This window comes from Myodes glareolus, chromosome 8, assembly GCF_982192425.1.
Source record: "Myodes glareolus chromosome 8, mMyoGla1.1, whole genome shotgun sequence".
Classification (NCBI taxonomy): domain Eukaryota; kingdom Metazoa; phylum Chordata; class Mammalia; order Rodentia; family Cricetidae; genus Myodes; species Myodes glareolus.
This window is the reverse complement of record NC_142033.1, coordinates 110,488,020-110,632,198: the sequence shown is the minus strand read 5'-3', so window position 1 is coordinate 110,632,198 and position 144,179 is coordinate 110,488,020. Positions and strand designations below refer to the sequence as shown.

Sequence of the window (144,179 nt, the reverse complement as noted above, 5' to 3'; positions counted from 1 at the left end):
CTTGCAAGACATCCTAGCCTATTTTAAACAAGGGTCTACAGAGACATTATCTCACTGTCCCAATCTATTCTAAGACTTCCTTCAGTGAGCAGAACAGCTGTTTCAAGTTGAGACTGTGGCCTCAGGGCAGTCACTTCCGCAAACCACAAAGTATGTGACACTTGCTCTCAGAAGTAGAAGTCAAAGGACTTGTCACTCTGAAATGTCCCATAGCATTCCATGGAACGTCTCTTAGATTCCAAGGCAGTACTCAACATCTCACCAGGCGTGGGAGGCACAATCCCTGCATTTTATAACACAGTCTCCAAATCTCCACAGGGTAAGGGAGTGAAATATGGTGGTTTGAATAAAAACAATTCCCAAAGCAAATAGCACTATTAGGATATGCACCATTGTTGAAGAATGAGTAACTCCTTTGGAGGAAGTTTGTAACTGGAGATAAGCTTTGAAGTCTCCTATGCTCAAGCTACAATCAGAGTGACTCAGTTCACTTCCTGTTTCCTATAAATCAAGATGTAGGGTTTTCAGCTCCTTATCCAGCACCATGTCTGCCTCTATGCCACAATGTTTCCCACCATAGTAATAATAAACTAAACCTCTGAAAATGTAACCTAGCATCAATTACATGTATTTATTTATTTATTTTGATTTTTCAAGACAGGGTTTTTCTGTAGCTTTGAAGCCTGTCCTGGAGCTAGCTTTTGTAGACCAGGCTGGCCTCAAACTCACAGAGATCCACCTGCCTCTGCCTCCCAAGTGCTGGGATTAATGGCAAGCAGCACCACTGCCTGGCTCATGTTTCTCTTTATTAAACTTGCTATGGTCATTGTGTTTCTTCACAGCAATTGAAGCCTTAAGTAAGAGAGGATCCATTGTTCTTTTGAACTCTTCAGGCAGGATGAACACACAGCACTACTGTATACATTCAGTTAAATTGGCACATTCCTAAAACAAAAATGAAAGTTAAGTATAATGTCAGGGTCCAGCCTCAGTGAGCTCATATGTTTTCTGGTAGGTGAGTGTGGATTAGAAATGACAGACAGAATAGACAGAGATACATAAGAAATACAGAGATGTAAAATAATACAGGGAGGCTACTCAGTGAATACTGAATACGGAACCCACTCACATTTATTTTTCATACGCTTTTATATATCAATAAAAAAAGTGGGAGGGATAAGAAGGCAAAAAACTGTTTTAACATGACACAAAGGACAATCAGTATAGTTATGTTCTTCAATACTTGAGACATCAAGACATTATTTCCTGAGTAAAACATTTTGTTGTTTTGGGAAGGATATGCAGCAAATATTCGTGTTATTCTTGTGTTTGGTCTTTTCATGGTATCCTAGGTTTCCTGAATGTTTTGTGTTATGACTTCGTATCTTTAATGTTTTCTTTGACCAATGAATGTATTTATTTTCTCTATTGTCCCAATAATGCCTGATACTGGATTCCCCTCTGTATGTTGTGAACCGTTGGTTAATAAATAAAGCTTCTTTGGTCCTTTGGCAGGTAAGAATATAATAAGGCAGAAATTCCAAGTAGAGATGGAGGAGAAAGTAGGCAGAGTCAGAGAGATAACATGTAGCTGCCACAGGAGACAGATGTATCAGAACTTTGCCAGTAAACCACAGCCTTGTGGTAAATTATAAAATAATAGAAATGGGTTAATTTAAGATGTAAGAACTAGCTATAATTATGTTTAAGATAATAGGCCAAGAAGTGTCTGTGTGCTTATTTTGGGTTTGGGCAGCTGGGAAAAAAAAGAGCAGCCACCATCAACAAATTGGCACACAACAAAATGATGCTGAATGTTCAACAATGTACATCCCCCATAAAGCCTACAAATGCAGCTGAGCAGATCTAGACAGGTCCTTAGAGCCTGGCAAGAGGCCCTGCTCCCATGCTGAGTGGATCCAGGGAGGTGAGTGAGTAGCCACATGGCTGGACGTTCTCGGGGATCTGAGTCCAGGCCCGCTCCAATTCCCTAAGCTTTTCTGGTCATCCAGAGGAGTGTCTTCCCAGCTTCTGGCTTTCTTTATCACATTCCACCCTGCCCCCAAGCACTCCTTTTCATCTGCAAGGTCCTTGGATCCCCAAACTCAGCCTGCTTCTGGGCTGAGGGGTCTGGGGAGTCAGCAAGGGGTGTTTCTGCTGCTGGTGCTTCTCTGTACTGCCCCAGCCTGCCTCCCAAGCCCACCTTTCTGCCAAGAAACTAGACATTACATTCTAAATAACCTGATTAAAAATGGGGTACTGAACTGAACAGAGAATTCTCAACAGAAGAATTTTTTAAATTTATTTATTTATTTATTTAAAAAAATCCCACTTCCCCCCCTCCTCCCAATACCCTCCCACTCTCCCCGCTCCCTCTCCTCTTTCCTCTCCAATCCTAAGAGCAGTCAGGTCAACAGAAGAATTTCGAATGGTCAGAAGATACATAAGAACATGTTCAACTTCCTTAGCTATCAGGGAAATGCAAATCAAAACAACTTTGAGATATCATCTTACACCTGTCAGAATGGCTAAAATCAAAACCACCAATGGTAACCTATGCTGGAGAGGATGTGGAGTGACAGGAACACTCATCCATTGCTAGTGGGATTGTAAACTTGTACAGCCACTTTGGAAATCAGTATGGCAGTTTCTCAGAAAATTGGGAGTCAACCTACCTTAGGATCCAGCAATACAACTCTTGAGAATATACCCAAAAGATGCCCAATCATACTACAAAAGCTTCAGCTATGTTCATAGCAGCATTGTTTGTAAGAACCAGAACCTGGAAACAATCTAGATGCCCCTCAATGAAAGAATGGATAAAGAAAGTGTGGAACATATACACATTAGAGTACTACTCAGGGGTAAGAAAACAAAGACATCTTGAATTTTGAATGCAAATGGATGGAAATAGAAAACACTATCCTGAGTGAGATAACCCAAACCCCAAAATATGAACATGGTATGTACTCACTCATTAGTGGATTCTAGCCATAAACAAAGGACATTGAGCCTATAGTTTGTGATACTAGAGAAGCTAAGTAATAAGGTAAACCCAAAGATAAGCATATATAGATCCTCCTGGAAATTGGAAATAAACAAGATTGCCAAGCAAAAGTTGGGAGCATGGGGGTAGAAATAGATTGGGGAAAGGGAAGAGGTGGAGAAAGAAAGGAGAAGAGGAGGATTTGGGAGAGTTTGGGGGAGTGAGATGGTTGAGATGGAGGAAGGATGGATATGGGAGCAGGGAAGAAGATATCTTAATTGAGGGAGCCATTTTGGGATTGGCAACAGACTTGGCTTTAGAGATTTTCCCAGGTGTCCATGGGGATGTCCCCAGCTAGGACCCTGGGCAGTGGAGGAGAGGGTACCTGAACTGACCTTGTTCCATAGTCAGACTGGTAACTATCTTGAATATCACCATAGAACCTTCATCCAGTGGCAGATGGAGATAGAGACTGAGACCCACATTGGAGTACTGGATTGAGCTCCCAAGGTCCAGTTAAAGAGCAGAAGGAGGGAGAAGATGAGCAAGGAAGTCAGGACCATGAGGGGTTGGTCCATCCACTGAAAGAGTATGCCTGAGCTAATGGGAGCTCACCAAATCCAGCTGTACTGGGAATGAACAAGCATGGGATCAAACTGGATCCCCTGAATGTGACTGACAATTGAGCAAGACTGAGAAGCCAATGATAATGACACTGAAATTTGTCTTTACTGCATGTATTGGCTTTTGGGGATCCTATTCTATTTGGATGCATACCTTCCTAAGCCTAGATGAAGCAGGGAGTACATGGACTTCCCACAGGGCAAAGTACCCTGCTCTCTCTTAGTACAGGAGGGGGAATCTGGAGGGGGAGTGGGGGAGCAGGAGGGAAGTATGAGAAGGGGAGGAAGTGGAAACTTTAAATGGTATTATTTATAAAGTAATAAAAAATTTAAAAAGTCTAAAAATGCTTTTTTAAAAAGAGGACATTTTGACCCACAAAAACAGGGGCCTAGCTAACACTATTTATTTCAGATAGGCTTTGATTGCTGGTGGCAAGCAAGGGTGCCACAGGTCCTTTAAGAAAAGGCTCACTGAGTCAGCATAAGAAACAGAGGCTTCCTAGTTTGGATAGCATGAAGTCTGACTCTTTCAGGAGGCTGAGCACTTAAATTCGGTTTGTGGACATTGTGCTGCAAGTTCCTTGATGGCAGCATTATCCATCTGGTTACTAGAGTTGAGGTGGTAAGGACGGCTCCCACTCAGCAGTCTGAGAGACAGTGAAGAAATTCTGTCATGTTGGACTTGGCAGAGCCAAAAGGTTAAGCAGCCTTAGTCTAGTTATGCCACTTAGCACTATAAGAAGCAGTCTTGAAGAGAGAAGGATTTCGCAGACACACAATAAAGACATATTAAGATGAAAAAGATCTCTGAATGGGTCACAGTGTTGAGTAAATATATGTAGGCTTGAGAGAGAGAAGAAAAATATTATTGAAAAATTAAAACAAAATCTTTAAAGAGACAGAGTACACATAGTCATAGATTAAAGGAGTAAAGAAAAATAGAAACAGAGTCTGGATTATGTATATTATTGTGTTTTCTTTTAAGTTTTTGACTGTGAATGAGCTAGGTAAAAGAAAAATTTCATTGTATGGACTGCTAAGCTAAACCAACATATATATTTTAATGGTATCTTGACTTCAAAATTTTGGTCTAAGAATACGTTGCTTTGGAAATGAGGTTCTGCTTCTTTTTCCACAGGGAGTGAGAACCTGTAGATTCCTTCAAGACTAATGTGATTTGATGGACCAAGACCCCTTGAATGGTCTCTGAAAAGCCCCAAAATTGCTTTGCCCAGCCATAAACAGAAAGCAGTTTGGAAAGAACTACACCCAAATTCCCAAATGTTGTTTATAAAAGTTTGCATAAATTTAAAGGTAAATATGCTATAAATACTTTGCTTTGGTATGGATCATGATATATTGTTACAAATTTAAGGTCAATTTTGTTACATTTATATTTCTGTTCCTGATTAAAGTACTATGTGCAGCTCATTAAAAATGTAATGTATAATTATGAAATACAGATTAATAGATAATCATCTATCATAATCAAGCTTGTAATCATATTAGTTAGGTTTTCATGATGTACAGATATATGTTTTAGATGGATAGGTATTTTTCAAGCCTTTAAAGACTAACAGAATATGGCATTCAATATGTTTTAAGAACTTAGGACTTTTCATGACAATGAAACATATCTGCTCCTAGCAGCACCAATTAAGAGGATGACAGGCATCTAAGAGGCTAAGAGGCTCCTTATGAAGTTGGTTAGCCATTTTGGAAAGATAGTGTTATTGCCTGGACTGCTTGATGATATGCTGTATAAACCAGACATACAGGACCCACAGGAAAAATGACTGCTAAATTTCCCTAAAGAAGATAAGACAGTCTTTCAGGGTTCCTACTTCATGAGAGAACTGCCAAACATTTTTCAGGACACAGAAAAAAGCAACTGATGAAACTTGCCAGTATAAAACATAGAAGATTTTCAAACTTCCTGCTTCACGGAAAAGTCTGCTATATACTATGGGCCTGTAGGCTGAAGATGGATTATCCTCAATAGCTTTGGGTGACTGTCCAAGCAGTGAGATGTCTCTGTTAACTCTAGAGTTTTGAAAGTTGCTTACAATACACTTTCTAATAACTCAGGTCATATTATATCCTTCTGGAGTCTTTGATGGAGTTGAAGAATAGATAGTTATAGTTTTCCTTAGTTATAAAAGAGATAAAGTAGATGTCAATATTGTGACTGTAATTCTTGGCTAAAAATTGCTTTGTTATATGTAATTTTACTATGTTAAAATTAAAACCTTCCTTTTTACTTCAACAGAAAAAGAAGGTGATGTGGGATTTCCATCTGTATGCTGTGAACCATTGGTTAATGAATGAAGCTGTCTTCATCCTATAAAAGGGCAGAATAAAGCAAGGTGGGAATCCCAAGCAGGGATAGAGGAGAAAGTAGGCAGAGTCAGACAAATACCATGAAGCCACTGCAGTAGACATACATACTAGGACCTTATCAATAAACCATGAGCTTTGTGGGAAAATATTAAATAATAGAAACGGATCTAAAAGCTAGGATCTAAAAGCTACCTCAAAATACACTTAAGCTATTGGTCAAATAATATTGCAAATAATGTAATTTCTGTATGATTATTTCAGGTCTGGGTGGCTGGGAACATACAAAGAGCCTCTGCCAACAAATAACAGAGGTTCTGTCTTCCATTCTTGCATGTTGTTGGTTATGTTTGCATCTGTGGTTCCTGTTCATTTACTCAGATTTTGCATTTTCAGAATTACCTCTTTATTGCCTCTACTTCAATTTTCAAATCTTGAACTGTTTCCTTCACCTGTTTGATTTTTTTCTTGGTTTCTCTAAGAGGTTTATTGATTTCTTACAATGTTATGTCTACATTTTCCTTGACTTTTTAAGGGAATTTTTTTATTTGCTCTCTAATGAAAACTGTCATCTTCATAATACTCCCTAGATCAAGTGTCCTGTAGACAGTCACTCCTTATACCAAACCTTCTATTTAAAATGAAGGAGCAGGAATGGGTTTGAATTCTCTGGCCCTTAGTCGGGGTGAAGTGGATCTACCTCTATGGGCTACCTTAATGTGTGAAACACCAAGTAACCACACCCTAGGTCAGGGTTTCTTGTTTGTTGCCAGACCTGCAGTTAACAACTTTGAAAGAGTAAAGTTAACCTCAAACTCTCTGACCTTTAGCCAGTGTTGAACAGGCTGACATCTGTGTTCATTCACAGTATAAAATGACAATTTGTAGAATAATTGTATTGTATTTTCTATTTATCTAAAACAGAATGACTTATTAACACTCGACTTCTCAATGGAGGTTGTGAAAGCTGGAAGGTCCTGGAAGACCTTAGGAAGATGGGAAGAGACCATGGATGCAAGACTAGACTACTACACCCTGCAAAATTTTCCATCAACATAGATGGAGAAAACAAGATATTCCATGACAAAACCAGATTTAAACAATAGCTATCCACAAATCCAGCCTTACAAAAAGTACTAGAAGAGAAACTTCAAATCAAAGAAATTAGCTGCACCCATAAAAATACAGGAAATAGATACTCCCATACCTACAAATTAGAAAGAAAGGAAATACCTACATGCTACTATCTAAAAATAATAGGAACTAAAAATCACTGCTCATTAATATCCCTTAATCTCAATGGAATCAATTTGCTTGACAAAGGATACAGACTAACAGAAGGGTTAAGAAAACAGAATCCATCCCTTTGTTGCATACAGAACCATAACTCAACTTCAAAGACAGACTTTACCTCAAAGTAAAGGATTAGTAGAAGACTTTCTAATCAAAGGGACATAAAAAGCAAGCTGGTGTGCCTAGCTTAATATTTAACAAAATAGACTTCAAACTAAAATTAATAAAAAGAGATCGAGAAGGACATTTCATATTCGGCAAAGGAAAAGCCTGTCAAAATGAAGTCTTAAGTCTTAAAATTTATGCCTCAGAGACAAGGGTACCCATATATGTAAAGATAACATTACTAAAACTTAAATTACACTTCAAACTCGAGACACTAATAGTGAGAGACTTCGACATCCCACTACCACCAATTGACAGGTCTGCTAGACAGAAAATTAAGGGAGAAATAAGGTAACCAGCATATATTATTGTTTAAATGTGTTTAAAAGGAATTTATACATTATTACATTCAAACACAAAAGATAATACCTTTTTCTCAACACATTGTGGAACCTTTTCTAAAACTGACCATATACTTGATTACAAAGTAAATCTAAACAGTTACAAAAAAATTGGAATAAGCCCCTCTATCTTATCAGGTCAACATGACATAATGTTAGTTTTCAACAATTACACAAATGATAGAAAGCCTACCAACTCATGGAAACTAAATAATACTCAAGTGATTCACCTCTGGTTCAATTAAAAAAATAAAGAAAGAAATTTAAAACTTTCTAGAATTCACTGAAAAATGAATGTACAACATACCCAAACTTATGGGACACTATGAAAGCAATATTGAATGGAAGTTCATAGCACTAAATGCATCCGTATCTACTGCCATGCACAAAACTCAACTCCAGCTGGATCAAAAACCTCAACATAAATCCAGTTGCACTGAACCTGATTAGAAAAGAAAGTGGGAAGTAGGTTTGAATGCTTGAACAAGGGAGAGCACTTCCTAATTATAACACCAGTAGCAGAGACACTGAAAGAAACAGCTAACAATTGGGACCTTCTGAAACTGTTAAACTTCTGGAAGGCAAAGGACACAGTAAATAAAATAAAATGACAGGCTGCACAATGGTAAAAGACCTTTACCAACCCCATATCTGACAGAGGACTGACCAAAAGTATATAAAGTATATAAAGAACACAAGAAGCTAGACATCAAAATACAAAATAATCTAATTAAAAATAGGGCACAGTTCTAAACAGAGAATTCTCAACAGAAGAATCTCATATGTCTGAAAGGTATTTAAGGAATTGTTCAACATCTTTAGTCACCAGGGAAATGCAAATCAAAACTGCTCTGAAATGCCACCTGTCAGAATGACAAAGATTAAAAACACTGATGACATCTTATGTTGGAGATGATATGGAGTCAGGGGAACACTCCTCCATTGCTTGTGGGATTGCAAGCCTGTAAAGTCACTTTGGAAATCAGTACTTCATTTTTTTTTTTTGAAAACGGAGCATCAGTCTATCTCGAGACCCGGCATTACCACTCCTGGACATACAGCTGTTGGAGCCCACAATTGAGTGCTCAGCTGAAAGGCCAATAGGCAGCTAACACGGGACATGTTAATGTACCCAGCCACAGGGAACAACCCATTTTGCAGAGATGTGGAAACACCTGTCTTTTGGAAAAGTCACTGCCATATCTGTGGAAACCTTGTGAAGCCATGATTCTTCCCTTCAAAATCAGATTCACTTCCAGAACACCTCAACAGTGTGACTTCTGCTCAGGCAACAGAGTGACCTTGCTCCATCCCCCAACACCATGAGAGATGAGGGATTGGAGCCATTCACTTTTTGTTCTAACGGCCAAATTTACCTAGAGTCAACCCCACAAAATTACCTGCCAGCAGACCACATAGAAATTTCTATAGAAGACAGGTACTGAGCAGGAAGGCAGCAGGCTCCACCTCTGCTAACAAGCAAATATGGGCATCCCCAAAGCTGGTTATCACAAAGTAGATTCGATGAGGAGAATGGGTGAATCCAGGATTTGGGGATGGTTAATAACTTTATCTAATGGTTTGGAATGTCAGGTACTTCCGTTTGAATGCTGTTTTTTTCCTGGGTCGGGTCACCTGTTCTGGAGTATTGCATTTTCAGGTTCAACCTGCCCTTTTTATGATTTTGATATGCACATTATCACTGTCCTTGCCTATGAAATTTTCCAATTATGTCCATAAAAACTAGAAACCTTGTGGAGATCACACCTCCCTTTTTCTCCTTCTCCTCCTCTACTCCTTTTCCTTATTCCATCCTAATTTTCTTTTCTGCACTCTTTCACTTCACTTTCTCCCCTCACATGAAAAATAAAGAATATGCCAAGGTAATGTATTTGAGTTTAGTTGTTTTTACACTCAGATCCTAGCCTACCATAGACATCCAATTCTGAGCCCTGACATGGTACTGAGGCTGGTACTCAAGACCACCAATATATAACCAAAGAATGCTCAATCACACCAAAAGGACACAGGCTTAACTATTTTCATAGCACCGTTATTCATAATAACCAGAACCTGAAAACAAACAAAGTGACCCTCAAACGAAGAGTGGATAAAGAAAATGTGATACATTAGTACAATGGAGTATTACTCAGCTATATAAAAATGGCATCATGAAATTTGAAGGCAAATGGATGGAAATATAAAAAAATCATCCTGAGAGAGGAAACCCACACCCAGAAAGACAAATACAGCATGTACTCATTCATAAATGGATATTAGATGTAAAGCAAAGGACAAGCAGACTAAAGACTACATTCTACAGCAACAGAAAAGCTAAGTAACATGGAGGACACTAAGAGGTATTCATGGAGGGCCCAGGGAAGGGAAAATTGATGAGCTCTCCTGGGTAAACTGGGGCAGGGTCTGTAGAGGATATGGAATGGGGAGGAGAACATGAGGAAGTAGGATGTTAGAGTTGAGGGAGGAACAGAGTGAGAGCAATAAAGAAATATCTTCATGGAGGGAGCCATTTGGAAGTACAAAGAAACCTGGTGCTGGTTAATGCCCAGGAAGCCACAAGGATGGCCCCAGCTAAGACTCCTAGCAATAGTGGAGAGGGTCCCTGAACTGGCCTTCCCTATAATAAGATTGGTGAATGTCCTAACTGCTATCATAGTAACTGATGGCAGCACATGCAGAGATCCATAGCCAATCACCATGTCAAGTTCTGGGAGTCCAGTTGAAGAGAGGAAGGAGGGATTATATGAGCAAGGGTGGGGTCAAGATCATGAGAGAGAAATCCACAGACACAGTTTAACTGAGCTGGTGGGAACTCACGAACTGTAGACACACAGCTGGGAACCAAACTAGACCCTCTGCATGTGCGTGACAGTTGTGTAGCTTCAACTGTCTGAGGTCCCCTGGCAGTGAGACTGGGATCTATCCCTGATGCATGAGCTGGATTTTTGGACCCTCTTCCCTATGGTTGTCCTTGCTCACCCTTGATGCAGGAGGGACTTGGTTCTTCCTCCGCTTAATGTGCTAGGCTATGTTTATTCTCCATGGGAGGTGTTACCTTTTAGGAGGAGTGGATGGGGTATGGGGAAGAAGAAGGTGGGGGAACAGAAAGAGGGGAGGGAGGGGAAATTGTAGTTGGTATATAAAATGAATAAAAACTAAAAGAAAAATCTTCAACAAGTATGTAAACCTGGAGGCTATTGAGATAGGTCATTCATAAAGGCCATGTGCTTATCCTGCAGAGAAACCCAGTTTGAATCACTTTACACACATGACACATGACTCATGTGCCTGAATGAAGTACCGAGGATTTGCTGACAAACCCAAAGCTTCATGGTCATCATGGAGGCATGTAACATATATAAAACATGTAAATAATATTCATATATTTGAAAGAAATAAATGGAAATCCATCCATATCATACACTCTTTAGAATCTCTACCTATGAAATGCACTAGTTTAGGGAATGAAAAAGGTAAACTATGGGACCCTTGGCTTCCAAAAGAGATTAAAACAAAGTCATTTACGGGAGAACTCATTTACACTTGAAAATTGTTTCAAAGCAACAAGTCAATACTATCACAGAATACTTTGTGATATATTCTACATAGGATCAGAGAAGGCATAGGCAGGCCCTTTCACTATGGTCTTCAGTTGGAAAAAAAATCAACAAAAGACAAAAGGAAACTACTTTTCTGTCTGCTGAGAATTTACCACTGAAGACTGGATTTTAAAAAAAAGTTGTTAGTAGGAACTAAGTTGAGACAAACAGACATCAGGTGTCAAAAGAAGACAAAACAAAACAAAGACAAAACCAAATAAACAAACAAAGCACATAGGAACATCATCACTACATGATATCAAATGCCAAAGAGAGAAACACCAGTATATTGCATGACTGCCCAGACACATTCACGGCCAGAGCAAGCCACATACTCTTTCCATCATCTGAACTTATTATGGTGATGAAGTAGATTTAGGATTCAAGACAGCCATTCTCCATTTAACTGCAGCAAATTCTCAAGCTCTATGCACTATTATTTACAGCCGTGGTTAAGAACAAGGACTATGTAATAGGTGCTTCCAGACTTTTCCCATCTTACATACAAAGACCTGAAGGCCACACATAGACCAGAAGGGTCGAGTTATTCTCCCACGGCAAAGTGCTCTTAGCTCAAGTCAAGTCCCCACAGGTTTAACTGACACCTGGAACCCTGACATCTCACTGTACATGGCAGTGCTGGAGTTAAATGGAAAGTACCACCGTGATTTGTTTGTGTGAATTTTACACTTAGAAAACCCTGCAGTGATTTGATTTAGGATCTTCCTTGTAAAGTGTAAAATAGTTGTAGGTAAGAATTTTGCTGAGTAAAATGAGAAGAACCTATGTGAATGTGAGATGTTCATTCTTTCAGTGTGTTTTATTACCTCCCACTCATATAACCTGTAATGTGTGTGGGGCATTGGGAGTGTGTGTTTATTTCCAATTAGTCTAATTGTTGCAGACACCTTAGAGGCGGTGTAGATCATGTTTCCATTCACTGTTTTTCTTGTTAAAGTCATCATAGTTCTTTTGGTATACATTGCTATATACTAAATATACATTGATATACTAAAACATGTTCTCAGGAAAAAAAAGACAGCCATTCTCTTATAACTCTAATTCTCCATATATGTATTACTGATACCAGAAAAAAAGTTACATTAATTTTCATGGTCATGTCAAAAAGTTTGTTTCTGGAAACCTGACAGTCCCTGAAAAAGCAACCCGTGTAAGACACGAGACTTTCCCTCTTTAATAATATACAAAGACACAAGTCCATACTACGTAGGGTCTGGACATCAATATATTTCTTGGACTATCATTTAATATGGTATCTATTTCAGAATTGTAGATTTTAAATCCATGAAAAACTTTTTAATAAGGAAAGTAAAAGAAAGACACTCATAAGGAGCCACTTACAGAGGAGTCACTGACAGTGGCACTGGGATTTGTCTCTACTGCATGTACTGGCTTTTTGGGATCCTATTCTCTTTAGACGTAAACCTTGCTCAACCTAGATGTAGTAGGGAGGGCTTTGGACTTTCCACAAGGCAGGGTGCCTTGCTCTACCTTAGGATTGGAGGGGTGAGATGAGAGGGTGTGTAGAGGGAGTGGGAGGAGGGGAGAAAGTGGGAGGAGGGGAGGGGATGGGAATTTGAGTTTGTATTTTTTTAAGTAACAAAATAAAAAAAGTCCAAAAAAAAAGAATGTAGGTTGGCATAGCCATTTCAAATGTACTATAGGAAGTCACAAAAATTGCAAATTATCTCATAAACAAAAGCAATACTAAAAAAGTCAAATTTACAAAAAGACAGGATAGAATGCTTACTAGTAGTTGATGTGAATGTAGTTTGAACTACTGTTAGTCTGGAGTGTGCTATTTTAGCTATAAAATGTAAAACAGTACGATTTTACTTGATGTAATGGGCATGTTATTTTGACTGTAATATCCATATTCAATGGACCACACTGTTTTTTATGAGCCATTATATGCTAGTCTCATCACTCTCAGCAAATTTGAGTATATAGTACAATATTGATTGCTCTCATCATTGCAACTTTCTGTCAAATACTTAACTTTTGAACATGATTTTTCTGTATTGTGATTCTAAATCATTACCCACAGAATATGTATTAACAAATAAATGTAAATGATTCTTTAAATACGGGAATGTAGTAGATGTCTGGAGTATCTGACGGGTACCTCACTCCTTTAAATAAAAGTCATTTGTGGGAAACAATAAATAAATAAATAAATAAATAAATAAATAAATAAATAAATAAATACTGAAGATATCATTACCAGATGCAGAGAATCATAGGTTTATGTGGTTTCAATATAAAAATAATTTTCAAAGTAATATGGACAAGACACTGACCTGGGGAACATTTACTAGATACTCAGTCATTCTCTCTTTTCTGAACATCTATGGCAGGAAAAAGTCTTTTTTTCTTGTTCTTTTTGATATTTCACCTCAATATTTCAAAAACACAAATGTAAAGTTAATACAATTCTGTTATGGACAATGCCAAAAGACGTAAAAAGACCCAAATGCCGGAGTGGTAACACATCTTCTCAACTTTTCTCCAGAAACAAATAGAGCATGAATATACGCAGATTACTGAAAGAAAATAACAGCCAACCATTTCATTTCACCAAGAAACGCTGTGGGTCTCTGTCTCTATTTCCATCCATCACCAGATAAGCTTTTATGGTGATATGCAAGATATTCATCAGTGTGGCTATAGGATAGGGCCACTTCAGGCTCCCTCTCCTCAGCTGCCCAAGGAACTAGCTTGGGACATCTCCATGGACACCTGGGAACCCCTCTAGAGTCAAGTCTCTTGCCAACCCTAAAATGGCTCCCTTAATTAAGATATCTTCTTCCCTGTTCTCATACCCACCCTTCCTCCATCCCAACCATCCCATTCTCCCAGGGTCTCCCCATCCTCCCCTCCTCACTTTTCTCTACTCCTGTCCCCTTACCCCCACCCAACCCCCACCCCCAAGATTCCATTTTTTTGTCTGGCAATCTAGTCTACTTCCAATATCCACGGGGATAACTATATATTTTTCTTTGGGTTCACCTTCTTACTTAGCTTATCTAGGACCATGAATTATAGGCCCACTGACGTTTATTTATGGCTAGAATCCACTTATGAGTGAGTACATACCATATTCCTCCTTTTGGGTCTGGATTACCTCACTCAGAATAGTGTTTTCTATTTCCATCCATTTGAATGCAAAATTCAAGATGTCATTGATTTTTACCGCTGAGTAGTACTCTAAGGCGTATATATTCCACACTTTCTTTATCCATTCTTCTATTGAAGGGCATCTAGGTTGTTTCCAGGTTCTGGCTATTACAAATAATGCTGCTATGAACATAGTTGAACAAATGTTTTTGTAGTATGATTGGGCATTTCTTGGGTATATTCCCAAGAATGGTATTGCTGGATCCTGGGGTAGGTTGATCCCGAATTTCCTGAGAAACCGCCACACTGATTTTCAAAGTGGTTGCCCAAGTTTGCATTCCCACCAGCAATGGACGAGTGTACCCTTTACTCCACATCCTCTCCAGCAAAGGCTATCATTAGTGTTTTTGATTTTAGTTATTCTGACAGATGTAAGATGGTATCTCAGATTTGTTTTGATTTGCATTTCCCTGACCGCTAAGGAGGTTGAGCATGACCTTAACTGTCTTTTGGTCATTTTAACTTCTTTTCTTGAGAATTCTCTGTTCATTTCAGTGTCCCATTTTTTAATTGGGTTAATTAGCATTTTAAAGTCTAGTTTCTTGAATTCTTTGTATATTTTGGAGATCAGATCTTTGTCTGTTGCGGGGTTGGTAAAGATCTTCTCCCAGTCAGTAGGTAAACTTTTTGTCTTAATGACAGTGTCCTTTGCTTTACAGAAGCTTCTCAGTTTCAGGAGGTCCCATTTATTCATTGTTGCCCTTAATGTCTGTGCTGCTGGTGCTACACGTAGGAAGTGGTCTCCTGTGCCCATGTGTTGTAGAGTACTTCCCATTTTCTCTTCTATCAGGTTCAGTGTGTTCAGATTGATATTGAGATCTTTAATCCATTTGGACTTGAGTTTTGTGCATGGTGAGAGGTATGAATCTATTTTCATTCTTCTACAGGTTGACATCCAGTTGTGCCAACACCATTTGTTGAAGATGGTTTCTTTCTTCCATTGTATACTCTTTGCTCCTTTGTTGAAAATCAGGTATTCATAGGTTTGTTGCTCTTTCTCAAATCTAAACTTAAATCTGCCGAAGAAATGCTGAATGTGTCTAGCAATGAAGGTTTACTGAGAAGCCAAGGACGATGGCACTGGGTTTTGATTCTACTGCATGGACTGGCTTTGTGGGAGCCTGGTTTGTTTGGATGCTCACCTTTATAGACCTTGATGGAGGGGGTAGGACCTTGGACTTCCCACAGGGTAGGGAACCCTGACTGCTCTTAGGACTAGAGAGGGAGGGAGAGGTGAGGAGGGGGAGGGAAAAGGGAGGTTGGGGGGGAGGTGGAAATTTTTAATAAATAAATGAATAAATAAACAAATAGAAATGCAAAGGTGGTTTCCAACACTGAAGAGGAAGAGCAGGAGGAGTCAGTTTGTGGGATCATCCCAGCAACTGTCACACATTCCAAGGGAGGAGTGGTAGTTTGAACTTAAATGGTCCCCATGAAGACATGACTTTGTTCTAGTAAGTATGACCTTGTTGGAGGAAGTGTGTCACTGTGGGGGCAGGCTTTGAGGTTTCCTATGCTCAGAATACCACCCACTGTACCAGTCGACTTCCTATTGCCTGCAAGATGGAGGAATCTCAGCTATTACTCCAGCACCAAGTCTGCCTGCATTTCATCAGACTTCCTGCCAAGATAATGATTTATTGAAGCTCTGAAATTTTAGTGAGTCACCACAGATAAATTTTTTATCAGAGTTTGAAGCTGTGGAGATAGCTCAACAGTTAAGAGCACTGATTGTTAGTCCAAAGGTCCTGAGTTCAATTCCCAACAACCACATGGTGGCTCATAGCTATCCATAATGAGATCTGGTGCCCTCTTCTGGCCTGCATGTGTACATGAAGGCAGAACACTATATATAATAAATAAATCTTAAAACAAAAGTTTATGAGAAATCTAGTATGAGATCCTGTGGAGTAATTACATTCAAATTACCACATTCCACTCCCTGTTTCCCATAAGCTTGTAACCATAAAATGCAAAATGCATTTAGTCCAACTTCAAGAGTACCCATGGTTTATCATAGGTGAAGGAAAGAGAAAATGAAGAGATAAAACAGGACCATGAGGGTTATCTGGGAATTCAGACTGTACATGGTATTTAGAAATGCTGACAATAGATATCACTTCCCTTTTCTTAGCAGAGGAGAAAGAAAATTGTGCTAAGCAAGTGCTATTCTGTCTGATGGGTCGAGACTGTTGAATCTAGCAACTTTTCTATTAAAGCCAGTTATAAACAGGCACTCTAAATGCACACTTAACCCGATATTCCTGGGCTCCATCATCAACCTGTAACCTTGGGTTGTCTTGGTCTTTGAGATAGAGTGCTCTGCAGTCAGGCACCAAGATCTCAAATATTGAGCAAACAAGGTCACTCCCTGCATCAACAGGAAAAACAAAAACTGAGTTGATTCAGAAATTTCTCTTGCCAGGGGTGGATCATTGATAGATTTTCAATATTCTGGCTGGAGATCAAAGTGCATACATAAGAGCCCTGCTCCTCTACCCATTTTCAAAAGAGAGGGGATGCTTTGGGGGGGGGCGGTTAACCTGATCATAGGTTAAATGTAGCCTGTGATTTAAGCTTGGAATTTGGAAAAGGGCACTGAATCCTTCAGGGAAGGTTCACTGAGGGTCTATTACTGGGATGATGGCAGGTGCCCAATGGCTTGTAGTTTGTGGTGAACTCAAATTGAGAATCCTGTCTCAGTCAAGCCTGTTTACTCATGTGCCACCATCCACAGAGATGTATGTGAGGGCTCAGAGTTACTGAGGCTGCAGCACCTGCAGTGAGCAGCTGCTACCCTGGGGACAGGTCCTCCACTTAGAGTCTTCCCCACTAGGGCAAGGACTTAGTGAGAGCAGAAGAGACAAAGGTGGAGTCCACTTGTTTCCCTTCGGCATCTTCCTTTTCCTCAAATGACTTGTAGGTCCACCATGGATGGATCCAGAGCTGTGGGTGATCACCGTGCAAGAACCCTGAGCCTGGTATCCCTGCAAGCAAAGTCAAAAGACAAATCAGTGACTCTGTGCTTGAGCCATGCTGGCTGTTGCCACCCACTTTGACTCTTTCCACATTGCTGAAATGCATGTGGCCATGCCTAGGACACAGTGCAGAGGAGGTACCACCTCAGAGGCATGTTGTATGCATGTTGGGTTTGTGAAGCCACCTAGTAGAACAGGTAAGTAGTTCTATTATTCCCTGGGTATGTAGATAAATGGCAGACAAGAAATGAGATATTTCTACTTCAGTTAGTGATTTGGGCAGTTGAATTGTCCCTAGGGCAGCCTGTCATTGGCCCTGCTCACAGGCCTTCCTCTCGCCAGCACTTTCATTCATCCACAGATCTTGTCTTTTTGGAATCCCCCTTAAGTCTGCTGGAGAAGCTTGGGAGTCGCTGGTCCCCAGTTTTTACTCGCAATTGCTTTGATTCTTTCACCCATTCATCCTTCATTTAGTTTTCCCCTTTGTAAAATGTATTTTAATAGTTCTACAGATTCCTTCACTCATGTTCTGTGTCTTTATTCATTTATTTATTCAATTGTTTAAAATATTTTCTGCAGTACTGGCTTCAACAGCATATATAGTAAAATTGGAATAATAGAAGAATAGCATGGCCCCTGTGGAAGGAACTCTTCCCTCCACACAGTTTTGTGCACAAGCTGCCATAGTAAAGTAGGCTATTGTGGAATTTTTGTCTAGAGTGTTGTCAGTTATCTTAAAGAGAATGCATAGTTCCTGAGAGCTATCCCTGTCTCTAGAGAAGACATGATGTCTAGTGTTCAGGACTGCCAGGTCAGGTGCACCACGGGTACTGGCTAGAGAAGGCTCAGTGGCAATAGGCTATGTAGACTTTTTCCAATTGTGCATCTAGACTCCTGACATCTTCCAAATCTCAAGCCTGGACTGTTGCATGATTTCCTATGTGCTTAGGAACCACAACAGGTACCCACAGCAAGCTGGTCAAAGATGTTACTTCAAAGCAAGAGACTCCAGCATCATTTTCATGACACCTGTCTAACTAGTCTGGGGCAAGCCCTCGAACTTCCATTGAGTCTTCATCCCAGACAGGGTCAGCTGTAATCCTCTAGACACTTGCTAATGTCTTATACATTTGGTATACATTTGGAATATTCTCCCAAAGGCCTAGTTCTAGCGGCTTCTACTGCTATTTTCTGCCTGTAGTATGCCTCTGGCAGAGGTCATAGAGCCAACCATTGCTCTAACAATTCTTATAGGAGAAGCAGTAGATCACTCCCAACTTATCCCATGCCTATAACAAGTACAGCTGAAATAACAAGAGCCCATGCCTGCCTTTCATGTGTTTAGAAATGCCAATACCCTTGGTCTGATATTTTTTGGTTTGTATATTTGGCATTTTTAAAAAAGATTTATTTATTTATTATGTATACAATGTTCTGGCTGTATGTGTGCCTATACACCAGAAGAGGGCACCAGATCTCATTACACATGGTTGTGAGCCACCATGTAGTTGCTGGGAATTGAACTCAGAACCTCTGAAGGAAAGTCAGTGCTCTTAACCTCTGAGTCATCTCTCCAGCCCTATTTGGCTTTTTTTTTCAGACAAATTAGGTATCACTTTGTAGCTGCCAGTATTAGAACTCCCTGAGGAATGCAGGGTAGCTTCAAACTTACATGGCTGTGCCTGTCTATGGCTTATAGGTAGTAGGATTAAAATCAATCTACCATGCCTGGTCTGATGTCACTTTTAATAAAAATATTGAAAGCAATTGTATCATAAGATCAGTGTTGGCCACTTTTTATCTTATTTTTCAATTTTGTTTCACATTTCATCCACAGTTCACTCCTACCAATAATCTTCTCGCCAACCCAATAATTTTCATTTAGCCACAATATGATTGCTTAACTCATATAGGTATATATGTATGTGGTTTTTTGCATATATATATATATATACATACATATATACACATATAAATGTGTATGTGTTGAATTAACTTGGTTCAGGAAATAATCAGGCTAGCTAAAAGGTAAAATAATTATATTCTTCTTTATTATAAGGAGAAAACTCAGAAACAGGAACGAGAAGTCCAAGTTCAGCTGTGCTGCGAGGGACCCACAGAGAGAGTGCACCTGGGCCGTGCGTGTCCATTTTTCTCCACACCCTAACTTAGTACCACCCCTTAAGGATAATTGGTTGAGAACGCTTCCCCATCACACACACACACACACACACACACACACACACACACACACATGTATGTATGTATGTATGTATGCATGTATGCATGTGTATATGTATATATTTGTGTGCTCTGGCAAGGACAGTAGTTAAAGAAAGCCTGTGCTCTTTAAATGCAATCTTATATGCAGTATAAACTCATTGTTTTGTTCAGATTTCTAGCCTTCTAGTACAAAATTAGTAGTGAATGGATATCAACTTGATATCTTGAACTACATCTCTCTGTATCTAGGAACTTCTCTGCTCTCCACTGTACACAGATTTGTCTTGGACTTCACTACAGATGTGCATCATGCCAATTCCATAGTATTCATCTGTAGAGGACAGAACTAGGCAAGGCACACGGCTCCAGGATCTTCAGAAAAACACCATTATACCATATCTGGAATATGACTTTGTCATACAACTCTTTATGCATACACTCTCTAGGACCCATGACAGCTAAAAGTGACTTTCTGATTTCTGCATGTGTCCAGTTGTGGGGTTCTGCGATGGTGTCCATTTTCTGTAAAGAGAAAGTTTTTCAAGGAGGATTCATAGATACACTTATCTGAGGCTATCATTTCGCTTTATGAAATTAATATGATACTTCAATGAGCAATTGGAATAATTATGTAAAATTCAAGTGTTCATGTTAACTGTGTGATGGATAATCCTGATGGTATACTTTATGGACTTAGACTTGCTGAGAAGACACCTCACTAGTGGGTCTCTGAGGATATTTTCACAGAGATTCAAATCATGTTTGAAGAACCATCCTGACTGTGGAGATTATTGTTTTGTGAGTTGGGGTTCCAGTCTGAGTAAACGGGAAGAAATTTTCAGAATATCACCATTCATTTACATCAGTCCCTATTGTGACAAAATGTGATCTGGTGTCCTTCATTCTTGCTACCTAGCATTCCCAACAATTCTGACACAGCTGTACACTCTCAATGCAGAGCGTAAATGGACCTTTCTATCTCTTTTATTCTGAAAAACTTTAAATAATATATCTTTTAAAATGTTATTATCTCATACATCCTGACTGTGGCTTCCCCTCATTCACTCTTACGAGTATCCAACCCAACTCCCCTTTCACCCAGATCCACTCCACACCGTGTCTCCCAGGAAAGAGTAGGTTCCCCAGTGACATCAACTAATATGGCATAAGATAAAATAAGACCAGGCATAAACCCCCACGTCAAGGCAAGCTGAGACAACCAAGTAGAAGGAAAAGGGTCCAAAAACATAAAAATGGAAACAACACAAAGCAATCAAATATAACCCATAAACAGAAGTCCTAGCATAGACCTTGCAGTCCCCATGATTGAGGGTTCAGTGTCTGTGAGCCCCCATGAACCTTGCTTAACTGACTCTACCAGCTGTAATCTCTTAATGTTCTTGGCCTTTTTGTTCCCACAATTTCACCTCCCCTTTTCCACAGAGTTCATTGCCTAGGCCTGTGGGAAACCAATGAAAACCAACAACTTGGGATCTCCCTCTGTCTAATGCTTGAATGTGGGTTTCTCCTTCCCTTCCCATTAGCTGTTGAAGGCAACTGCTCTGGTGATGACCAGATTAGGTACGGATTATTTGCTTTGATGATGTCTAATTTCTTTAGTTCTTTATATATCTTAGATATCAGCCTTTTGTTAAGTGTAGAGTTAACATCCTTTATAAGTAACTGTCCACCCCTTGTGCAGACAGATCTTTAGGCAAGTTGTTCCAAGGCATCTTTTTAAGTCTAGTCCATTTAGCCCGAACTTTTGTGTTCCCTACCTACTCTGGGGAAGCCACAAGACTGGAATTTCTTGTCACAGCAGTCTGGTTGCTCCTGATTTACACATCTTGTCACCCTCCACTGCAACTAACACATTTCTGCACTGTACAATCTCCCTCCAGGGGCTGTGCCTAGCGAATGGTTTCTGCCATGGCCATGAGGCCTGTGCGGGCTGAGGAAGGGCTGCTGGTGAGGGCAGCGGTTCAGTATGCCATGCTATCCCCATGCTCGCTCTCCTCCCATGGAATATGTGACCTACAGTTGCTGGGTGGTCTCCAGAACTGACCCCTCCTGCCCTCCATGTGTCGTGGCGTGGGCAGCTCTGCACTGGAAAGCTCCTCGGCATTCGTTTAGCAGCCATCGGTTTAGACTTAAAATGAAGATTTCCTGGCAAGACCACGGTACATAAGGGGCAGTGTGTTGGCAAGCTGGACAGGAAGCCCTGTTCCTGTCAGCACTGGGTCACCTGAGCACTCGGCCAAGCTCTTTCACGGGGCCAGGTAGGGGAACTTGGACCTCCTACCCCCAGAGTCCTGGCTTCCTGGGCCAACCATGAATTTCCTGGCCCAATCTCCTTCTAACTAAATCTATTTTGTAAGGCAGGCAGTTAGAGGCTGATGCCTTCACTCTATCCCCAAAGCTAAGGCACACCCTCTCTGGCTTGGGCCTGATGCTAGCCTTCTCCTGCTTAAGGATGCTACATTTGCCAGCAATTCTTGAGTCAGCAGCAATGCCAGTCTTTTCCTGGGTTCTTGCCCCAGCAATCCTGTACAATTAGAACAACCTTTGCCAAGTGAGTAAAGAGAGAAGACTATGTCTAGATACCTGTTTGTGACTGGGATGTCATCCACAGCAGCCAAGGCAGAGGCCTTAGAAAGCCGTCTGCCAGACATAGCGCCAGCAGCTGCAATACAAAAATGAGTGAATTAGTTATAGACTATATCCAGTGGGTGATCACAATCCATGCTGGGGAAATTTCCAGTCCCTGATTACACATAGGATAACAGGAATTGAATAAGGCTCATACCAGCTTCATTGTGGTTTAATGTCTTTGTGGAATAGGCAGGGAAGTCTTCGTACAAGAGATAGCATCTGATGTGAGCATTAAAGAAGGGGGTAGTGAAGGGAATTGCCCTATCAGTCCTGTCCTAGCTCCCATAACCCAACCTCCACCATTCACCCCTGGCAGAAAACACAGATCTCTCCAGTAGATGAAAGACTCCGAGTAGAGCTCTATTTCCCTCCCCCTGACTCCAGAATTGGAGACCTAAGATTATCAACGAGGCATGAGGGCAAGTTCACAGAAGACCTAACGATGGCATCATACCTAATTCAGAGACACTGCTGAGCGTTTAAGATGCTTGTGTCTGCCAATAAAACATGTTCTCAGTGGTAGGATCCTGCTACAGTGGTCGTATTATCCTCTTTGCCTACAGACATTGCTCCATTTGTCTGTTCATCTGGACCTGCTAAATGCAGTTTGGGCTTTGGTGCTGAAGGGGTGCTACTACAGTACCAACACTATGACAGCCTTGCAAGTATCCTACTGTCAGAATCTGGCTTCTGTGTGCAGCCTGCTAGAGGAGTAGCCAGTGTCAAGCACAGGGCAATCTTGTCTCCTAGATCTCCCATCTATAGACTAAAAAATTTTGAGTAGTTCTAGAGTCTGAAGGCAAAGACAGAGCCCCACGACCCAGAGAGTAAATTGTCCTACCCTTTCTTTAAATTGCTATTCCTCCAGTGTAAGCACATTATCGCTCTTGGACATCCCTACCAACTGAAGTAAGCGCTGTGATAGAACAGCAGTGGGAATAAGTAGTCTGGGGTGTGGCAGGTTGGGGTGATTTTTTCCTAGGGAATTCAGGAAAGGCCTGTCAGGAAGCTTTGAACAACAGACTTGAAGGAGACAAAGGTTGAAGTTGGGATCTAAATTTCTATTTTCTGCAGGGTTAGAGAAAGGAAGGACACTGCAGAGCAGATGGTTTTACAAAAGGAGAACTTGAGTTCCGGGTCATAGAGACAGGAGGGATTCCTGTGTGGGGCCTAGGGCTGGGAAGTTGCACAGGCAGCTTATATGAGAAGTCTAGCCAGGGCTGAAAACAGGTACAGTTTACAAGTGAAGGGGTGAATATGCACACTGTCTGTGTGCTGTGTTTCAGGCTGCCACTCAGCAGGCTTTCCCCTAAAACTAAACGTCTCAACAGCATGACTGGAAATGTGGGAAGCTGCTTTCCTCTCAGATCTGAGGGTGGGGTGGAGGTTGATTTTTGTTGTTGTTTGTCTGTTTGTCTTTGTTTTTTGAAACAGGGTTTCTCTGTAGCTTTGGAGCCTGTCCTGGAACTGATTCTTTTTTTTAAAAAAATATCTATTTATTTATTATGTATACAATACTCTGTCTGTGTGCATGCCTGCCGGCCAGAAGAGAGCACCAGACCTCATTACAGATGGTTGTGAGCCACCATGTGGTTGCCGGGAATTGAACTCAGGACCCTTGGAAGAGCAGGCAATGCCCCCAACCTCTGAGCCATCTCTCCAGCCCCTGGAACTGATTCTTGTAGATCAGGCTGGCCTTGAACTCACAGAGTTCTGCCTGCCTCTGCCTCTCAAGTGCTGGAAAAAAAAGGCGTGCACCACCACCATCCAGCCTGGGGAGGTTGTATTTTAAAATCTTGTTATTAGAGGCATTGAATTAGCAGAGATCCCTTGAGGCTGGAGGGTAATGTGGTCCTTGAAGAAAAAAATCACCACTTGGCAAACAAGTGTTCCTACTAATCCACCTTAGTCCTTGTCTGTGTTCAAGTCACCACGTTGCAGGAGAAGCAAACACTCATATACCACTGTTTCATAATGCAGCAGGATGCCACCTTGTCCACCTCCTGACTCCTTCTGGTCTAATCGCATTTCTGCTTCTTGAATGTCATAACTGGCATCCCTATCGATACCCAGGAAGCCACCAGTGAACAGACTGTTGTGCAGCTGGCCATAGAAGCTCAGAAGCACAGCATAGGGCATTTTCTGATCCAGGCAGGGTCCCTGGTAGATGAGCACATACTTAGTGGATGCACAGCCGTGGATTTGCAGCTTGCCTGGGGGTCAACGGTATCTCATCCACTCTTTGTGAGGCTGCTGCTGACTCCCTGCAGATAAATATGGAAGGTGAAGAACCCCAGGACCTTAGTGAAAATGTAAGATACAAATTCTCTGTCTAATAGTACCTCCCAACCACAACAGGGGAACTTCCATTAGGGAAAGGACCCCCACCACATAGAAGGTCAGGTTTTAGACGTGACTCAGTTGGCAGGGTGCTTGCTTAGGATGGAAGTGGCTCTGGTACAATTCCCAGCACCACATAAAATGGCATAGATCTGTTATTCCAGCACTTGGGAATTAGAGGCAGGAGGATGAAAGAGTGACAGTCTTCTTTATCTGAGCAGGAAGGTCAAAGCCAGCGAAAGTTACATGTGTTCTTACTTAACAACTTTATCCCCCAGCACTGCTGGAATATAAAAGAATTGCTTTTCCAACTGAGACCACTGAGCTGGTATCTGCCCCAGTCAGACATATTCTTTAGGAGGACAGGCAGCAGGATGCCACACATGGACTACACAACAGGACTGAATCATGGAAGCTACCAGACAGAAAACAATAATGGGATGCCCTCTGAGCCACACGTAGCCAATGTGTGCTGCATCGTTTTTAGGAAAGGGAGTCTCTGGCTTTGGGGCGTGGCCACACTGAGATCAGGCACTACCTGGGAAGTTAGGATGACTGGGAGCCCTGCTCTGGTGGACAGGATACTTCCTAGCACTTTTCCTAGGTAGCTGCTGCAGTATGTCTTGACACCATACTACTTTCTCTCCTTCCTGTTTCTCAGAATCATTCTTATTTTCCCTTTGATGACCTTAAATTCACAAGGTAGTCACTGCAGCTCACTGAATCAATACTGGAAAGAGCCCTACCTCTTCCTGCCTGGAAGCAGGAGCCCCAGCTGATACAATTGAGATTCAAACAATGTGTCCCTCTGCTGAGGCCAGAGCCTGGGGGTAATGTAGTTCTACACTCACAGGAGGAATTGGAAAAAGTGACCCAACACAGTTTCTGAAGCTCGCTGCTGCTAAACTCCCTGTAAGTGGGGCAGCTGTTAGAACATGGACATGGCTGTAAGTTGTGACATGAGATGGGAAGGGGAACATTAACGGGAAGGAGTACAATAAAGTGGGCGGAGGATCATGCTTTGGGTGGCCCAGGGACGTTCCAGGTGTTTGTTATATAAATGGGACCACGGGATGAGCAAAGAAAAGGACAGAGCAATAAGGCAAAGGCATGAATGAAGCCAGCAGGAATCTACAGTTCAGGTGAGTGGTAGAGGGGTCACTGTCAGGACACAGGAAAACGACCCTAAAGGAGAACTTCTTTTGCCTCTGTTCCAGTTAGGGCCTGTTGCTGAAGAGAAACCATGACCGTGGCAGCTCTTATAACAGAAGGCGTAGAACTGAGGCAGGCTACAGGTTCAGATGTTCAGTCCATGACTATCAAAGTGGAAAGCTGGGTGGTACAAAATCTGATGCCGTGGTCTACATCTGGGTCTGCAAATGACAGACGCAGGGTTTCAGACTCTGGCTTCAGCCCCTGAAAACTCAAAGCCCAGCCCTAGTGGCACACTTCCTCCTACAAACCCACACCTCCTCCAACAAAGATCCTAATAGCGTCATTGCTGGTCACCCAGCATTCAAATCTATGTGTGTAAGGGCTATTCCTTCTTCAAACCAGGACAGTACCAGATATTCACAAGGCCTGTCCACTAAATGACAATAAACATTAGTGTATTTGGGATTCCAAGGCTTGATGGCTGTGACCAAGCAAGATGGAAAACAACGAAAGCTTCAGTACTAGGGTTCCCAAAGGGAACTGTGCCTGGCTTTCCCCTGGCCCTGGCATTGCAGGGTTTCTGGTGAAATAGCCATGGTTTGGACAGAGGGGAGTATGGGGACCAGACAAGAAGCTTGTCATACTGCCATGGTCTCCTGGCTGCTGAAGCTGCACAGCAGAGAAAGCTGTGAGGGAAGGCATTTGCCATTACCCCCTCCGCTCACGCTCAGGCATGGACACCAGGTGGGGGGCTTGGGAAGCACAACGGGGCCCCAAGTTCCAGATATGCACGGCAATGTCAGCATTCAGTGTGGATAGTGTGAAGCCTGGGATCTGCCCTCCCTGAGAAACTTCAGGAGCCGTACCCAGGCGGGATGTAGGAATATGGCTCTGCAGATCAGGAAGGAGGTGAGTGTATCACTTGAGTTGCCCATTTACTGCAGGGCACAGAGGTTACCTACGGGATGGGACAGGGGGACTTCTCCTCTAGTAACAAAAGGTTCTGCCCAGTCTGTCAAGACCCCTAAGGAAAGGAGAGAGAGAGAGGTAATTCAACCATCTTGCTGGACTGCAGCAGAGGGGACAAGGAGGCCACTGGGCACTTTTCTGGTCCAGTCCCCTCAAGAAAGAAGAGAGAATGATGAGCTCCAAACCTAGTCAGTGCTCCCATCACTCTGACTCCCTCTAGTTTATCAGAGATGCTGGATCAAAGGCAAAAGGTTTTCTTAGTATCAGAGAATGCAGTAGAGCAGTGGAGCCCTGGAGGCAGCTGCTTCTGCCATAAGGGCCTTACACACCTTTCCATTAAGGTGGTTCATCTCAGCTCCTGCCTGCTGGTGACAATTGTGAGTCTATTGCAGAGGTGCTTCAGATCTACTATCGCTGCACACTTCAGATCTACTATCGCTGCACACTTCAGATCTACTATCACTGCACACTTCAGATCTACTATCGCTGCACACTTCAGATCTACTATCACTGCACACTTCTGTACTTCAGATCTACTATCGCTGCATACTTCTGTGCTTCAGATCTACTATCACTGCACACTTCAGATCTACTATCGCTGCACACTTCAGATCTACTATCACTGCACACTTCAGATCTACTATCACTGCACACTTCTGTACTTCAGATCTACTTTCATCGCTGCACACTTCTGATATCTTGACTGACTTAGCTGATGGGCACAAGTTCTTTGCTTCTCTGCTACTTTTAACACCAACTCCTCAAGCTACCAGAAACCGATTTAGAGAGAGAACTCCCAACTCTAATGCTACTTCTCTAGATCTAGTTAAAATGCTGTTGTGTCAGAAGCTATCACTGCTGTGATGGCCCTGACTAGGACCACTGGGAAGCTCTATGTTCCTTGAACAAGTTTTGGTACTTGGAGTTGTCACCCTTTGTTCTTATTTGAATAGCCTACTGCAGTGACAAGGCTTCTGTACTTTGGTTGGCAGAAAGGATCTCAAAGGGCAGTATTCGGAGTAGAAAACACTGCACAAGTGCCTTGCCCATTACCTTCTGATACAACCCAGGAAAAGCTCACAGCATCCTGAGAGTTACCTCACGAAGAGCAATATTGCATAAAATAGAAATTCTCTATATTGCATCATTTTAGTGTCAGAACAAAACAAACACAATAAAAGATAAAAAATACACAACACCCAACCTGCTATACTGTGGAAAGGGGATTTTCCTGCCTTAAGGAAGTAAGGCAGAATAGAAGAGATCCACTGAACTGTAACCAGGTAGGTTTGACAGTAAAGACTTCTTGGGTAGTGGTTCCAGTGGGTCTCAAGATCATAACAGAAAAAACCAGAAACCAGAGCAGTTGCAGCAGCAGCAGCAGCAGCAGCAGCAGGTCCCTGGCAGTTTTGTCACTGTTGTCAACCTAAGACTTCTGCTGCAGGGGCTCCACGATGGGGTGAGGAGGATTAATCTCTTCTTTCGTTTTTGGACATCAGTAACTATTATACTATTGTCTTGAAGTGCTTAGGCCTCATTATTTGCTCAAAGTGGCTTATTTCTCCATAGATGATTGTGATAAAGTAGCTTGGTGAAGATGTAAGCCTATTGGAGACAGTCATCTGTGGGCAATCAAAACTCTTTCTTTGATACCGAGTCTCACATGGTTTAGCCTTGGCTGTGCTATACCTGCTTAATCTTCTTGGTTTGCTTTGTCTTATATCTGCCACTGCTGTCCCCCTAATCTGCACACACATCTTCAGTCTCAGGCTTCTCCTCCCTCATCGTCCTCTTTGTACTTTTCTCTTCCTCTTACGCATCTTCACTCATCTTCCTCTTTCTTTCATCCTGTGACCAAATCACCAAGTGTAATAATGAGTTGTGATAAACTCAGCACCAGCCAAGCCAGAGGCCAGGAGCCAACAGAACAGCCTGCTCAGACTGCCAAACCCATACTCACACAGAGTGATGGGACGACAGTCCATGAGTTGTTTCTTCACCACTACCTTGACCCTATTTATTTCTTCTCTCTCTCTCTCTCTCTCTCTCTCTCTCTCTCTCTCTCTCTCTCTCTCTCTCTCTCTCATTTCTTTGTCCTGATGGGGTTTCTCTGTGGAGCCCTGGTTGTCCTGGAACTAGCTCAGTAGGCCAGGCTCTCCTTGAACTCACAGAGTTCTGCCTGCCTCTCCCTCCCGAGTGCTGGGATTAAATGTGTGCACCACCTCTGCCAGCCCTGTCTGATTTTCTGAGGTGAGGGATCAGATTGGAAAGTCTTATGAAATAAGTGAGAAGGACTGGGATGTAGCCCAGTTACCTGAGCGCTTCCTAATATTCACGGAGCCTGGATTTTATCTCCAGTCCTAAGACATGGTGCTACATGCCTGAAGTACCAGTACTTCAGAGGAGAAGGCCAGGGTAAGATTTCAAGGTTATAATTAGTTTCTTCTTATCTCATTAAAAACAATGAGTAGGTAAAAAACAGACTATATCTATCTGGGCCACACTCAGGATGTCTTGGCTCCAAGGCTATATCTTCTGTGTGGTCCTAGCAGTTGGTATAATACAGGCCCTAGCTGGACAAAGGGCTCCATTCTGCCTGAAAAGGTCTCCCCACATCACACAGTGGGAACTTCCTCCTGGACCCTGGATTAGACATAAACCACACCCAAACACTGTTTTCACAGACAGATTCTTTACTAAGCAGGGAAGAAAGGTTAAAGGAGCAGCTTTCAGACTCAGGCAGAAAAGCAGCAGAAAATGACCTTGCAGGTGTAATTCTTTTAGAAGAAAGAAAATGAAGGTCTGTGCTACACTGCTCTAGGTTGGGGTGGTGCATTTTAATTGAGCATGTTAATTCAGTGAACCAAGAGGGTTTTGACTGCTGGGCTTAAGATAGCTTTAACTTGGTAGTCAGCCTCCAGAGAAGAAAATGCCAAAAAAGTTAATAGACCTTGCCTTAATAGCTTTAACAGTGCAATCTAAGGGTTCTCTTCAAGGCTGTGGGAATTGTGGGGGGGGGATAGCAAGGCTGCCATAGCCACAAGCTCAAGTGGGCCCATGCCACTTCAATCCCCTTATACTCAGGGTCACTTTCAACACCTAGACCCGGGGTCAGCCTTCTGCCCTGTCCTAGGAATTAGGCCATGGGAAAGCACAGGGAACCATGGAAAGGAAAGAGTGTGTATTTAATTAGAGGGACTTTGAAGGCACCTGGTTTATGTCCCTGTCAAACAGGCATTAAAGGACAAGGAATGGAGACATGGAGAATAGGCATAGAAGAATCAGGGAGAGTGAGATCATCAGATCACATGATACAGCAGTCAGGCCTGAAGCCTCCATCTCATCTTGATTTAGGCAGTTAGACAGATATCATTGGGAAGCCCTTACTCTCCCTGAACCTCAAACCCTGACACTAGGTATTCCGCCCCCATCAGCAGCTTGCAGCTTAGAGACTAAGGGCTCCCATATTGTCATCTTTCATTGTACTGAGGAACATCCCTGAGTCTTTTAATCAAATGCTCTCTGAGGTCATGAAACTCCTTCATTTGGAACCTAAGCACATGCAGAGGCTGTCAAGGCGCTGAAGTAGTCAAAGAGGGACAGGAAGATGATGAGCCAGGTTTTATGTCTAAGGACCAAAGATGAGTAATAACATTGTCCCGCAATAACAAGTCTGGCAGTCAGGAAACTTGGCCATCAGTAGCTAGCCTTATCAGGTTGAAAGGAACAGGAAATTTCTCAGCCCAGTTTGGTCATCAGAGACCCTTGGGACTTGTAAAAACCTTGACGGCCTGATTACCTTTGCAGGTGACGACATCAGTGGTGCAAAGATGAAAGTATAATGTTTCTGATGTTAAGAGAACATCAAGCCCTTACCACTCAATAGTTCCTAGATGTTTAGTTTAACATATATTTATCCTCTGTTTCTTTAGGTCAAAATTGCAGGAGCTGCAGCATTATCCTTTAAAGTGAAAATTTTTAAAAAGTTAACTAAATGTAGCATATTAATTGTGTATTTAGATATTTTTATATACTTCTGGTTTTATAGTTAGAATTTCTCAAGTAAGCATTCATTGGTGATCCATAATGACATTTTGCTATAAACAGTAAGGGATTTTATGAATATAAAAATATTTCTAAATCAATTTCTCATATATTTAGGACAATTCTCACCTTTTGCTGTACTGGCTCCTTGAGAAGTCATGCAAAAGAAGTGTATGACGAAGTCAAGTTCTACTTGTGACATAATGGCAGTTCACAATAAATATGCACACAGGTTATCATCTGTCGGTACATACAGCACAGTCAAATGTACTGAATGCAAAAGCCAAGCAAAATTGGCCACTCACAGTGCATATTCTACTTAGGCAAACACTACAAAGCATTTACAAAAGGATCAATAAGCATATTAGTTGCCAGTATTTCTTTTAAATAGTATTACATTCTTCCTTTCTTACCAACGAGTTGTTGAAAGATAGCTTGCTTCTTCCCCTTTTCCCCTGAAATCATCCTGGAATTATGACCACGGTATCTCTTAGCTTCACATTTCCATTGTCTAGTCCTTGCCTTGGGCTGTCCTGCACAGATGAATAGGCGAAGGTTGGCATTATGCACATCTGGAGTGAATTCTACCACAGATCTCTACATAGCTGAGAGCACAGAAGGCCCCAGACACGGACAGATGGCAAGTGACATCCATTCTCTACCAATCATTTACTAGGAGCTTGGAAATTTGTATAAACAATGTGTCTATTCTGTATAAAAGATCACTACAAGGTACACATCTTTACGTACTCTCTTTGCCAGAGTCTGATTGTTTTCAGATCATGGGGAAGCACACACAAATATCTACATATGTATATTTTTAGCAATCAAATGTGGTTAAAAGAAAATGGTCAATTGTGACATTAGGACCTGATCTTAAAATACAACTGATTTTAATATTCTCCAGAAAAGGTATATCAAGCCTGGCATGGAAAACTTCTGCTATAGCATCTGTCAAAGGCAGACCAGATGCAAAAAAGTAGCAGCAAATGTGTGTAGAACTAGACCTTAGGAAAGACATTCTGCTATTAAGGGAGAAAGACACTGGACACTTTTAAGAACTTATAAGTGGCTCTATCTTGGATGAGGTCTCAGAGGAAGAAGTAGTGATGCTTTGCCCCAAGCTCCTTAGACAGGGGACATGGTAATAATGCTGAAATTTCCTATTTTGATAAATAGCTACCAACCAATTTGCTCCCACCACCACCATCATTATCCAAGTATATTTCAGCAGGTGCAGAGAACTGATTAGGTATATTTGGTCACTAGATGAAATAAAGAAAGGGTTAGAAATAGGAAGGGCCATGATAGCCATAATAAGACAGAAACTTTCTATTCATAAGATGAAACCACTTGTCTGAGGTTTACGTTCCCAAGGACAAGATTTCCTCTTCTAAGGATGCTTTCTGTCTAATCCCTGTCCCTGATAATATGCTTTTCTTATAATATCGCTGATGTATGAAGCTTTCATACTTTGCCAACCAATGATACATGACCTTCTGATTTGTTCTTTGTTTAAATACTATATAATAAAAACATAAATTCAATAAAATCACAACAGATCCAACCACTCTCTTGTGTGTTGTGTCTGTCTGTCATTCACCAAATTTGTGCCTTCCTATGTACCAAGACCCTGCTTCTCCACCGGTCTGAGTGGCTCCCCTGAGCCAGTCTGTGGCACATGTGTTTGTGAGCTTTCTGAAATTAATGTTGTTGTTGAATTCTAATTTCAAGCCAAAGTGATCTGATAAGATACATGAGATTATTCTAATTTTTTTAAACTGTTTAAGATTGCTTTGTTACCTAGTATGTAGTCAATTATTGAGAAAGTTCCATAATGTGCTGAGAAGAAGGCACATTCTTTTGTTCAGATGGAATGTTCTATAGATGCATGTAAAGTCCATTTGACTCATATCATCTGCTAGTCCCCTTATTTCTCTGTTAAGTTCCTGTCTGTCAGACCTGTCCAGTGGTGACAGTGGGGTGTTGAAGTCTCCCACTATTAAGTGTGAGGGGTTTAATGTGTGATTGAAGCTTTAGAAGTGTTTCTTTTACACATGAGGGTGCCCTTGTATTTTGGGCATAAATGTTCAGTATTGAGATTTCCTCTTGATGGATTTTTCCTGTGACAAATATGAAATGTCCTTCTTTGTCTCTTGATTGATTTTAGTTTGAAATCTATTTTGTTAGATATTAGGATAGCTACAGCAGCTTGTTTCCTACGTCCATTTGATTGGAATTTTTTTCCAACACTTTACTCTGAGGCAATGTCTGTCTTTGAGTTTGAGGTGTGTTTCTTGTATAAAGCAGAAGGATGGATTCCAATCTGATATCCTGTGTCTTTTTAGGAGAGTTGAGTCCATTTATATTAAGGGGTATCAGTGACCAGTGATGCTAGTACCTGTTATTTTTGTTTCTGTTGTCAGTGACATTATTTTGTGTGCTTTTCCCTTCTTTGGGATTTGCTGCTGTGAGATCATCTATTCTCTGTGTTGCTGTAGATGTAGCTATTGTTCTTGAGTTGCAGTTTTCCTTTTAGTACTTCGTATAAGGCTGGGTTTGTGGCTAGGTATTGGTTAAATTTGGTTCAGACATAGAATATCTTGTTTTGTCCATCAAAGGTGATTGAAAGTTTTGCTGGGTACAGTAGTCTGGGCTAGCATCCATGGTCTCTGTGTCTGCAGAACGCTTGACCAGGACTTTCGGGCTTACATTGTTTCCATTGAGAAGTCAGGTATAATTCTGATAAGTCTGCCTTCATGTGTTGACCTTTTCCCTTTACAGCTCTGAGTTGTATGAAAGCAGAGAAGGTTAGCCACTGTCAACCTTTAACAAACACTTTCTGCCTTAGGCACAGACAGCCTGGAAGCTAGAGTGTACAGAGGTAAATTTTTAACAATTATCTCCTGCCTCCCAGCTTCCCAGCTAGGCAGGTACTGCAGACAAAGGTTAGCTTCTAACTATTGCCTCTATGGGACCCCCTTCTTGTAGTCCCTTCATTTTTAACTCTCCTCCATGTGTCTCTACTCTCTGCCTTGCATTCTTTCAGGGACAGTGAAAGGTGGCCATTCAGCCACAATCTTTTGCAAACATTCTAAGTAAACACTTCTAAAGTTCTATAACCAAAAATTGTAAAATTTAAAATGTAATGTTCATTTAAGCCTGACCTCAAGGTGGTAAAACCTCTTTGATTTTGCTATACGAAGAGGCCCCAAACCAGACGCCATTGCACAGTTTCAGAATCCCAATCTCTGGCTGTGGTCACAGCCATAGCTGATAAGTGATTCTTTTCTTTTTCTGGAACAAAGTTTGCTCCTGGTTTAACAGTTTTTGGTGGTCTGTCCTGCATCATTGTTTTACTCCTAGACTCAACAGGATAGATCCAAGAGATGATCATACTGCATTAGGGGCAGCGGGGATTTCCCAGTGTATATTCACACCATGCCGTACACCAGAGAAAAGTGCCAGCAGTAAACATGCACAGAGAAGAAAGCAGCAAGAAACATTCTAGGACCGAGGCTCTTGGGGACTTGCCTACTTGAGATTCCCTCATCGGGGTTCTGTTTCCTGGGTGGCAGGTTCCCCGATGTCAGTTGCCATCTGCTTCTCCTCTGAGAGGCCCACCAGCATTTTCCTGTGGAGGGGATGATTGTCCCCATTTATGAGATCTCAGCACCTGATCTGAAATCACCCTACCCAAGGAGTAAGGCAACCCCAGGTTACAGGTTTCCGTCTGAGCCCGGGGAGCTTTGGTTGTGGGTTCTGCTGGAGTGGCTCTAACAGGAGGGTGGCTGCACCAACACTCTTGCACCAGCAGACAGGGTAGTCACTTCCCTGCCCCAGTTTTCTTCCCTCTCTGTTAACAAAAGTGAAGTGGTGCCTATTTTCAGACTCCCCAAAACGCTGCACCTCCTGAATTCCCCCAAATAATCCTCATGATCCTGTCTTGTCTCTTCATTTTCACATTCCCACCATAGGACCAATGGGACTCAGGGACAGTTAGACAGAGAGGCAATTGATTGTGTACGACTGAGTCACCAGAAGAAAACTTGGCCTTAGGTAGAACATATTAGCAGAGGAAGTGACTGGACTTTGTAGATGACGGACAGTATCAGGAGAGTTGGAGTCTAAGGTGAGGGATGGTGGAATTTAGGGATTACCTGTCCTAACCTGGTTTTTTGAAATGGGGAGTCTCTGCTTGGAACTGACAAAGAGTCCCTATCTTCTTAGTGAGAGAGAAGAAACCATAGTAACCTTTTGTGCTTCGTGCCTCGTTCAAAAACTGTTAGTCCAAAACCTCAAAGTTTTGGGAGCTCCATACAAACTACCCACACATTCCTCCTTATACAGCCTGAGTTCCAGCCTTGTACAGGTCTGTTTAGAGAAGGTTCAGGATACCCCAGCAGGGCTCTTTCCTTATTCGGTGCTGGGTGAACTGAGAAGTGTGGAAGTGGGGAAAGGAAGTGGGAGGATGAGAGACTGAGGGAGAGAGGGAGGCAGCTGCAGGAATGTAAGCCAGAGAGCAGGCCATGGCTTGAAGCAATATCGAAGTGGTTCCTGCCTCCCTTCATTTACCCATTGCCTACAGCAAAAGCTTGCCCTGCTCCTAAGTAATTTTCCACAACAAGTCCAGATGATAGGTCTTTAAACCAGGTTTTTCCAAGGCAGCTGTTCAGGTTTAGTCCATTAAGGCTGGCTTTTGTTTTTCTTACGTGAAGTGTGCAAACTTCTCATCACAACAGCCTGGTTGCTACTAAGTCACAACTCTTGCGTCCCGTCTCCATCAAATGCATGTCTGCACTGCAGAAATCGCCCCCTTGGAGCTGTACCTAGGAGATAGCTTCTGACCAGGCACCATGAGACCCGTACAGGCAGAGACTCTGGGGTAGGGCAGCAGTCCATTATGCCATGCTGTCTCCTTACTCTCTGCCCTCCCTTGGAGTTGCTGGAAGAATGTCAAAAACTCACTCGTCCTGTCCCCCCTGTTTGGTGGGTAGCTTAGTTCTGGAAACTTGTTCTGTAACTCTCAAGCGGTTTTTCAATTTAGATTGGAGTTAGAGATTGCCTAGCAGGGCCCTGAGGGTAGAAGGTGGAAGGCTGTGGATAAGTTGACTGGAAGGGCCCTTCCCCCATTATCACTGTGCCCATCACCTCCCAGCCAAGTCCTTTCACAAGGCCAGCCATGGGAGCACCAAGCTGTCACCTCCAGAATCCTGGCTTCCTGCGCCAACCCATCATATTCTAGTCCAAACTTCTTCTTACTATAGATTTTTAGGGTAGGCAGTCAGAGATTGATGTTTTCATTCTAACCCCAAGATTCTAGCATAAACTCTCTGCTTTAAGCCATGACACTAGCCTTCTCCTCCTGAAGGCGTGATACCTGGCAGTAATCTGTATAGAATTAGCATTGCTTTATTCCACCTGGGTTTCTTGCCTCAGGAAGTCCTGTACATTTAGAAGAATTTTTACCACGTAAGTAGAGAGAGAAGGCTATGGTTAGACACCTGTTTATTCCTCGGCTGCCATTCACAACAGCCAAATCAGAAGCCATAGGAAGCCATCGGCCAGATGCAGAGCCAGCAGCTGAGATACAATAATGAATGACTACAATGAAGTCTCTGCCCCTGAGTTGCCCCAAGACTGTGCTGAGCAAAATTGTCAGCTCCTAGTTTTATAGCATGCTGGCAAATGGTTGTGTGGAGGACTCATTCCAGCTTTGGGGTAGAAGATGTTAATGTCTTTGTGGTACATGCAGGGAGTCTTAACACCAAACGTATCAGCTTAATTGAGTCTTAAAAGATGGAGTAGCCAGGTGTGCTTCCCTGTCTCCTCTGTGTTTCTTCCTCTAACTTAACCCCACAGATCAGCTCTTGAGGATAACACAAATCTCTTTAGTGGAAGAAGTATTCAGAGAAGAGCTTTGTTTTGTTCTCTCTGATTCCAGAATTGGGGACCTAAGAATATGGGAAAGGGCTTGGGAGTGACTTCACAGAAGACTGGAAAATGGCCTTCAAACTACATCCAGAGGCTCTGGTAGGACTTGAAGATGATCACTGCTGCAGTGATTCCATGGCCCTCTGTGCCACACTTCGCTATTGATCTGGACCAGATCGATTCAGTTTGGGATTCGGTGCTGAAGGGGGACAGCTGAATACCACAGGATCAATGTGGTGACACAGCCTTGCACAAAGCTCCTTGTCAGAAACTGGCTTGTGCATGCGGCCTGTTAGAGGAGCAGTCGGTGCCAGACAAAGAGCCCCCTCACCACCTAGACCTTCCACTTAAGAAATGAAAAGTTTTAAGTAGCTACAGGCACTGAGGGGCAAGGACAGGGCCCATGTCCTAGGGAAGGAAGTGTCGTACCTTATACATTGCTGTCCCTTCAGTCTCAGTGCATGAGCAATCTATAAATTCTTACTACATGATTGAGTAAATGATTAGTTTCAGCATTTGTGCAGTCTCTGCTGTGTAAAAATTGGTGTATTGCACTACACATAATAAATTCAGCACTCACTATCTGAACTCACCTTCTGGATCCCACTCATCCTAGGAGTGGAACTTACATTTGTGAGGAAAAACCAAGGAAGAACGAGAAAGACAAAAAATATACAAAGTGAACTATATGTGTATTTAAGGGAAGTCCACTGATCAACTTTTAGAGGGAGAAAGACTAAAATGTGGCAGTTTGGGGGGGGGTAAATTTTTCTTAGGGAATTCAGGGAAGGCCTCAGTGTCAGGAACCTTTGAACAGAGACTGAAAAGGGACAAAGGCTGAAGTAGGAATCTAAATTTCTATGACAAGCAGGGCTACAAAAATGGAAGGACATTGCAGGCCAGAAGGAAGATAAAAGTAAAACAAGAGCCATGGGGCAGATAAAAAGGAGTGAACCCCAGGTAGAACATAGGGGCATGAGGATCCATAGGCAGCTTATCTAAGGAGCCTTGCTGGGCTCGAAGGCAGCAGGTACAGTTTAGAGTTGAGGGATCCAAACCTGAGCATTGGAAAAGTGTTCATCTTTGGGTCTGTCACTCAGTAGTCCGAACCCTGAAACATGAAAGCCTACGCCTTCTGTTGGAGCATCTTCACAATGGGTGGGAAAGATGGATCTCTTGGTGATTTTTGGTCATCAGGTACCCATTATAGAATTATCTTGAACTATCTGGGTCTCAATGGCAACTTGGTCCTACAAGTTGTCTATTCAGCCACAGGTCCTGTTCTCAGTGCAGCAGGATGAAGACCATAGGCTAATGGGTATTGTCACTTGGGGAGAGGCAAAAAGCATTTTTGATGCAGGGTCTCACAGGATGTAGCCCTTGGTTGTCCTGTTCCTGATTCTCTTCCATTCTTTACTTTTTGTTTGCCACGGACATTCTCCTCATCTGTTCCCATATCTTGAATCTTAGACTTCTCCATCTTCCTCCTCTTTCTTGCTTTCCTCTTCCTCTGTCTAATCTTCACTGACTTTCCTCTCTCCTATTTCTCCAGCTAAGTCTCCAAATGTAATGATGTGTTGTAGTGAGTTCAACAACAGCAAAGCCAGAGGCCAGGAGCCAACACAGCAGCCTGCTCAGACGGCCAAACCCATACTTACAGAGAATGATGGGACAGCCCATGAACTGTGTTTTCAGAACTTCCTTGAAACCCTCTCCCTAAATGTTCTGTCTGAATTTGTTTGAGGTAAAGAATTGGATTCAATGAGTCACCTATAAAAAGATTTTCATAATAAAGTATGAGGACATGGAATTTAAACTTCACCTAAACATTTAAAATACAGTGTTGAAGACTTGACTTACTCAGCAATTTCCACCAACCACCACAGTGAGCGCAGACAGCTCACTGTTGTCTGCATGGACCAGAAAGGGGCCACCAGCAGAGGACGCCAAGGCATGCTGCTCATCTTGGTACTCCGTGTTTGCAACTCCTTTCTCTGCCACCAGAAAGCAGAATCAAATCCAGAACCAATTGCGCAATCATGTAGATGCTCCCAACAGCCAGAGGGAGGATTCTCAAAGTTGAGAGAGCCAGCAAGATTCCTCTGCCCAAGGAAAAGCTCCTGCCCAGCCAACATTACAACCCAGGTTTCAAACTCCATAACCTAATTGTTATAGTTTTCCTCTACCCTTCACATACACCCATTCTAAAACTTAGTACAGGCACCAGTCAAATAACTTTTGAAAATTTAGGAAGACAAAAGCAGTAGTAAACTCACAATGGTGTGGGGGAAGGCCAGGCACCCTGACAGTGTTTCTGCCAGAAGCTGCACTGGTTGTTATGTCTTATTTCAGTTCAGCCCTGGTCCTGTCGATGTCTCTGTCTAGCAAGGACAGGCTGCATTCCAGAGCAATGGAGATTAGGCCATTTTTCAGCATCTTAGTGTTGTCTAACTTAGAAGGTTCTTTTGGGTTCTCAGGCACATTATTGTATCAGCCCTAACAGGCCCTTCCTTCCCCTTCAATTTTGTGGCTGATTTTTGGGATCAATGACTGCACTGTTCCTCAGCCACCCCATGAAGGTCACAGTACACATCACTTCTCCCACTTCTATAAAGTTTTAAGAATACAGCGGAACACTCCCTTCTGAAGCCATAGTGATTAAATCCTGTGGTAAACTTTCCTCATTTGAATAGAAAGTTTGGTTGACGGGGAACGTGGGCTGTGTGGTTGTGTCTGAAAGGCAAAGTTCTCCACCTCTTCCTCTGGCACATATGAACAAACAGATCGTGTGTTATAATGGGACAAAATGGTTGCACATTGTGAAATCCAAGGGTTTACCTGTTTCAATTAAACTACTTATTCAGAGGCATAGTTAAAACTGCTTTTAGTCCCAAGAGATGAGAAACGCTATTTTAAGACCACCTTGAAATTCCAGTGAGAAAGGAAATCAAGAGTGGGAAATATTCAGAAGATGGTTCTTCAGACAATGGAAGGTCAGACTTTCTGAACTGTATGTTCAAGTTCAGCTAGGCGGGCAGAAATTTACCAGCTGCTGATATACCTTGGAAAAACACAGATTTATAATTCCCTACATTAAGTACCACAGAGAACACATGTACATAGAGATGGGCAATTTCTTAACTAACTAAATCTTTTGCAAAGTTATTTTGTCAATGAAAAAGAAAAGTCAGAGAAATAGCAGCCATTTCCTTGTGCTGTTCCCCATGGGATTTAGCTGATGAAGCAATTGGGCAGTGCCATGTAGCAGGGCACAGGAGTGGAGGTGCTCAGGGGCAATTACATCAGGACAAAGAGCCGACGGGACAAAAGCTCCACCATGACTGCTCACTGTTAATACCTACATAGGCCCCAAACTCAAGGAAAATAGTTGCTCAACCTGTCCCAAGCCTAGTCACTGCACAGCATGCATGGGAGGGAGCAGCAAGGGGAGGAAGCCCTGCTATACCCATACCCACCACCCAGCATCTAGTCACCGCTGTGTCAACCAGAAGCTTCCAGAATAATCTGAGCTCTTGAGAGAGGAGAAAACTATGAATCTTTCTGTTCCTGACTCTTCCCCATTTTTCCTCCCCCACTGGCTGCAGAGGAAAGTTCCACAGGGAAAGCACACTGGCTTCCATCAGCACTGGCAATGCCTGGACCCTTTTCCTAAACCAAGCACCTCGGGAAAGTCATCCAGGAGAGGTGGCAGTGCCATCCATGCCTGGCTGTGCTGTCTCACGCCTGGAACAGAGAGTCAGTGAGAAGAAGCTTCTGATCCAGCCCCTGCCTTTCGAATTGGGAGGTAAATATGGCATTGAGCTGTATACGCGGCTCCAAACGGGCAACAGCCACCTTGACGAAACAAGCTATGTCCCCTGCCTTGGGGTCTCCTGATCTAGTCACCACAAGGAGACTTCTGGCAGACTTATGCTCTGGAAAGTTACGAACAGCTGAAGACATCCTGAGCACGTCTCCCCACAGGCCGCAAGTCACTGGCGCCTTTGGGACAACAGATAGGATCTTGGAAAGGAACAGCCTGGAGCAGAAGGGGGCAGGCAACCAAGGCAGCACCTGGAGGGTCCACAGAAAGGAATCTGGTTAGGGGTGACTGTTCAGAGCACCACCGCCCTTCCAACCAGAACTCACAACTTCAGCCCCTCCCTGGGAAAGGAGTGACATTCAGCTAACCAATCGCATCTGCCCACCCCCATGACGTGCAAAAGTCGTGGTCAAATGGACTGGAGGGGGTGGGTAGTCAGGGAACCTGTACTGCTGAGTCGGGAAGTCAGTCTTCTCTGTCTGCCTGAGAAGGAAGAGTCACTCTCGCCCCACAGCAATTTCTTCCAACAGTGCTTGGTCTGCTGCAAAGGTAAGTGAGAACCCAGACTTCAGCTTTTGTCTGCCCAGGGATGTGGGGTGGTGCTCGCCAGTTTGATAGAGTCCACCCCACTTGCCGAGGACAGTGTTTGCTGGGGAAGGGAATGTAACAGGGAAGAAAAAGGAAAGACCCTAAGGTGCCTCCATTTCCAGTGTTGTGAAATAAGAAAGACAAGCTGGGTTGTAGCTTGGTTACCAGAGCGCTTATGTAGCTTGCTTAGAGCCCTGGATTCGATCACTGGTCCTAGGACGTGGTGGTACTTGCCCTGAGAACCGGCACTTAAAAGGTAAAAACATGAGGAACAGTTAAAGATCATCCTCAAATATATCATGTCTCAAAGAAAAGTAAGAAGAAAAAGCAAAATGGCTTTTTTAGATCTGGGCCACAGCCTGGATGTCTCTAGCAGGGGGGTGAAATGGACTGTTCTGTCTCTTTAAGAGACAAGCCCCACCCACTCCCTCCCAACCAGTCAGAGTTCCGGGTTGCTGCTGCCTATCTCCTCCCCTCCCTCCTCTTCTCCCAACTTTCCTCTCTGTGCCTCTTACCCCTTCACCCCTTCGCTTTCATAATCCTCTAAATAAACATCCAAACTCACTCTAACCATCTGTCTCTCACCGTCAGGAGGCTCCCTGCCTGAGACTTCTGCTCCTCGTACCCGCGGGCCCCTCATTTTTACCATAATATTTGCAGCTCCCTGACTGGCCTCCTGGCCCGCTCTCTCCACTGAGGGAACTGCCGTTTTATTTTTACCATAACAGGGGGTACTGCAGCCCCTCTATGAAGCCAAAAGTCTCCCTTCTCCAGGAGGTAGCAGGAGCTTCTTCCTGGTTACCAGTTTAGGCACAAATGACACCCAAACCCTTGCTTACACAGAGAGATCCTTTCCTAAGGAGGGAAGGAAAGTGAAAGAGGCCGCTTTCTGACTCAGGCTGAAGAACAACAGGAAATGCCCTTGCAGGGGAGAAAAGAGGGAGGTTCCTGTTAGACGGGGCTAGGTTGTGGTGGCTTATTTTCATTGAGCATGTTAATCAGGTGAAAGAAAGTTTCCAAGGTGCCTTTGATTGTGGGAATTTAATACTTTGGTGGCTGGAATTTGGCAATCCAGGAGGAGGAGGTGGGCAAGTGAGAGAATAGACCTTGGTAGCCCAATTTAGCAACGCAACCTAAGGGTCTTCAGCGGGGCAGAGGCAACTGGGGAGAAGGACTTGGTGTTCCAGAGCCACAAGCTCAAGTGGACCAGCGTCCGTTCACACCTTATAGCCAGCGCCACCACAGGGCCATGTTTAAACTCTAGACCCAGGGAGCCATCCTCTCCTGTCCAGGAGAGTAGGCCATGGGAAGACTCAGGGAACTGGGGAGAGGAAAGGGTGATTTTGTTGTTGTTTTGTTTTGTTTTGTTTCTGTTTTTCGAGACAGGGTTTCTCTGTAGTTTTAAGGCCTGTCCTGGAACTAGCTCTTGTAGACCAACTGGCCTCGAACTCACAGAGATCCGCCTGCCTCCCAAGTGCTGAGATTAAAGGCGTGCACCACCACTGCTCAACATGAAAAATTGTTTTTTTCAGAGGGACTTTGAAGGAACTTGGTTTATGTCAAAATAAAAAGGCAGTAAAATGGCAGGGAATGGGACATGGAGAAAAGCAATAGGAGAACGGAGGGAGAGAGAACATCATCAAGTTGTGAGATACAGCCATCAGCTCCGAAGCCTCCGTCCGACCCTTGTGATAGGTAGATGGACGTATCTCTCTCAGCCCAGGAGCCTCTTGTTCTCAGATCAGTCACAGGTATGAGTAACAGATTGTGCCCCTTGCCATTCTGACCATCAATCCCAAGTCCCTCCATAGAGGCTGCCTCGCTGGAGCCTGGACATCTGAGTCCAGTACAGGCCAGAAGAAGAGAGAAGTCAGCTAGAAGGGCAGTCACCTCTGGACTCCTGCTCCATCCTGGAAGGAAAAGAAGTGAGCTGGAAGGAGACAGACAGTGCAGCCCTTCTGTTCCCGTGTGGTCACACACTGTAGAGCTCCCCAGAGACAGGCCTGTAAAGGAAGAGAAGGCTGACAGAAGGAAGGCAGGGTGACTTAGGAAAGTCGAGGCAGACATTCTTTCACAGCCTCCTAACTTCGAGCTCCCAGCCTGCTTCTTTGTGGAATGTCTCATGGGGCTGTCGTCCACTCTACCTTTTCCTTTCTGATCACACAGCATAAACTCTGGGAAGCCTTTATTTCCGCTGACCCCCAACAACCTCCAAGCCTAGGCATTCTGCCCCCACCAACAGCTTCCCCGCGAGACTTAGGGCTCTCACGTGGTCACCACTCATTCTACTGAGGGACAACACTGGAACTCTTCATGAAATCCTATGTGATATCAGGAAATTCCTTCAGGGCCCTAAGTGCATGCAAAGCAAGCAAGGTATTAGAGTAGGCAGAGAGAGAGGGCCAGGAAGATGGTCAGCCAGATAGGTACTGGGCTAAAGGACAAAGACAGACAGTAACGCTCTCCAACATTGCATAGCAACAGCAGGAGCAAAAGCCTGGCAACCATTGAACTTCGCAGTCGGCAGCTGTCAGGCTGTAAGGAACAGGACATGGCTCAGCTCGGGCTGGCCCCCATAGTCTCTGTCTTGGCCTGGTTCCCTTTGGGATTGCTGATAGATAGGAGTCCTGTTAAGTGCATAATGTCTATGTAGGCAAGAATGGCCTTGAAATTCTGATTTTCCTATCTTCACCCCTCAACTGATGCATCTACAGGTTTGTAATACCCTACTTAACTTATGAGGTGCCCTGGGACAAACTCTGGACGTCACGAAGAGTGACAGGTAAGCAGTCTTAACGACTGAGTCACACCCCAAGTCCAAAATATTGGAGTAGAATTCTTCTGTGTCGATGTTTGTGCATTATACATGAGCCCATGCAGTAGACATGGCTGGAGACATGTCTCTGGTTATGTGAGCACTGTTCTTGCAGAACACCCAGGTTCAGCTTTCAACTTCTACACCAAGTAGCTGTCCACTGGCTGTACCTCAGTCAGTAGGGACTCTGCCGTCCCTGGGCACTTGGACTCACATGCACTCACACCCACACACATTTAAACACAGTCTCAATACAATTTTTTTTAAAAAAAATCTTAGCTTGATATGGTGGCACATTCATTGGAGAAGCACAGGCAGATGCATCTCAATGAATTTTATGGCAGCCTCTTCTTCATAGGGAGTTTCAGGACAGTCAAAGCTACATTGTGAGACCCAGTCTCAGTAAAAATAAAAGCCAAATGTGACAATTTTTAGGTCTCAAACCAAAATATTGTATACAAGGTTCCACGTATGTTATGTATGGAGTTGAAAATTACAGACTTGTCACTATGCTAATGTTTTCCTTCTTGCAGTGCTACAGACAGAACGCAGGGGTCACACACGCTAGAGAAGCCCTCTACCACAAACTACTACCCAGGTTTTTTTAAATATTTATTTATTTATTTATTTATTATGTATACAATATTCTGTCTGTGTGTATGTCTGCAGGCCAGAAGAGGGCACCAGACCTCATTACAGATGGTTGTGAGCCACCATGTGGTTGCCGGGAATTGAACTCAGGACCTTTGGAAGAGCAGGCAATGCTCTTAACCACTGAGCCATCTCTCCAGCCCCCACTACTACCCAGTTTTACTATTATTACACAATCTTGGTGTTCTTCTCGGACCTTTTTGAACACACAGGAGTGTATCCTGTCCTCTAGTTACCCACATGAAAACGACTGTGAGGCTCAAACATAGCCAAAGATTTTGAAATTTAAGAGAAAAGACTTGGGAAAGAAATAGCTTTCTTCAAAAACGCAGGTAGATTTAGATATAGTACAAGGCTCCTTCTGGGCCCCAGTCTCAACACTGTACCACAGAAGAGATGTTTCTAGCCTCTGGCAGGATGACTGAATACTTGAAAATCTGGCAGAAGGTTCTCTGTGTTCCTAACATCCCTCCATTTTTCCTGCTCTGGACTCTGGTTAAATCCATCCTTGAAAGCTGTGGCAGCAGTAACAGGGTTTCTTTCTTTCTTTTTTTTTTTTTAAAATTGTTTTTGAAGACAGGGTTTCTCTGTTAACAGCCCTAGCTTTTCCTGGAACTAGCTCTTGTAGACCAGGCTGACCTTGAACTCACAGAGATCCGCCTGCCCTGCCTGCCTCCTGTGTGCTGGGATTAAAGGCTTTGCCACCACAGCACATACTGTAACAGGGTTCCTTTGAGGCACCAACCAGTTCCCAAATCATGACACAGAGACTTATTATTAGTTATGAATGCTTCTGCTTATGCTGGCTAACTTGTTCCGATAATATAAATTATCCTGTTTCTCTGATTCCAGTTTTGCCTTGAGACTTCTTCCCTTTCTTCCTTTCTTCCTTCCTTTCTTCCTTCCTTTCTTCCTTCCTTCCTTCCTTCCTTCCTTCCTTCCTTTCCTTCCTTCCTTCCTTCCTTCCTTCCTTCCTTCCTTCTTTCTTTCTTTCTTTCTTTCTTTCTTTCTTTCTTTCTTTATCTTACTTTTCCGATGTCTTCATGTTGGTCTCTCTGGTGACTACCTGGCTTTTGGCCCATGTGTCTCCCTCTCTTTCTCCTTGTTCTCTTACCCCTCCTTGGGCGTTTTCTCTCTGCATGCCCCTTTACCTACCTGCTGCCTGGCTATTGACTGTTCAGGTTTTATTAAGCCAATTAGGTGACTTAGGTAGGTAAAATGACAGCAACACATATTTACAAAATTCAACAAATGCAGCATAAACACGTTTTTACAAAATCAACATAGGCAATATAAACAAATGTAATTCATAATTAAAATAATATTCTACAACAAGCAGTCTTACTCCATGCACAAGTTCCTTCAGCCACCGCAAACTTCATCCTTCACAGCGGGGGAATAAGGCAATAATTATTAGGACAGATATTTTTTCATCAGCTTGACATGATCTAAAGTCAAGAAGAAGACAGAACTTCAGTTAAAGAAATGCCTCCATAAGATTGTTCTCTAGGCAAACCTGAAGGGCATTTTCTTAATTAGTGATTGATGTGGGGGGCCTACTTCCTTGTGGGAGGCACCATCCCTGGGATGGTGGTCCTGGATTTTTCAAGAACTCAGCCTCAGTAGACTTCTCATCCTCATTCCTCTATGGTTGTGGTTCTCAACCTTTCTTATTCTGCAACCCTATTATATAGTTCCTGATATTGAGTTGATCCCTAACCCAAAAATTATTATCGTGTTACTTCATAACTTTAATTTTGCTACTGTATTAATTATATTGTAAATATCTGATACGTATGACATCTGATATGTTAGCCCTCTGAAGAGGTCATCTAACATCACCCCAAAAGTTAGCAACTCACATGTTGAGAACCACTACTCTATACCCTCTGGACCAACTCCTGTCTCTAGGTCACATTCCTGTTTGAATTGAGTCCCTGTCATGGTGTGCTTCATTGATGAGCACTGATAGGGCAGGCAAACCTTCCAGGTTCTTCTTAGTCACAGATTTCCTCACAGTAACCGCAAGCCTAACTAAGACAGTGACCCTGAAGTTGAAAAAGAGGGAAAAATGCAGAATTGCCATCTAGAGAGGGGGAAAAATTGATTCTGATCCATAGTGATTTATGGATGGCTGTGTACAATAGTCCAATGCGTGCACACACGCATACGAGAAAGAAAGAGAGAAAGAGAGAGAGAGAGAGAGAGAGAGAGAGAGAGAGAGAGAGAGAGAGGAACTAGGAGAAACCTCTGTCTCTGGACACAGCACAATGGATGAAAGGGCTGAGGAAGGATGGACGGAAGGAAGGAAGGACAGCTGTACCCTACCCTGGCTGTGACACAGTGGATTCTGCACTTTGTGTCTTTATTATAGTATCTGAAGTCTACTTTGAGCCTTGGTTATTTGCTGGAGTCCTTTTTTCCTAGCTGGAATGGGGATTCTTTCAGGTAGTTTCCCAGTGCTGAGCTGCAAGCACTGTAGTAACTCAGCTTCCAGCCTTGAGTTGATGAGCACTGACAGCACATGAAGCCAAATGCACCCTTTTCTCCCACCTGGTTCCTCACAGAAGTAGTCAGTCTGAGTCAGAGACCCTGAAGATTAAAAAGAGGGGGAGTGAGGATTGACATCTCTACAGGCAATATATCCAATGGGCTATAAGCACTCTAAGCACTGAGCTGGACCCACTCTGTCTACGGAGATACAGACACTCTACTCACTGAGTCAGAAGCGCCCTGCCAACTGTGCTGCAAGCATCAAAGTAACTCAGCTGTAAGCACTGTACCCAAAGGGCCAAGTAGGCCACAAACACCACCACATCGTGACTACTTCCTCTTCCACATCTGTATTAGTGTCAAGGAACAGAGATCATTCCTGTATAATTTCCTTTTGTTTAATTCTTCACTCTCCCCTCCAATACGCTGAGTGCCTAGAGACAGTTTCAGACCTCGTCAGTTCTGTTCCAGTCTGAAGAGGACGCAGTAGCTCAGTTCAGGGTTAGAGGTTCACAAATGTCATACCTATGCTTGACCCTCCTACTTAAATACTTGGGTCTCAGAAGAGTATACCTTACCTCAGTGTACAAGTTCTTGGTCTACTTGGATAATGATGGGAAATGTTCTAACCTGACTGACAACAAGTTGACTACATTAAGAGAAATGTGATATTTCAAAGACAGGCATAATATGTCTGTTTGCCAAGAGAGCATGAAACAAATGCTAAATACATGCCCAGGTATTCCAGCTAGAATGAAGTGAAATTTGGTCAAATTGAGACAGTGTATTCTAGCTCTTTTCTAACAACTAGAAGAACTGGGACATACGTGCAAAGATGGCACATCTGAGAGACCCTCAACCATTTCTTCAGGATCTGACTGACCAGAGATTCACATAAAAGGCAGTGTTCTATATTTTCCCAGATCACTAACAGTGTTCCCCTGAACATTAGTGAAGCTGTCCCAATAGTGAAGCTGTCCCTTTCCTAAATTGTGAGCTAGAGACATCTGTGCATTCTTGAAGGCCGTAAGCCATATGAAGAACACAGTGGCGCTCTACTTCTGTCTCAAGGCCACATGATTCTTTCCATGCCCTTTCTCCTGTAAATTTATTCTGAAGCATAAATGGGAGCCACCTTCCGTTCTTAATACTGTCTTTGCCAGTCTTCCAAGAATCATTATTTCATTTATTCCTAATCCTATTGTGAGATCTTGTTCCTACCTCAGGTCCCTCTGTGTTGAGTCATAGACTATAACCACAAGCACACTGACAAAAAAGAAATATGGAATTTGTCCAACTAAGAAAACATGGAGTTTTACTTTATCATTAGTCATTCACTCAATGTCATTCTCACTATTATCGATTTTAATCCTGGATTCCTGTTTGTCATTTTTAACCCTGAATTTGTTCCTTTGAATCTGGGCTGTTTCCATTCCCAGATGTTGGTGAATAATGTATCAGTCAGCCCTGAGTATGCAAGTCTGTGTGTGAGAGAACTTTGGGAACTATGAGTGAAAACTCAGTTTAACTGTGACGGGTAAGATTGTGACATGAAACCTTGACAAAGAATGGACTTCAGTGACTTGCCCATCAGGAGTGAAAGAAGATCCTAATATTCCATCCCCTTACCTCCATATGTTACTATACATTTTAAAATGTATTTTTGAGATGGCCTCACTATGATTATCTAGCTGACCTGGAACCATCTACATAGACCACGCCACCCTGAAATTCATGTGCTTCTGCCTCTGGAGTGGTGAGGTTGAAGGCATCCCCACCATGCCTAAATGTGTTGTAACTTAATATTAACCATTCTGACCATGCTGGCAATCACTGAACTTTGGTTTTGACTTTGTAATTTCATGACTAAGGATCATGAGTCCTTTAGAACTCATTTTTCAGTCATTCTAGAAATGTCTCAAGCATTAGGAGCATTAGTTACTTTTGCAAAAGACACAGATTGCTTCTCAGCTCCTACATTATAACACGCAGTTGTCCTTAACTCGATCTGGAGAACCCAATTTTCTCTTCTATTTTCTCTTGGCACCGAACACTTATGGTATGCAAATATATGCAGGGAAGACAAACATGGGTACACAAAAATAAAAATAATGTTTTTTAAAAAATTAAAATGCATATGTATATGTGTGTATATAGAGATAAATATAGATATATGGTTTATTTGTCCTTTTGTATAATGAAATCTCTGTAATTTTTCAATTTTCCATTTTTGTATTGCATGGGTTGGACATCATGAGTTTACACTACTCAGGATTTTGTATCATCTATCTATTAATCACTACTGAGAAGAAAACCTGCTAAGTGTTTAGGTTACTCTCTTAGCTGCCATTCCCTCTGTGAATATTTGTCTAACCTTTACAGAATTTTTGTTCATGGAATACATTTTTCAGTTGTCTTGGATTTTTATATTTCTCCTAAAATTTCTTGTAGACTGCTTTTACTGGCTGGCTTCATATAGTCAAGTTGACACAAGATAAAATCTTCAGAGAGGAATGCATCTGAGTTGAAGAAATGCTTCCATGAGATCCAACTGTAAGGCATTTTGGCAATTAATGACCACTGGGAGAGGGGAGTTTGTAGTGGGTGGTCCCATGCCCAGCATGGTGGTCCCAGGTTCTACAATAAAGCATGCTCAGCAATTTATGGCAAGCAAGGACCTCGCCATGGCCACCATTTCAGCTCTGGTATCCAGGATATTGCCCTATTTGAGTTCCTATTCTGACTTCCTTCAGTGCTGAACATCAGTGTGGATGTATAAGCTAAATAAACCCATTTCCCTGCAACTTGCTTTTTTCTTTTATACATTTTTATTGATATACATATTTTATTGAGCTCTACATTTTTTTCTCTGCTCCCCTCTCTGCCTCTCTCACCTCCCCTCTTCAATTCTCCCCCATGGTCCCCATGCTCCCAATTTACTCAGGAGATCTTGTCTTTTTCTATTTTCTACTTCCCATGTAGATTATATCTATGTAAGTCTTTCTTAGTGTGTCCATTGTTGTCTAAGTTCTCTGGGATTGCGATTTGTAGGCTGGCTTTCACATGTGATAATTGTCTTTCTGTGTCTGGGTTACCTCACTCAAAATAATGTTACCTAGCTTCATCCATTTTCCTGCAAAATTCAAGATGTCATTTTTTTTTCTGCTGTGTAGTACTCCATTGTGCAAATGTACCACATTTTTCTTATCCATTCTTCCATTGAGGGGCATTTAGGTTGTTTCCAGGTTCTGGCTATGACAAACAAAGCTGTTATGAACATAGTTGAGCACATGTCCTTGTGGCACGAACGATTGAGCATCCTTTGGATATATACCCAAAAGTGGTATTGCTGGGTCTTGAGGAAGGTTGCTTCCAAATTTTCTGAGAAATCGTCACACTGACATCCAAAGGGGTTGTACCAGGTTGCATTCCCACCAGCAATGCAGGAGTGTTCCCTTTTCCACACAACCTCTCCAGCATAAGTTGTCATCAGTGTTTGTATTCTTGGCCATTCTTCCAGGTGTAAGATGGAATCTCAGAGTTGTTTTGATTTCTATTTCTCTGATGACTAAGGATGTTGGACATTTCCTTAAGTGTCTTTCAGCCATTTTAGATTCCTCTGTTGAGAGTTCTCTGTTTAGGTCTGTACTCCATTTTTTTAAAAATTGGATTGTGTGTTCTTTTGGTGACCAATTTCTTGAGTTCTTTGTATATTTTGGAGATCAGACCTCTATCTGATGTGGAATTAATGAAGATCTTTTCCCATTGTGTAGATTTTCAGTTTGTGTTGTTGACCACGTCCTTTGCTTTACAGAAGCTTTTCAGTTTCAGGAGGTCCCATTTACCAATTGTTTCTCTCAGGGTCTGTGTTGCTGGGGTTATTTTTAGGAAGTGGTCTCCTGTGCCAATGAGTTCAAGTATACTTCCCACTTTCTCTTCTATAAAATTCAGTATGGCTGCCTTTATGTTGAGGTCTTTGATCCATTTAGACTTGAGTTTTATGCATAGTGATAGATATGGATCTATTTTCATTCTTCTACATGTTGATATCCAGCTATGCCAGCACCATTTGTTGAATATGCTTTCTTTTTTCCATTGATATTTTTTGCTTCTTTGTCAAAAATCAGGGGTTTGAAGGTGTGTGGATTAATATCCAGGTATTCTATTGAGTTCCATTGGTCCTCCTGTCTGTTCTTATGCCAAAACCAGGATGTTTTCAGTACTGTAGCTCTGTAGTAGAGTTTGACATCAGGGATTGTGATGCCCTCAGAAGTTCTTTTATTGTACAGAATTGTTTTGGCTCTCCTGGATTTTTTGCTTTTCCATATGAAGTTGACTACCATTCTGTTGAGTCTGTGAAAAAATTTGCTGGGATTTTAATGGGCATTGCATTGAATCTATAGATTGCCATTTTTACTGTGTTAATTCTGTCTACCTTAGAGCATGGGAGATCTTCTCACTTTCTGGTGTCTTCTTCAATTTCTTTCTTCAAAGACTTAAAGTTCTTGTCATACAAATCTTCTACTTGTTTGGTTAGAGTTACTCGGAGATATTTTGTGCTATTTGTGGCTTTTGTGAAGGGTGTTTTTTTTTCTCTAATTTCTTCCCCAGCCCTTTTATCTGTGTACAGGGGGGCTGCTGATTTTTTTGAGTTAATCTTGTATCCTGCTACATTACTGAAAGAGTTTATGAGTTGTAGAAGTTCCTTGCTGAAATTTTTGGAATTGCTTATGTAAACTATCATATCATCAGCAGACAGTGAGAGTTTGACTTCTTCTTTTCCAATTTTTATTTCCTTGATCTCCCTTTGGTGTCTTATTGCTTTAGCTAGGATCTCAAGAACTATATTGAATAAATATGGAGAGAGTGGACAATCTTCTCTTGTTCCTGATTTCAGTAGAATCGCTGGGAGTTTCTCTCCATTTAGTTTGATGTTGGCTGTTGGGTTGTTGTATATTTCCTTAATTGTGTTTAGGTATGTTCCTTGTATCCCTGCTCTCTCCAAGATCTTTATCATGAAGGGATGTTGTATTTTGTCAAAAGCTTTTTCAGCATCTGATGAGACGATCATGTGGTTTTTATTTTTCAGTTTGTTTATATGGTGGATTAAGTTGACAGATTTTCATATGCTGAATTGTCCCTGCATCTGTGGGATGAAGCCAACTTGATCATGGTGGATGATGGTTCTGATGTGTTCTTGGATTTGATTTGCCAGTATTTTATTTAGTATTTTTGCATCAATGTTCATGAGTGAGATTGGTCTGTAATTCTCTTTCTTAGTAATGTCTTTCTGTGTTTTGAGTATCAGGGTAATTGTAGCCTCATAAAAAGAGTTTGGCAATGTTCCCTCTGTTTCTATTGTGTGGAATAATTTGAGGAGTATTGGTATTAGTTCTTCTTTGAAAGTCCTGTAGAATTCTGAGCTGAAACCATCTGGTCCTGGGCTTTTTTTTGGCAGGGAGACTTTTGATGACTGTTTCTATTTCTTCATCAGTTATATGTCTGTTTAATTGCTTATCTGGTCTTGATTTACTTTTGGAAAGTGATATTTAATCAGAAAGTTGTCCATTTTCTTTAAGTTTTCCAATTTTGTAAACTCCAGATTTTCAAAATATGACCTGATGATTCTTTGTATTTCCTCCATGTCTGTTATACCCCCCTTTTCATTTCTGATTTTGTTGATTTGGATATTCTCTCTCTGCCTTTTGGTTACTTTGGATAAAAGTTTGTCTATTTTGTTGTTTTTTCTCAAAGAACCAACTCTTTTTCTCCTTGATTTTTTATATTGTTTTCTTTGTTTCTATTTTGTTGATTTCGGCTCTCAATTTGATTATTTCCTGCCGTCTAGTTCTGTTAGGTGAGTTTGCCTCTTTTTGTTCTAAAGTTTTCAAATGTTCTGTTAATTCACTAGTGTGGGATTTTTTTCACCTTCTTTATGTAGGCATTTAGTGCTATAAACTTTCCTCTTAACACTGCTTTCATTGTGTCCCATAAATTTGCGTATGTTGTGTGATCATTTTCATTGAATTTTAGGAAGACTTAATTTCCCTCTTAATTTATTCTTCCTTGACCCACTGATGATTCAGGTGAGCATTATTTAATTTCCATGGGTTTGTGGGTTTTCTGGAATTCGTATTGCTGTTGACTTCTACTTTTAAACCATGGTGATCTGATAAGGTACATTGGGTTATTCCAGTTTTTTCATATTTGTTGAGGTTTGTTGACCGAGTATGTGGTCAATTTATGAGAAGGTTCCATGAGGTGCTGAGAAGAAGGTATATTCTTTTCTGTTTGTATAGAGTATTCTATAGATGTCTGTTAAGTCCATTTGAGTCATAACATCTGTTAGTTTTCTTATTTCTCTGTTCATTTTTTGTCTGACTGACCTGTCCAGTGGTGAGAGGGGAGTGTTGAAGTCTCCCACTGTTAGTGTGTGCAGTTTAATATATGATTTAAGCTTTAGAAATGTTTCTTTGACATATAATGGTGCCCTTGTATTTGGGGCATAGATGTTCAGTATTGAAATTTCCTCTTGATAGATTTTTCCTGTGACTAATATCAAATGACCTTCTTTGTCTCTTTTCACTGATTTTAGCTTGAAGTCTATTTTGTTAGACATTAGAATAGCTACACCCGCTTATTTCTTAGATCCATTTGATTGGTATATTTTTTTCCCAACCCTTTACTCTGAGAAATGTCTGTCTTTAAGGTTTAGATGTGTTTCTTGTATGCAGAAGAAGGGTGGATTCTGTTTTTGTATCCAGTCTGTCAGCCTGTGCCGTTTTATAGGTGAGTTGAGTCCATTTACATTAAGGGATATTAATGACCAGTGATTGCTATCTCCTGTTAATTTAGTTTTCATTGTTGGTGATGTTAATTTGTGCATTTTTTTCTTCTTTGGGATTTGCTGTTTTGAGATCATCAATTGTCTCTGTTTTGTTTTCTTTTGTTTTGTTTTTTGATGTAGCCATCTTCCTTGGGTTGGAGTTTTCCTTCTAGTATTTTGTGTAGGGCTGGGTTTGTGGCTAGGTATTGGTGAAATCTAGGTTTGTCCTGGAATATCTTGTTTTGTCCTTCTATGGTGATTGACAGTTTTGCTGGGTATAGTAGTCTGGGCTGGCATCCATGGTCTCTAAATGTCTGCATAATGCTTGACCATGACCTTTTGGTTTTCATTGTCTCCAATGAAAAGTTGTCAGGTGTAATTCTGATAGGGCTACTTTTATATGTTACTTGGCCTTTTTCCTTTGCAGCTCTTAATATTCTGTCTTTACTCTGTGTGTTTAGTGTTTTGATTATTATGTGGTGCGATTACTTTTTTTTAGATCCAGTCTATTTGGTGTTCTGTAAGCTTCTTGTGTCTTCATCGGCATATCTTTTACTCACGCCCAGGCTGACAGAGGTCCTGGCTCTGGCCTAGTTCCTGGGAGGTCCTACCTAGACTCTCACCCAGACCCACTGGGGTGCTGGTTTAGGTCTACTCCCTTGAAGGTCCCAGATTCACGTCTGGACCCTCAGCAGTCTCTGGCTCTGGCTCACTCACTCCCCTGTACCTGTTTTGGTGGAGATCATTGACTCTGGATCGGGTTGCTGGCTCAATCCTGCTCTGCCCGGTCCCAGGACTGGGTTTGTTCCTGGCTTCTGCTCCTGGTGGAGCTTGTTCTCTCTCTGTCTTAGGTAGCAGTTCAGTCCCACTCTGGTTCCTGTGTTTCCGGGCAACTTGCTTTAAGGTCATGATGTTGTCCTGCAGCAATAGACACTGTAAGACAAATTTGTTCTAGCAAAGTGGGGTATTGCTGTGACAAACCTGTTTAGATTTTGGGGAGAACTGTGGAAGGACTTTGGAAGTCCAGATTAGAAGCGCCTTTGAGTATAAGGAGTTTGGTGGGATATTCTATGGGAGGCTGGAAGATTTCAGTGTTGTCAGCAGTGCAGATAATGGAGGTCTGGTTTATGCAGCTTCAGTTAAAGCTTAAAGACTCTATTTGGGTCATTTGTTATTTCCAATTGAGATTCTGTGTTTTTGGTTAGCTGGGTCTGGAGAGTCAGCTATGGTTAACAAGATACCGGAGCTACTGAAGGAACACTTATGCTGCTGTTATGCTTGATGCTGGTCAGCTGATGTTAAGAAAGTCGAGGTAATTAAGAGCAGCATCAGTGAAGTGAAATATTCTAGGAAGTGTTTCCTCAGAACATAGTAAAGCTGTATTCCAAAGTGGCCGTGGGAGTAGATGAGGCTTGCCACTGTGATAGGCCAGGAGGGGTCGCTGGTGAAGAGGCAGTCAGTGGTGTCTCAGCAACCAGGATTGAAGGAGTCATGCAAAATAGAAGCTTGGCACCATGAAGAGAGACTGTGAAAGGCTATTGGTGAAAGTGCAGCCCAGCTGCAGCAGAGACCACAGCATTATAAGGATGCCAGTACCGTGGGATGACCACCAAGAACAGCAGCAGCAACAGGGTGATGTTGGAATTTGGTTTTGCTTTGACTTGATTGTAACTATGCCCTGATTTTCTCCTCTTGATGTAAGGAGATATTTTACTGGAGTCCAGGCTCAAGAGGGATTTCAGTTTAAAAGACTTAGGATTTTAAAGGAGTTTGGCTACTTAAAAGAGACTGAAATTTTAATGTTTGAGTTTGTAAAGACTGCATAACTTTAACGTTATTTATGTTTTTATTGTGAGATCTTAGGGATGAATAATAAAGTAAAGGTTGTGGCTTAAGAGTGATGTATTTGTGCCAAGTTGGAAAGGGATCTGTTGTACTGGCTGCCCTTTTATGTCAGTTTGACTCAAGCTAGGGTAATTAAAGAGTACAGAGCCTCAGCTGAGGACATGTCTCCATGAGATCCAGTTGTAATGCATTTTCTCAACTAATGATCAATGGGGCCAGTGTCCAGTCCACGGTCCATGGTGCTCAGCTGATGGTCCTGGGTTCTATAAGATGGTAGACTGAGCAATCCATGGGAAGCAAGCCAGCCAGTCACAACCTCCATAGCCTCTGCATCAGCTCTGGCCTCTAGTTTCTTCCCTGTTAGAGTTCCTGTCCTGACTTCCTTCAGTGAGAAACAGCAATGCGTAAGGTAGGCCAAATCATCCCTTTCCTCCCCAACTTTCTTTTTGGTAATGGTGTTTCATCACCGCAGTAGAAAATTTAACTAGGACACAGTGTCTGCTTACTTTTGAATCAATAGGCATTTAGTCATGTTTTTCTTCTTCACATATTCAACTATTTTTCCAACACAGACTGTTCAACGGTCTCTCCTTTCATGGGTTTTCTTTGACACATTTTTCTAAAATGGGCCTCTGCAGTTTGATTTTAATTGCTGTGCTCTATGTTCTGTTCAACTTTCTACATATTTTTTCATGCACAGGAATAAGATCTGTCTGCCTCTGAGGCTCTGTAGTATGATTTGAGGTCAGGTCCTGTGATACAACCAGTAACGCACCTTCTCAGGATTAATTTTGAACTTTGGGTTTTCCCTCTTTCCATATTTACTATTAGGAAGAATTCAGTTTTAATTGATAAGGATTGCGTGGATTCTGTCCATTGCTGTTAGTCATAAACAAAGCAGATCCTATTCTTTCAGAGTGCATGCAACTTGTTTGCTATTATTTTTATTGTTTTCTTTTAGTCGTAAATGATTTCTTAGAAATTTTCTTAGGTGTATTCCTAGACCTTCTTGAAGCAATACAAATGAGCTAATTTTCAAAATTATTTTTTAAATTGTCTTTATTGATATATAGGAAATATAATAGAGATTTTATGTGTTTTGTTGTTTTCAATATCACTTAAAGCACATCTCAGCTCTGACAAACTTTGAGTGACAGTTGTAGGTGCTTTCTGTGATCACATGTTCATTACAAAGGAGTTAATGTCATTTGGTCCTCCCACATTTGCTGTATGCCACTCCTGCAGCTCTGGTGAAATAAGACCTGAGTGTGCAAGCACTTGACTCACGTTGTTCCTTCTGATGGTTTCTGCCTCTTTTCTGCATGGATGGACCAGCTGTGGCACAAGAGTCCTTTACTCTTTTAGACTGTGTTCCATTTCTTCTTACATCCTTCAGTAGTTTACTACAGTTGTAACTGAAATGTCTTATGACATCTGTATGTCCTCTGAAGTTTTCATCACCACTGGGCTCTATTTGATATGTATATTATTCTTAGGTTTCTTTTAAAGACTGTGTTTGGTTACATTATTAGCAATCTTTGTCTTCCCTCTGTTTGGAAATAATGGTTTGTGGTTTGGTATGTTTGGACATAGTTCTCCAGCTCCCCCTTTTCAACTGTTTCTTGTGTGAAATGGCCTAGTTCCTTTTCTTTTTTATGTGATTTGACATTCTTCATAACATTCATATTAATTCTAGGTTGATGTTTTGATACCTTGATGCAAGTTATCAACAAGAATTCTGGTCTTTCATACTACAACAGAAACACAGAGAAGAGTTATCAGAGAGAATGGCTGTATCTCAGGTAAATGTGTCTCAGGTCAGTGGCCTATCCGTATTACTTGGAAAACTGTTTTTATATTGAAATCTTGTGTGCCTTTAATTCTCTGCCTCAGGTAATAACATCTAATGTATCCCTTTCTTTCTTTTTCTTACTTCATTCTCTAGATATATTTTTTATTGACTTGAAACCTGCAATTCTAAAAAAAAGTTTATTGTATAAGCTGGTCCAAGAAATAGATTGATGCCCAGATCCTACAGGAGATACACTTCTGTCTTTGTATATTATTGAAGAGGGAAGGTTTCATGTCTTATATGGTTTTTAATTCAGGGATGGATTGGCTTCCAGAAATAGCCTTTTGGAAGTGATCACACAAATTTGTTTAACGTTTTGCTGGTATTACTAACAAATATATGAAAAATTAGAATTAGAATAGACTCACTCTCTTGAGTCCTAAATATTATGTCAGCACCATTCAGAGTTCATGTAATGGAAGAAGTTCATATAATGTCATTTAATATCCCACAACGATGATGCGCCTATGTGGTTTTTGTTATTGTTGTTCTTTTTTGACTCATAAAATCTTTTTTGTCTCAGTGGAGTTACTACTAATATTTTTATTTCAATGCTCCATAGTAAATTTTCAAGAGACTTGTATTCTCTTTGTATTTTGTTCCTTTTTTCCAACAGGACATCCTTGTGTAGTCACAGCCTCCCCACTCACTATTGGGTTGGCATCAAACCTTCAGCATTGGAATCAGGCACATTTGTCACCTGGCCTGAATCAATCTGGGTTTCACTGCATGAGAAGATTGTGTGTTTTACCACTAAGCCATCTCACCAGCCCCCAGGTTTATATTTATGGTGAAGATTTGTGAAAGTCGTATAACTTATGCAGCCTGTACCATCTAATTTCTTAAACGAGAGAGTCATAAATGATACTACCTATGTAGCCTAAAATCCTTGTAAATTCTTAAGTTCAGATACTAAGCAAAAAAAGAAGGTGGGATTACATGATTCAAATGGTTAATTAAGCAAATTTCATGAGCAATAATATATTGAAAATCAATGAAGAGTTTGTATTACTCTCTCAAAGCTTAATATATTCGGTTTGACCATAGATTTTACTACATTTTAATGCATTGTCACATAGGTCATTGTGTATATACATTTTCATAACTATTAAATAATGAACCACATCTTGATTCTTCAGGATTGTTTTTAGCTGTCTATGTTGACTGTTAGAGAAATTCAGATAACACTGACCTCATGTTATGCTGATTTCTGTATTTATCTCATGATTCTCATAAAGGGACATTAGAATATTTGGTTCTATGTGCTGTTTAAGGAGAGTTACCATTAAAACCCCTAAACTCTGATTTTAGTCCATCAATTCTTCTCCCTCCCACATTCAAACTCTTCATTCTACAAAGGGTGGGTCATTGAACATGCAACTCAACATCACAACTAAGTATGTTAGAATAGTCATGGGTGAGCTCTATTTGCAGAGAAGATTTATCCAGTGTTCACATTTGAGCAAGGAGAACAGTTGCAGTGTTTGGAAGAAGAGATGTGCTTCTTGTAGCTTGTCTCTCTGCTATGAGACGCTGTGGTCCTGTTTGATATCAACATCTACTTCATAAAGGTATATCCCTGGATCTAGACCTCAATGTTATGTCATTAATCTTTAAAAGATTAAGGTTTGTGAGACTATTAGGCCATTCCATTTTTATAGACATAGAAAATAGAATAAATGATGGGGAAACCTGGTATGCCCATAGAGGAAATAGAGCAGTACAAAATGTAGAATGGATTGATCCAGTTTGGCTGGTGAGCTGCTTGTGAGAACTCAGACCCTATAAGAAGTAAATATTAAGAATATCATACTGCATGATACTGTAACTATGTGTGCTGTCAACTGGGAACACTCTTCTACCTGTAGGTCTGCTTAGTTTGAAAAGTTCCTTTGTAGCTGCTTATGCCTCTGGCTGTGTGTGTTTGTGTGAAAAATGTATTGGCTACCAATCGAAGAGTAGGGTGAATAAAGGGGAACAATACATTGAACAAACTGGTCATTTTTGTAGCCATTATAAAAACTTAAGGGGTAAAAACGGATTGAAAATCTGTTCATGCACATCATTGAAACTGTATAAATAGAGACTTTGTGTGTCTATGTTAATGAATGGAGTGTATGCCTCCTGCATGCTGAGATAAGAAGAGAATTGTATCCTATCTTAGAGTTTTAGTTGCTGTGAAGAAAAACCAGGAACACAGCAACTTTTAGAAAGGAAAACATTTAACTGAGGCTAGCTTATATACTCTCAGAGTTTCTTACATTAACATCATGGCAGGAAAGTGGTCCACATGGCATGCGCGTCATCATGATGCTGGAAACGGGAAAAACAGCTTAGAATTTTTGCTCCATGAGCAGCAGAAAGTGACTCCAGTCATTCAGAGCATAGCTGGAGCATAGGAGACCCCAAAGTCCACACCCACAGTGACACACATCATCATAAAAGGCCACATACACAGTTTCAAAGTCAGCTATCATAATAGTGTAATTCCTTATGGGGGCCGTTTTCTTCCAAATCATCCCAATCAAATGAAACTTCACCCAGTATCAGTTCTGTTATGTCATGTATATACTGGAATGTGAATTGTTTATCTCTAGGAAAGCAAATCTTATCTGCTGGACCATTTTTACCACCTATGGAAATAATTGGCATGGGTCATTTATATCACAAAATATCTATAATTACTGAAGTTGTTTTCTTATGAAAGCATTTTCTCTAGCAGCACATGGTCAATGGGTAATTTCTCTTACAGGGTCTGTTGACATTCAGAGATGTGGCTGTGGACTTTTCTCAGGAGGAATGGGAATGTCTGGAGTCCTCCTGGAGGGCCTTTTGCATTGATGTGATGATGGAGAATTATAGCAATCTGGTTTTTGTAGGTAAGAAGTCTCTTCTTGTGGAATATCTTACTCATCCTTACTATTTAAATTCTTTGTATGTATGCAAATTCTCTGAACAGTATGGAGACTACCAGAGATGGAGGAATTTATGGCAGTAAATGTAACTTTCAGTGTTTTTCCTTTGTTATATTCTTTGTTTTCTGAAAGAGCAACTAATTCCATATAGTGAGTCATTTCTTGAGTCTTCTATTAGTCAATGAAAACTTCAGAGTTCAAAAAAAGTTGGATATTCAAAGCAAGAAAGTGCATTATATTATGTGTAGTGATTGGAATGTATTAATATTAATATCAGATTAAATTTCATTTATTTCTGAATTTTAGAAAACAGATTTTAAAACAGAGAAAATTATTTCTGTTGTGGATTCTGTGGTTCTTATTTCATTTATTTCTATATGTATTTTTGAGTTTTCATCTGTATAATAAGTCATGTTAGCACAGGACAGCATGATTTTAATCCTAGCAATATGGATGCTGAGGCAAGAGGATGTCATGAGTTTCTGACCAGCCTGGGTTACCTAGCACATTCTTTACTTATTTGTCCCGACTTCTATAAGGTTTACATTTTATATAGGAGTAAGAGGAATACTAACAGTCTTTACAGTTTGATGGGTTAGAATGGTTCTTCTGAGCTTTCATGTAATCATGGTAAAATGCAACTATGTATGCCGAGAGCTCTGTTTCTAAGAATTCCAGGGTTACTTGTCCTAGAGAATGGAAGGAGACACCACTTCTCCAGTGTGTCAACAACATCCTCAACCCCTATGAACTTTGTCTGTGCTCATTTTCCAGAAAAATATCAGTGTGGTGAACGTGTCAAAGTCTTGAGTAGCCAAGAGAAGTCACATAAATGTAATGGGATTGGGAAAACGGCCGATAAAATTGTCCAGTGTACACCTTATAACACAAGTGATCTTACAAAGAACTGCAACCAGTATGGCTGCTGTGACCAGAGGGAAGCCTCTGCCTGTTTTACAGTCCTAAAGAGTGACGAACGTGGGAATACTGGTGAAGAACTTCTCAAGTATAAAGACTGTAAGAAATGGTTAAAAGTGTGTTCCATCATTAGTCAAAGAAGTCACACTAGAGAGGAACAACACAAAATTACAGACTGTGGTAAATCATCTGACTCTAAAACACACCAATGCAAAAACTGTGGAAAATGCTTCGTGTCATATTTGAGTTTCAGCAGACGTGATGGGCATTCTGGAAAGAAGTACTATCAATGTACAGAATGTGGTGAGTGTCAGGATAAAAGCCACTGTAAAACCCATCGTGGAGAGGGACCTTACAAATGTAGTGAATGTGGGAAATGTTTTATTCAGAAAAGCAAACTTGGGGCACATCAGAGAGTATGTATGAAACAAAAAACTTACAAATGCAATACATGTGAGAAATCTTTTAAATGTGCCTATCATCTCCAAGCACATGAGAGAATCCACACAGGAGAGAAGCTTTACAAGTGTGGGGAATGTGAGAAATGCTTTATGTTTGCTTCCCATTTTAAAGTACATCAGAGAAGCCATACAGGAGAGACACCTTACAAATGTAGTGAGTGCCAGAAATCCTTCACACAGGCTTCAAATCTTAGGAAACATCAGCTCACTCATACAAGGCAGAAAGTTGGCAAGTGTAGTATTTGTGAGAAATCCTTCACATGTGTCTCACATCGTAGACAACATCTGTTAATTCACAGAGGAGAGAAAGGTTTCAAATGCAGGGATTGTGATAAATCCTTCACACATGCCTGTTTTCTTAGAGTCCATCAGAGAGTTCACACGGGGGAGAGACCTTACAAATGTAGTGAATGTGACAAAGCCTTTGTGAGCATCTCTAATCTTAGACATCATCAGAAAACTCATACAGAACATCAACCTTACAAATGCAGTGAATGTGACAAATCCTTCAAATGTGCCTCTTACTTTAGAGTGCATCAGAGAATTCACACGGGACACAAACCTTACAAATGTAATGAATGCGAGAAATCCTTCACACAGTGTTCAAATCTTACACAACATCAGAGAATCCATGCAGGAAAGAAACCTCACCAATGTAGCGAATGTGAGAAAGCGTTTACACGTTCTTCTCATCTTAAAAGACATCAGAAAATCCACACGAGAGAGAAACCTTAGAAATGCAGAGAATGTGAAATAGGCTTTACTGAGTGTTTAAATCTTATAAAATATCAGAGAATACATAAAGGAGAGAAAAATGTTAATGTAATGAATTTGTCTGAGTCTCTATCTGCATTTCACTTGTAAGAATACTTGAAAAAAATCATACTGGAGAAAAAAGTTTACATAGTAAATAATGTGACATATGGCTTAATCCAAAAGTCTGTTCTCAGAGATCACTGCACATCCAATCCATACAAGAGAAACTTTATGACATCTGAAATTTCTGAAAGACTTCAAGTGTAGAAATGTTATTGGCAGTTTGTCCTAAGGAAAAATTCTGATAATGTGACCAGGTAGGAAATTTTCAATAAGGTATTTTACTTTATCAACCTCAAATTTACATAACAATGAAAAATCAAGATGCCTTTGAATGTGCTTTGGTGCACCAGTTCCTTGGATGCTGAAATGATGTGGGAGAATTATCTGTATTCTGTCAATCATATTTTAATAAAATGCTGATTGGCCAGGCAGGCAGTATAGGCGGGAAAGCCAGACAGGAAGTAGAGGTGGAGCAAAGAGACTGGGAGTATTCTGGAAAGCAGAAAGCTCCCTCCACAGTTCTGCCCAGACCACCAGAGAGGAAAGATGTAAGCTGCCCAGCTGAGAAAGGTACTGAGCCATGCGGCTAACATAGATAATGATAATAGATTAATATAAGTTACAAGGACTAATAAGAAGCCTGACCTAATGGGCTAATCAGTTTATAATCTTATGGAGTCCTGTGTGTGATTTTCCTTGGGGTATGCCGGCTGTGGGGTACCGGGTGGGACAGAAACCCCAACAAGCCGGTCCCTCATGTTACACTGAATCATTACATCCTGAATAGAAGCTTATTAATTAGGAAAGAAGTATTTCTAAATCGTCTCAGGAATATAGGAACCTGACAGAATTCAGAATTTACTCTTCTGAAGAAACAGAGACCAGTAATGATACTTAAAACTGGCTTTGAAGAACTAAACCATCAGGAATGAATGGATGCACTCCAACCTGCAGATATGCCTGTACAGGTTGTATGCAGTGTGTTCTGGGTATCTAGAGTTCTTAGGCTGTATCTTATGATGGGTGGAGCTTCTTGGTGGCCACTGCTTTCTAGTCTGTTTCCCTCTTTTAAACAGCACATTTGCCATAATCCTGAAAGTAACACATATAGGCCTTATAGATTCATTAAGATGGAATTCAGTGTCATTAATTTTTGATTCTGTTGCTAGTCCCCATTTGGGGAGATTAGATGAAAGTGTGTGTTGCATCTTCCCAGGAAAGGTCTATCATGCAACATGAGCTGACCTCACTAATAGTTCTTCAAAAGTTGAAACACATGAGAAAATTGGTATTAGAGAGAAAGCTTTTAACCATCCATCATTTGTAAGATAATTTGTTCATGGTACCTTGTAAACTCCACACTGGAGACCCCTAGACATGTGCAGCAGTTGTTCAAACCTAGCGAGAAAAGTTTAGACTCATCTGAAAATTGATACTGGAATAAACCACATTATTAATGGTTAGTAAAACCTCATCTCTTACCTTCCTTTACAATATTGATTATGGAAGAAATGCCTACAAGTCAAATTTTAAAAGCTATACCATGCAACTTGACAACATGGTATGTATATGTACATCTAGGAACTACCCAAAAATATGAAAGAAATTAGTTTGTCAGCACCCAACTCAGTTGTAGAAATAAAATCAGCATAAACAGGACAGAAATAATAGAAGGCTTGCGTACAAATACTAAGACAGACAGATCTGTAGACATTATAAAAGTTGGTGCAGTACAATTAAGAAACAAGCAATAAGTGAATACCTCACACTTTAAGTGAGCAAGAATTATTTTTTTAGACTGACACTGAAGCCTTTAGGGGAAACTTTATTTTGTATCGCCAATATGGGAGTTGTTAACATCTCAACACACTTGCATAGATAACCTCTAGTAGAAACATCTTTGAGCTTCTTGAAAGCAACTGTTCATTTTCTTTATTTTAAATTGTAAATTCTGTTTTGTGGTTTCAGAAGTAACACTTACTAAAAGATCTGTATTTTTTAATGTTATTTTTTCTTATTTTGATATGTTTCAATTAAAATAAAATTATATCACTATCCCACTCATCTTTTCCTTTGGTCCCTACTCAGATACCATTACTTAAGTCTGGTGTGGGAGAATTGTCTATATTCTGTCAATCACGTTTTAAATAAATGCTGATTGGCCAGGAAGGAAGTATAGGTGAGTCAACCAGACAGGAAGTAGAAGCAGAGCGATGAGAACAGGAGTATTCTGAGAAGCAGGAAGCTCCCTCCACAGTTCTGCCCAAATCACCAAAGAAGCAAGATGTGAACTGCCCCACTGAGAAAGGTACCAAGCCATGTGGCTAACATAGATAAGAATAATGGGTTAATATAAGCTACATGAGCTAATAAGTAGCCTGAGCTAATGGGCCAATCAATTTTATAATTATGGAGATCTCTGTGATTTTCTTTGGGGTTTGCTGGCTGTGGGGAACTGGGCAGGACAGAAACCCCAACAAGCAGGCCCTCATGTTACAGAATGGTGCCCAACCTAATGTTACATAAGTCTATGCCTTACACACTCAAGTAGATGGTATTTTTCTTTTATTGTTAATTTTTAATGCTGACATAACTGTGACTTTATTTTTGTGTACATGATTTTAATCTGACTACTCTGCTCTATTTGAGAAACATTAAGAGTGTTCATCCCCAAATGTCAGTAATTTTCTTCTGGCATTCAGTAGGTATAATTCTTTGTGTTAGTGACAGGAAAATGTGAAAATTTTTCTCTCTCCTATTAATATGTCATTTTAGATGACAATGTTTCAGTCAAATTCCTCATATTTTGACAGTTATATTATCTTTGCCCAATCCCTTTGGTGGAGTTCCTTGACCTATAGATGAAGAGATGTTATGTAAATGTTTATTTTGCCAATGAGCTTCCATGCTCTTTTGATATCTGAGTTGTGTTCAGTTATGCTTTGGACTGTCAACCAGTGTTGTCATTGTGAACATCTTTTTTAGGCAACCATTTTGTTGAAGTTTCTGGGACTATTTAAAGAAATAGAAATAAAGTTGGAGACATACTTGATCATTTCAGTGTACATGTCATTCTTGCAAATAAACTGATGAGCTCTTGCCAGCACGTACTTCAGACAGTGCTGAGACAACTCTAATTAAAAAAGGATCATATTCCTTTGGACTGTGGAGTTGACTATATTCATTTTAATGCAGACACAGACACACATAACTGTAACTAAAAAATAAATCTTGAAAACAAGCATTTGATCAATGGTTCTCAAGGTGTGGGATGTGACTCCCTTGGTGTTCTGATGACACTTTTACAGGGACTACATATTAGATATCCTGAATATTTACAGATACTTACATCCCAATTCATGCCATTGATCCCTTCCCAACAGTGATCATTGGTGAGAACAGAGTAACAGAGTTTTGTGATATTCTTGTTCCTTATTTCATCTATTCACTAAATGGATTCATTAGTAATTTCACCTTCACTTGAGAACGTATGGTTAGTTTTACTAAGACGGAGAGATCATATATTTATGGGCTTCCCTATGACTCACATCTAGCGTGTTCTAGAGAACTTACTAAATGTGATAATTTTTTAAATTTTTTTCATTAAATTCTCCACCTCCTCCCCTCCACTCATTTCCATCCCCCTCCCTCCATTTCCCCTCTCCCTCCCTCTCCAGTCCAAAGAGTAGTCAGGGTTCCCTGCCCCATGGGAAGTCCAAGTTCCTCCCCATTCCATTCAGGCCTAGGAAGGTGAGCATCCAAACAGACTAGGCTCACACATAGCCAGTACATGCAGTAGAATCAAAACCCAGTGCCATTGTCCTTGATTTCTCAGTCAGACCTACTTGTCAGCCACGTTCAGAGACTCCGGTTTGACCACATGCTCCATCAGTCCCAGTCCAGCTGGCCTTGGTGAGCTCCCATTAGATCAACCCCATTATTTCAGCGAGTGGGGGCACCCCTCGTGGTCCCGACTTCCTTGCTCATGTTCTCCCTCCTTCAGTTCCTCTTTTGGACCTTGGGAGCTCAGTCCAGTGCTCCAATGTGGGTCTCTGTTTCTATCTCCATCCATTGCCAGATGAAGTTTCTATGGCAACATGCAAGATCACTGTGACTATAGGACAAGGCCAGTTCAGGCACCCTCTCCTCTGCTGCCCAAGGAACAATCTGGGGACCTCTTCTTGGGCCTGGGAACCCCTCTAGAATCAAGTCTCTTGCAAACCTTAAAATGGCTCCCTTAATTAAGATATTTACTTCCCTGCTCCCATATCCACTCTTCCTCCATCCCACCCATCCCTTTTCCCCAAGCTCTCCGGAATCCTCCCCTTGTCCCTTCTCTCTACCCATCTCCACTTATCCACCCCCTCTCACCCACGTGCACCCAACTTTGCCTGGCAATCTTATCTACTTCCAATATCCAGGAGGATAACTGTATGGTTTTCTTTGGGTTCACCTTCTTATTTAGCTTCTCTAGCATCACAAATTATAGGCTCAATGTCCTTTATGTATGGCTAGAATCCACTTATGAGTGAGTACATACCATATTCCTCTTTTTGGGTCTGGATTACCTCACTCAGTAAAGCATTTTCTATTTCCATCCATTTGCATGCAAAATTCAAGAAGTCATTGTTTTTTACCACTGAATAAAACTCTAAAGTGTATATGTTCCACACCTTCTTTATCCATTCTTCTATTGAGGAGCACCTAAGTTGTTTCCAGGTTCTGGCTATTACAAATAGTGCTGCTATGAACATAGTTGGACAAATGCTTTTGTAGTATCATTGGTCATCTCTTGGGTATATTTCCAAGAGTGGAATTGCTGGGTCCTGAGGTAGGTTGACTCCCAGTTTCCTGAGAAACTGCCACACTGATTTCCAAAGTGGTTGCACAAGTTGGCATTCCCACCAGCAATGGATGAGTGTTCCCATTACTCCACATCCTCTCCAGGATAGGCTATCTTGGTGTTTTTGATTGTAGCTATTCTGACAGGTATAAGATGGTAAATCAAAGTTGTTTTGATTTGCATTTCCTTGATCACTAAAGAGACTGAACATGACCTTAAGTGTCTTTTGGCCATTTGACCTTCTTCTGTTAAGAAGAACTTCTGTTCAGATCAGTACCCCATGTTTTAATTGAGTTAATTAGAGTTTTAATGTCTAGTTTCTTGAGTTCTTTATATATTTTGGAGATCAGACCTTTTGTCTGATGCAGGATTGATGAAGATCTCCCATTCAGTAGGTTGCCTTTTTGTTTTAATGACAGTGTCCTTTGCGTTACAAAAGCTTCTCAGTTTCAGGAGGTCCCATTTATTCATTGTTGCTCTTATTGTCTGAGCTACTGATGTTCTATGTAGGACGTGGTCTCCTGTGCCCATGTGTTGTAGACTGCTTCCCACTTTCTCTTCTATCAGGTTCAGCATGTTCAGATTTATATTGAGGTCTTTAAACCATTTAGACTTGAGTTTTGTGCATGGTGTTAGATATGGATTTACTTCATTCTCCTACAGGTTGACGTCCAGTAATGCCAGCAACATTTGTTAAAGATGCTTTCTTTCTTCCATTGTTTAATTTTAGCTCATGTTGAAAAACAGGTGTTCATATGTTTGTGGAATAATATCCAGGTCTTTTATTCGATTCCATTGGTCAACATCTCTGTTTTTATGCCAATATAGGCTGTTTTCATTACTGTAGCTCTGAAATAGAGTTTGAAGTCAGGGATGGTAATGCCTCTGGAAGTACTCTTATTGTATAAGACTGTTTTGGCTATCCTGGGTTTTTTGTTTTGCCATATAAACTTGATTATTGTTCTCTCTAGGTCTGTGAAGAATTTTGTTGGGATTTTGATGGGGATTGCATTGAATCTATAGATTGCTTTTGGTAGAATTGCCATTTTTACTATGTTGATCCTCCCAATCCATGAGCATGGGAGATCCTTCCATTTTCTGGTATCCTCTTCAATTTCTTTCTTCAAAGACTTAAAGTTCTTGTCAAATAGATCTTTCACTTCCTTGGTTAGAGTTACCCCAAGATACTTTATGCTATTTGTGGCTATCATGAAAGGTGATGTGTCTCTGATTTCCCTCTCTGCTTCTTTGTTCTTTGTGTATAGGAGGGCAACTGATTTTTTGGAGTTGATCTTGTATCCTACCACAGTACTAAAGGTGTTTATCAGCTGTAGGAATTCTTTGGTAGAGTTTTTGGTTTCACTTATGTACACTATCATATTATCTGCACATAATGAAAGTTTGACTTCTTCCTTTCCAATTCGAATCCCCTTGATCTCCTTATGCTGTCTTATTGCTATTGCTAGAACTTCAAGCACTATATTGAAGAAGTATGGAGAGAGTGGACAACCTTGTCTTGTTCCTGATTTTAGTGGAATGGCTTTAAGTTTCTCTCCATTTAATTTGATGTTAGCTGTCGGCTTGCTCTATATTGCTTTTATTATATTTAGGTATGAACCTTGTATCCCTTGTCTCTCCAAGACCTTTATCATAAAGGGGTGTTGAATTTTGTCAAATGCTTTTTCAGCATCTAATGAAATGACCATATGGTTATTTTTCTTTCAGTTTATTTATATGATGGATTACGTTGATAGATTTTCGTATGTTGAACCAGCCCTGCATCTCTGGGATGAAGCCTACTTGATCATAATGTATACTTGTTTGAATGTGTTCTTGGATTCTCTTTGCCAGTGTTTTATTGAGAATTTTTGCATCGATGTTCATGAGTGAGATTGGTCTGTAATTCTCTTTCTTGCTTGAGTCTTTGTGTGGTTTTGGTGTCAGGGCAACTGTAGCTTCATGAACACTCCATTCATGAATGACCCTTCTGTTTTTATTTTGTGAAACACATTAAGGAGTATTGGTATTAGCTCTTCTTGGAAGTTCTGGTAGAATTCTGCATTGAAACCACCTGGTTCTGGGCTTTTTTTGTTAGGGAGGTTTTTGATGACAGTTTATAATTCTTCTCAACTTACAGGTCTATTTAAATTGTTCACTTGGTCTTGATTTAATATTGGTATATGTTACTTATCTAAAAAATGTCCATTTCTTTCACATTTTCCAATATTGTGGTTTCAGACTTTTGTAGTAAGATCTAATGATTCTCCTCTGTGTCTGTGGTTATGTCCCCCTTTTCATTTCTAATCTTGTTAATTTGCGTGTTCTCTCTCTGCCGTTTGATTAGTGTGGATAGGGGTTTGTTAATCCTGTTGATTTTCTCCAAGAGCCAGCTTTTTATTTCATTGATTCTTTGGATTGTTTTGTGTTTCTATTTTGTTGATTTCAGCCCTCAGTTTGATTATTTCCAGTCTTCTACTCCTCCTAGGTGAATCTGCTTCTTTTTTTTTCTAGAGTTTTCAGGTGTGCTTTTAAGTCTCTTGTGTGAGCTTTCTCCGTTTTCTTTAATTGGGCACTTAGTGCTATGAACTTCTTAGCACTGCTTTCATAGTGTCCCATGGCTTTGGATATGTTTTTTCTTTACTGTCATCGAATTCAAGGAAGACTTTAATTTCTTTCTTTATTTCTTTCTTGACCCAGGGATGGTTCGGTAGTTGACTGTTCAGTTTCCATGAGTTTGTTGGCTTTCTGGGGTTAGAATTGTTGTTGAATTCTAACTTTATTCCATGGTGATCCGATAGTACACAGGTGGTTTCTCCAATTTCTTTATATCTATGGATGTTTGCTTTGTTACCGATTATGTGATCAATTTTTGAGAAGGTTCCATGAGATGCTGAGAAGAAGGTATATTCTTTTCTGTTTGGGTGGAATGTTCTATAGATGTCTGTTAGGTCCATTTTGTTCATTACATCTGTTAGTTCTTTTATTTCTCTGTTAAGTTTCTGTCTGGTTGACCTGTCCATTGGTGAGAGAGGAGTGTTGAAATCTCCTACTACTAGAGTTTGGGGTTTGATGTATGTTTTAAGTTCTAGTAATATTTCTTTTACATTTATGGGTATTTTTATATTAGGGGCATAAATATTCAGGATTGAGACTTCCTCCTGATGAATTGTTCCTGTTATGAGTATAAATTGTCCTTCTCCATCTTTTATGATTGATTTTAGTTTGAAATCAATTTTGTTAGATATTAGTATAGCCACACCCACTTGTTTTATTTTTGGTCCATTTGCTTGTAAACTCTTTTCCCAACCCTTTACTCTGAGGTAGTGTCTTTCTTTGAGGTTGAGGTGTATTTCTTGTAAACAGCAGAATGTTGGATCCTGATTTCATTTCTCTTAACCTTTGCCTTTTTATAGGTGAATTGATTCCATTGATATTAAGTGATATTAACGACCAGTGATTGTTAACTCCAGTTATTATTATTTTTTTTTTGGTGGTAGTGTTTGTGTGTTTCCCTTCTTTGAGTTGTGCTGGTTAAGGGTTGTCAGATGCCTGTGTTATGGGTGTTGTTGGCTTCCTTGGTTTGTGGTTTTCCTTCTAGTATATTCTGTAAGGCTGGGTTTGTGGCTACATATTTTTTAAATCTATTTTTATCCTGGAATATCTTGTTGTCTCCATCGATGGTTAATGCAAGCTTTGCTGAGTATAGTAGTCTGGGCTTGCATCCATGGTCTCTAAGTGTCTGCAGCACATCTATCCAAGGCCTTCTTGCTTTCATTGTTTCCATTGAGAAGTCAGGTGTAATTCTGGCAGCTCTTAATATTCTTTCTTTATTCTGCATGTTTTGTGTTTTTATTATTATATGGCAAGGGAATTTTTTTTGTCTAGTCTATTCGGTGTTCTGTATGCTTCTTGTACCTTCATAGGAATATCCTTCTTTAGGTTGGAAAAGTTTTCTTCTATAATTTTGTTGAATATATTTTCTGGGCCTTTGAGCTGTAATTCTTCTCCTTCTTCTTTCTCTTTTATTCTTAGGTTTGGTCCTTTCATGGTGTCCCAGATTTCCTGGATATTTTGTGTAAGAATTTGTTGGATTTGTTATTTTCTTTGACTAATGAGTTTATTTTCTCTATAGTATCTTCAGCTTCTGGGATTCTTTCTCAGGCAATGGAGGCTGGTTTGGGGCCTCTTCTTTCCATAAACTCAAACACCAGGTGTGGAACAAAGAGCTTTTACCACCTGGAGGTCAGGCTTAAGGTCACATTACGTTTTAAGTTTTATTTGTTTAAAAGACTTATTTATTAATTATGTATACAATATTCTGCCTGCATGTCTGCTGCAGACCAGAAGAGGGCACCAGATCTCACTACAGATGGTTGTGAGTCACCATGTGGTTACTGGGAATTGAACTCAGGACCTCTGGAAGAGCAGTCAGTGCTCTCAACCTCTGAACCATCTCTCCAGCCCCCATTTTAAGTTTTATAACTTTTGGTTATAGGATATTATCTTATGATATTTGTGACATCCTGTGACTGACATGGCCACCTTTCACTGTCCCCAGAAGAATGCAGGGCAGGGAGTAGAGTCACATAGGGGGACAATTAAATTTTTTTTTAACAGTAAAAAATTAAGAAGATACAAGAGAGTCCCATAGAGGCCATAGTTAGAAGCTAACCTTTGTCTGCAGTACCTGCCTAGCTGGGAAGCTGGGAGGCAGGAGACAATTGTTAAAAGTTTGCCTCTGTACACAGTGGCTGCCAAGATGTATGTGCTTAAGAGAGAAACTGGTTGTTAAAGGTTAACAGTAGTTGCAAGCTTTTTTTTATTTTTTCTTCCAAAATGTGTTTGGGCTTACAGCTTTACATTTCTATATTCCTGGAATGCACCATTTGTTTCTATATTCTATTATTGACACTTCAATCTCATTCGACTGGGAACTTTTAACTATGGATTATTTTGAAAATGATTTCTTCCCTTGCTGTACTGTCTAGCTGATGATAATAGTGTTAGTTTAAGTAGAGCGTTGATGGTAGATAACAAATACAAGGAAGTGTGACACAGCCAGTATCCATCAGTTTCACTTGAGTAGCTGTATGACTATTTAGATCACAGTTCAGGTTAATGATAGGTAAACTATTGAGTCCCAGGAGCCAGCTCAAGATCTTTTATTCTTGATGCTAGAAGAGAGACTCACAGGTTTCATTGTGCATCACAACTGAATCAAAGTCTTAAAATGACTTCAGATTAGATTAAGATTTTTTGATAATAGCTTTAAGATGAAAAACTCTAAAAAGCAGTATAAAATTCATAGGAACACATCACATTCATTAAGTTAGGGATCAAAACTCAGCACCCAATTAATATTAATTAGCTGACTTTCTTGCTAGAGTTGGTTTGTGATCAAAGATGATGATTAATTTGCTATATCCATTTCTGCATTCAATCTCCTGTTACAAAAATCTGTTGGTGGGTATGCATGCACCCTAAAGACCTAAATAGAGCTGACTGATTATTTTCCATATGTAAAATTTCAGGTTTGTGATTCCTTATGAGATTACATATAAAGATACATAAAAAGTGAATGATTCGTTCTCTGTAAGCTCAATATGCAGCCTGTCAGCAAAGTATCTGGCTAAGGAAAATACCCTGGTCCCTCACACTCCCTTAATCTATAAAAAGTTGCTTAAGGGTAAATCTATATGGATTCTTGGGATGATTTTGCTTTAATTATGTAAGGCACATGAAAAACATATTTTAACCTGTTTTTAATAGAATCATTTACTTCAAAAATAGAATGTAGCTACATTGTAATTCTTATATTTCCTAAAAGATTTTGTTGGGTGTATAAACTGTAGAGAAAAAATAAGGCCCGAAAAGGAATGAAGATAATACAGAAGAAGAAACCCATCAAGTGTGTGTGTCTTTTCTCCTTCCCCTCAGATAAAGATGTCTTTGGATGCCAACTCCATGGATCCCCTTTGAGTCCTACACTGTTGGAAAGACGGTCCTCAGGGCAGCAGTAAAAAAAAAATTAAAACCGAATTATTGGAAAATTTCTCTTGCCACAGGTGGGTTATTGGCACATTTTCAAAATTCTGCCTAGGGATCCAAGTGCTGGCCCACTCTCAAAAGACAGTTGATGTCTGGTCTTTTCAGTTAAATTTTCAAAAGGTTAAACGTAGCCTGTGAGATAAGTTTGCAATTTGTAGATCCCCAAACTGGAGACTACAGGAGAGGTTCATAAAGGATCTATCCACATGGATAATGATGGTGGTGGTGGGTGCCCAGCTGTATGTAATTCCGGGGGAGACTCAAACTGAGGATACCATCTCAGCCAAGCCAGTTGATTCATGTGTCTCCATCTTCACAGAGCTATGTGCAGCTGCCGAGAGCTCACAACCTGCACTGGGCAGCTGCTAGCTTGGGGACAGATCACCCACTTAGAGTCTCCCGATCTAGGCAAGGGTGCAGTGAGAGGAAGAGGAATAGGTAGAGTCCATCTGCCTCTTTCTGTACCTTTCATATTCTCATGTTCTTATAGGTCCACCTTGGATGGATCCAGGGTTGTAGGTGTTCACTGTGCAAAGGTTCTTAGCCCGGTACTCCTGTTAGTAAAGGCAAATAGCTCAGTAACTCTATGCTGGAGTCACACTGGCTGTTGTCAGTTCCTTCCCTCTGAAATGTGTTTCATTCCTTCCCTCTGAAACACATGTGCCCCTCCTTGTTGCTTGGGACAGAGTAGGCACTGACTCTTAGATGTGTCGTACGCTTTTCTGGGTTTGTGAATCAACATAGCACAATAGGCTTCTCACATTGGTCATCATTCTTATCTGCCTATGAATATAAAGAGGCAGAAAAGAAGCAAGAGAAGTCTACTGCCACTGATGTTTGGGTGGCTGCACTCTCTCTAGTCCAGTACTTCACCTCTCCCCACCCAGAGGCCTGAGACATGGCAACCTGCCTTTGGCCATTCCCATAAACCTGCCCCAAGTATCAGCTTCACCCCAGAGTTGAGGCCCACTCCTATGGAATCACTCGGAAGTCTCTGCTTCTCAGTCCTAACTCATCATTGCTTTGATTGTTTTTCCCATTCAGCCATTCCTTCACACCACCCTTCCTTTTTATTTCCTTTATTATTTCATGCATTCTTTCATTTATTCTAGTTCAATATCCTTATAAATTCATTCATTCAATTGTTTATTTTCTGCAGTGCTCACTTCAATAGCAAATATATTAAAATTGGAATGATACAGAGAAGATTAGCATGGTGCCTGGACAAGGATTTTGCATTCACACACTCACGCATACCCGCACACACACACACACACACACACACACACACACACACACACACAGAAGCACACAGTTTTTTGTACAAGTTGCCACAGTAATGTAGACTATTGTGGAAATTTTTGTTTACAGAGCTGTCGGGTGTCTTCAAGTGAATGCCTGCTTTCTGAGGACTGTCCATGTCACTAGAGAAGAGGTGAAGAGTCAGTGGTTATAGTGTCTCAGGGGTCAAGGGCACCATTCTTAGAGACTGGAGAAGGCACAAAGACAGCAGGCCAGTTCTGTATCAGGATTCGTGCCATCTTCCAATTCTCAGTCTAGATTGTATGATCTCCTAAGATACCTGAGGGTCAAAACAGATGCCCAGGAACAAATTGGTTGGTAGCTATTTATCAAAACAGGAGATTTCAGCGTTATTACCATGTCCCCTGTCTAAGGAGCTTGGGGCAAAGCATCACTACTTCTTCCTCTGAGACCTCATCCAAGATAGGGCCACTTATAAGTTCTTAAAGGCGTCCAGCGTCTTACTCTCTTGAGAGCAGAATGTCCTTCCTACGGTCTAGTTCTACACACCTCTGTGGCTATTTTTTGCATCTGGTCTGCCTTTGACAGATGCTGTTGTGCCACAGTATCTTTTACAAATCTAGCTGGGCTGTGGTGGCGCGCACCTTTAACCCCAGCACTTGCAACACGGAGTAGGTGGATCTCTGTGAGTTCAAGGCCAGCCTGGTCTACAAGAGCTAGTTCCAGGACAGACTCCAAAGCTACAGAGAAACCCTGTCTCAACCCCCCAAAAATGTCTTTTCCACCCTTCCCTCATCCATGCCTACCACAAGTACAGTTGAAACAACAAGAGCTCATGCCATTAGTCCAATGTCTCTTGGTTTCTGTATCCGGATTTTTTCTTTTGTTTAGACACAAGGTCACACTCTGTAGCTCTTCTATGCTAGTTAGTGTTCCCTGAGTAAAACAGGCTGGCATCAAACTCAAAAAACTCTGCCCGTCTATGACTTCTGAGTACTAGGAATAAAAGAAGTATTCCATGCTGGGCTTGATATACCTTTTCTGGAGAATATTAAAATCAGTTATAAGATAAGGTACTAATGTCACAATTGACCATTTTCTTTTAAGCACATTTGAAATATATACATGTAGATATTTGTGTATGCCTCCCCATGACCTGAAAATGATCAGACTCCGGCAAAGGGAGTATGTAAAGATGCCTACCCTGTACTAAAAGTGATCTTTATACAGAATAGATGCATTGTTTATACAAATTTCCAAGCTCCTAGTAGAGAATGGCCGTCACTTGACATCTTTCCATGTCTGGGACCTTCTGTGCTCTCAGCTATGTAGAGATCTGTGGTGGAATTCACTCCAGATATGCATAATGCCAACCTTCACCTATTCATTTTAGAGGACAGCCCAAGGCAAAGACTAGACAATGGAAATGGGAAGCTAGGAAGACACCATGGTCATAATTCCAGAACGATTTCAGAGAGAAAAGGGGAAGAAGCAAGCTATCCTTCAACAACTTGTTGGGAAGAAAGGAAGAATGTAATGCTATTTAAAAGAAATATTGGCAACTAATATGTTTGTTTATTGATCGTTTTGTAAATGCTTTGTGGTGTTTGCCTAAGTAGAATATGCACTATGAGTGGCCAATTTTGCTTGGCTTTTGCATTCAGTACATTTGACTGTGCTGTATGTACCAACATATGATAACCTGTGTGCATATTTATTGTGAACTGCCATTATGTCACAAGTAGGACTTGACTTCGTCATACACTTCTGCATGACTTCTCTAGGAGCCAGTACAGCAAAAGGTGAGATTTGTCCTAAATATATTAGAAATTGATTTAGAAATATTTTTATATTCATAAAATCCCTTACTATTCATAGCAAAAAGTTGTTAGGCCCAAATCCGTGGGTCCCCACAAAAGCCAACAAAGGAGACCGAGTCCCATATGTAAAAACCAAGAGCCTTTATTTTAGTCAAGTTCGGAAACTCATTCTCTCCGCATGTCTAACGTATTGGGATATCCGGAGAGCCCCGAGCTCAATTAGAATTTGGTTTTTATAGTAGTAAAGGTGGGGCTGAGGGGGTCTCTGAGGTTCAGGAACCCTGATTGGCTGACATTTGTCTAGGGGTGACCTGGTGAAGTGCTGGCAGGTGTCTCTAACTACAGTGCTTGGAATGCCAGGAATTTCCTTTGAATGATCTGCTCTTGGGTGGGGGTCAGGTAATCTCAGCCTGCCAACATTGTCTCAGGATAAACTATTGAGACTCAAGGCTCCCTTTAAATTATCAATGGCTAGAGTCCCAGGTGATAATAGTTGGAAGTTAAGAACTTTTTTGGATGACCTGTCCTGACTTAGCTTTCATAGCTGGCCACCACAAAACCAATGAATGCTTAATTGAGAAATTCTAATTATAAAATCAGAGGTATATAAAAATAACTAAATGCACAATTAATATGCTATATTTAGTTAACTTTTTAATTTTTTTCACTTTAAAGGCTAATGCTGCAGCTCCTGCAGTTTTGACCTAAAGAAACAGAGGATAAATATATGTTAAACTAAACATCTAGGAACTATTGAGTGGTAAGGGCTTGATGTTCTCTTAACATCAGAAACATTATACTTTCATCTTTGCACCACTGATGTCTTCACCTGCAAAGGTAATCAGGCCGTCAAGGTTTTTACAAGTCCCAAGGGTCTCTGATGACCAAACTGGGCTGAGAAATTTCCTGTTCCTTTCAGCTTGATAAGGCTAGCTACTGATGGCCAAGTTTCCTGGCTGCCAGACTTGTTATTGCGGGACAATGTTATTACTCATCTTTGGTCCTTAGACATAAAACCTGGCTCATCATCTTCCTGTCCCTCTTTGACTACTTCAGCGCCTTGACAGCCTCTGCATGTGCTTAGGTTCCAAATGAAGGAGTTTCATGACCTCAGAGAGCATTTGATTATGAGACTCAGGGGAGTTCCTCAGTACAATGAAAGATGACAATATGGGAGCCCTTAGTCTCTAAGCTGCAAGCTACTGATGGGGGCAGAATACCTAGTGTCGGGGTTTGAGGTTCAGGGAGAGTAAGGGCTTCCCAATGATATCTGTCTAACTACCTAAATCAAGATGAGATGGAGGCTTCAGGCCTGACTGCTGTATCATGTGATCTGATGATCTCACTCTCCCTGTTTCTTCTATGCCTATTCTCCATGTCTCCATTCCTTGTCCTTTAATGCCTGTTTGACAGGGACATAAACCAGGTGCCTTCAAAGTCCCTCTGATTAAATACACACTCTTTCCTTTCCATGGTTCCCTGTGCTTTCCCATGGCCTAATTCCTAGGACAGGGCAGAAGGTCTAGGTGTTGAACGTGACCCTGAGTATAAGGGGATTGAAGTGGCATGGGCCCACTTGAGCTTGTGGCTATGGCAGCCTTGCTATCCCCCCCCCCCCACAATTCCCACAGCCTTGAAGAGAACCCTTAGATTGCACTGTTAAAGCTATTAAGGCAAGGTCTATTAACTTATTTGGCATTTTCTTCTCTGGAGGCTGACTACCAAGTTAAAGCTATCTTAAATCCAGCAGCCAAAAGCCCTCTTGGTTCACTGAATTAACATGCTCAATTAAAATGCACCACCCCAACCTAGAGCAGTGTAGCACAGACCTTCATTTTCTTTCTTCTAAAAGAATTACACCTGCAAGGTCATTTCCTGCTGCTTTTCTGCCTGAGTCTGAAAGCTGTTCCTTTAACCTTTCTTCCCTGCTTAGTAAAGGATCTGTCTGTGAAAACAGTGTTTGGGTGTGGTTTATGTCTAATCCAGGGTCAAGGAGGAAGTTCCCACTGAGTGATGTGAGGAGACCTTTTCAGGCAGAATGGAGCCCTTTGTCCAGCTAGGGCTTGTATTATACCAACTGCTAGGACCACGCAGAAGAAATAGCCTTGGAGCCAAGACATCCTGAGTGTGGCCCAGATTAATATATTCTATTTTTACCTACTCATTGTTTTTAATGAGACAAGAAGAAACTGATTATAACTTTGAATCTTACCCTGGCCTTCTTCTCTGTTACTGGTACTGCAGTCATGTAGCTCCATGTCCTGGGATGGGGGATAAAATCCAGGCTCTGTGCATAATAGGAAGCGCTCAGGTAACTGGGCTACATCCCAGCCCTTCTTACTTATTTCACAATACTTTCCATTCTTATGAAATGAAATAAGTAGAAATAAATGAAATAAGTAGACCAAAGTTGTTAGCAGCTTTGGGTCTTTCCTTTGTAGTCACAATTACATTCCCCTCCCCAACACATGCCATTCTCAGTTCTTGGAATGAACTGTGCCATCCTGACCAGCACCACCCCCTGCCCTCGGCCATGCTTCCACACTGCTGACAGAAAAGGCCTGGGTCCTGGTCCTCCCTTCCCTTGTGACCAGGCCATGGCATGGCACTGCTGGAAGAAATTGTTCTAGTGCGAGTGTGGCTTCTTCCTCCACAGGCAGCCAGAGAAAAACTTCCTGCTCAAACACACAGGTTTCAGCTGCTTCCTGTGTCCTTCATGACAGGAAACCAAGGCATTAGAATATGAAGGGGGTTGGCAGCTGCCTTGATGCACTTAAAGCTGGTCCTTCAATTCTATCCAAGCAAGGGGTCAGACCCCTGGCTCCCCATTAACATGGAGATCCTGGAGGCAATCCTGTAGAAGAGCTCGCTATAGTCCCCACCCCAGGCATTTAGGTTTTTGTGGGAGAGTCTATCTATGCCGACCATTCTGTCTTACTGTAAAGGTAAAGCCTTGTCCCTGACTTCTCTGGAGGCTCCTTCCCGAGAGTCTCACCATTATCTGTTGTCTCCAAGACTGCCAACATCCAGGCACACATTTGTGATGAACCAGGAAGGCCTCCAGCTGAAGGCCCAAGTCTCTCTGCAGGGCAAGAGCAAGGAAGGATTCCCCAGGGGTGACTAGATCAGCTGCTCAGAAGGTGGGGCTTGGACTTTCATCTCCATAGGCCTCTGTCACTGGCTGCAGCTGCCTCTACTGTACACAGCCATTTCTGCTGTCCCCTTCAGGATGTCGCTCCTGGGTCTGAGGTGTCTGCTCACTCGTGGTCTGCTCTATACATGATGCAGGGCAGCCTAGCAAATCTGTTTCCTGTCCTGGACACCTTTCCCAAGATTCTTGGTTTTCGGGAAGGGCCCAAAAGTTGTCAGACACTTAAACCCACCGCACTTTCCCTTTCTAGGTCTTTCCTGTGCTCCCAGAGGAGTGGGAGGAGAAATGGGTAAAGGGCAGGAACAGGAAGTTCCATAACGCTCTCCTCTCCCAAGAGTTCAAACTCTTGTGGAAGCTTCTGGGTCCCACAGTGACTGGATGCTGGGTGGTGTGATGGTAAACAGTGGCGCCTCCTTGCCTTGTGCTTCCTTCTCACCTGTGCCCTACAGCGACTAGGCTGTCTGGTCAGCTGCAGCAACTTCTTTGCTAGTGTCGGGGCCTATGCAAGTCTTCACAGTGAACGGTTATGTTGGAGCTGTTACCTCACAGCTCTTGGTCCTTATTTAATTGTACCCCGAGCCCCTCCATGCCTGTCCTCTGGTGTTCTCTTATTACTGTTTCATCAACTAATGCCCTTGGGAACAGCCTGGGAAATGGCCGCTGTTTCTCTTAGTTCTTTTTTTGGTCACATGAGGCAAAAGGTGTAGTTAGCAATTTATCCATTTACTAGTGCACAGGCATTGTGTGTGTTCCTTAATCTAGTTAACTATAATTCTGCACTTCTTCCCAAGATGCATTAGTAGGTGTTGAGGTTCTGAGCCTCCTAGCTGAGCTCTATCACACAATGCAGCCTTCCATTGGTTATACAACCATTGTTTAAATGTTTTCCACTCTTGACTTCCCTTCTCACTGATTTTCAACATCTTTAAAAATGTACATTTTCATCTCTTAGGACTTAAAGCAGTGTTATCTCTGTCTCTGAATAAGGCAACCTGATTGAAAGAGGTTAACTTTAATATTTTACAATGTGCAGCATTTATGCTTCATGCTAACACATAATCCTTTCATCCATAGAGGCCAGAGGAAGAGGCAGAGAACTTTGTACTTCAGGCGGAAATCACTCAGCTCATGTGCCTCTTCAATACTTTCTGCTCCCACAATAAAAGTTTCCTACAGGAATTAATCTCTAATGTTTCAGAAGGGCGGATTCCTTTGAATTTTAAAAATTTCATAGAAGTGAGAGAATTGAAGCGTCTTAGGACACTTGGTGGGAGTGATTGAATAGAATAATCCAACCGTTCGTGCCACACATCTGCCCCAGATTTGGAGGAGAAGGGACAGTTTGGACCAACAGAATTATGTGACTGTGTATATGTTTATATAGGCCTTGGAAAAGATTCACTATGTGAGTCCAAGAAAATATCTAAAGTTAGACAACAGTAGAAGCCTCATCTCCAACCCTCAGGGTTATAAGCTGGCCTTGCTTGATGCACACATTTAAATGATTAACTGGTGGATCCTTCACAGTTCATGCAGACCACAGTGAGCTGGCTGTGTGCCTTGTCCTGGGTGGAATTTGCTGAGTAAGTCAGAAGTCTTGAGCAGAGTATTTTAAAGTGGTCTAGTTGTAGTTTTAATTCCATGTCTTCGTACTATATTATAATTCATCTTTATAGATGACACTTTGACTGTGTAACCAATCTGATCCCTCACCTCAGAAAATCAGACAGGGCTGACAGAGGTGGTGCACACCTTTAATCCCAGCACTCGGGAGGGAGAGGCAGGCAGAACTCTGTGAGTTCAAGGAGGGCCTGGAATACTGAGCTAGTTCCAGGACAGCCAGGGCTCCACAGAGAATCCCATCAGGACAAAGAGGTGGGGGGGGTCAAGGTAGTGGTGAAGACACAGCTCATGGCTGGTTTGAGTAAGAATGAGTCCCATATACGCATAGATTTGAATGTTGGGTGACCAGGCATGACAATAATTGAAGATCTGGTTCTGTTTGAGTAGTTGTGGTTCACAGGCTGAAGTGTGTCACTAGGGGTGGGCTTTGGGTTATCAGGTGCTAAAGCCAGAACCAGGGTCCCTATTTCTACTGTTTGTAGACGCAGATGTAGATCTCTTTGCTCCTTCTCTACCACCATGTCTGACTTTGTACCATCCAGGTTCCCGCCTTGATAGTAAGCCTGCCTCAGTTCTATGCCTTCTGTTATAAGAGCTGCCACGGTCATGGTTTCTCTTCGGCAACTGAAACAGAGGCAAAAGAAGTTCTCCTTTAGGGTCGTTTTCCTGTGTCCTGACAGTGACCCCTCTCCCACTCACCTGAACTGTAGATTCCTGCTGGCTTCATTCATGCCTTTGCCTTATTGCTCTGTCCTTTTCTTTGCTCATCCTGTGGTCCCATTTATATAACAAACAGCTGGAACGTCCCTGGGCCACCCAAAGCATGATCCTCTGCCCACTTTATTGTACTCCTTCCCGTTAATGTTCCCCTTCCCATCTCATGTCACAACTTACAGCCATGTCCATGTTCTAACAGCCGCCCCACTTACAGGGAGTTTAGCAGCAGCGAGCTTCAGAAACTGTGTTGGATCATTTTTTCCAATTCCTCCTGTGAGTGTAGAACTACATTACCCCCAGGCTCTGGCCTCAGCAGAGGGACACATTGTTTGAATCTCAGTTGTATCAGCTGTGGCTCCTGCTTCCAGGCAGGAAGAGGTAGGACTCTTTTCAGTATTGATTCAGTGCGCTGCAGTGACTACCTTGTGAATTTAAGGTCATCAAAGGGAAAATAAGAATGATTTTGAGAAACAGGATGGAGAGAAAGTAGTATGGTGTCAAGACATACTGCAGCAGCTACCTAGGAAAACTGCTAGGAAGCATCCTGTCCACCAGAGCAGGGCTCCCAGTCATTCTAACTTCCCAGGTAGTGCCTGATCTCAGTGTGGCCATGCCCCAAAGCCAGAGACTCCCTTTCCTAAAAATGATGCAGCACACATGGGCTACGTGTGGCTTAGAGGGGATCCCATGTATCTGCCTACCTTTTGTGACCGTTTTGAGGGATGTAAAGGATTAATTATTGGATGTTTTGATAGTGCTGTTTGTTTACTTTTGAGACAGGTTCTCGCTATGCAGCTCTAGTTGTCTGGGAGTTCACTGAGTAGACCCAGCTGGCCTCACGCTCCGCTCCGGTAGTTCTGCAGGCGTTTCCTCCTGAGTGCTGGGAGTGAAGGCATGTGCCACTTTGACCAATTGAACATTTTTATGTATAGGAAATTTTAATTTTGTTCCTTAGCAAAACAGACAGTACAGCCTCCCCATCCCCACCCCACCCCCGCCCCCGCAAACCTAAGACCTGAAAACGGGTGGCTTACATCTGTGGTAGCAGTCACTTGCGGAAGGATAGTACAAACATGTGCTAAGGCCTGGCTATTTGAATTGTTACAGTCCTCAGCATTCATTGTCTACCATCTGGTAGCCTCCTTGAATCAGTCCTTTTGGGTAGTCCGTGTGCGGGATCCTGCAACCTGACCTCCTAAAGAACCTGTCTGACTGGGGCAGATACCAGCTCAATAGTCTTAGTTTGGTAAAAGCAGTTCTGTTATATCCCAGCAGTTTTAGGGGAGAGAGGTGTTATATAGGATCTCCTGTCGCTTAGGCTGGCTTTGACCTTACAGCACAGATGAAGAAGATTTTTACTCTTTTGTCCTTCTGCCTCCATTTCCCAAGTGCTGGGATAACAGATATTTACCATTTTATGTTGCATTGGGAATTGAACCCAGGACCACTTGCATCCTAGGCAAGAACCCTGAGAACTCCCTTCCTTACTAAATAGATTCAGGAAGAAGGAATTTGGACCAGGAAATTCATGGTTGGCCCAGGAAGCCAGGACTCTGGGCATAGGAGCTCCAAGTTCCCTTACCTGGCCCCGTGAAAGAGCTTGGCCGAGTGCTCAGGTGACCCAGTGCTGACAGGAACAGGGCTTCCTGTCCAGCTCGCCAACACACTGCCCCTTACGTACCGTGGTCTTGCCAGGAAATCTTCATTTCAAATCTAAACCGATGGCCGCTAAACAAATGCCGAGGAGCTTTCCAGTGCAGAGCTGCCCACGCCACGACACATGGAGGGCAGGAGGGGTCAGTTCTGGAGACCACCCAGCAACTGTCGGTCACATATTCCATGGGAGGAGAGCGAGCATGGGGATAGCATGGCATACTGAACCGCTGCCCTCACCAGCAGCCCTTCCTCAGCCCGCACAGGCCTCACGGGCCATGGCAGAAACCATTCGCTAGGCACAGCCCCTGGAGGGAGATTGTACAGTGCAGAAATGTGTTAGTTGCAGTGGAGGGTGACAAGATGTGTAAATCAGGAGCAACCAGACTGCTGTGACAAGAAATTCCAGTCTTGTGGCTTCCCCAGAGTAGGAAGGGAACACAAAAGTTCGGGCTAAATGGACTAGACTTGGAAAGATGCCTTGGAACAACTTGCCTAAAGGTCCGTCTGCACAAGGGGTGGACAGTTACTGAGACAGGATGGGGGAAGCTTTGGCTGTAGGCAGGCGGCCGTAACTGGAGGGAGGGAGGGAGGAACCACTAGGGCATCCCTTTGACCATGCTCTGATCTGAGGGTCACATTCCTGCAGCCACCATTCTCTCTCACTCCTCCCACTTCCTTTTCTTCTTCCACACTTCTCCCAGCCCACCCAGCTCCAAAGCAGAAAAAAGTGCTGCTGGGGGTCCTGATGCTTCTCCACATATACACAGCGCCTGTGTCTAACCGAAGCCTGGAGCAGGGTCAGAAAATAGGGCTGTGTGAGAAGTTGTGCATCCAGCTCACAAAACTTTGAGGTGCTAGGCTAAGTGCTTGTCATCAATGCAAAATGTACAAAAGAATCACTGTGATCTCTTCTCTCCTATTCAAAATGGAATCTTTTTCTGAACCCTCTCAAGACACTCCATCTCCAAAAGGCAGTCCAGACAGGTGTGCAGTGGTATTTCGTTTCTACTTTAATAAATAAAGCTTTCCTGAAGACTCGAATGCAGAACAGCCACACTAGTTAGTCACGCAGGCCGAGCAGTGGTGGTGCACACCTGAGATACCAGCAGCCACATTAGTAGCCATAGAGGTTGGGTGGTGGCGGTGCACGCCTTTAACCCCAGCACTAGAGGAGGAATTGAAGTTCCTGATGAGACAGGAACTCACTCTCTTTCATTCTGAGAACTTCATAGAGGTAAAGAACTCTCTAGTGGTTGGCTGCTTTACTTTTCTGATCTTCAGGTGGAACCCCAATATCTGTTTCTGGATTTTTATTATTCACTCTACAATTGGAATCCAGCGATTATGGTATGAATTCACAAATAAACAGTTTGCCTGGCACAGGCCGATGCTGCACATGCGGCTCCCACTGAAGATGCATGTGGGGCTCCAGCCCCTCCAGGCCTGGCTTCCTTTTCTTTCTTCCCTAATCCTCTGAGGGAGTTTGGGGTTTTCCTATTGCAGCCTCTCTGAAACAGTCTCCAGCTGCCACCCAAACTCCAGAGCCCCTGGGCTCCAAAAGCCACAGTACTCTCTGGCCCTAGACTGACTGGAGGCTGCATTTTTCAGGTATCTCTCTCTCTCTCTCTCTCTCTCTCTCTCTCTCTCTCTCTCTCTCTCTCTCTCTCTCTCATTCTCCCTCCTTCTCTGCCTGTCTGTCTTTCTCTCTTTCCACCGTGGTTTATGGGCTCTCCTTGAACCCCCTTCTTGGTCTGTTGCTGAACTAGATAGCTGCCTCAAAACCCAGTCAGGCTTTTACTGTTCTGCGTAGCAGCAATAAGCCTCACATCTTCACCAACATCACTGGTAGATTTGGGAAGACAATTGGGAAATCTCAAAGGGAAGAATTAATTAAAAGAGAGAGCTTTTTCCCACATTAAAAATGAGAAAACCATTATAATGGAGAGATTCGGGTCACTTTATGATAATATGCTAGACAATTTGAAAAGGGAACGATTAGATGAGAGGGTATCTAATATATGGGATTTATGTAATGTCAATTGTAAATATTATCAGCATTATCATTAAAAAACGTTAGTTAATCTGAGTGCCTAGACACAGGCCTTAGAAAAAGCTAATAAAACAGATCACAGAGACATTTAAATTTAAACAAAGGAATTTACTGGAGAACCAATTACAGTGTTACATTATAAGAAGAGAGAGGAACAGCCTGAGGTTTTCCAACAACCAACCGTAATATATCCAGTAACCTTACAGGAACTGCCAGATGAAAGATGCTCTGATATAGCTAACTAGACTCCGTGCCAGTGATAGTCCTTTGTGAGGAAGATTTGCCTCGTTGTTAGTGTTTGCTTGCTTTGTATGTATGTAAGCTCTCTGAAATATCTAGAGGCTACCATAAATGGCAAAAATTCTGGTAATAAACCTAACTTTTCGATTTTTCCATTGTACTTTCATTTGATCTCTGAAAGGGCAATCAATATTATATACTGTGTGAGATGTGCAGCCCTCTTATCTAATATTTAATGATAACCTCGAATATCAAAGACAGTTGAAGTTTGAGAGCAATGAAATGTATTATACTTTACTTAGTCATTAGAATGTATTGACATTAATATTGGATTAAACTTTACTTTTGAATTTTACAAATGTAATGATTATAAAATAGAGAAAAATGGTTCTGATGGGCATCTTGCTATTTTTGTTCATTTCATTTCTTTACTTATTTTGGAGTTAATTGGGTTAATTAGAGTTTTAGTGATTAGTTTCTTCAGTTTTTTGTATATTTTAGAGATCAGACCTCTGTCTGATGAGGGATTGGTGAAGATCTTCTCCCAATCAGTAGGTTGCCTTTTTGTCTAAATGACAGAGTCCTTTGCTTTACAGAAGCTTCTCAGTTTCAGAAGGTCCCATTTATTCATTGATGTTGTTATTATCTGTGCTACTGGGGTTCTACAAGGGAGTGGTCTCCTGGGCCGATGTATTGTAGACTACTTCCCACTTTCTCTTCTATCAGGTTCAGTGTGGTAAGATTAATACTGAGGTCTTTAATCCATTTGGACTTGAGTTTTGTGCATGGTGATAGATATGGATCTATTTTCATTCTTCTACAGGTTGACATCCAGTTATGCCAGCACCATTTGTTAAAGATGCTTTCTTGCTTCCATTGTATAATTTTAGCTCCTTTGTCTAAAATCAGGTGGTCATAGGTTTGAGGACTAATACCTGGGTCTTCGGTTTGGTTCTGTTGGTCATCATCTCTGTTTTTGTGCCAATATCAAACAATTTTCATTACCGAAGCTTTGTAATAGAGTTTGAAGTCAGGGATGGTAATGCCACCAGAAGTACTTTTATTGTATAGGATTGTTTTGGCTATGTTGGGTTTTTTTTTTTGTTTTGCCATATAAAGTTGATTATTGTTCTCTCAAGGTCTGTGAAGAAGTTTGATGGGATTTTGATGGGGTTTGCATTGACTCTACAGATTGCTTTTGGTAGAATTGCCATTTTTACTATGTTGATTCTCCCAATCCAAGAACAGGGGAGGTCTTTCCATTTTATGGTATCCTCCTCAATTTCTTTCTTCAAGGACTTAAAGTTCTTGTCAAATAGGTCTTTCACTTCCTTGGTTAGAGTTACCCCAAGATACTTTATGCTATTTGTGGCTATCATGAAAGATGATATTTCTCTGATTTCCTTCTCTGCTTCTTTGTTCTTTGTGTATAGGAGGGCAACTGATTTTTGGAGTTGATCTTGTATCCTGCCACAGTGCTGAAGGAGTTGATCATTTGTAGGAGTTCTCTGGTAGAGTTTTTGGGGTCGCTTATGTACACTATCATATTATCTGCACATAATGAAAGTTTGACTTCTTCCTTTCCTAATCAAATCCCCTTGATCTCTTTATGCTGTCTTATTGCTATTGCTAGAACTTCAAGCACTATATTGAAGAGGTATGGAGAGAGTGGACATCCTTTTCTTGTTCCTGATTTTAGTGGGATGGCTTTGAGTTTCTCTCCATTTAATTTGATGTTAGCTGTCGGCTTGCTGTATATTGTTTTTATTAAATTTAGGAATGAACCTTGTATCCCTAATCTCTCCAAGACCTTTATCATAAAGGGGTGTTGAATTTTGTCAAATGCTTTTTCAGCATCTAATGAAATGATCATATGGCTTTTTTCCTTCAGTTTATTTATATGATGGATTACATTAATAGATTTTTGTATGCTGAACCAGTCCTGCCTCTCTGGGATGAAGCCTGCTTGATCATAATGTATACTTTTTTGAATGTGTTCTTGGATTCTGTTTGCCAGTATTTTATTGAGAATTTTTGCATCGATGTTCATGAGTGAGGTTGGTCTGTAATTTTCTTTCTTGGTTGAGTCTTTGTGTGGTTTTTGGTATCAGGGTGACTGTAGCTTCATAAAAGGAGTTAGGCAATGGCTCTTATGTTTCTATTTTATGAAACACATTAAGGAGTATAGGCATTAACTCTTCTTGGAAGTCCTGGTAGAATTCTGCATTGAAACCATATGGTCCAGGGCTTTTTTTTGGTAGGGAGGTTTCTGATGACAGTTTCTATTTCCTCGCGACTTACAGGTCTATTTAAACTGCTCACCTGGTCTTGACTTAAGTTTGGTATATGGTATTTATCTAAAAAAAGTGTCCGTTTCTTTCACATTTTCCAATTTTGGGGATTCAGGCTTTTGTAGTAAGATCTAATGATTCTCTGAATTTCCTCTGTGTCTGTGGTTATGTCCCCCTTTTCATTTCTGATCTTGTTAATTTGCGTGTTCTCTCTCTGCCGTTTGATTAGTTTGGGTAGAGGTTCATCAATCTTGTTTATTTTCTCCAGGAACCAGCTTTTTGTTTCATTGATTCTTTGGATAGTTTTCTGGGTTTCTATTTTGTTGATTTCAGCCCTCAGTTGATTATTTCCAGTCTTCTACTCCTCCTGGGTGAATCTGCTTGTCTTTTTCTAGAGCTTTCAGGTGTGCTGTTAAGTCTCTAATGTGAGCTTTCTCCGTTTCCTTTATGTGGGCACTTAGTGCTATGAACTTTCCTCTTAGCACTGCATTCATAGTGTCCCATAGGTTTGGGTATGATGTGTCTTTATTTTCGTTGAATTCAAGGAAGACTTTAATTTCTCTCTTCATTTCTTCCTTGACCCAGGGATAGGTCAGTAATTGACTGTTCGGTTTCCATGAGTTTGTTGGCTTTCTGGGGTTAGAATTGTTGTTGAAATCTAACTTTATTCCATGGTGATCCAATAGTACACAGGTGATTACTACAATTTCTTTATATTTATGGATGCTTGCTTTGTCACCAATTATGTGATCAATTTTTGAGAAAGTTCCATGAGATGCTGAGAAGAAGGTATATTCTTTTCTGTTTGGGTGGAATGTTCTATAGATGTCTGTTAGATCTATAGAACTTACATCTGTTAGTTCTCTTATTTCTCTGTTAAGTTTCTGTCTGGTTGACCTGTCCATTGGTGAGAGAGGAGTATTGAAATCTACTATTAGAGTGTGGGGTTTGATGTATGTTCTAAGTTCTAGTTATGTTTCTTTTACATATGTGGGTGCTTTTATATTAGGAGCGTAAATATTCAGGATTGAGACTTCCTCCTGATGAATTGTTCCTGATATAAGTATAAAGTGTCCATCTCTGTCTCTTCTGATTGATTTTAGTTTGAAATCAATTTTGTTAGAATTAGTATAGCCACACCCTCTTGTTTCTTTGGTCCATTTGATTGGAAAAGCTTTTCCCAACCCTTTCCTCTGAGAAGATGTCTGTCTTTGTGCTTGAGGTGTGTTTCTTGTAAACAGCAAAATGTTGGATCCTGATTTCATATCCATTCTCTTAACCTGTGCCTTTTTATAGGTGAGTTGAGTCCATGGATATTAAGCGATATTAATGACCAGTGATTGTTGACTCCAGTTATTTTCCTGGTGGTAGTGTTTGTGTGTTTCCCTTCTTTGAGTTTTGCTGGTGGAGGGTTGTCAGATGCTTGTGTTATTATGGGTGTTGTTGGCTTCCTTGGTTTGTGATTTTCCTTCAGTATTTTCTGTAAGGCTGGGTTTGTGGCTATGTATTGTTTAAATCTGTTTTTGTCCTGGAATATCTTGTTTTCTCCATTGATGGTGAATGCAAGCTTTGCTGGGTATAGTAGTCTGGACTTGCATCCTTGGTCTCTTAGTGTCTGCAGCACATCTATCTAAGACCTTCTGGCTTTCATGATTTCCATTGAGAAGTCAGTTTTAATTCTGATAGGTTTCCCTTTATATGTTACTTGACCTTTTTCCCTTGCAGCTCTTAATATTTGTTCTTTATTCTGTATGTTTTGTGTTTTGATTATTATATGGTGAGGGGATTTTTTTTTATCCAGTGTATTTGGTGTTCTGTATGCTTTTTGTACCTTCATAGGAATATCCTTCTTTCGGTTGGGAAAGTTTTCTTCAATAATTTTGGTAAATATATTTTCTGGGCCTTTGAGCTGTAAATCTTCTCCTTCTTCTACCCCTACTATTCTTAAGTTTGTTCTTTTCATGGTGTCCCAGATTTTCTGGATGTTTTGTGTTAAGCATTTGTTGGATTTGTTTTGTTCTTTAATCAGTGAGTTTATTTCCTATATAGTATCTTCAGTGTCTGAGATTCTTTCTTCTATCTCTTGTATTCTGTTGGTAATACTTGTCTCTGCAGTTCCTATTGGTTTACCCAAATTTTTCATATCCAGCCTTCCCTCGGTTTGTGTTTTCTTCATTACCTCCATTTCATTTTTCAAGTCTTGAACTGTTTTTCTTACCTGTTTGACTGCTTTTTCTTGGTTTTCTTGGGTTTCTTTGAGAGATTTTTATATTTCATCTACCTTTTTGTTTGTTATCTCCATTTCTTTATGGCGGTTTTTCACCTCCTGTTTAAGTTCCTCTATTATTTTCATATAGTTCCATTTCAATTCGATTTCTTCTATTTCTTCTGGAGTGGGGTGTTCAATTCTTCTTGTTTCGTGATCCCTGGATTCTGGTGATGTTATGTTGCCTTTTGGGTTGTTGGAGGAATTTTTGCACTGGCACCTGCTTATCTCTTCCTTCGAATGCAGCCAGGAGAGTCTTGGTGTCTTGGTCCAACCTTTGCTGTGACTGACTCTGGGTGGATCTCTTCAGTGCAGGCGCAGGAACTGTTCTCCGGTTGGCCGGTCTGAAAGGTTGTCCTCAGCACAGGGCCAGGACTCTTGGAGGTCTAAGGACCGCAGACAAAAGGGCGAACTCGAGGGGGAGGGGAGAGTTTGTTGAGCCAAGAAGCCCCTGCAGCAGGAGCTGGAGATGCCATGCACTCCCATTCGGGGCGGGTGCGCACTCACCCCTCTTGGTGGGTAGCCTCATTGCAGGAGCAGGACCTGTTTCTGGGCCAAGGACTTCCCAGACAATAGGGCAGGCTTGGGGTGGGGGTGAGCAGTGGGCAGGGAAGTGTGGAACAGAGAAGCCCCTGCAGCAGAAGCTAAAGGGGCCCAGTGCTCCTTTCCCAGATGTTCTGCCCCATCCTGGGATGGCACCCACTCACCGGTCTGAAAGGTTGTCCTCAGCACAGGGGCAGGACTCTTGGAGGTTTAAGGACCCCACAAACAAAAGGGCGTACTCGAGGGGGAGGGGAGAGTTGTGTGGAGCCAAGAAGCCCCTGCAGCAGGAGCTGGAGGTGCCCTGCACTCCTCTCCCGCCCTGGGGGTGCGAGCTCACCGCTCTGGGTGGGTAGCCTCAGTCTCATCAGTGTTTTTGATCTTGGCCATTCTTACAGGTGTAAGATGGACTCTCAGAGTTGTTTCGATTTGCATTTCTCTGATGGCTAAGGATGTTGAGCATTTTCTTAAGTGTCTTTCAGCAATCCTACCAAAATCAAACTACAGATTCAATACAATCCCCCCAAAAATCCCAGCACAATTCTTCACAGACCTTGAAAGAACAATAATCAACTTCATATTGAAAAGCAAACAAAAAACCTAGGAGAGCCAAAGCAATCCTGTACAATAAAGGAACTGCTAGAGACTTCACCATCTCTGGCATCAAGCTCTCTTATAGAACTTCAGTTATAAAAATAGCTTGGTATTGGCATAAAAACAGACAGGTTGATTGATGAAATAGAATCAAAGACCAGGATATTTATCCATACACCTATGAACACCTGATTTTTGACAAAGAAGCTAAAATTATACAATGGATAAAATAAAGCATCTTCCAAAAGTGGTGTTGTCATAACTTGATGTCAACATGTAGAAGAATAAAAATAGATCCATACCTGTCTCTAAGCACAAAACTCACATCCAAATTGATTAAAAATCTCATTGTATATCTGACCACACTGAACATGACTGGAGAGGAAGTGGGAAGTAGCCTTCAATGTATTGGCACAGGAGACCACTTCCTCAATATAACACCAGTAGCACAGATACTGAGAGTAACAAAAACAAATGGGACCTCCTGAAACTGAGAAGATTCTTTATAGCAAAAGTCACTTTCAATAAGACAAAAATGCAGACTACTGAATGGGTAAAGATCTTCACCAACCCCACATCAGACAGAGAAGGAGAACAAGAAAAGAGATATCTTGATTGAGGGAGCCATTAAGGGGCTAGCAAGAAACCTTATACTAGAGAATTTCCCAAGAATCCACAAGGATGACCCCAGCTAAAACCCTAAGCAATCGTGGAGAGGGTGCCCGAACTGGCCTTGCCCTGTAGTCATATCGTTGGTTATCTCAAATGTCATCATAAAACTTACATCCAGTAACTGAAGAAAGCAGATGCAGAGAACCACAGAGGAGCATTGGGCTGAGCTCCCAAAGTCCAGTCCAACAGAGAGAAGGAGGAGTAAGAATAGCAAAGAGGTCAAACCATTGCGGATAAACCCACTGATCAACTGATCTGACTAACGGAAGCCTTCCAACTCCAGCCTGACAGTGAGGGAGCCAGCACAAGGACAAAACTAGGCCTTCTGAATGTGGGTGACAGTTGTGTGTCTGGGGCAGACTGTGGGGCCACTGACAGTGAGACCAGAATTTATCCCTACTGTTTGTTCTGCCTTTTTGGAACCCATTCTCTCTGGAGGGATATCTTGCTCAACCTAGATTAGTTGGGGAGGGTCTTGGCCCTGCCTCAAAGCAATGTGCTAGGTTTTGTTGACTCCACATGGGAACCTTATCCTCTCTGAGAAGTGGATGGGGGAGGGGAAGGGGAGTGAAGAAAATGGAGGAAGCAGAAGGAGGGAAGGGAGTGGGAAATGAATTTGGCATGTAAAATGAGAAAAGATAGTTTTAAAAAAATAAAAAATAAAATAAAATAAAGAGGCAAAACTTAAAATTTCCATACATAAAATGTATTCACTTGTGCCAGGTAGCACATGCCTTTAATCCCAGCACTCAGGAGGCAAATGCCAGCAGAACTATGGGAGTCTGCGGTGAGTCTGGTCTATTCAGTGAAGTTTTTGACAGGCAGAGCTACAAAATGAAATCCTGTCTCAAAACTAAACAAACAAAATTATGCAAAACATCTCATTCTTACCCTTCTACACCTGCAAAAGAGCCACAAGAAGCAGGCTAGACTGGATTCCTGCTAAGCATATCCTAGCCCACACATGCTGCATGATTTTTAGGAGAGCTTGTCTCAAATTTTGGAGCCTGGCCATGCTCAAAGCACATACTACCTGGGTAGTTGTTGACTGAGTCCCTTCTCTGCTGGTCTTCAGCTCCAGTAGAAGAATGCTGCCTGGCTTAGTCCTAAATCAGAGTAAGAACAAAAAGAAATGACCCACATAGGTTCTGATGCTTATAAACTCAAAGTTCCTCCTTTAAGTGAAACCACTATCAACTTCATAAAAAAGGGACAGAATTGCAATGTGTGCAGGCAAGGGAATACTGGCAAGAAGGAGGGCAACAAAGTGGATGGAACATCATACTTTGGCTGTCACAAGGAAACTTCAGAACTTGTTGTAAATGAGGACAGTGGATGTTCAAAGAATGGGCAGAACATTCAGGCAAAGACAAGTAAGCAAGTCAGCAGGATTCTATAGTTAGAAAACTGGAAAACTAACCTAAGGGAAGTGTTCTGGCTTCTGTTTTAGTTAGGGTTTCTATTGCCGAAGAGACACCATGACCTTGGCTGATCTTATAAAGGAAAGCCTTAAATTGGGGCTGGCTTACAGGTTCAGATTTAGTCAGTTATTATCTTGGTGAGAAACAAGATGTTGTACAGGCAAACATGGTGTTGGAGAAGAATCAAGAGTTCTACATCAGAATCTGCAGATAGCAGAAAGGGAGACCCTGGGTCTAGCTTTATCTCCTGAAGTTCAAAGTCCACCCCTAGTGATACACTTTCTTCTACAAACACACACATCCTCCAAAAAGGCCATAAATCCTAACAGTGTCCCTCCCTGGGCACCCAGCATTCTATTAGTGTACGGGGGCCACTCTTCGTCCAACTCCAGCCTCAGATATTCACCAGGCCTATCTAGTAGGTGACAATGGTCATAGATGTACTTGGGGTGTGAAAGGTTGACGGCTGTGACCAAGAAGCATGGAAAACAAGGAAAGTTCCCCAAGGGAACTGTGCCAGGCCTCCTTCCTGGCCCTTGCCTTGCAGACTTTCTGGTGAAGTGACCACGTTGAGGGCTAAGGGATATGTGGAAACTAGGCAAGAAACTTGTAGCACTTCCATGGTCTCCATTCCTGCTGCATCTGGGCTGCAGAGAAAGCTGAAAGAGGAGGCATTTGCCTTTCTCCCCTCCACACACGCTAAGGAAGTGGGCTTGGGCAGGATGGGGGTACCAAGTAGCTGGCATGCATGGCAATGTCAGGATCTCTGCAAGTCAGGAAGGAGGTGAGTTTATTGCCTGAGTTGCCATTATACTGGAGGGCACAGAGGTTACCTATGGGGCTGGATAGGGGGACTGCTCTTCTATTGACAGGGGATGCTGCCCAGCCTACCAAGACCCCTAAGGGGGAAGAGAGGGTCTCTGTTTGTCCTGCTGTGCTGAAGCAGAGGCACGGAGTCACTGGGCACTTCCCTGGTAGAGTCCCCAGAAGAAGACAGAGCTGATGAATTGCAGCCCTCATCGCTGCTCTCATCACTCTGCTTTCCTGCAGCTTCTCAGAGTTGCTGGCTCAAGTCACAATGTTTTTCCAGTATCAGAGAATCCCTGCAGGCAGCCACTTTGCCATACAAGTCTTCTTTACCTTTCCCGTAAGGTGGTTCTTCTTAGCTACTGCATGGAGGTGACTTAGATGGTTGGCACAAGTCTTTAACATCCTACTGCTCAAACTACCAAAAACTGATTCAGTCAGAGAATTCCAAGCCTAATGCTATTTCTCTGGGGCCGGTGAACACACGGTTGTGCCGGAAGTGATAGTGCTGACCAGGCCCACTGCGGTTTTCTGTGTTCCTTGAACAACTTTTGGTAACTGGAGATACTACCTTTTGTTCTTATTTCAAAACAGCGATGCAGGGACATGGGCCCTGTGTTTTGGTCTGCTGAAATTGTCTCAAAGGAGAGGATTCTGAGTTCAAAACAGTGAACAAGTGTCTTTCTCATCACATTCCAGTACAACCCAGGAAAAGCTCATAGTACCCTGAGAGTTACTTTACAAGGAGAGCAGAATGGCATAAAATAGAAATGTTTCCATTTTGAAAAAAATTAATGTTAGAATGAAACAAACAAAACAAAAGAAACGAAAAAGCACAATACACAATACCCAACGTGGTATACTGAGGAAGGGGATTTTTCTGCCTCAAGGCAATAGGGCAGAATAGAAGAGATTCCCTGAAATTAAGAAAAGAGCCAGGTGGGTTAAAACCAGTCAAGACTGCTGGGAGAGCTAGAGGAAAATTCAATAAAAGCCACAGGCACACCAGGGAGCTCTCCAATCTCCTTTTCCACTTAAGAAGCCCCCTCATCACCTTCAAGTGCCTGCTGGGTTCACTTCAGGAGCAACAGCACTGGGACCTCTGCTGTCATTGTGTCCTCATCAGTGCCTAAAAACAAAGGCATGCGATTTCAACCAGATGCCATTAAGTCTGTCCAAAGGCTCAGCCAGTTCTACAATTTGCCACCTGTAGTTCACAAGTCCCTTAACTCAGAGAGGCCTAGTTTGGTCATGCAGTAGATACAGTTCAAGGTGATTTGGGTTCCTCATGGGAGAAACCAGAAGAGGACCAGAGCAGTTTCAAACATCAGTAGCACGAGGTCTTTGAGAGTTTTGTAATTTTTGTCAACCTAAGCCTTCTGCTGTAGGATTTCCACAATGGAGTGGGCAGGATTGATTTCTCGCTACCTTTATGGTCATCATCTACCCATTGTAGACGACCTTAATGATCTGCTCCATGTTGCCTGTTCGGGCATAGGTGCTTATCATAATGTAGCAGGGTGAAGACCCAAGCCGACTGGAAATTGTCATCTGGGGACAATCCAAATCCTGTGTTGATGTAGTGGTTCATGTGATGGACCTTCGCTGTTCTGTAACTGTCTAATCGCTTTGCTTTTGTCCTATCTTTGCGCTGTCATCATCCACAATGGGAGCCGGGAGGCCACGAACACGACCACCAGGAGGAAGGAAAAGGGACCACGTGCTTCTCCTTTGGGAGCTCACATAAATACTCTGTGGGAAATACTCAGGGGTCAGGACCTTGCATGCTGGGATTTGGAGTCCAGACCAATACAACTCTCAGGCCTGGGGGCTAGGGGCTACACTCCCAACTTAACACCTTGAACCTCCTCTCCCAAAAGTATTTTGTCTGATTTTCTTTTTTTTTTTGTTTGTTTGGTTTTGGTTTTTGGTTGTTTGATTTTTTTTTTTTTTGAGACAGGGTTTCTTTGTGTAACCCTGTCAGTCCTGGAATTCACACAGATCTGCCCGCCTCTGCCTCCTGAGTGTTGTGCCACCCATCCCTGGCCTGTCTGGTTTTCTATGAGTACAGGATCGATTGCACTGATTTCACAGTCAACGGGTTTACCTATATAAATAAGAATCCTAATGAAACATGAAGATATGGAATTAAAACTTCAGCTAAACCACTTTAAAATAAAATGCTCAAGATTTCTGATTTACTTTGAGAAGTCCACCACACACAATTGAAGAGTCCAAGAATAAGAAAATAAAATGTAGATTCCAGAAATAAAAATGTAAAAATAAAAAATATAAAGTTATAAGTCTAGGAGAACCAGAACAGACTGCCAGCAGCTTTCTCAGCAGATCAAGGATCAGTCATTCACAGTGAGCTGTTTTCTCAGATCTTAAGAAGCCTCCATTAGCCTAGGTCATTTTATTTTACAACCGGCTGTTCTATTTACAAGGCCAGAACTTCTCTCTGCAAACTGAGAGTAGTCTCCTGGTCATCCTTGATGAACAGCAGATATGACCTGAGTTAACCACTAGGAGACAGAGATATGTGACCTCTGGGTAGGCACTGTCTCTGTTATGGGAAACTGGCAGCATTAAAGGAGAGGCATGGGGCTTCAGTATACACTGCCTGGAGGTACCAGGAGAGACACTGGACAAGGTAGAAACACAGGTTTGACTGCTGAGCTCTGATAATGGAGGTTGTAAAGTGTGGCAGTCTGTATCTGAGTTTTACCTTGATATAGTGTGAAGATCTTTCTGCTATCTTCTAAGTTCCCAGCCTAAGAAGCAATTAATCCCAATTTATTAGCCTTCTGGTATTACTAGCAGTCCCTTTCCTGACTAATTACTAAAGATAGCTGTTTTCTTGCAATTAGTGACTTTCACTGTAATCTATACTCTAAAACATATTTCATATTAGCTGCCTAGTTACCCATTGACATTAGAACTCACTCCCCTCCTTAGGGTCTCGGCTGACTAACCCACAGTTCAGGGCAAGATCATAAAAATTCCTTTGTTCAGACCTAATGCTTGGTGCCCCTACTATAAAAAGATGGGTTCAGAAACTGGCCTTTTGCCACAGCCTAACAAGCACCATCTCTGGCTATAGTCTCAGCTAGCTGATAAGCTTCTGTGCCTGCAGTGGCTGTTTGTTTGTTTGTTTGCTTGTTTGTTTTTAAGTTTGCTTCTGGTTTTCCTGGGATCTGGTTTCTGGAATAAAGTTTGCTTCTGGTTTATTAGACTTGGTGGTGTTCCCATCCTTGCGTGACCCCCCTGGACCCAACACAATGAACACCGCCAACACACTACTTTCTTCATGGACTGTGTAGGATGAGCAGCAGAGGACTCCGGGCATACTGCTCACCACCACTGTGCTCAGCGTTCATAACTACTTTCTCCTTCAACAGACAGACAGAGTGGAATCCAGCCCAGTACTGCCCAGCCGTGGAGATGATTGCACAGGCAGGGAAAGAGAGAGCCAGCCAAATGACTCTACAGAAGTAAACGTTCTTGGGAACCTAGTTCTCAAAGCTCTTCCCGCATCGCCAGAAGTCCTCGCTATGAAATGAACCACATACACCACTAGACCCTGTATTGAAATCCAGTAATGAATTGAGAATGTAATGGATAAAAGGCCACACCTGGACAGCCTCCATGAACATGTTTGTGCCAGAATTAGCAAGGATCCCCAAGTCAGCCTCGGTCATGCCAGTGTCTGTGTCTGGCATTGTTTCCGTTTCTGAGGTTAGGAGATGATGCCCATTAACAGCTTTTATTGTTGTCCAACTGAGAAGAGTCTTTACTCTTATAGTAAATCTAGTTCAAGTTCAATAAATACATATATACATTCACATTATTCCATTTGTCTCAAATGTCCCTTCCCTTTTAAACTTGTGCAGATTTTGGGGGCAACCAATAGATTCTTCCTGTCAGTCACTCCCACTAAGTGTCCTAAGACACAAAAATTCTCCCACTTCTACAAAGTTTTACAAAGTGCAACAGAATACTCTCATCTGAAATATTAGAAATCAACTCCTGTAGGAAATTTTCCTTGTTGGAATAGAAAATATTATTGACAAGGGGCATGGTGTAAGTGATGTCTGCCTGAAATGCAAAGTTTTCCTCTGGCGTCTATGACAGAAAGGATCAGGTATTACCAAGAGCCACAATGGCTGCACCTTGTAAAATATTAGAATTTACCAGTTTCAGTAAAGTGACTTTTTTCAGAGGCTTAAAGTTCAAAGCAATGAAAACAGACATTTTTTTAAAGACGATTGCTAACCTTTTCCATGATTTGGGTGAAGCAAACTAAGAGAAACATCAACCAAGGATATAACCTGATGAAAGAGTTGTACAGGGCCACCCAGCAGGGAAAAGGACCCCAGAGCACAGGACTGAAGATCCTCTGGGAGAAATTAAATCAGGACAAAGGACCAATGTGCTGAAAACTGCACCAGGACTGCTCACTGAAGACTTACATAGCCCCCCCTCTCCCCACCCCGACACCTAGTCACTGCTGTGGGGACCAGAAGCTTCCATGACAATCTGAGATCTTAGAACAGGGGGAACCTAAGAATCTTCCTTTTCCTGCCCTTTCCCCACTTCTCTTTTTCCCCTTGGAGCTCAGGAAAGATCTAGAAAAGAAAAGTGGGTTCAAGTGTCCCAGCAAACTCCTGGTTTCACCCAAACCAAGTGCCTTGGGAAAGGCATCCAGGACAGGTCCAGCCTTACTAGGCCGTTTTGCTGCATCTAGAGAAAATGCTTCAGACCAAGAAGCTACATCTAGAAGTGGATAACGAAAATATCTGTGTATAGTACAAGAGGCTCCGACCATGGGAGCTAGCCACCTGGTCAGGAGTGTTTGAGTCCCCACATTGTGAGCTGCTGGTCTCTTCAGGCCAGGAGGTGAGCATCAGGCTTGCACCTCAGACAGCCTTGAGCTGCTGGAGACCTTTCTGCCTCTTCACCACGTGGGGTGCCTGGATGCTGGGAGCCTTTGTGGCAACTGATAATATCATGGGGGAGGCTCTTGGCAAGGAGCCTCCAGCATAGCTAGGGGCAGCCTTCCAGTGCTTTACCTTGACAGTAGACCTGAATGGGGTAGTGGAGAACAGACTCTCCCACAGAATCCTAGCTGCTTTGGGAAAGACTGTGGAGAGCTCTCCGAAATGACTCGGGACCTCCATTTTAATTGGCAGTCACCGCTCTGGGACCCTCCCTCAGATTCCTCTGCCTTGAAGGAGTGGCATTTGGCAGACTAACTTCCCGCCCCCTAACACCAGGGGAGCAGCAGGAACCTGCCTGTGTGAGCTGGAAGCTTTTCTCTGGGGCCTGTGGAGGAAGGAGCAACGCAGAACTGCTGAGATTTCTTCCACCAGTGTCGTGGCAGGGCCTGGTGCCAAGGTAAGGAGAACCGGGACTCCAGCCTTCTTCTGCCAAGAACGTGGGAGCATGGCCAGGATGGAGAGATGGTGCTGGCCAGTTAGGCAGGGTTCATTCCAGGGTCTTAAAACAGCATCTGTGGGGGAGGGGGATGTAGCACTGAATATAAAGGAGAAATCCAACGTTGCCTCCATTTTCAGTCTTTTGAAATAAGAAAGACAGGCGGGAATGAGGCTCAGTTAGCAGAGTGCTTGTCTAGCATGCGAGAACCCTGGATTTGATACCTGTTTCCAGGACGTGGTGGTACAAGTCTGCAATTCCAGCAGAGGTGAAGGAAGTAAGAAAAGTTTAACATCATTCTTGTCTCATTAAAAAGAAATGGGCAGAAAAAAATAACCTTTATATATCTGGGAAACAGTCTTGATATCTTGGCTCCAAGTCTGTCCCTCCCCTCTCCTTAAGGCTCCATTCTCCCCCATCCATCCCACACAGTGGGGTCTTCTTCCTGGACCCTGGATTAGGCACAAACAACATCCAAACACTGTTTTCATAAAGAGATAATTTTATAAGCAGGGAAGAAATCTTAAAATGACTACTTTTTTGTTTGTTTGTTTGTTTGGGTTTTTTTCTGATTTTTTTTTTTTTTTTTTTTGAGACACGGTATCTCTGGGTAGCTTTGGAGCCTGGGTTGATACTGGCTCTATAGAGCAGGCTGGCCTCAAACTCACACGTCTGTCTGTGTCTACCTACCGAGTGTTTGGACCTTTACTCCACCACCTCATGGCAAAGCAACCACTTTCTAACTCAAGCAGAAAAGTGACCTTGCAGGTGTCACTTTTAAGAAAAAAAAATGTGAGTGGTCTGTGTTATAATGGCCTGTATTTTGATAAGGCATATTAAGCAGGTGAACCAAAGGGGACTTTTGACTGCAGGACTTTAGATAGTTGGCCCCCAGTAGTCAGCCTCAGGAGGAGGAAGAAACAAATAATGTAATAAACCAGGTGGCTAGCCTTAGGAGTGCAGTCTGCTGATTCTAACTAGGTAGAGGGAGAAGGGCAGGGGTGTCCCACATGCTTGACTGGGCTAGTCCCCTTCACCCCCTTCTACCCGTGTCCACACTAGGGTCATGTTCAGCTCCTAAACCCGGGGCCAGCCTTCTGTTCTGCCCTAGGAATTAGGCCATGGGAAAGCACAGGGAGCTGTGGAGGGGAAAGAGTGTGTATTCAATCAGAGAGACTCTGAAGGCACCTGGTTTGTGTCGCTATGAAAAAGACTGACAAGGACCGGAGACATGGAGAACAGGCATATAGGAAGGGAAAAAGACTGAACATCGTCAGATCTCAGGATTGAAGCCACCACACCATCATTATTATTTATCTATCTATTTATTTATTTATTTATTAAAAATTTCTACCTCCTCCCCATCTCCGATTTTCCTCCTATTCCCCCCACTCCCCCTCCGCCTCCCTTTCCAGTCCCAAGAGAAGTTAGGGTTCCCTGCCCCGTGGGAAGTCCAAGGTCCTCCCCGCTCCATCCAAGTCTAGGAAGGTGAGCATCAAAACAGACTAGGCTGCCACCAAGCCAGTCCATGCAGTAGAATCAAAACCCAGTGCCATTGTCCTTGACTTCTCAGTCAGCCCTCATTGACAGCCACATTCAGAGAGTCCGGTTTGATCACATGCTCCATCAGTCCCAGTCCAGCTCCCATTAGATCAGTCCCACTGTCTCAGTGGGTGGACGCACCCCTCGTGGTCCTGACTTCCTTGCTCATGCTCTCCCACCTTCTGCTCCTCATTTGGATCTTGAGAGCTCAGTCCAGTGCTCCAGTGTGGGTCTCTGTCTCTATCTCCATCCATCGCCAGATGAAGGTTCTATGGTGATATGCAAGATATTCATCAGTGTGACTATGGGACAAGGCCAGTTCAGGCACCCTCTCCTCTGCTGCCCAAGGAACAAGCTGGGTACATCTTCTTGGACCTGGGAAGTCCTCCAGAGTCAGGTCTCTTGCCAACCCTAAAATGGCTCCCTTAATTAAGATATCTACTTCCCTGCTCCCATCTCCACCCTTCCTCCATCCCACCAATCCCATTCCCCCAAGCTCTCCCCAGTCCTCCCCTTCTCTCTACCCATCTCCCCTTGCATCCACTCCCCACCCCCCATCCCACCCCACCATTCCATGCACTCAACTTTTGCCTGGCAATCTTGTCTACTTCCAATATCCAGGAGGATAAATATATGATTTTCTTTGGGTTCACCTTCTTATTTAGCTTCTCTATGATCACGAATTATAGGCTCAATGTCCTTATGTATGGCTAGAATTCACTTATGAGTGAATACATACCATATTCATCTTTTTGGGTCTGGGTTATCTCACTCAGTAAAGTGTTTTCTATTTCCATCCATTTGCATGCAAAATTCAAGATGTCATTGTTTTTTACTGCTGAGTAAAACTCTAAAGTGTATTTGTTCCACACCTTTATCCATTCTTCTATTGAGGGGCACCTAGGTTGTTTCCAAATTCTGGCTATTACAAATAGTGCTGCTATGAACATAGTTGAACAAATGCTTTTGTAGTATGATTGGGCATCTCTTGGGTATTTTCCCAAGAGTGAAATTGCTGGGTCCTGAGGTGGTTGCACAAGTTTGCACTTCCACCAACAATGGATGAGTGTTCCCCTTACTCCTCATCCTCTCCAGCATAGGCTATCATTGGTGTTTTTGATTTTAGCTATTCTGACAGGTGTAAGATGGTATCTCAAAGTTGTTTTGATTTGCATTTCCCTGATGGCTAAGGAGGTTGAGCATGACCTTAAGTGTCTTTTGGCCATTTGAATTTCTTCTGTTGAGAATTCTCTGTTCAGTTCAATACTCCATTTTTTAATTGGGTTAATTAGAGTTTTAATGTCTAGTTTCTTGAGTTCTTTATATATTTTGGAGATCAGACCTTTGTCTGATGCGGGGTTGGTGAAGATCTTCTCCCATTCAAAAGGATGCCTTTTTGTCTTAATGACAGTGTCTTTTGCTTTACAGAAGCTTCTCCGTTTCAGTAGGTCCCATTTATTCATTGTTGTTCTTATTGTCTGTGCTACTGGAGTTCTATGAAGGAAGTGGTCTCATGTGCCCATGTGTTGTAGATTTCTTTCTAGTTTCTCTTCTATCAGGTTCAGTGTGGTCAGATTAATATTGAGGTCTTTAGTCCATTTGGACTTGAGTTTTGTGAATGGTGATAGATATGGGTCTATTTTCATTCTTCTATAGGTTGACATTCAGTTATGCCAGCACCATTTGTTAAAGATGCTTTCTTGCTTCCATTGTGTACTTTTAGCTCCTTTATCTAAAATCAGGTGTTCATAGATTTGTGGATTAATATCCAGGTCTTCTATTCGATTCCATTGGTCAGCATCTCTGTTTTTGTGCCAATACCAAACAGTTTTCATTACTGTAGCTCTGTAATAGAGTTTGAAGTCAGGGATGGTAATGCCTCCAGAAGTACTTTTATTGTATAGGATGGTTTTGGCTATTCTGGGTTTTTTGTTTTTCCATATAAACTTGATTATTGTTCTCTCTAGGTCTGTGAAGATTTTTGTTGGGATTTTGATGGGGATTGCATTGAATCTATAGATTGCTTTTGGTAGAATTGCCATTTTTATTATGATGACCTCCCAATCCAAGAGCATGGGAGATCCTTCCATTTTCTGGTATCCTCTTCAATTTCTTTCTTCAAAACCTTAAAGTTTTTGTCAAATAGATCTTTCACTTCCTTGGTTATAGTTACCCCACGATACTTTATGCTATTTGTGGCTATCGTGAAAGGTGTTGTTTCTCTGATTTCCTTCTCTGCTTCTTTGTTCTTTGTGTATAGGAGGGCAACTGATATTTGGAGTTGATCTTGTATCCTGCCACATTACTAAAGATGCTTATCAGCTTCAATAGTTCTTTGGTAGAGTTTTTGGTGTCACATGTACACTATCATATTTTCTTCAAATTATGAAAGTTTGACTTCTTTCTTTCCTAATCGAATCCCCTTGATCTCCTTATGCTGTCTTATTGCTATTGCTAGAACTTCAAGCACTATATTGAAGAGGTATGGAGAGAGTGGACAGTCTTGTCTTGTTCCTGATTTTGGTGGGATGGCTTTGAGTTTCTTTCCATTTAATTTAATGTTAGTTGTCGGCTTGCTGTGTATTGCTTTTATTATATTTAGGAATGAACCTTGTATCCCTAATCTCTCCAAGACCTTTATCATAAAGGGGTGTTGAATTTTGTCAAATGCTTTTTCAGCATCTAATGAAATGATCATATGGTTATTTTTTTCCTTCAGTTTATTTATATGATAGATTACATTGATAGATTTTCGTATGTTGAACCAGCCTTGCCTCTCTGGGATGAAGCCTACTTGATCATAATGTATAATTTTTTGGATGTGTTCTTCGATTCGTTTTGCCAGTATTTTATTGAGAATTTTTGCATCAATGTTCATGAGTGAGACTGGTCTGTAATTCTCTTTCTTGGTTAAGTCTTTGTGTGATTTTGGTATCAGGGTGACTGTAGCTTCATAAAAGGAGTTAGCCAATGACTCTTATGTTTCTATTTTGTGAAACACATTAAGAAGTATATGTATTAACTCATCTTGGAAGTTCTGGTAGAATTCTGCATTGAAACCATCTGGTCCAGAGCTTGTTTTGGTAGGGAGGTTTCTGATGACAGTTTCTATTTCCTCGCGACTTACAGGTCTATTTAAACTGCTCACCTGGTCTTGACTTAATTTTGGTATATGGTATTTATCTAAAATAAGAGTGTCCATTTCTTTCACATTTTCCAATTTTGTGGTATACAGACTTTTGTAGTAAGATCTAATGATTCTCTGAATTTCCTCTGTGTCTGTGGTTATGTTCCTCTTTTCATTTCTGATCTTGTTAATTTGCGTTTTCTGTCTCTGGCGTTTGATTAGTTTGGATAGGGGTTTGTCAATCTTGTTGAATTTCTCCAGGAAGCAGCTTTTTGTTTCATTGATTGTTTGGATTGTTTTCTGTGTTTCTATTTTGTTGATTTTAGCCCTCAGTTTGATTATTTCCAGTCTTCTACTCCTCCTGGGTGAATCTACTTGTTTTTTTCTAGAGCTTTCAGGTGTGCTGTTAAGTCTCTAATGTGAGCTTTCTCTGTTTCCTTTATGTGGGCACTTAGTGCTATGAACTTTCCTCTTAGCACCGCATTCATGATGTCCCATAGGTTTGGGTATGTTTTTTCTTTACTTTCATCGAATTCAAGGAAGACTTTAATTTCTTTCTTTATTTCTTCCTTGACCCAGGTATGGTTCAGTAGTTGACTGTTCAGTTTCCTTGAGTTTGTAGGCTTTCTGGGGTTAGAATTGTTGTTGAATTCTAACTTTATTCCATGGTGATCCAATAGTACACAGGTGGTTACTCCAATTTCTTTATATCTATGGATATTTGCTTTGTTACCGATTATGTGATCAATTTTTGAGAAGGTTCCATGAGATGCTGAGAAGAAGGTATATTCTTTTCTGTTTGGGTGGAATGTTCTATAGATGTCTGTTAGGTCCATTTGGCTCATTACCTCCGTTAGTTCTCTTATTTCTCTGTTAAGTTTCTGTTTGGTTTACCTGTCCCTTGGTGAGAGAGGAGTATTGAAATCACTCACTATTAGAGTGTCAGGTTTGATGTATGCTTTGAGTTCAAGTAGTTCAAGTAATGTTTCTTTTACATTGTGGGTGCTTTTATATTAGGGGCATAGATATTCAGGATTGAGTCCTAATGATGAATTGTTCCTGTTATGAGTATAAAGTGTCCATCTCCATCACTTCTGATTGATTTTAGTTTGAAATCAATTTTGTTAGATATTAGTATAGCCACACCCTCTTGTTTCTTTGGCCCATTTGATTGGAAAAGCTTTTCCCAACCCTTTACTCTGAGGTAGTGTCTATCTTTGTGATTGAGGTGTGTTTCTTGTAAGCAGAGAATGTTGGATCCTGATTTCATATCCATTCTCTTAACCTGTGCCTTTTTATAGGTGAATTGATTCCATTGATATTAAGTGATATTAATGACCAGTGGTTGTTAACACCAGTTAATTTTTCCTGGTGGTAGTGTTTGTGTGTTTCCCTTCTTTGAGTTGTGCTGGTGGAGGGTTGTCAGATTCTTGTGTTGTTATAGGTGTTGTTGGCTTCCTTGGTTTGTGATTTTCCTTCTAGTGTTTTCTGTAAGGCTGGGTTTGTAGCTACGTATTGTTTAAATCTGTTTTTGTCCTGGAATATCTTGTTTTCTCCATCAATAGTGAATGCAAGCTTTGCTGGGTATAGTAGTCTGGGTTAGCATCCATCGTCTCTTAGTGTCTGCAGCACATCTCTCCAAGACCTTCTGACTTTCATGGTTTCCACTGAGAAGTCAGGTGTAATTCTGATAGGTTTCCCTTTATATGTTACTTGACCTTTTTCCCTTGCAGCTTTTAATCTTTGTTCTTTATTCTGTATGTTTTGTATTTTGATTATTATATGGTGAGGGGATTTTTTTTTTATCCAGTCTATTTGGTGTTCTGTATACTTCTTGTACCTCCATAGGAATACTCTTCTTTAGGTTGGGAAAGTTTTCTTCAATAATTTTGGTGAATATATTTTCTGGGCCTTTGAACTGTAAATCTTCTCCTTCTTCTACCCCTATTACCCCTATTCTTAGGTTTGTTCTTTTCATGGTATCCCAGATTTCCTGTATGTTTTGTGTTAAGCATTTGTTGGATTTGTTTTGTTCTTTAATCAGTGAGTTTATTTCCTCTATAGTATCTTCAATGTCTGAGATTCTTTCTTCTATCTCTTGTATTCTGTTGGTAATACCTGTCTCTGTAGTTCCTGTTTGTTTACCCAAATTTTCCATATCCAGCCTTCCCTCAGTTTGTGTTTTCTTCATTACCTCCATTTCATTTTTCAAGTCTTGAACTGTTTCCCTTACCTGTTAGATTGCTTTTTCTTGGTTTCCTTGGGTATCTTTGAGAGATTTATTCTACCTTTTTGTTTGTCATCTCCATTTCTTTCGGCAGTTTTTCATGTCCTGTTTAAGTTCCTCTATTATTTTCATAAAGTTCCTTTTAAAGTCGATTTCTTCTATTTTTTTATGGAGTAGGGTGTTCAATTCTTCTTGTTGCATGATCCCTGGATTCTGGTGTTGTCATGTTTCCTTTCAGGTTGTTGGAAGAATTCTTGTATTGGCGTCTGCCCATCTCTTCCTTCAAATGCAGCCAGGAGAGTCTTGTTGTCTTGGTCCAATCTTTGCTGTGTCTGACTCTCTGGGTGAATCTCCTCAGTGCAGGAACAGGAACTGTTCCCGTCTGGATGGAACTCCTCAGCACCAAAACAGGGACTACTGGTAGTCCAAGGACCCTGCAGACCAAAGGGCGAATGTGGGGGGAGGGCACGGTTGAGTGGAACACAGAAGACCTTGCAACAGAAGCTGAAGGTGCCCTGCACTCCCTTGAGGCGAGCTTCTGGCCTGCCTTGCAGGCAGACATTCACCCATTTCCATCCCATCATTATTTTAGTCAGGTAGACAGACATCACTGGAAACCCTATCTTCTACTTCCGTTCAAACCCACAGCCGAGGCATTCTGCTCCCACCAGTGGCTTGTGGCTTAGAGACTAAAGGCTCCCAGATAATCATCTCTCATTATTGTGAGGGACACATCTATGTCTTTTAATTAAAATTGAACTTTAATTAAATGATGTCATGAAGTCCCCTTATTTGGGCCCTAAGCCCATGCTGCAGCTAGCAAGGTATTGGAGTAATCAAAAACAGACAGGGAGATGATGAACCAAGTGTGTTACTCAAAGACTGGAACTCTCCCATATTGCTTAATGAAAGTAGAGGAAGAAACACAATGTTAGCAGGAAAGAAACAAGGCAGTCAGGCTGTTAGCAACTGGAAATGGCTCAGCCCTTTTGTTCCTCAGAGACCACTGAGCCTGGGAAAACACGTCTAGGCCTGGTCACCTTTAGGGATGCTGACAACCAGGAGTGCAGTGATGGTGCCTGTAATATAATCTTATTTTCTTTCTGTTTTGACAAAAATTTTCCTGTATCCCAGGATGGCACAAGCTCACTATGTAGCCAACAGTGACCTTGAACTTCTAATCTTTCTGTTTACACCCCTAATTGCTGGCATTATAGGGGTACACTACCATACTCGGGCCAGTGGTCCGGGTGATCACTGATTTTGAGTTGGATGTCTGGGGATTTGGGGATGCTACTGCTCAGCCTCTGCAGCTTTGGTGGGTATGGAAGGTGCATGGCCTGTTCTTCTGGTCTGTGGCAGAGAGAGCAGCTCTGTCAAGCTGAAATCCCAGGGTTCACCTCTTCCACTTGCAGACAACACCAAGAATTTAATGGGCACAGATGATGCAGGGGATGCTCAGGAGTGTGGCAGGTTTCTGCCAGGTCTCAGAGTCTTCAGGGGGTATGTGAGGGTCATGGGATGGTGGACTATGGTCTCAGGGTCTTCAGGGGGTATGTGAGGGTCTTGGGATGGTGGACTAGGGTCTCAGGGTCTTCAGGGGGTATGTGAGGGTCGTGGGATGGTGGACTAGGTCTCAAGGTCTTCAGGGGGTATGTGAGGGTCGTGGGATGGTAGACTAGGGTCTCAGGGTCTTCAGAGGGTATGTGAGGGTCGTGGGATGGTGAACTAGGGTCTCAGGGTCTTCAGGGGGTATGTGAGGGTCGTGGTATGGTGGACTAGGGCCTAGAGAACGGGACTTTCTATTCTGGAGTTCAAACACTCAGCTCTTCCAGGTACAGGTAGGGCTGTGGTCACTGATGAAGCACAGGATCCTTGGGGTTCCTTCACTGTATTTTTGCAGCAGGCCCTCACTATGTAGCTCTAACTGGCCTGTAACTGACTGTATAGCCAAGGGTCTCATGCAGTCAATGAAATCCCTGTCTTCTGGGTTTGGAGTGGTGGGATCGAGGCATTTCAACCCTGACAAACGTCACCATAACTTAACATTAGTCATTATCAGTCGAGGATCACTAAGCTTTGTTTTTGACATCCTAATTTCATTCCTTAGGATGACGAGTATTTTAAAACACATATTTTTGAGTAATTGTAGAAATGGTTCAGTCATCCCAGCACTGGCTGCTTTTGTAGATGACATTTACCTCATTACTTAGGATTATTCCTAGGTATTTTTGAAGCAGCCTGAATGTGGTGATTAACTAATATATTTTTGAAATTACCATTATTGATATCTGGGAAAACTAGTAATTGTGTGTGCTTTGTAGTTTTTGATATCACTTAGATCCCTTCTGAACTCTGAGAGATGCCCAGAGTGACTGTGGTAAATTCTTCCTGTGATTACACCATCATTACAAGGGAGTTGGATGGATTCCGGTTCTACCAGTGTCTCATTTATATCCTTTTTCTAATTTGAATTGCTCTCGGTCACTTTTATTGTTCTAGAATAAATGAGGCCTGAATGTTTCCTCAGTGTATTCCTGCTAATACTGCCTTTTTGTCTGTGTTCTCTTATGTTGGACTAGTTGTCACACACACACACACACACACACACACACACACTTTACTCTCTTCAGCTGTGTGCCGTTTCCTCTTAGATCCTTTAGAAGCTTATCACACAATCTTGCTGACCTATGTCTCATACATTTGTATTTCCCACTGAGAATTTCTCTTCAATGGGCTCGATTTGGTGTGAGTGTCGGTTTTTGTCTATTGATTTCTTATTTAAAAAATATATTCTGTTTGGATCAGTTACCAACATTATTTTTCTACCCTCTAGTTGGAAGTAGTGGTTTTTTTGTTTTGTTTTGTTTTCGGTTTTTTTTTTGGGGTGTGTGTGTGTGTGTGTGTGTGTGTGTGTGTGTGTGTGTTTTGGATATGGCCAATAACTCTCCAGCTCCTCTGTATTCAACTATGTCACATGTAAAATATCCTATTTCCTGTGTTCCCATGGATAATTTTACTCTGAGATTTCATGTACACTTGGCCTCTAATTATGTTCTGCAGTGCTGCTTGACAGAATGAACGGTGTGAATTCATAATTTTCTTTAAATGATTAGGGTACAATGATGTGGTTTACTGTAAACTTTTTTAACCAGCTATATATTTTGTAACATTTTTTTTTCTGACTAAATTTTGAGAGGACCTCTGAAATCATCATGGTGTTTTTATGCTATTATGTTGTTTGGCATTGCCCATTATTTTTATTAATTTTATGTTTGAGTCTGTTACATCTTGATGTGAAATGTCAACAGGATCTCTTCTTCATTCCTGCAGCAGAGACTTAGAGAAGAATTATCAGAGAGAATGACTATATCTTTAGTAAATGTGCCCCAGGTCAGTGTACTGTCAAAATTCCTTTGAAAATTGTTTCTATATGGAAACCATTCCAGTTTTAATTCTCTGCTTCTAGTAATATCATCTAAAATATTTACTTCTTATGATTTTACTCTTTTTCTTCCAAATATTTAATATATATTTTTCACAGACTTAAACACTGCAATTCTCAAAGAGATTTCATAGTAAAGGATTATCTAAGAAATATTTTGATGCACAGATCCTAGAGAAGATGCACTTCTGTCTTTGTAAATTCCCAAAGAGGGACAATCTCCTAAGGTGCCATTCTCTTAGGGGACAATTTTCTTTCAAGTAACCACATTCCACTCTCTCAGTCCTAAAGGCTTGTAGCTACATCATAATGGAAAAACTCATTCTGTCCCATGTCAAAAGCACTCCTAGTCTACAATGATCTCAAACTTATTTAAAAGACTAAAGCTTAGCATCTCTTTTGAGATTCAAGCGATCTCTTAAATATAATCCCACTGTGAAATCAAAGTCAAAAAGCTACTCACAGACTTTGAACATATACATGACCATCCAAATTCTTGGGGAAAGGAGCATAGTGAGGAAAAATTTGACCAAAGCTTACTGAAAGAGAGCTTGTCAAACTCCAAACTCTGCATCTCCACATCTGATTTCAAAGCTTTTCAGATCTCTAACTCCTTTCAGCTTGGTTGACTGCAAGATCCTTCTCTCTCTAGGACAGGTTCTCCTCACTCCTTCACAGGTTTTCCATGGTTCTGTCAGCTCCAGCTCTTGGGATTTGGAAGGCCCTCACTTCACTTGCACAGTTTCAAAGAGTGGACTCTTGTGTCTCCATTAAGGGACACAGCTGACACAAGCCCGAGCTCACCCACTTTCCTTTATTGTGGAGGAAAAGTTGATAATCCCTTTCTTATATCCGTGTCAGAAATTCCTAACCATGAGGCTCCAGCTGCAAATTTTCGCTGCTTGCTGGTACTGGAACCTTCAAATCTTACTGTGTTTTCCAAGATTTCCTTCACTGTCTTAGCTTGGCTGTCATGGAACTTGATCTGTTGCCCAGGTTGGCCTCGAACACAGAGATCCTCTTCCTTTTGTCACAAGAGTTCTGGGATGAGAGGCATTTATCACCATACCTGGCTCTAACTTTACATTAAATCCTTTCACAATTTAAAGCATCTTGGTAGGTTCTTGTCCCAAAATCACCACAAACAATTACAGTAGTGTGTGTGTCACCTTAAACACAACACGTTTACTCCATTCCACTTCCTGGTGCTCCTTTTCTTTCTATATTACACATTTTTTTATTCATCCTTCCTCAATTTGCCCTTTTTCACATAAAACTTCATTATGCATAACACTAATTAATCCTACCAGTCTATAGAAGGCTGTTTTGAGATTTCCTTAGACAATACAAGTAAAATGAAATTCTTCTATGACCCATTAAACAATACTTGCCATTTTAAAATAGCCCAGAGAAACAAAATCCATGTTCCTCTAAGCAAAGTCATGGTCCAGTCTATGACAGCAATACTGTAGTCCTCAGTAATAACTGTCATCTTAGCTAGTGTTTCAAATGTTGTGAAGACACACCATGACCACGAGAACTTTTATGAAAGAAAACATTCTCGATTGAAGCTAGATTACAATTTCAGTGTTTTAATCCATTATAATCATGGCAGAATAGACAGGACATTCAGGTAGACATGGTGATGGAGAAGCAGTTGAGAGTTTTAAATCTTGATCTGCAGAAAACAGAAAGTGAACTGTCTACCACACTGTGAGTAGACTGATCGTAGGAAGCCTAAAAATCATGCCAGTGGTAAGACAGTTCTGCCTACAAGGCCATAACTACTCTAAAACATCATACCACCTAAGGTGCTATTTCCGTTAAGGGCCACTTTCATTCAAACCATCGAGTATCACAGAGAACTGGAAGTAGAATAAATTGCATTATTTAATGTGGATTCTGGGATCTGAATGGGAGTCCTCTTGGTGAGCAGTTGGTGTTCTTATCTGCTGGACAGTATTTTTCTCCATCTCCAGAAAATGTTTATCTTGGATGAACACGTATGGATCTTTTACATCGCAAAACAATCTATTTCCTTAGGTCTCTTTTTCTTTGTATAGCATTTTTTTCCAGTAGCACATGGTAAATGGATAATTTGCCATTATAGGGTCTGGGAACATTCAGGGTTGTGGACGTGGACTTCTCCCTGAGAGTACTATTGCAGGGACATGTGCATTGATATGATACTTGACAATTACAGCAATCTAGTTTTTGTTGCTAATAATTCTCTTCTTGAGGAATTTCTGCTTCATCCACAGTGTGTACCTGCTTTGTAAACCATCTAGAGACTATTAGAAATGAGGGAAATTCTGGTAATAAACATAACTTTTTAATGCTTTGTCCAAACACTTTTCTTTGCTCTCTGAAAAAGCAACCAATACTATTACGAAATGACCTGTGTAGTCCTCTTACACAGCATTTAATGAGAACTTCAAATTTCAGTGAATGTTGAACATTCAGAGCAAGCAGTTGCATGATACTGTACTTTGTAATTGGAGTGGATTGATACTAGTACCAGTTTAACCTTTACATATGCCTGAATTTTAAGAACTAGAGATGTTACATAGAGACCAAATTATTCTGATGAGCATTTTTGTTGGTTTTTAAAATTTCAATTGTTTATTTTTGAGGTTTGTTCTGTAGTTTTAGTCCCGGCAGCACAGGACAGCATGATAGTAATCCTAGGACTAAGGAGAATGAGATCACAAGATCTGGTAATTTCCTGGCCAGCCTGGACTACATAACGTGTTATCAGATGAACTAATCTATAAACTGTGAGCCTCTCTAAAGCACAGTAAGAAAATAAAAAATGACTTCCACATATTCTATAGATGGTGCTGTAGAGAGGTCCTTTGTCATAATGTGTTATTGCTCAATCATCTATTTTTACCAACTTCTGCAAGATTTTTAGTATATATATATATATATATATATATATATATATATATGATAGTATATATGTATGTGTGTGTGTGTGTGTGTGTGTGTGTGTGAAACCTACTGACAGTCCTCAGAGTTAGATGACAGTTAGATTGGTGCTAAGCTTGCATGTAACAATCATGGAAGGAAAATGGACTCCCCTGAGAACTCTGTTTCAAGAATTTTCCTAGGAAATGTGTCTTATAGAACTTAAGGAGACATTGGTTTTTAATCTGTAACATGTATCAATACCTATAAGCCATATTTGTTCTCATTTTCAGAAAAATATCATATATGGTGAAAATATATAAATATCGTGAATAAAGGACATCATCTACCACCGAGTGAATATCCAAGAGAAGTCTTATAAATTGAATGAGACTGTCAAAATGGCCAATGGAAAATGCCTTTATCTCTTATATCAGGCTAAAAACAATAAGAAAACCCATAGTGGACAGGTACCATACAAGTGTAGTAAATGTGATAAGTGCTTTTTCCAAAAAGACCAACTTGTGACACATCAGAGAATTCATACAGGACAGAAACGTTTCAGATGCAGTCATTGTGAGAAATGCTTTATACGTCCTGATCGTCTCAGAGTACACCAGAGAACTCATACAGGAGAGAAACCTTTCAAATGTACTGACTGTGAGAAATCCTATACGTGTATGAATGCTCTCAGAGTACATCAGAAAACTCATAAAGGAGAGAAACCTTTCAAATGTACTGAGTGTGGAAAATCCTTCACACAAGGCTCTAGTCTTACAACACATCAGAGAATTCATAAAGGAGAAAAGCCGTACAAATGCAGTGAATGTGAGAAATCCTTTAGGCAGATTTCAAATCTTCAACAACATCAGACCATTCATACAGGCAAGAAACCTTACAAATGTGATCAATGTGAGAGATCTTTTGCACATATATCAAGTTTTACAAATCACCAAAGAAGTCATACAGGAGAGAAACCTTACAAATGTAGTGTATGTGAGAAATCTTTTGCACGTACCACAATTCTGAGAAAACATCAGAGAATTCATAAAAAACATTGACCTTTCAAATGTGTTTGCTTGAGAAATACTTTCAACAGGTTTACAATTTTTGAAAGCATCAGATCTGTCATGCAGAAGAGAAACCTTCCAAATGGAGTAGCTGTGAGAAATCCTTTACACTGTGTTCAAGACTTAGACAAGATCAGATCATTCATACAGGAGAGAATATTGTCAGTGTAGTTAATGTGACAAAGTCTTTATCTGTTTCTCACTTCTAAGAATACTTAAGTAATGTCATACTGGAGAGAAAAGTTTCCATAGTAAATAATGAGGCATGTGATTTATTCAATTCTCTGTTCTTAGAGACTATTGCATCTCCATATAAGAGAAACTTTATGATCATGAGATATTTGTGAGATTTTTAATAATTTATGGATATTACAAACATTGAGTGCATGATGAGGAAATAATTGGAAATTGTAACAATGTGGGACAATTTAATTAAAATATTTTACCTTCCAATCTCAAAAATTGCATCAGAGTGAAAGATGAAGAAGCCTCCACACTATGCCATGTTATTCAGGTCCCTGAGAATGAAACCTTCCATCCTGAGTAGATGCTGACTAATCAGGAAATAAGCACCTCTAACTCATTTCTGGAAGTCCCAAGAACTGACATGATTCACTCTCATAAACTCTCTTGGAGAAATGGAGAACAGTCATGCTGCTTAGAAGAGTCACTAATGAACTAAGTCTCTGAGAAAAGATACCCTACAATCTGTAGATACTTGTCCAGACCTGTGGTATAACTGGGTGTCTAGCATTCATAAGCGCTTTCCCATGAAGAGTTGGAATTTCATAATGACAACTATGTCTTAGTCTGATTTGTTCCTGTAACCACCCTGTTTCCATATTCCTTAAGGAACCATAATAGACTTATAGATTTAAGAAGATGCCCTTCAGTGCTATCCATTCTTGTTTCAGTTTTCAATCCACAATTTGATTGAATAGATGCATATGTATTTTGCATTTTCCCAGGAGATGTCTATCATATAACATGACTGGACTTCATTAATAGTACTTCCCAAATTATGATACTTCAGAAAATTGATTCTAGAAAGCACTGAAAAGTTTACCCTTGTGTTAGATACATGCTTCATTTTACCTTATGAAATCCAATATAGAGAACTTTTAGAAATGACTTGATGTTGTCAAAACCTACTGATAAAAATGTAAACTCCTTGGAAAATTGGTCCTTAAATAAACCACCTCCACAACGGTAAAAGCTTATCTGTTATCCAACTTCACAGTACGGAAAGAATAACTACAAGTAGATTGTGAGGATTTTAACATTATATCCTATAAGCTCGATAGCATTCACGGCCATACACATCTACAGTATAGTCAAGACTGTGAAGAAAATTAGTTTATCAGTGTTAATATCAGAAAATTATAAATGAACCTAAGGTGAAAAGTAATCATAGACAATTCACGTAGAAATGCTAAAATAAAAAGATTTAGATATTAGACAGTTAAGAATTAAATGCCGTATATGAAACTGTGACACATTTCATGTTATGGAACTAAGTTTGTACTGACAGAATTGGATCTGTTGATGTCAAAACAGTTGTACAGTTAACCTATGTAGAAACATCTTTTAGTTTTTTTGTCTTTGGATTTCTCGAGTGTAGTTATTAATTCTCAAGGTTTTTTAATCTGTAAATTCTACCTTGCCATTTCAAAAGTGACCCTTGTTATAGAATTTGAATTTTCTTAGTTTATTTTTTTAATTTTAAAAGGTTTTAATTGAAATAGAATTACATCACAGATCCCCTCTGCTTCTTCTTCCCAGAACCTCTCATATACCATCCCTTGAGCCTAAATCATGTCCCCTCCACACTCACGTTGATAGCTTTTTTCTATCCTATATTTAAATGTTTATACATGGTTTTGGAACATGGGTATATAATATATCAAGAAGACCAGTCTGTTTTATTGGAAAATCATGAAGGGGGCTCTTTCCTGTAAGATGCTAATTGTTGGAAGTCATGTAAGAAACAGCAAGCAAAGTTCGAACTCAAAACACATAAAGGTGGCCTGCAAAACCATGCTAAGTGAGCATGGAAAGTCAGAGCACTGAGAACTGTGAGTCTTGAGGACTTATGCTATTACAGAGCCATAACTCCGTGTATCAGAGCATCATCTGAACTGCACGAAAACTCTAAGGGGTATCCTGCCTCATTTTGGGCAGCATTACTGGTCCTTAAACTAATATTGAATGATTCGACCACCATTGTTAGAAGGAACTGAAAACATGTAGACTGTTAGTATAGTTAAGTTAATATGTTTTTGTTAATGGCTTCAATGTACAAACTCTTGGGGAAAATTTAAAAATTGGGAAGTGATACTTTCAATGGGTTGGAGAGAGAGGTGATTAATTATGTGTATATATTTTTGCCCTCAACTTCCTGATATGATTTAATAATAATCTGTTGATGAGTGGATATGCACCCTAAGGATTTAAAGTGGTTATTTTACACTTATAAAAGTTTAGACTTGTTTTATTTTCAGATTTTATGTAAGGTTACCTTTTAAGATAATAAAATGATTGATCTTTTCCTTGTAATGATGAAATGCAGCCACTGGTAAAAAGAAAACTGGCTGAGAACGAGACCTTCCTTACACTCTGTTAATCTATAACGTTGTGTAGACATGAATGTATGTGGGCCTGTGAGAATAATATGTTTTTAATCTGTAAAATGTAAAAGTTTTAATCATGTCAGGGAAATGAGAAATATGTTATTTTTAACATGTATTCATTATACCCATTCACTTGGAAAAATGGAATGTACCAAAATTGTAATTGTTAAACTGCTTGAAAGATTTTGCTGTGTTATGTAAGCAATCAGAGAAAAAAAATAAACATTGATGGAAGACAGCAGGAAAGAATTAGAAGGAACTCACCAGGAAGTCATGAAACCGTGACAGCAGGAAGAGGTAAGGGAAACTATCTAGAAGAGAGACCGGCCCTGACATGCTGCAGCTGTGTACATGTGTGTGTACATGTGTGTACGTGTGTGTGTACATGTATGTGTGTGTGTGTACGTGTGTGTGTGTGCGTGTATGTGTATACATGTGTGTGTATGTGTGTGTACGTGTGTGTGTGTGTGTGTGTGTGTACGTGTATGTGTGAGAGTCACATTTTCAATGAACCAAGGAATTGAGTTTTACTGCCTCGGATATAAAACTCTATTTTGTGATCAGTACCTACTCCATGTCATGTCTTCAGTTCCTGAGCTACTGAAAGCTGACCATGCACCAGCAGCTCATTGTCCTTCTGGCAATTCAGTAGCTGCTGGTAAAGCTTTGATTTGGTGATGGGAACACGTGAAATAGGAAGACACCCTTAATGTCCCTAAACTGAGGAATAGATAATATAAAATATGTGATAAAAACTGTGTGCAATATATGTTGGTGATAAAAAATATTTTTTAAAAAAATAAAATAAAATCATGAAATTTACAGGTAAACGGATGAACTTGCCTTGAATCTAATTGGATGTGGTACCATGACCAAAAAAGGAGCAGATCAAAAGTTCTCTTTTTCTTTATTGTTCTAGTTCTAAGTGTTCGGACATAAACATATATTCTGAAGTCATTGCAAAAAAACATAGAAGTAAACCACGATTTCTGCGGTAAGGGTCAGGTAGCGATAGAGAGACCGAGCAGGCTATAGGTGACTCGACCAGGAAATGAGAATGAGGAGCTCTGTGTGTGGAGATCAGCAAGGAAGTCTAAGTAAATCACAAGCAATAGCAGTATTCACTGTATCTCTCCCCCAACCTCATAATATATGTACGTCTGGGTGTAAAGCCACATGTATAATTTAAACAATATCTTCTCATCTGTACTAACAATGCTTCACTTATGAGTTCAGGGCATCTAACAAAAATTCAGATGTCAGCCAAAATAGATTTTTATTTTTAGTTTGTCATCAGGGCTGTCAAGGAAACCACCAACACACTGCAAATTATTTCTGCGGCCACGCTCGTCTCCGTCCAAGTGGAAATGTGCATTTCCTTGTGAAGATGCCATGTACTTGTAGTGAAGGGGCCTGAGGTCTCTGAACTTGAACCGCCTGTACATTTTTTTTTTTGAAGACAAGGTTTCTTGACGCCAGATGAAACATACAAATTTCAAAGGAGGGAAGCGATAAAAAGACTGAGCGAGTTTTGAGTCCCATCAACAACCATGGCACAACAGCACGAAGGGTTTAGTGGTGGCTAACATAACCAGCAGCTCTGTAACTGCACCTCAGACATTTTAAAGATGAGTACCTCCATGTCTGAGGCTAGTAAGAAGCCACGCACCAGGGTTTATTGTAAAAAGAAATCCTGTATCCATAGATAAGTGTATTCCATATCAAGCAAACTTCACATTGCAGCAGATAGAGACCATTAAATAAAAACAAAGCCAATGAAAATGTAGAGTTTTTGAAGCCAATCCAGATGGATACGTCTACCAATCAACTCCCACAGCTGGCGCGCAGGGACATTGCAGAAACTGTGTAGAAAGATGGTAAGAAACAGAGTAGCAGGAAGACTGCTGTGATATTGTTCGTTTTAGTAATTTGAAAGCGACATCTATATAGTCCTGTTAAATACTGGGTAAATGTGATGTGAAAAAAAAGAAAACAACAAAAGTTATGCCAAGGGGGACTAGGAAGACAGAGAGGCCTCGTCTCTTCAAAAACAGCGGAGTTACTTTTTCTAAATGTCTTGTGTCCAATAAGAAAATTAAGAAATAATCTGTCACAGGAAAAACCACTCCAATTAGTCACTCTGCATTGAAGATTAAACCCTGAAATTATACATACAATAAACATTACACAAAATTAATTATCCATATTTAAGAATATATTTGCACATACATTTATGCACACACATGCAACACAAATTAGTGAAAAATAGTCAGTAAAAAGTAAACAGATTAAAGATGTATAAACAGTGCAGTTTGGCGTGAATTAGGAGATGAAGAAATGATATAATTATATAATGATTGCAGAAGTCAGTCAGTGGTGGCACATGCCTTTAATGCCAGTAGCCAGGAGTTCGAGGCAAGCCTGGTCTACAAGAGGTAGTTCCAGGACAGGGTGCAAAGGAACAGAGAAACCCTGTTTCTCAAAAGCAAAAAATAGCAAAAATATGAAAAAAGTAAAATTTTTAAAAAGACAGAAACAACTTTTGAAAACCTCAAGATAAAAAATAATTCACTTATAATCATCTTACCCCTCCCACAAGTACAGCTACAGCCCTTCACGGAGGGTGCCCGCCATGTCTTCAGATGATTAGTATATTATAGTTTTCCAGTTATATCTGAATCAAACCAAATGATCATATTCTGCTTTGATTACACCACAAAGCAACAGATTTCCAGAGAGAAATGATCAGAATTAGTGCTTAAATATTTAATAAACCACTGAGAAGACATGAATCCCTATGATTTTTCCCAGAGAAGAATATGGACTTCATGTTCCAGTTAATGATTTTTCTCCTGTGTGTGTTCAGTCCGTTCACTAGAAGGTAGACAACACATCGTGCCCTAATCTCCAGTGAATCCTGGGCCTTTTTTCAGCCGTCCTTCCTTGCCTCCATCTGATCACACAGAGGTGCTGTCTTGTGAAATTTGTCCCTTACACATGTGTGTGAAAGATTAATGAAGTTTTGAAATAACCCCATTTCATGCGTCATCTAGTCACTAAGTGGATTCATCAATAAATGTTCCTATAGTGGAAGATTTATGATTAGGTCTACTAAGACAAATGATCCTAAATTTATGGGATTTCCTTTCACTCACTTCTACAATTTCTGGGAGAAATTCCTCAATTTGATATATATTCAAAAATATCCATTCAATTATTTGAGAAGAGATAACAGCAAACATTGCCATCAATGCACTTAAAGAGTTATTTCCAATACTTGAAGTGAAATTGAAATTCCACGGGACTAGCAGGACTGGATGTTTGTCTTTTGGAAGTAAGTTTTCAGGCAATTCACTGACTATTTAATATGAAATCAACTCAAACCTCAAAGACTAACTTTGAAGCATGTAATTTTTTAGTCTACCTGCAAAATATTACAGCTAGAGTCAAATCAACTAGTTCTGAAACACTTTTACATGAATTACCATTTTCATTGTCAAATTTGAGGAAAAATGATTGAGAGGCAAATCTTGTATTTCAGCATCCATTGTCCAATTTCAAGACTCCTGTTTAACACACTGATTTCCTTTCAGTCTCCCACGTGCCCATGACTTAATGGGACACTATTTGAATACTTTAATCCCAAGACTACCACCATGTCAGAGGTTACGATGTGTGTTGCCTCCTTACTGGGGAATACAGAGATTTTTTTGGGTTGAACCTCTCTGGCAGGAGGTTGTGTCCAGCTTGCCAGGACTAATAAGAAAGGGAGAGAGAGGTTCTGTGTGTTGTCCTGCTGTGCTCAAACAGATGGGGCAATGAGGACACTGGGCTTTTTCCTGTTCAGTCCCCTCAGAATGCAGAGAGGAATAGTGAACTGCAACCCTAGGTTGCTCTCATCACTCTGGGTTTCTGTCCTTTCTCAGAGATACTGGCTCAAAAGCAAAATATTTGCATAGTATCAGTGAATGTAGTAGGGCATTGGAGCCCTGGAAGCAGCTGCGTTTGCCATAAGAGCCTCACACACCTTTCCATTAATGTGATTCATCTTAACAACGGCATGGAGGTGACAATCGTGGCTCTGTGTTGCAGTGGTAATTCAGATATACAACCTCCTACCATTTTTGATATCTTGATTTAGTCACAAGTACTTCCATTTCTAAAACTACTAGACAGATTTCGAGAGAATTTCACGCCCTAGCACCATTTCTCTCAGGCTAGTAACACTCTGGTGTGCCAGAAGTGATGAACCTGAGTGGACCCACTGGGATTCTCTATGTTCCTTGAAGAAGTTCTGTGATTGGAAATGCAGCCTTTTGTTCTTATTTCAATGAATTGCTGCAGTGACATGGCCCCCGTGTTTTGGTTGTCTGAAGTGTCTCAAAGGGAAAGTGCCTTTCTCATCACCTTCCAACAACCCAGGGAAAGCTCACAGCACCCCGAGAGTTACTTCACAAGGACAGTAGGGCTGCATTAAATAGGAATGTCTCCATTTTGCGTAATTTTACTGTCAGAGCAAACCAAACAAAACGGAATACAAACACACAGTCTGCTATACTGTGGAAGGAGATTTTCTTACAGTGGGCAGAATAGAAGAGATCCACCGACTTAAGAGCCAGGTGAGATAAAGCCATTCCTGGTTGCTGGGGGAGCCACAAGAAAAGTCATCCAAAGCCATGAGCTCTTCTGGAAATTCTCTACTCTATTTTATCCTTGTGAGAAGCACCCACCTCACCTCCCTGTGCCTGGTGAGTTCACTTCAGGAACAGCAGCAATGGGACCCTCTGTTGTCACCTGTTCCTTTTCAGTGCCAAGAAAGAAAGACATGAAATTTGAGACAGATGTCACCAAGTCCATCCCAGGGACACCCAGTTTCCCTGGCCACCTCAGACTCACACGTCTCCTGGCTCAGAGAGGCCTAGCTTGATCACGCAGTCCATGCAGTTTCAGGAGGTCAGGAGATCCTCATGGAAGAAGCCAGAGGAGACCAGAGCAGTTGTTAACAGCAGTAGCATTACTCTTTGAGAGTTTGGCCAATTTTGGCGACATAAGCCTTCTGCTGGAGGCAACGTGGAGGGCAGGATTTATTTCTTGGTACCCACTGTGGAATTGTCTTAAAGTGCCTGGACCTTAACAATCTGCTCCATGTTGCCCGTTCAGCCACAGGTACGTGCTATAATGCAGTAGGGTGAAGACACAAGCCTACTAGAGATTGTCATCTGGAAATAATCCAAAAGGTTTCTGAGTGAGGGGTTCACATGATGTCGCATTGGCTGTCCAGTAACCGCTCAATCTTCTTCCTTTACTCTGTGGTGTCTTTGCCACTGTCATCCTCCACATCTGTTCCCACGTCTTCACTCTTGTACTTTTTTTTTTTTGAGACAGGCTTTCTCTGGCTCTCCTGGAAGTCACAAAGATCCACCCACCTTTATCTCCCCAGTGTTGCATGACCACTGCCTGGGCTGCCTGATTTTTTTATGGGGTGAAGGCACACTGGTTTCACAGTCAATTAGTCCACCTATATAAAGATGATTCATAATAAAATATAAAGACATAGAATTAAAACTTCAAGTAGAATACCTCAAAATGCAATGCTCAAGTCTTCTTATTTATTCAGTGAATTCCACCATGCACAATGTACACAGCCAGCTCAGGGAGAGCCATCTTCATAGATTGTAAAGGACCATCAGCAGAAGACTCCTGGGCATACTGCCATCACCGCTGTGATCATACCCTGACTGCCTCAATTAGTACTTTTGTGCCGTAATTCATAATGGTTCCCAAGTCAGCCCTGGCATTCCAATGCCTGTGTCTAGCAGTACCAGCTTACGTCCCTGAGGGCTGGAGATGATGACACGTATCCGCTTTTACTGTCATCTAACTGAGAAGGTTGTCTTAGACTCATAGTGAATCTTGTCCAAGGTCAGTAAACGCATGTATGCATTCACATTATTCCATCTGCCAAAAGTGTCCCTTCCCTTTCAACTTGTACAGATGTTTGGGATCAACTGATGGAGTATTCCTGTTCATCACTCTTACCAAGTGTCCTAAGACACATCAACTCTCCCACTTCTATAATGTTTTAAAAATACAACAGAAGTCTATTAAGGAATTGGGTGGGATTTTGATGGGCATTGAATCTGTAGACTGCTATTGGTAAGATAGCCATTTTTACTACGTTATTTCCACCTACCCAAGAGCATGGGAGATCTTTCCATTTTCTGATGTCTTCTTCAATTTTTCTTCAAAGTTCTAAAGTTCTTGTCATACATGTATTATCCTTGTTTGGTAAACCTTATTTTTATGTTATTTGTGGCCAACGTGAAAGGTGACTTTTCACTGATTTCTTTTTAAGCCAGTTTATCATCTGTATAAAGCAGGGCTACTGAATTTTTAGAGTTAATATTGTATTACTACATTACTGAATGTGTTTATGAGTTGTCGGAGTTCCCTGGTAGAATTTTGGGGATCACTTAAATATACTGTAATATCGTCTGCAAATAGTGAAAGTTTGACTTCTTCTTTACTGACTTGTATCCCCTGATCTCCTTTTGCTTTCTTACTACTCTAGCTAGAACACCACGAACTGTATTGAGTACATAGGGTGGACAGCCTTGTCTTCTTCCTGACTGTAGTGTGCTCACTTTGAGTTTTTCTCCATTTAGTTTGATGTTGGCTGTTGGCTTCTTGTCTATTGCCTTTACTACGTTCAGGTATGTTTCTTGTATCCCTGCTCTCTCCAAGACTTTTATCAGGAAGGAGTGTTGAGTTTTGTTGAAGGCTCTTCTGGCATCGGATGAGATGAACATTTTTTCCGTTGGTTTTCTTGAGCTCCGCGTTTGTCTCTGCTCTCCTCCTTTCACTCCACTCCCCTCCCCTTCAAACCAAGCCCATGGTCTCCATGCTCCCAATTTGCTCAGGAGATGTTCTTAGCGGCATTGTTTGTCATAGCCAGAACCTGGAAACAACCTAAACGCCCCTCACCTGAAGGATGGATAGGGGGAAAGGTACATTTACACAATGGAGTACGACACAGCCAAAAAAATAATGGCGACTTGAAATTTTCAAATGGGTAGATCTAGAAAACATCATATTGAGTGAGGTAACACAGACCCAGAAATGCAAATATCATATGACTCACTCATAAGTGATTTTTAGACGTAAAGCAAAGAAAACCAGCCTACAATTCACAATCCCAGAGAACCTAGACAACAATGAGGACCCAAAAAGAAACATACATGGATCTAATCCACATGGGAAGTAGAACATGTGGCTTTTCTTTCAGTTTGTTTATATGGTGGATTACATTGACTGATTTTCATGTGCTAAAGCATCCCTGTTATCTTTTCAGTGCAATCTTTTGTGGTACCAATCCTGGACTTCAAACTCTACTATAGAGTTACATAAAGGAAAAAGCCTGGTATTGGCATAAAAACAAACAGGATGACTAACAACATCAAATCTATGACCTGGATATCATCAATTCATATACCTACTAACACATGAGTATTGACAAAGAAATTAAAAATATAAAATGGAAAAAAAGCATATTCCACAAATGAAGCTGGCAACAGAATACTTCCATCTGAAAATTTTGAAATCAACTCCTGTAGTAAATTTTCCTTGTTAGAATAGAAAGTATGGATGGCAAGAGTCATGAGTAGAGTGATATCTGCCTAAAATGCAAATTTCTACCTCTTTCTCTCGGATCTGTGACTGATAACATCATACGTTACCATGGACCTGTTTCAATTAAGTGACCGTATTCAGAGGGCAAGTTAAATTGCTTTAAGTTCAAAGAAATGAGAACAGACATTTTAAAAAGACGATTGTTAACCTTCTTCTTCTTTTGCACAAAGCAAAAACTAAGAGAAACATCAGCCATTTTTTTGTGCTGTTAGCCAAGGATGGAAGGTGATGTAAGAGTTGTACAGGGCCACCCAGCAGGGGAAAGGACCCCAGAGCACAGGAGTGAAGATCCTCTGGGAGAAATTAAATCAGGACAAAGGACCAACCAGGTTAAAACTGCACCAGGACTGCTCACTGAAGACTTACATAGGTCCCCACACCAGTAAAATGGTTACTGCAGCTGTCAGACAAACTGCAGAGCATGCTCGGGAAGGAAACACAAGGGGAGGAGGCGACACTGGACACCTTCCCACCACCAACACCTAGTCACTGCTGTGGGGACCAGAAGCTTCCACAATAATCTGAGCTGTTGGGAGAAGAGGAACCTAAGAATCTTCATTTTCCTGCCCTTTCTCCATTTCTCCTTCTCCCCTTGGAGTTCAGAAAAGATCTAGAAACTGAAAGTAAAGTGGGTTCAAGTGTCCCTGAAAAATTCCTGGACTCCTCTCCCAAATTAAATACCTTGGGAAAGGCATCGAGGACAGGAGACAGGTCCAACCTTGCTGGGACGCTATATCATGTGCAGGGCAGACGCCCTTGCTTCAGACACGGAGCTACATCTAGAAGTGTATAGCACAAATCTGTATGTGCGGTATAGGCAACTCCAACCAGTGGGACCTGGCACCTGGGCAGAAAAGTCTGACTTTCCCCTGTTTGAGCTGCTGATCTCTTCAGGCGAGGAGGTGAGCATCAGGCTTGCACCTCACACAGCCTTGAGCAGCTGGAGACCTTCCTGCCTCTTCACCACGTGGGGTGCCTGGGTGCTGGGAGCCTTTGTGGCAACTGATAATATCATGGGGGAGGCTCTTGGCAAGGAGCCTCCAGCATAGCTAGGGGCAGCCTTCCAGTGCTTTACCTTGACAGTAGACCTGAATGGGGTAGTGGAGGACAGACTCTCCCACAAAATCCTAGCTGCCTTGGGGAAGACTGTGGAGAGCTCTCCGAAATGACTCGGGACTTCCATTTTAATTGGCAGTCACCGCTCTGGGACCCTCCCTCAGATTCCTCTGCCTTGAAGGAGTGGCATCTGGCTGACTAACTTCCAGCCCCCTAACACCAGGGGAGCAGCAGGAACCTGCCTGTGTGAGCTGGAAGCTTTCCTCTGGGGGCCTGTGGAGGAAGGAGCAACACGGACACTGCTGAGATTTCTTCCACCAGTGTCGTGGCAGGGCCTGGTGCCAAGGTAAGGGGAACCGGGACTCCAGCCTTCTTCTGCCAGGAATGTGGGAGCATGGCCAGGCTCGAGAGATGGTGCTGGCCAGTTAGGCAGGGTTCATTCCAGGGTCTGAAAACAGCATCTGTGGGGGAGGGGAAAGTAACACTGAATATAAAGGAGAGACCCAAAGTTGCCTCCATTTTCAGTCTTTTGAACTAAGAAAGACAGGCGGGGATGAGGCTCAGTTAGCAGAGTGCTTGCCTAGCATGCGAGAACCCTGGATTTGATACCTGTTTCCAGAACATGGTGGTACAGGTCTGCAATTCCAGCACTTTTTCCAATGGAGAAGGCAATATAAAAAGTACAAGGTCAATCTGAGGTACATCTTGCCTCATTAAAAAAAAAAAATGGGCAGAAAAAAATAGCCTGTATATATCTAGGAAGCAGTCTGGATGGCTTGACTCCAAGCCTGTCTCTTTTTTCTGGCCTTAGCAGGGGGTACTGAAGCCTCTCTCTGGAAAAAAAGGCTCCATGGACCCTGGATTAGGGAAAAACCATACCCAAACACTGTTTTCACAAAGATTTTTTTTTTAGCAGTGAAGAAATTTTAAAAGTGACCTTTAAAAAATTTTTGTTGTTGCTGTTGGATTTGTTTTTTGTTTTGTTTTTTTGTGGAGCTTTGGAACCTGTCCTGGTACTAGCTCTAGCTCTATCGATTAGGCTGGTCAGGAACTCACAGAGATGCAAATGCCTCTGGCTTCCTAGTGCTGGGATTAAGGTGTGCTCCTCCACTGACTTGCAAAGTGACTGCTTTCCGAGCTTAGTAGCAAAACATCTGCAAAAGTTTGCAGTTGTAATTTTTTTAGAAGAAAAAAATGTGAGTGGTCTGTGTTATAATGGCCAGGATGTGGAGATGCATTCTGATAAGGCATATTAATCAGGTGAACCTAAGGGGACTTTTGGCTGCAGGCCTTTGATAGTTGGCCCTCTGTAGTCAGCCTCAGGAGGAGGAAGAAACAAATAATGTGATAAAACAGGTGGCTAGCCTTAGGAGTGCAGTCTGCTGATTCTAACTAGGTAGAGGAGAAGGGCAGGGGTGTCCCAGCCACGTGCTTGACTGGGCTAGTCCCCTTCACCCCCTTCTACCCGTGTCCACACTAGGGTCACGTTCAGCTCCTAGATCCGGGGCCAGCCTTCTGTCCTGCCCTAGGAATGAGACCATGGGAAAGCACAGGGAGCTGTGGAGGGGAAAGAGTGTGTATTCAATCAGAGAGACTCTGAAGGCACCTGGTTTGTGTCGCTATGAAAAAGACTGACAAGGACCGGAGACATGGAGAACAGGCATATAGGAAGGGAAAAAGATTGAACATCGTCAGATCTCAGGATTGAAGCCACCACCCCATCGTTATTTTAGTCAGGTAGACAGACATCACTAGGAAACCCTATCTTCTACTGCCGTTCAAACCCACAGCCGAGGCTTTCTGCTCCCACCAGCGGCTTGCGGCTTGGAGACTAAAGGCTCCCAGATAATCGTCTCTCATTACTTGAAGGGTTACACCTGTGTCTCCTGATTAAATCCTACCTGATGTCATGAAATTCCCTTACTTGGGCTCTAAGCCCATGCAGAGGATGGCAAGGTATTGGAGTATTCAAAAACAGACAGGAAGATGATGAACCAGGTGTGTTATTTAAAGGCTAAAGACAGGAACTCACATATTGCATAGCAAAAGCAGAGGACGAAATACAACCCTAGCTACAAAGCAAAGTGACAGTCAGCAGCTGTCCTTATGGGGCTGTAAGGAACAGGAAGTGGCCCAGCCCATTTTGGTCCTCAGAGACCACTGAGACTGGGAAAACACTTATAGGGCTGGTAACCCTTAGGGGTGCTGATAACCAGGAGTGCAGTGATGGTGCCTGTAAGATATTTAATTGTTTTTTTTTTCCTTTCTGTTTTGAGAAGAATTTTCTTGTATCCCAGAATGGCCACAAACTCACTATGTAGCCTAGAATGACCTTGAAGTAGGTAAAGGCAGGCGGGTCTCTCTGAATTTGACGCCTGCATGGTCTACAAGAGCTAGTTCCAGGAGAGGGTACAAAGCTACAGAGAAATCCCATCTCAGAAAAACAAAACAAAAGGAGCATCCATAAGATTGGGTTGTAGGCAAGTCATTAGGCATTTTTTTAATCCATGATTTATGTGGGAGGGCGCCATGCCTAAGATAGAGGAACTGGATTCTGTAAGAAAGCAGATTGATCAAATCATGGGTACCAAGCCAGTCACCAGGCGGAGCCTCGTTATCAGCTCCTGTCTCTAAGTTCCTGCCCAGTTTGAACTGAGTTCCTGTCCTGACTTCCTTCATATATGGGCAATGATATAAAGTATTAGCTAAAAACCATTTTGCTCCGCTAGTTTGTTTTAGTCATGGTGTTTCCTCAAAGTTATAGCAACCCTAACAAAGACAGTGACTCTGAACTTAGAGGGAGGGAAAGAGCCAGGATTGAAATCTAGAGAAAGTGAGATTGATTCTATTCCATAGTGATTTTTGGGTGACTGTGGAAAAAAACACAACAACACACACACACCACACAGAGAGAGAGAGAGAGAGAGAGAGAGAGAGAGAGAGAGAGAGAGAGAGAGAGAAACACAGAGACATAGACACAAAAGGCGACATTGGGCGCACTCAGAGAATGGAACCCAGGAGACAGCCCAGTGTCAGGTCAGAAAAGGAAGTGGTATGAAAGAACAAAAGGGTGAAAAAGTCAGTGAGGAAAACTATGTTCTTTAGGACAACTTTGACGATGCTTTCGGCACTTTTGTGTCTTTAGTGTGCACCTGCTGTCTACTTCCATCTTGGTTATTTGTTGGAGTGCTTTTTTTTTCTCAGATAGAATGGGAACTCTTTAAAGCTCTTAACCCCTGAGCTACAAGCATTGTTATGGCTCAACTCAAAACACCAGTCACAGTGAGCTGCCAGCAACACAGCCAATGAGCTCTAAACACTCTACCTACTGAGCTACAGACACTCTCTTCACCGAGACAAAAAGGATCTCTGCGCACATTTTGTTCAATTCTACACACTCCCCATAAACACACTGGGTCCCTAGGTACAGCATCCTTACTTCTGGAACAGTCTGAAGACAAAGCAGCAGTGTTTTTGCTTCATCCTCCTTTCTAAATATTGGGAACTCAGAAAATACACTTCACCTCAGTGAATGTATTGTCTCCTTGAATCATGATGGGAATGGCTCTAATTAGATTGACAATAAGTGAACCACATTAGGAAAGCATGATATTTGCAAGATAGCCCGAGCAATGACGTGATTGGTCTGTTCTCCAAGACAGCATGACAACCATGGCAAATATGTGTCCTGCATCTGCCAGGCAGAATTCAATGAAATTTTCTCATATTCACATACTGTATTTTAGGTTGCTTCAACCAAGTAGAAGATGGGACTTTAATGTTCTATGATGGAAAATTCTAGAGCCCCTAACTTTTTTCTAAGGAAGAGACAGATAGATAGTATCCATGTTCACCTTGGAGACACTTTTCTATATTTATCCTGAGAATACTCAGGCTAACCCCATCATGAACTTGACTGTTTTGTACATATTACTCACTCCATCGTTTCTTCAACTGAATTCCAGGAAGTAGGCCCAGTGCTTAGCTGTGGATCTCTGCATCTGCTTCCGTCAGTTACTGGATAAATGTACCATGATGCCAATTAAGGTAATGAACAGTCTGATTACAGCAGAAGGCCAGTTCAGCCACCCTCTCCACTATTGCTTGGAGTCTTAGCTGGGGTCATCCTTGTGGATTCTGGGGAATTTCCATAGTGTCAGGTTTCTCCGTAAACCCATAATGGATCCTTTTATCAAGATATCTCTTCCCTGGCTTTCCCTCTCTGTCCCTTCCACAATTCAACCAGCTGTTTCTCTTTGCTTTTGCCCTTCCCTCTCCTTTCATGCTCCCAATTTACTCAGGAGATCTTACCTACTTCCCCTTCCTTGGGGAATCCATGTGTCTCTCTTAGACTCCTCCTTGCTACCTAGCTGGATTTGTGGCCTGTAGGCTGGTTATCCTTTGTTTTATGGCTAATATCCACTTATGATTGAGTACATACCATGTTTGTCTTTCTGGATCTGGGTTACCTAACTCTGAATGGGTTTTTCTAGTTTCATTCATTTGGCTGCAAATTTCAAGATGTCATTGTAACCGCTGAATAATTCTCCATTGTGGGTTTTTTTTTCTTTCTTTTTTGGTTTTTTCGAGAGAGGGTGTTCTCTGTAGCTTTGGAGCCCATCCTGGAACTAGTTCTTGTAGACCAGGCTGGCCTCAGACTCCCAAATATCCGCCTGCCTCTGCCTCCCGAGTGCAAGGATTAAAGGCTGCGCCACCACCGCCCGGCCAATTCTCCACTGTGTTAACATACCACATTTTCTTTATCCATTCTTTGGTTGAGAGGCATCTAGTTGAGTCTAGGTTGTGGCTATTACCAATAATACTGTTATGAATATAGTTGAGCAAGTGTCCTTGTGGTATATTTGCATGTTCTTTGGGTATATCTTCAAGAGTTGTATTGCCATGACTTGAGGTAGATCGATTTCCAATTTGCTGAGAAACCGCTATGCTGATTTCCAAAGTGTCTCTACAAGTTTTCAGTCTCAGGAGCAAGGGAAAAGTGCTCAACTTACTTCACATCACCTCCAGCATAAGCTCTCATCAGTGTTTTTATTTTAGCCATTCTGACAGGTATCAAATGGTATCTCAGAGTCGGTTTGACTTGCATGTTCCTATTGGCTAAAGATGGTAGGCATTTCCTTAAGTATGTTTTGATCATTTCTGATTCTTCTGCTGTGAATTCTCATTTTGGATCTGTACCCCATTTTTAATTGGATTTTTTGGTATTTTGATGTCTAATTTCTTCAGTTATTTGTATATTTTGGAGATAATTCCTCTGGCAGATGTGGGGTTTTTGAAGAAACCATTCTATAGGCTGCCATTTTGTCTTATTGACCACGTCCTTTGCCTTACATAAGCTTTTCAGTTTCAAGTGGTCCCATTTATTAATTGTTGCTCTCAGTGTCTGTGCTACTGGTATTATATTTAGAAAATAGTCTCCTGTGCCCATGCGTTCAAGGCTATCACCCACTTTCTCTTCAGTCATATTCCGTGTAGCTAGATTTATGTTGAGGTCTTTGCATTATTTGGACTTGAGTTTTGTGCATGAAGATAGATATGGATCTGTTTGCATACTTCAACATGTCAACATCCAGTTATGCCAGCAACACTTGCTAAAGATACTTCTTTTCCAGTGTGTAATTTTAGTTTCTTACTAAAAAAAAATCAGGTATTCAGAGGTATGTGGATTAATATTAAGGTCTTAAGTTTGATACTGTTTGTCTACCTGCTTTTATGCCAGTATCAAACTGTTTTCATTACTATATCTCTATAGTAGAGCTTGAAGTTAGGGATGGTGATGTCTACAGATATACCTTTATTGCACAGGATTCTTGTTTTGTCTATCTTGGGTTTTATGTTTTTTTTATATTGAGTGTTGTTCTTTTGAGGTCTGTGAAGAATTGTGCTGGGATTTTCATAGGGATCACAATGAATCTGTAGATTGCTTTTCGTAAGATTGCCATTTTTCCTGTGTTGACCCTGTCTCTTTGCTGATATCTTCTTCAATTCATTGTTTCAAAGACTTAAAATTTTTGTCGTAATGGTATTTCAGTTGTTTGGTTAGAGCTACGCAAAATTATTTTATGTTGTTTGTGGCTATTGTAAAGAGTGCTGTTTCTCTGATTTTTTTTCTCAGCCCAATTATCATTTGTATTTTGGAGGGTTACTTATTTTTTGAGTTAATCTTGTATCCTGTTACATTACTGAAGCTGTTTTTCAGTGGTAGAAGTTCTCTGGCAGAAAGTGTGCGTTCACTTATGCATATTGTATGTTATCATATCATCTTCAAATACAGAAAATTTGATTTCTTCCTTTCCATTTTGTATCCCCTTGATCTCCTTTCGTTGTCTTAATGCTATAGTTAGAACTTTGAATATTATATGGAATAGATATGGACAGAGTGAACAGCCTTGTCTTGTTCCTGATTTTAGTGGAATTGCTTAGAGTTGCTCTCCATTTGGTTTGATGTTGGCTGTTGGCTTGCTGTATATTGCATTTGTTTTGTTTAGGTATGTTCCTTGTGTCCCTTAACCTCTCTAAGATCTTTATCAGCAAGGGGTGCTAGATATTCTTGAAGGCTATTTCAGCATCTACTGAGATGATTACATGTTTTTTTCTTTCAATTTGTTTATATTGTGGATTGCATTGACAGTTTTTCATATGTTGAATTATTCCTGCATCTCAGGGTTGAAACCTACTTGATCATGTTAGATGATTTTGTTGATTTGTGTTTGGTTTCCATATGCTAATATTTTACACAGTATTTCTGAATCAATGGTTATGAGAGAGATTGGTATTAATTCTCTTTCTTAGCTTCATCTTTGTCTGGTTTAGGTATCAGCGTAATTGCAGCCTCATATAAAGTCTGGCAGTGTTCCTTCTGTTTCTATTGTGTGGAACAATATGAGAGGCATTGGTATTAGCTCTTTGAAATCCTGGTAGAGTTCTGTGCTGAAACCATAAGGCTCTGGTGGGTTTTTTTGTTGTTGTTGTTTTGGTTTGGTTTGGTTTGGTTTGGAATCTTGATGACTGCTTCTATTTCTTTATGGAAGTATCAGTCTATTTAAATTGTTCATCTGGTGCTGATTTAATTTTCTTATATGGATTCTATCCAGAAAATTATCTATTTCTTTTACATTTTCCAATTTTATGGAATATGGACTTTTGAAATAGACCTAATGATTCTCTGGACTTCCTCAATGACCATTGTTTTATACCTTTTTTCAGTTCTAATTTTGTTAATTTGAATATTCTCTCTACCTTTGGGGTAATCTGGAAAAAGGTTTCTCTATCTTGTTGATTTTCTTGAAGAACCAACTCTATGTCTCATTGATTCTTTGTATTGTTTTCCTTCTTTCTATTTTACTGATTTCAGCCCTCGATTTGATTATTTCCCGTCATCTACTCCTCCTGGGTGAATTTGCTTTTTGTTCTAGAGCTTTCAGTTGTGCTAAAATTAAAGATCCTCTAGTGTGAGGTAGCTCTAGGTTCTTTATATAGGCATGCAGTGCTATAAACTTTCACTTAGCACACTTTTCTAGTCCCTATAAGTTTGTGTATTCATTTTCAGTGAATTCTAGGAAGTCTTTAAATTCCTTCTTTCTTCCTTGACCTGGTGGTGATACAGTTGAACACTGTGCAATTTCCATAAGTTTGTGGGTGTTCTAGAATTAGGGTTGCTGTTGATTTCTAACTTTAAGACAAGGTGATTAGATAAGTTACAAGGCATTATTGCATTTTTTTAAAATCTGTTGAGGTTTGCCTTGTTACTGAGCATGGTGTTAATTTTACTGAAAGGTCAATGAGGTGCTGAGAAGAAGGTATATTCTTTGGTGTTTGGTTGAGATGTTTTCTTTCTCCTCTCTCTCTCTCTCTCTCTCTCTCTCTCTCTCTCTCTCTTTAAGTTTCTGTCAGGCAGACCTTTCTGTTGCTGCAATTGGGGAGTTGAGGTCTTCCACTTTTACTGTGTGATGTTTGAAATGTGCTTTAAGCTTTAATATTGCTTCTTTTACAAATGTAGGTGCCCTTGTATTTAAGGCATAAATGTTCAGAATTGAGACTTTATCCTGATGGATTCTTCTTGTCATGAATGTGAAATGTCCTTCTTCATCTCTTTTTGATAACTTTTACTTTGAAATATGTTTTCTTAGATATTAAGATAGCTACTCCATCTTGCTTCCTATGTTCATTTAAAAGATTGGAAAGCCTTTTCCCAACCCTTTTTTCTAAGGTAATGTTTCTCTTTGAAGTTGAGATGTGTTTCTTTATGCAGCAGAAAGTTGGATGCTCTTTTTGTATCCATTCTGTTAGCCTGTATCTATTTATTGGTGAATTGAGACCATTGATATTAAGAGATATAAATGACCAATGATTGTTTTCTTCTGTTATTTTTGGGTTTTTGTTGGTGTTGGTATTGTGTGTGTGTGTTTCCCTTCCTTGGGATTTGCTGATATGGGAATATCTTTTGCCTGTGATTTTGTGGATTCAGTTAACTTCCTTGGGTTGGAGTTTTCCTTCTAGTACTTTCTATAGAGTTGGATTTGTGGATAGATATTGTTTAAATCTCTTTTCATTTTCATGGAATTTCTTGTGTTCTCCATCTATGGTGATTGAAAGCTTTGCTGGGTATAGTAGTCTGGGCCGGCATCTGTGGTCTCTTAGTGTCTGCTGTACACCTATCCAGGACCTTCTGGCTTTCAGAGTTTCCATTGGGAAGTCAGGTGTAATTCTGATAGGTCTCCCTTTATATGTTACTTTGGTCTCTTCCTTTGAGACTCTTAATATTCTTTCTTTCTCAATGTTTAGCATTTTAATTATTATGTAGAAAGGTAATTGTTTTTTAGTCCAGTCTATTTGATGTCCTATAAGCTTCTTGCAATACCATAGACATGTCCTTCTTTAGGCTGGAAAAGTTTTTTTCTATGATTTTATTGAATATATTTTCTGTGCCTTTGAGCTGGAATTCTTCTCCATCTTCAATCACCAAAATTTTAGGTTGGGACTTTTCATGATTTTCTAGTCTTTCTGTTGGTTATGCTTGCATCTGGAGCTCCTGCTCATTTATCCAGATTTTCCATTCCCAGAAGTCCTTCAGTTTGTTTTCTTTATTGTGTGTATTTCAATTTTTATGTTGTGAACCATTACTTTCACCTATTTGATTGTTTTTTTCTTGGTTTTCTTTAAGGGATTTATTGAGTTCCTCCATTTTTTTTTCTCCTTTGCTCAACTTCTTTAAGTGAATTTTTCATTACCTCGTTTAGGGCCTCTATCATCTTCAAAAAGTTATTTTTAGGATCATTTGCTTCGTCTTCACTTGTGGTCTTGCTGTTGTAGAACCACTTGTTTCTGGTAGTCCCATACGGCTCTTCAGGTTGTGGTTGTCGAATGTATTGTGTCTACCCATCTCTTCCTCCAATCAGAGCGAGGGGCCTGTTGCTCAGGTGGTCCTTCTTCCTCCTGCTGTAGATTTGCCTTGTAGTACAGGCGACCACTGATTTTGTCGGGCATGGTTGGGGGTTTGGGAAGGCTGCTGCTCATACGCTGGGGCTTTGGTTGGTATGGAAGGTGCATTTCTTGGTCCCCTCAGGACTGTCAAGCTGGGATCCCAGGCCCTCACTTCTTCCAGTTGCAGACAATGCTGTGAATCCAGTGGGCACTGATACAGTGGGGAATGTTTGGGGGTATGGGATGTTGGTACCAGGTCTCAGGGAATTTAGTGTGTCAGCATGAATATGCATGGAATATGCGAGGGAGGGGTGGGGGACAAGGCCCTAGAGAGCAGGCCCTTTGCAAGCCTGACACTCACCTCCTCCATGTACAGGTGGGGATGTGGCTTCTTGGTCACTGATGAAGCTCAGTACCTTTGGCATGCTTTTGTTGTATTTTTATGGCAGGACCTCACTATGTAGATCTAACTGGCCTGTAGCTGATTGTATAGCCAAGGGTCTCATGCAATCAGTGAAATCCCTGTCTTCTGGCTCTGGAGTGGTAGGATCGAGGCATTTCAACCCTGACAAACGTCACCATAACTTAACATAGCCATTATCAGTCGAGGATCACTAAGCTTTGTTTTTGACATCCTAATTTCATTTCTTAGGATGACGAGTATTTTAAAACACATATTTTTGAGTAATTGTAGAAACGGTTCAGTCATCCCAGCACTGGCTGCTTTTGTAGATGACATTTACCTCATTACTTAGGATTATTCCTAGGTATTTTTGAAGCAGCCTGAATGTGGTGATTAACTAATATATTTTTGAAATTACCATTATTGATATCTGGGAAAACTAGTAATTGTGTGTGCTTTGTAGTTTTTGATATCACTTAGATCCCTTCTGAATTCTGAGAGATGCCCAGAATGACTGTGGTAAATTCTTCCTGTGATTACACCATCATTACAAGGGAGTTGGATGCCTTCCGGTTCTACCAGTGTCTCATTTATATCCTTTTTCTAATTTGAATTGCTCTCAGTCACTTTTATTGTTCTAGAATAAATGAGGCCTGAATGTTTCCTCAGTGTATTCCTGCTAATACTGCCTTTTTGTCTGTGTTCTCTTATGTTGGACTAGTTGTCACACACACACACACACACACACACACACTCACACTCACACTCTACTCTCTTCAGCTGTGTGCCGTTTCCTCTTAGTCCCTTTAGAAGCTTATCACACAATCTTGCTGACCTATGTCTCATACATTTGTATTTCCCACTGAGAAGTTCTCTTCAATGGGCTCGGTTTGGTATGAGTGTCAGTTTTTGTTTATTGATTTCTTTTTTAAAAAATATATTCTGGTTGGATCAGTTACCAGCATTATTTTTCTTCTCTCTAGTTGGAAGTAGTGTGTGTGTGTGTGTGTGTGTTTTGGATATGGCCAATTACTCTCCAGCTCCTTTCTATTCAACCATGTCACGTGTAAAATATCCAATTTCCTGTGTTCCCATGGATAATTTTACTCTGAGATTTCATGTACACTTGGCCTCTAATTGTGTTCTGCAGTGCAGCTTGACTGAATGACCAGTGTTATTGCATATTCTTTAAACGGTTAGGGTTCAATGATCTGTTTGACTACTCCTTTTTTCAACCATCTAAATATATTCTTGTGTGCTTTTTTTCTGAATGAACTTTAAGAGGACCTCCGAAATCATCCTGGTGTTTTTATGCTATTATGTTGTTTGGCATCGTCCATAATTTTTTTTTTAATTTTAGATTTGAGTTTCTGACCCCTTGATGTGAGATGTCAACAGGATCTTGTCTTCATCCCTGCAGCAGAGACTTAGAGAAGAACTATCAGAGAGAATGACTATATCTTTAGTAAATGTGCCCCAGGTCAGTGTACTGTCAAAATTCCTTTGAAATTTTTTTTTTATGCTGAGATCATTTAAGTTTTTATTTCTCTGCCTCTGGTAATACCATCTAAAATATTTGCTTCTTATGATTTTACTCTTTTTTCCAGATATTAAATATATATTTTTCACAGATTAAACACTGCAATTCTCAAAGATATTTCATAGTTATGGTTTACCCAAGAAATGTTTTGATGCACAGATCCTAGAGAAGATGCACTTCTGTCTATGTAAATTCCCAAAGAGGGACAATCTCCTAAGGTGCCATTCTCTTTCAAGACAATTTTCTTTCAAGCAACCACACTCCACTCCCTTTCTCATAAATACTTGTAGCTATATCATAATGCAAAAACTCATTCTGTCCAATGTCAAAAGTTCTCATAGTCTACAACGATCTCAAACTTATTTTCAAGACTAAAGTCTAGCATCTCTTTTGAGATTCAAGCAATCTCTTAAATACAGTCCCCTGTAAAATCAAAAAGCAATCACATACTTCCAATATATAAGGGTAGAGAATATACATTAAAATCAAATACACAGGGAAAGGAGCATGGCCAGAAAAAATTTGATTAAAGCATACTGAAAAAGAACTTGGCAAACTCTAAACTCTGTATTTCCATGTCTGATTTCAAAGCACCTCAGATCTCTAACTCCTTTCAGCTTGGTTGACTGTAACACTCTTCTCTCTCTACGCCAGGTTCTCCTCAATCCTCCACAGGTATTTCATGTTTCTGTCAGCCTCAGAGTCTTGGGATTTGGAAGGCAATCAAGGCAATCAAGACTTGCATGAGTTCAAAGAGTGGCCTGTTTGGTCTTCATTCAGGGATCCAGCTAACATAAATCTGACCTCACCTACTTTTCTTAATTGTGGCGGAAAATTTGATAATTCTTTTATTATATCCATGACACAAAATCGTAACCACGCGGCTCCAACTGCAAACTTCTGCTACTTCTTGGGACTGGAATATGGCCCCCTTGCTCAATTATACCTTCAGAATCTTTCTGTATTTTCCTTGGTTTCCTTCATTGTCTTAGCTTGGCTGTCATGAAACTTGATCTGTAGACCAGACTGTCTCAAACATAGAGATCTTCTTCCCTTTGTCACATTGTTCGGAGATTAAAGACATTTATCACCATAACAGGCTCTAAACTTGTTTCTTTTAATATAAAACTTCATTAGGTATAACACTAGTTAATCCTACAAGTCTATAGAAGGCTGTTTTGAGATTTCCTCAGACAATACAATTAATATGAAGTTCTACATGGGCAAACATTTTGCAGAAGGTCAAAAAGCAGCCGCATTCTTCACCAAAATATCACAAGAATGATTTCTAGGCAAAATAGTAAATGTCTTTGCCTCTGAAACCTCTTGAGCCAGGCACTCACAGTTCAATGCACTGCCAGCATCACTGTCTTCCAATGGTTCTTCTTCTATGGCCCATTAAGCAATGCTTAAAGCATTCTACTTCTTATATAACCCATCAAAACAAAGTCCATGTTCCTCTAAGCAAAAACAAGGTCCAATCTATCACAACGATAGTGCAGTCACCGATAATAACTGTCATCTTAGTTAGCATTTCATGCTTGGACTTAGAGAAGCATCACCATTGTAAATCCAAATCCAGCTTTAATTTTTAAATGAATCATGACTATTATTAGGATGGCATGTAGTTTGCCTTCCTGGAGAAATGTTCTATCTACTAATTTATCATAGCTTCTAACAGATTTTGATTTTCAATTTTAACAGAATGAATAGAATGAATCCTTTCAGATAATCTCTCAGTACCCTTTTTGTAAAGTTTCATGACCCATTGACGTGGATTCAATTTTGCCTGTCAATTAATGGTTATCATTTCCAATGGTATGAATCCTTTCCACTAACTTCTCATTAACAGTCTGTAAAGACTGTATCATTTCTAAAAGTTTTTAATTCTTAACTTTGTTATCAAACCATTTCTTTAAGGATATAATATGAAGAACAATGCTAAACCTCATGATCACAAAAAAAATATGTACTAGGAATGTCATATAACCCTTGCAGATTTCCATCCATGTAGAAACAAAAAGGTTATTAAATTACTGGATAGTGATATTGTCTGACATTGCTTTGGGTTTTGTTTACAATTTTTAAATGTATTTGTTTATTAATCAAATGAACTTATCTCCTTTGTAGTTTTAAGAAAATTGTTGTAGGTGTAATAATTGTTGTTGGCCAGCAGGTGTCAGGGTTGAGCGGCAGAGAGACATAACCAGTAGCGACAAGTCATGTCCCAGTTCCTGAATTACCTGACTTAATTACTAAGAAAGTTAGTTAATTAAGAGCAGCACATCCATATACAGAGAAGGTCAGAGTTGGGTAGACTATCAAGGAACACAGAGCTTGCGGGCAGTCGTGGATCTGAACTGGGAATGCAAACCAGAGAATCCCGTGCTCCTGGAGTAGGAGACAGGAACGATCTGTTCCGGTGGGCCGGCAGGAAATTGCAAAATTTCTGCGTCTAGGCCAGCCAAACGGTTTGCAGCTGCATGGCCCAACGATAGCTCAGCTGTAGAGGGGCTATTCAGTTATGTGGGTAGTTCAGCAGCCAGGGACTCCAGCCAAGTGGGTGTCAATCTGCGCTGGTTTATAATAAAATAATCCCACAGTAGCCCAGAATGGGGTATAATAAAGGGTTATTTATTTAGGGGTAAGTCACAGAAAAAGTAAGGATAAGCAGTCCTGTGCATGAGCAGGGAACTGGAACCGAATCCAAAAACCAAGGGGCTCACACACCACCTCTACCTCTGCATATTGGGTCAGCATTCCAAATGCCATTGGCTGAAGGAGTTCCAGCAACATTCATTTACTTATTTTGGAAGTGTATTCTCTATATTTATTCCTGGCAGCACAGGACAGCATAATATTAATCCTAGGACTGGGAAGTTTGAGATCAAAAGATTTGGTAATTTCCTGGCCAACCTGCATTACATAATGTGTTATTAGATGATCGAGTCTGTACAATGTGAGACTCTGTAAAAACATATTAAAAATTAAATAAATAAAATTGTCTACATATGATCCTACAGAGAGGTCCTTTGTCATGATGCGTTATTGCTCAATCTATTTTTCCTACCTTCTGCAAGATTGTCAGTTTGTATATGAATGGGAAACCTTCTACTAATCCTCAGTGTTAGATGACAGATTGGTTCTGAGCATGCATGTAACAATGACGAAAGACAAGCTCTCTGCTGAGAACTCTGTTTTCAAGAATTCCTGGGTAGTGGGTCTTATAGAAGTAAGGAGACATTGGTTTTTGGATCTGAAAACATGCATCAATACCTCTAATGTCATATTTGTTCTCCTTCTCAGAGAAATATCATATACGGAGGAAATACATGAACATCGTGAATCAAGGATCACAGGACATCATCTACCACTGAGTGAATATCCAAGAGAAGTCTTATAAACTGAATGAGACTGTCAAAATGGCCAATGGAAAGTGCTTTTATCTCTTATATCAGGCTAAAAACAATAATAAAACCCGTAGTGGACAGGTACCATATAAATGTAGAAAATGTAGTAAGTGCTTTTTCCAGAAAGACCAACTTGTGACACATCAGAGGATTCATACAGGACAGAAACGTTTCCAATGTAGTCATTGTGAAAAACGCTTCATATATGTCTCTCGTCTTAGAGTACATCAGAGAACTCATACAGGAGAGAAACCTTTCAAATGTGCTGACTGCGGGAAATCCTATACAGGTCCAAACGGTCTCAGAGTACATAAGAAAACACATAAGGCAGAGAAACCTTTCAAATGTACTGACTGTGGGAAATCCTTCACACGTGCCTTTTGTCTTAAAGTACATCGGAGAATTCATACAGGAGAAATGCCGTACAAATGTAGTGAGTGTGAGAAATCCTTTAGGCAGATGGCAAATCTTAAACACCATCAGAAAATGCATACAGGAGAAAAACCTTACAAATGTAGTGAGTGTGAGAAATCGTTTGCAAATGTATCAAGTTTTACAAATCATCAAAGAATTCATACAGGAGAGAAACCTTTCAAATGTAGTGTATGTGAGAAAGCGTTTGCCCAAGATACAGCTCTTAAAAGACACCAGAGAACGCACACGGGAGAGAAGCCGTACAAATGTAGTGTATGTGAGAAAGCGTTTGCACATGCCACGACACTTAGAAAACATCAGAGAATTCATACTGAGCATTGACCTGAAAGGTCAATTTATTTGTGTATTTATTTGAGAAATACTTTCAACAGGTTTACAAGTTTTGAAAACGTCAGATCTGTCATGCAGAAGAGAAACCTTCCTAATGGAGTGGCTGTGAGAAATCCTTTACACGGTGTGCAAGACTTAGACAAGATCACATCATTCATACAGGAGAGAATATTATCAGTGTAGTTAATGTGACAAAGTCTTTATCTGTCTCTCACTTCTAAGAATACTTGAAAAACTTCGTATTAGAGAAAAAAGTTTCTATAGTAAATACTGTGGCATGTGATTTATCCAAAGTTCTATTCTTAGAGACCACTAAAACACTATGCAAGAGAAACTTCATGATCATGAAATATTTATGAAATTTTAGTAATTTACTAATCTTACAAAAGATCTAGTGTAGTATGATGAGGAAATATTCTGAAATTGTGACAATGTAAAACAATTTCTATTAAAATATTTTACCATTTTAACTTCAAAAATTGCATGAGAGTGAAAGATGAAGAAGCCTCCACACTATGCTGTGTTTTATCAGGTCCCTGAGACTGAAACCTTCCATCCTGAGTAGACACTGACTAATCAGGAAATAAGCACCTCTAACTCATTTCAGGAAGTCTGAAGAACTGACATGATTCACGCTCCTAAACTCTCCTGAAGAGGTGGAGAACAGCCATACTGCTTAAAAGTGGCTCTAATGAACAAAGTCTCCAAGAAGGGATGCCCTACAATCTGTAGATACTCCTCCAGATTTGCAGTATATTCTGGGCTTCTAGGACTCATAAGTTCTTTCCTATGCAGGGTTGGAATTTAATGGCGACAACTATTTTTTAGTCTGATTTGTTCCTGTAGCAAACTTGTTTCTATATTTCTTACAGTAACCCGAATAGACTTATAGATTTGACAAGACGCAGTTCAGTGGAATCCATTCTTGTTTCTGTTTTCAATTCACAATTTGAATGAGTAAATGCATTTGTGTTTTGCATCTTGCCAGGAATGTCTATCATGTAACATGACTGGATGTCAATAGTTCTTCCCAAATTGTGACACTTCAGAAAATGAGTATTAGAGAGAAAGCCTTGAAAAGTTCATTCTTGTGCCCAATACATGCTTCATTTTACCTTGTAAAGTCCAATCTAGACAACTTCTAGAAATGAATTGATGTTGTTAAAACCTAATGATAAGAGTATAAACTCCTTGGAAAATTGATCTTGAAAGAAATCATCTCTACGATGGTAAAATTTTATCTGTTCTCCACTTCACAATATCGATTATGGAAAAGATGCCTACATGTACATTATGAGGATTTTAACATTCTATCCTGTAAACTTGATAACATTCTCATGCATATATACGTATAGTATGTTCAAGAGTGTGAAGAAAATTATTTTGTCAGTACTCATCTCAGAAAACTATTTATGGGCCTAAAGAGGAAAGTAATCATAGATGATTCACACATAGTTTAAAGACAAACAAATTTAGACATTAGACAATTAAGTATCAAATGCCGTATAAGAAACTGGGACACACTTCAGTGAATGAGAATTTTTCTCTTTGAGCGACTGTGAAACCATGTGTTGTAACTGTTTGTGTTGCTAGAATTGGATCTGTTGATGTCAAAACAGTTGTACAATTAACCTATGTAGAAACTTCTTTTAGTTTTGATCTTTGATTTTCTTGAATGTAGTTATTAATTCTCAATTTTTTTAATTCATAAATTCTCCTTTGCCATTTCAATAGTGTCCTTTGCTATATAGACTTTGAATTTTTTTAGTTTAATTTTTTTAAATTTTGAGAGGTTTTAATTGAAATAGAATTACATCACATGTCCCCTCTGCTTCTTCCTCCCAGCACCTCTCATATACCATCCCTTGAGCCTGATTCATGTCCCCTCCACACTCACGTTGATAACATTTTTTCTATTTTTTCATTTAAATGTTTTTACTGTGAGTCTGTTTTTGTAATATGGGTATATATGATATTAAGAAGGCCAGTCTGTTTTTTTTGAAAAACCATGAAGGAGGCTCATTTCTTTGAGATGCTAATTGTTGGGAGCCATGTAAGAAACAGCAAGCAACCTTAGAACTCAAAACACAGAATAGTGGCCTGCAAACTGTGTGGAGTGAACATGGAGGGGCAGATCATTGAGGACTCTGCACCTTGACGTTGTCAGGCTGTTCCGGAGCACAGCTCCACATGTCAGAGTATAATCTCTGAATTTTTTGAAAACTCTAAAGGCATGCCTTACCTCTCATTGGACAGTATTACTGGTCCTTAAAATAATATTGAATGATTCAACCACCACTTAGTAAGAACTTCAGACATGTAGATTGTTAGTATAGTTAAGACGTCCTTGTTAATGGTTTTGATGTACAAACTCATGGGGAAGAATTTAAAAATTAGAAAGCTATACTTTCAGTGGTTTGGAGACAGATATGATTAATTATGTATATACATTTTTGCCCTCAGCTTTCTGATATGCTTTAATAAAAATCTGTTGGTGAGTGGTTATTTTACACTTATAAAAGTTTAGACTCGTGTTTTTTCTTTCAGATTTTTGTAAGATTACCTTTTAAGATAATAAAATGATTGATCTTTTCTTTGTAACAATAAAATGAAGCCTAC

General features: G+C 41.0%; 1 protein-coding gene and 1 pseudogene across 1 annotated transcript; both read left to right on the top strand.

Annotated features, from left to right (window-relative positions):
- The first annotated feature begins 55,568 nt into the window (after nucleotides 1–55,568).
- On the top strand, nucleotides 55,569–114,621 carry LOC148121268 (uncharacterized). Its single transcript, XM_087909506.1, has 4 exons — nucleotides 55,569–55,721; nucleotides 60,504–60,630; nucleotides 61,441–62,773; nucleotides 114,026–114,621. Exons 1-4 carry the CDS (start codon nucleotides 55,569–55,571, stop codon nucleotides 114,612–114,614), a joined length of 2,202 nt encoding a protein of 733 aa, XP_087765632.1. The 3' UTR covers nucleotides 114,615–114,621.
- Nucleotides 74,914–74,987, top strand: LOC146893996 (U6 spliceosomal RNA; annotated as a pseudogene).
- Nucleotides 114,622–144,179: the final 29,558 nt, after the last annotated feature.

Excerpts from the sequence above, each read along its gene's own strand:
- LOC148121268 (XM_087909506.1), top strand. The coding sequence starts at position 55,569 with ATGAAGAGAGACTGTGAAAGGCTATTGGTGAAAGTGCAGCCCAGCTGC. Across the intron at positions 55,722-60,503 it reads GGTTTTGCTTTGACTTGATT|GGTCTGTTGACATTCAGAGA; the intron begins GTAACTATGCCC and ends TTTCTCTTACAG. Across the intron at positions 60,631-61,440 it reads TAGCAATCTGGTTTTTGTAG|AAAAATATCAGTGTGGTGAA; the intron begins GTAAGAAGTCTC and ends CTCATTTTCCAG.